This window comes from Coregonus clupeaformis, chromosome 16 (genome assembly GCF_020615455.1).
Source record: "Coregonus clupeaformis isolate EN_2021a chromosome 16, ASM2061545v1, whole genome shotgun sequence".
NCBI classification, from domain to species: domain Eukaryota; kingdom Metazoa; phylum Chordata; class Actinopteri; order Salmoniformes; family Salmonidae; genus Coregonus; species Coregonus clupeaformis.
Window position 1 is genome coordinate 58,992,728 of NC_059207.1, and position 144,179 is coordinate 59,136,906.

Sequence of the window (144,179 nt, forward strand, 5' to 3'; positions counted from 1 at the left end):
TAAAGATCAGCCGTTTCTAGCTACAATAGCCATTTATAACATTAACAATGTCTACACTGTATTTCTGATCAACTTGATGTTATTTTTAATGGACAAGAAAATTGCTTTTCTTGCGAAAACAAGGACATTTCTAAGTGACCCCAAACTTTTGAATGGTAGTGTACATCTGAGCCAAAAGAGGGAGAAATTAAGTTGACCTTGGTTTGGTTTAGGAGTGCAGGTAGGAGAGTGTGTTTGTTTGTGTGGGGGATTCGTTAACACTGGGATCAGTCTCATGATCGACTACATTATATTACATGCTACAATCCCCAATTTCGGAAAAGTGTGGTCATCCAAGCTCAGAATTTCCAACCATTTCTAGTCACAAAGGTGAGTTTGCTTAAGCGCTGTTTGTACAGCATTATTTCACAAGAGGGATTCTGTTTGCTCTGTGATGCATGTCGATAAGGTTATTACTGGAAACAACGTTTACTGAAGACAATTTGGCTTATCAATGGAATAACTCACTAAGGCAAACTGAATTTAGACATAGAGTAGATGGTACAGTTAAATTCTATATGGAGAGATTCTCTGTGTGATATAAACAGTTATAATCATGGGACAATTAACAAAAGACAAGGAAGGTTACATAATGATTTATTTGGAGTACTAGGTGAAAATACAAAGTAATTTATATATGCAAACATAGTATACGCAATACACTGCACCCCGTTTTGTCATTTACGTTATACATACTGTACATGTAGAGATAAAGTGACTGTTCAATAATTCTGGAAATAGAGTACATTTTAGGATTATATTTACATCTTATATAGTGTATTTACATGTCATGAATCATTCTATTCCCTGACTGGGACACAACAAAGCTAACGGTTACTGGGAGAGTCTGGAAAATCATGTTAAGTGACCAGTTCAAATGATCCTTCATCCATTATGGTTGCAAAATATACAATTCTTGTTACAATAGACTATTAATGAATCAATGTTAAGAACGCGTGAATGTCCTCCCAAACCCAGATCTTGTTTGTACAAATAAATTAGACTGTCAGCCTGGGCTACCTCATACAGGTGGAAACAAACAAATAGCATTGTTTTCACACACACACACACACAAAAAGGCATGCAAACAAAGTGAACTACATTTGCCTCCCAGATACAGTACCTCTGAAGATTTACAAGAATATCCCAAGACTTGTGGTCACTGAGTAGACAAATATTGCCCCGTGCACTGGTAAGAGAGAAAAATAACTTCCAATTATTTCAAAATGTTAAACCATTCAGAACTTGACCTATACAGATATATATATATATATATGGGCTCCCGAGTGGCGCAGTGGTCTAAGGCACTGCATCTCAGTGCATGAGGCGTCACTACAGACCCCCTGGTTCGATTCCAGGCTGTATCACAACCAGCCGTGATTGGGAGTCCCATAGGGCGGCGCACAATTGGCCCAGTGTCGTCCGGGTTTGGCCGGTGTAGGCCGTCATTGTAAATAAGAATTTGTTCTTAACTGACTTGCCTAGTTAAATAAAGGTTAAAAAAGAAAAAAAGTATATATATAAAATCAATGGATTTCTATATGTTATCAGTATGACGGTACCTGGCATGACCAATCAATACACTACATACAGTACTGTATATTATGGACCCAAATATATATATATATATATATATATATATATATATATATATATATATATATATTAAAAAAACTTCATCTCACAAGAACGGTCACAGTGAAAACATCAGGTCTAGTTGCATATTTGACAATAAGTTAACAGAATGCCAGTACCTAGATCACCTTCCTCCTACATAGTGCATTGCACCAGAGACATTGTGAGGGCCAAACTATTATATAAGTGATCAGAAAGTCAATTTGCCGGTAGCTCTAACATTGACACCACCACAGCCAGTTCATTTACATCAAATATGTGCAAGGAAGTGCAGACTTGTAGAAAAGCATCACATTTTGCAGTACGATCATCACTGTCGAGGGGATGTGCCTATTGGAATGAATGTACAGTGAATGTACAAGGCTTTCCCTCACAGCACCATGGTGGAGATGTGGTGCACCAGAGAGGCTGGGTGGGGCACTGTTGTCATCTGGGGGGGTGGGGGGGAGTGTGCCTGGTGGAGGCCTACCACCACTCCCCCTGCACCACCGGGCCGGTGTCTGGCGCTCTTCTGGTGCGCCCGCAGTCCTGCCAACTGAGAGTAGGCACTCTGGCACACGTGGCACTTGTATGGCCGCTCGCCAGTGTGCAGGCGCACGTGGTTGCGCAGGGTGGACGACTGGCTGAAGCGCCGATTGCAAAAGCGACACACGAAGGGCTTGTCCAGGGTGTGGATGCGCATGTGGGAACGCAGGTTGCTGCGCGAGTTGAAGCCCCGGTGGCAGATGACGCAGCGCATCCGGCTAGCGGTGGTGGGCAGGGCAGAGGACGAGGAGGTGGAGCCGTCGCAAATATGAAACTCATCTAGGAGAGAGAGAGAGAGAACAGAGTCAGACTCATCTCGACAAACACTCTCAATTTTGTACATGAAATAAATACATCTAAACTTTGGCAGCCTATTTCAGAAAGCGATAGTGAAAAGCCCATCTGCATCGATTGGCCCAAGTCATTTCCGACTAAAGACTCACCGGTTTTGCTCTTTTTCTGCTGGTCATCCTCCATTCCTGGAACTCCGGGAATCCCCAGGAATGTGTTATGGGAGTTTCCATACCACACTAGCAGCTCCTGGTCGGGGGGAATGGTCTGCGGAGGATTGACATATAAAATACATGACTTTTATGGAATAAAGAGAACAGCAGAAACAACACAACAATACATCATAACCAATGACTGCCTGATTGATTGATTTACTCACTGACTAATTTACTAAGAACACACAAACACACAAAATGCCCAGTTCACTTGGGTCTGTAAGACAACTTCTTGTGAATATAGTATTAGTATAGAGTTTGTATTATTATTAGTAGAATATCATGTAGAGGTAGAATGTAGTGCATATAGAAATAATAATGTGAATAGTCTTGATAATAACAACAATGTAATGAAATAACACTGTTCTAGGGGTCTAACCATAGAAATGGAATCTCATAGAATGGGATCATTGACTTGAATGAGGATCCCCGTTCTACTCATTCTAGTTATGTGGGTCAATCTCACCTCCATAGCTTTGTAGAAGATACTGCTGCCAATCTGAACCACCTCCAGGTTCTGCTCCTGCTCGTTGCGGGCACATTTGATATAGGTCATCCAGCTGCGGTGATCCTCCTGACTAGCATCAATGAAGTAACGCACAGTACCATCCTCATTGAACACCTAAGGGAACACACAAAAACAATGGAGTGTCAATATAAGCGATAAACTGATCCTATCCTATATATCATTTTCATGTGTATGTGGTTGTATGTTACAAACAATTGTTACATGACTAGCATTGGGGTGTAAGCCTGTACATGACCTACCAGTGTCTTTTCTGCTACATGCATGCACACTCCACCTTTGCTTACCTCCCACATGAGGTTGTTGTTCTTGAAGAGATCCACGTGCTCAGGTGAGATGACTCGGCCAGTAAAAGGCCCCATCTCTGTCCCAGCTTTGATCCAGGTCTTGGAGAAGATTCCTAGGCCCTCGCCAGGGATGGAGCTCTGGGCTATTATCACTTCACTTGGCAACACCAGACTGGAGAGCTTGTGAACCTCTGGGGAACAGAGAGGGACATTTAGCATGGTAACCTATACCTATATTGTAGCAATTTCATGTAACATTTCTGTTGTCTAGGCTGCAATTGCCATCGCTGGTCTCAATGCTTTCCCATGAAATTGCACTTCGCAGCAGAAATCAGTGCTTTCACAAAAGGGTTATTGAATATCATGAGCCATCAATTTGCCCAGTTGACAACAAATGTTGTTAGTATTGTTACAAATATTACAAAATGTCTTCATGTCTTTTTATGAACTCAATTTTATACAAGCATTGTTCATTGGTTGCCTAATCATATAGGGGTGTGAAAACCAGTTAAATGTAATTTCAGCCTAAGCAGAAAAGGGTTAAATGCTCATTTTCCAACCTGAATGCAGCAATTTGTTATGCTTTGGATGTGATGGGCCTCTACACTAATTAAATGCTAAATGCAAGTAGAAAGAAATATATAATTTCACATTGATGATCCCTTTAAAAACTTTGTAGCAATACATTTAGGGCCAATGAAATGAGGACTTGTTTAAAAAGCCCTGGAATTTCTGAGAAAAAAAATGGAAAGGCGATTTAGAAGGCTGACATGGTGTGAATAGCAATAGAATTAGCCTTCACGGCATATTAACGGAGGAACACCAATCTTTAATAAAGGCGACTGAAAGAGAAAAGTGCCTGGTGTGCAATAGCTGCCAAAGCCGGGGAGAGGGGCTTTTCTGAGATTGATGAATGCAAGATAAAACCCGGGACATTTAAAAGAAAGGGGTTTTCTTTCCCTCTATAGTCCGTGGTCTGTGTGGAAACTTTCTTAGGTCAAGCACAACGTTAACCAAATGAATTGAATACCCCTATTTAAGTCACCATCAGTTAGTTACACGCGATCCTAAACGAGCCTCTAAATAGGCTACGTGGGATCATGTCGTGAAACGGTTAATACGCTTAATGGGATGGAAATAAATTAAATTAAATGAAAAAGTGCATGGGGACCAGAACAAAACTTTAGAAAGGGTTTTCTGGAAAATTCTGTAAGCCTATAGGCTATGTGCTGCTTCTAGACAGACGGCATTTCAACACTTGAATTAAGTTCCAAATTATCAACACACTTTAGTGACCTATTAAATTCAAAATAATGAAACTCAATAATATGTATAAAATATACGTAACTTTGTTTTACTTAATACTAATATATAAACAGGCTATACATGGATAAAGACATGGAAACAGTTGAAAGGATACAAATAATAAAGGCCTGCATAATTCGAAATGAAAACATCAACATCCAATTGACTCACCCCCTGAGAATGATTGCGCAAGGACCTCTGCGGTGAAAGCTGTTTTGGGACTGACGTTTATCTTCTCCTCCAAAAGGTGTTCCCCAAGCACGTTCCTCCATCTACCATAGAGAAAACTATGCAGGATGTCGGAGGTGATAATTTCAGATAGAGACAAACTCTGTTGTTTAAATCCAGACTTCAGCACCAATGCTTCAGCGGGCAACACGGAACCCATGGTGCCACAAATCTGTGAGGTTTATCTAACAAATGCCGAAATTTAAGTAGGCTAGTCTGTGCGCAAGTTCAGATGTCCACCTGCCTTTTTAAATATATTGAGAATAAAGGGAACACACACACAAATAAAAATAAACGAATACTTAGATGCACAAGAATTTCAGACTAGGCTATTTGCCAAATACACGTCCTCCTTTGCTGGCTGAAGTTTAAAAATGTTTCGCCTTTTCAAAGTCCGGGTAGTCTTTATATGCTGCTGGTGTGACCCCCTCTAATTAGTTATTAATGACCCTCCCTTATGTTCTGGAGCCTTGTTCTACCAGAAAAAGCCAAGCTCTTTATTGAGTGGCCAATCCTCAGGGGGGCAGGGGAGGGAGGGAGATGTGTGTTAGGGGAGGGGGGCTGTTAACCGGGGTGTCTACTGGTGCGAAATACAACCACCTTGCCCGAGGAATAACAAGCTCAGTTCTCCGGCGTCTTGCGCTGCAGCAGCAGCAGTAGCGTGCCCCAAAATGCTCCGGGCAGGGGAAAAGCCCAACAAGGCAGCAAAATAAAGACAAACTTAGTTTAGCATGAAAAACAAGCTAATAGCTGGAATAATTCAGAGTTGAGATATTAAACGTTTTGCCTCATTGGCTGTGAATATGACCAATTACACTTACGCAACATTTACTTTTTGTAAAGGCCATAACTTTGTTCAGAATCATTACATAGTAGGTTATACAACACGAAATACCTTCTCAGCATGGCACGTCGTTATTAGCCTTTAATAGCCGAATTGATAGCCTATAGAAAATGTAACCTGCATCGCAGACGCACAATCACATACCATTCATAACGTACATGCGACATTATGTAATTACGCTAATTAGCCTGTGTTTCTTTCAAATATAAACGGAAAATTTAAGAAGTTAAATAATCTATACATCATCTAAATGTAGGATTAAAGTGCAAATCAAACCACATAATTTACAGCGACTCCAATTGGGTCACAAATGGTTTAATTGCTAAATGAGTAGGCTAGGCTATAGGCCTACATGATTTAGAGATTATGTAAAGTGATGTAGGCCTATAGCCAATAGGTTTATGCATCACAGAGAAAATGGGAATATTGCAGTAATTTTTACACTCATGGAAGTAGAACTTTACAAAGTCTACACCAATAGACATAGGCTTAACACAACCGTTCCCTTCACAGACCTGCCATACAGCCAATTAATAACATTACTGAATTTGAGAGGCAAAAAAATGCAGTGGCAATTTATGCGATGGGCGATTCAGCTATCGCATCCCTGCCTTAAATATTTATGAATGTTAATATAAAGCCTTAAGAATTGTGACAGTGTTTAGATGTGTACCGGCCTCTCTTTTAATAGACAGGGCTCTTTATTTTCCAGTTTTTCTGGGTTGATGGACTGGCAGTAAATGGGTAGTTTTCCCCCTTTTCCAGCAGAGAGAACATCTTTATTCCATCCAAGCTCGCGGGTTCCCTATTCTGCTCTCTTCGCAATAATGTCAGCTGAAAGGAAAGTGCTGCAAATCAATCTTTCATGGTGTTTTGAGAGCAATTTGACATCGATGCACTCATCTTTTATTTGGATTACTACAAGGGGAAGGTTGGGAAATCTGGACATGGTTGGGGTCTTACGAGTGCAAGACGAGAAGAAAATGTGATGAAAATGAAGAAAGGCGCTCGAAGTGAGAAGGCTGCATGCGACAAAGTGACAAGGGAAAATGAAGGTGAGTGACAGGGCACGAAAAGAGATTACTGCTCAACACCTGCTTTTTAGGGGGCTCCCCCCCCTCCTCGATTTTTCTTCTCGGGATTTTTTTTCTCCGCTTTTGAATAGGATTTGCACACATTGAGATTCATTTATATTTATTGCAGTTTAACATTTATTGCACTCGAAGACATTTGATTTTAGACAGTTGAACAAGAAATGCGCCGGGAGGGATGGACAATGTCTATGCTATTGCAGAAATATAGAAATATACCTTATGAATAGGCAGTAAGAATTACATTTGATATATCCAGTAAACAGTAGCCTAGCTCATACAATTATTATTGGTCTAAAATATCATCGATGTGAAGTAAAAGGATATGCAGTTAAGATAAATTCATGAAATCCATTAATAGATATAGGGAAAAATATGTTGGCAAATCATTTTCATACATTATTTTTTAAATGACACTGTCTTGGCGAATTTGAGTTAGCCTACAGTAGGAAACTAACCTAAACATGTTATGGAGTGTCGAGTTTGGCATGTTTTGGAGAACTATAGCCAGCCACACACACACACACCGAGAGAGATTAAGACGCACATAAATCATATGCAAAACGTTATCAGAGTCCATTGGAGTAATTAATCATGATTTATCAAATTCCCTTAGGCAACAACAGCCCATTTCCAGTTGATATTGCTAATTTGTACGCTTGAATTTCAACAAGTGTTTTTGTAAAACTCCCATGGACACAGATTACGCGAGCGGCAGTATCACGAGCGAGTAGTAACCTACTGAAACAAAAAACATTATGCTATATAAAACTATTAATAAAAAATGTACTTGATTGTGAATAGAAAATAACCTGGATATGCTATAGAATAAGTGATTGCACGCATATCAAACAGCAGCGAATTAGTCAATATTTAGCGGCAACTAAACTCAGGCAGAAACTTATTTAAAACGATTTCTTACTAGTATTGCGTAAAAGTTTATTGCAAACAATAAGGTGAAAATAAAGAAAAGCTGCAGGCTACAAAGAAAGATAAAGAGAGGTACCCCAATGCGTAATTTATTTAGAATTCATAGCTTCCCTGAGCGGCTCAGTTGCACAAAGCAGCAAGCTGCTTCTGTGGCTTTTGTGAAAAGAGAAAGACAAAAATCCACGAATAATGGAGATTTGCAAATGTTTTTCAATTGATTTGACTCGATGAACAGTGGATTTTTTTCAGGGGGTAAAAATGGGGGAGTTTGGCTGGAAAGCCATGGGCGAATTTAATAGGAGCGAGGCCGGGAGATGCTTTTTTATTTGGTAGGATAAAATTTAATTAGCTTAGTACAGCCCTTGAGAGACAATGGGAACTCAATATGTACCCAATCTGAATCTATTTAGGGAAACAGACTGCTGAAAGTCAAAAGAATTGGTAAGAGAAAGGCAACCTTCTTTAAACGGGGGTAGAGAATGAAGAGGACTAAGGGAGACAGCAGGTGACTGGCACGCGTAAAAACAAGAGGGACACTTTTGGCACACGGCTGATTATTGGAGAGAGAAAGAATAGGAGACAAACATTTAGGTTTCTTCAGATTTTGCCCCACAAACCAGCTGAAGGCGAGAATTTGAAAAGAATGAACGGAATAGAGGAGGGCTCTAAAGCAAACAGAAAGCATTAAAAGCCGTTTCGTCAAAGGTTGCAACATCACATAAGTGGTTATGGGAATGTACCCAAATGGCACACTAAAATTGTGTTCCAACGACCCGCCTAATATCCAACACAATCCAACAAACACAATTTCACCAATAATTTCTACGTATTCATTTACCGAATGCATACAATAATGCTAAACACTAATTCATCCAACACCAACCCATAGCCAAGCGAGGACATATGCACAGTTTTAATAATCCAAAAAGAAAGCATCTTGTCCAGTCTCGCGTTTCGCTTCATTATGGTGATAATGTGAATGGATAATGCATGCTGGTTCTAATCGCTTTGGAGTTTATCATATCAAATGCACTTTAGGTTGCCATCTGAATAAAGGACGGTGTCTGCTACACACGAGAAATGAGTGCACAATAAGCTCCTTGTTCAATTAAATTATACACCCAGATTTTGTGGCACACCCCTGAATACGACAGAAACAATAGTGTTTAGAGACCAATCACATGTGCTCAAATTAGTGAAGAGTTAAAATGTAATTATTAAGAGCATCAAGGAAAGGTTTAAAGAGCATTTTACAACATGAAACAAATCGATGCGCATCTCCACGAGGCAAGGATAGGCCTATGTGTAATCACAGGTGGCTGAGTTAGTAGCTTCTTAATCTCACTATAGAGTAACACAAATAACGAGGTTGAAGACGGGAGTGCAAGGCACACAGCTCGAGATGTATTTATCAGAAGTAGGTTTTTAATAGCGTAATTAGGGTTGAAATTGCCTGCTAAGAGTTTGAATGAGTGAATTTTCAGCCTTTAGGAAATAAAAAATACAATTTAAAAATACCAAACAGACAATTGGTAATTTGATATGCAGTAGTCTATTTTGCAACTAATTAGTTGGATGATTGACAATTGACAATCATTCAACAGATTATGCGCACCACAAATTACGAAACTATTGGTAGATTAATTAACGACAGAAGTAGAAACGTTTTGGCTACCACAAAACAGAGCAAATGTAATTGTCTGTTCTCATATTTATTAAATAAGCGTGATCAACAAAAGCCTATGCATTGCTACGTGGTCATTTTAGGGAAACATAACCACACTAACAACACATGAAATCAATCAAATTAAGGCCAATAATCCCTGGTATTAAAATACCATATAGGGTATAGCTACAGCAAAGTGGTCAAATTTAGCTACACACAACTATCATAACCTGACCAAATAAACTTTCTTAAATTAGCGCTACACTCTAGAAAAAAAGGTTCCTTATACACTGAACAAAAATATAAAACGCAACATGCAACAATTTCAAAGATTTTACTGAGTTACAGTTCATATAAGGAAATCAGTCAATTGAAATAAATTCGACACTAATCTATGGATTTCACTCGACTGGGAATACACTTTTGGCCATGGAAAAACGGGGACATTTTCAGCTTCCAGTAATTGTGTACAGATCCTTGCGACATGGGGTCGTGCATTATCATGCTGAAACATGAGGTGATTGTGGCGGATGAATGGCATGACCATGGGCCTCAGGATCTCTTTACGGTATCTCTGTTCATTCAAATTGCCATCGATAAAATGCAATTGTGATTGTTGTCCGTAGCTTTGCCTGCCCATACAATTACCCCACCGCCACCATGGGGCACTCTGTTCACAACGTTGACATCAGCAAACCGCTTGCACACACGACTCCATACACGCTGTCTGCCATCTGCCCGGTATAGTTGAAACCGGGATTCATCCGTGAAGAGCACACTTCTCCAGAATTTGCCCACTGAAGTCAGTTAAGACTCCGAACTACAGTCAGGTCAAGACCCTGGTGAGAACGACGGTTTGTGCAGAACTTATTCGGTTGTGCAAACCCACAGTTTCATCAGGTGTTGGGGTGGCTGGTCTCAGACAATCCCACAGGTGAAGAAGCTGGATGTTGAGGTCCTGGGCTGGCGTGGTGACACGTGGTCTGTGGTTGGACATACTGCCAAATTCTCTAAAATGAAGTTGGAGGCGGCTTATGGTAGAGAAATTAACATTAAATTATCTGGCAACAGCTCTGGTGGACATTCCTGCAGTCAGCATGCCAATTGCACACTCCCTCAAAACTTGAGACATCTCTGGCATTGTGTTGTGTGACAAAACTGCACATCTGAGTGGCCTTTTATTGTCCCCAGCACAAGGTGCACCTGTGTACTGATCATGCTGTTTAATCAGCTTCTTGATATGCCACACCTGTCAGGTGGATGGATTGTCTTGGCAAAGGAGAAATGCTCACTAACAGGGATGTAAACAAATTTGTGCACCAAATTTGACAGAAATAGGCGTTTTGTGCATATGGAAAATGTTTGGGATATTTTATTTCAGCTCATGAAACATTGGACCAACACTTTACATGTTTATGTTATATTTTTGTTCAGTATAGAACCAAAAAGGGTTCTATCGCTTGCTTCCACCCTAGTTCTAATTAGAACCCTTTTATAGGTTTCTTTGATCAGAACCCTAGAGTTTCTTCTTCACTGAACAAAAATGGTTCCATATAGAACCCTGCATGGTGCCATTTATGAATTATGGCTACTACTATAAAATAGTAATATTTGTAGCTAAGAATATAATTTAATAAACAATTAAATAATGGACAAACGAATATCAGCATAGTTTTTAGAATTTGTCATATGCAAACATAGTTTGGAAATATGCACTGGTGGCCAGGGAGGCATATCTTTGTTTGAATGATGGCTCATGTTAACTCTGGCTGACTTCTTTACAATACAACTTTGTCCACGAGTTACAGCGAATAACAAAAATGGGTCTTCTGCTCCGTTCTCAACCAGTTGAGATGAGCACAGGTTCAACCTGCAGTGCAGCGCCCCTGTATGGAGAGCATGTTGTGGGGTTTAAGGGCCATGCTCAAGGACCCAACGGTAGGGGAATGATTTGAGGATGTGAACCCTGCAGCCCTCCAGTTGTCAGATCAATTCCACCCGTTTTTTTCCAGCGCCCGGACCGGCCACATTTCCAACCAGGGCCAGAACGAATAAATTGGACGGGCCTTTGATTTCCATAGGCGGACACGTTTTTTTCACGGGACCTCCTATGTGTGCATGGGCTTGTGCGTTCACATGTATTTTTAATGCGTGGAATAGTTAAGAGACCATACATAGGCAGCTCATGAGTTTCAAGTTTGGGGAAGCTTACAAGTTCTCCTACTACTTCTACCGAGCTGCATGCCAGTTATGATTATTTTTATATGCACGTTTTCATTGAACAGTTTAATTTCAATAGTAACGTTTTCTTTTATTCAAAATCATTGTCACGTGGTTCATCATAAAAATCAGAAGTAAAATTATAAAAATCAAAAAGTAAAAATTCAACTATGGGGAGAGCACCAGTGTCACGGTCGTCTATGTCGTCCAAGTATGACCAAGGCGCAACGTGTCCAAGAAACATTACTTTATTTAGCAAAGTAACCAAAATCCAAAACAAAAGACGACTCAATGAAGTCCACGGTACACAGACCGAAAACGGAACAAAAACCCACAAAAACAAGGTGAAAACACACAGTTTAAATATGGCTCCCAATCAGAGATAACGAGCCGACAGCTGACACTCGTTACCTCCGATTGGGAGTCATATGACTAATACAAACAAGGAAGACAACCACCTAGACACCCCAACCAAACAGCACACAACAAAACGAACATACCCTAAACCCAACCTAACCCACACAACACCCAACAATACAAACACACCCTGGTTCAATAACAACGTCCCGGAACCAGAGCGTGACAGTACCCCCCTAAAGGTGCGAACCCCGGGCGCACCAACATAAGGACTAGGGGAGGGTCTGGGTGGGCGTCTGTCCACGGTGGCGGCTCTGGCCCCGGTCGTGATCCCCACCCCACCACAGTCACAACCTGCTTCAGTAGCCTCCTCCCAATGACCACCCTCCAACTAACCCCACCTGGACTAAGGGGCAACACCGGACTAAGGGGCAGCACCGGACTAAGGGGCAGCACCGGGATAAGGGGCAGCACCGGGATAAGGGGCAGCACCGGGCTAGGGGACAGCACCGGACTAAGGGGCAGCACCGGGCTAAGGGACAGTACCTGACTAAGGGGCAGCACCGGACTGAGGGGCAGCTCCGGACTGAATGGCGGATCCTGGCTGGCTGGCTCTGGCGGATCCTGGCTGGCTGGCGGATCCGGCTGGACGGCTCTGGCGGATCCTGGCTGGACGGCTCATGGCTGGCTGACGGATCTGGCTGCTCATGGCTGGCTGACGGATCTGGCTGCTCATGGCTGGCTGACGGATCTGGCTGCTCATGGCTGGCTGACGGATCTGGCTGCTCATGGCTGGCGGAAGGCTCTGGCTGATCCTGTCTGGCGGACGGCTCTGGCTGATCCTGTCTGGCGGAAGGCTCTGGCTGATCCTGTCTGGCGGAAGGCTCTGGCTGATCCTGTCTGGCGGAAGGCTCTGGCTGATCCTGTCTGGCGGAAGGCTCTGGCTGATCCTGTCTGGCGGAAGGCTCTGGCTGCTCCTGTCTGGCGGAAGGCTCTGGCTGCTCCTGTCTGGCGAAAGGCTCTAGCGGCTCCTGTCTGGCGGAAGGCTCTAGCGGCTCCGGTCTGGCGGACGGCTCTGAAGGCTCATGGCAGACGGGCGGCTTTGCAGGCTCAGTACAGACGGGCGGCTTATGCAACGCTTGGCAGACGGGTAGTTCAGGCGCCATAGGGCAGACGGGCAGTTCAAGCGCCGTTGGGCAGACGGGCAGTTCAGGCGCCGTTGGGCAGACGGGCAGTTCAGGCGCCGTTGGGCAGACGGCAGACTCTGGCCGGCTGAGACGCACTGTAGGCCTGATGCGTGGTGCCGGAACTGGAGGTACCGGGCTGATGACACGCATCTCAGGGCTAGTGCGGGAAGCAGCAACAGGGCATGCTTGGCCCTGGGGACGCACCGTAGGCCTGATGCGTGGTGCCGGAACTGGAGGTACCGGGCTGAGGACACGCATCTCAGGGCTAGTGCGTGGAGCAGGAACAGGGCATACTGGACCCTGGGGACGCACCGTAGGCCTGATGCGTGGTGCCGGAACTGGAGGTACCGGGCTGAGGACACGCATCTCAGGGCTAGTGCGGGAAGCAGGAACAGGACGCACAGGACTCGGGGAACACACAGGAGGCTTAGTGCGTGGTGTAGGCACTGGTGGTACTGGACTGGAGACAGGAGGTGGCGCCGGAAATACCGGACCGTGCAGGCGTACTGGCTCCCTTGAGCACTGAGCCTGACCAACCTTACCTGGTTGTATGCTCCCCGTCGCCTGACCAGTACAGGGAGGTGGAATAACCCGCACCGGGCTATGTAGGCGAACCGGGGACACCATGCGTAAGGCTGGTGCCATGTAAGCCGGCCCGAGGAGACGCACTGGTGACCGGATGCGTGGGGCCGGCTTCATGACATCCGGCTCAACGCTCAAACTAGCCCGGCCGATACGTGGAGCTGGAATGTACCGAACCGGGCTATGCACGCGTACAGGAGACACCATGCGCTCTACTGCGTAACACGGTGTCTGCCCGTACTCTCGCTCTCCACGGTAAGTACAGGGAGTAGGCGCAGGTCTCCTACCTGACTTCGCCACACTCCCTTTTAGCCCCCCAAGAAATTTTTGGGTAGTACTCTCGGGCTTCCAGCCTTGCCTCCGTGCTGCCTCCTCATATCGCCGCCTCTCGGCTTTAGCTGCCTCCCGCTCTTCACGAGGACGGCGATATTCTCCCGGTTGATCCCAAGGCCCCTCACCATCCAGAATCTCCTCCCATGTCCATGAATCCTTTATGGGAGTCCATAAATCCTGTGTAGGTAGGTCCTGTTGCCGCTTGACACGCTGCTTGGTCTTTTTGTGGTGGGTTTTTCTGTCACGGTCGTCTATGTCGTCCAAGTATGACCAAGGCGCAACGTGTCCAAGAAACATGACTTTATTTAGCAAAGTAACCAAAATCCAAAACAAAAGACGACTCAATGAAGTCCACGGTACACAGACCGAAAACGGAACAAAAACCCACAAAAACAAGGTGAAAACACACAGTTTAAATATGGCTCCCAATCAGAGATAACGAGCCGACAGCTGACACTCGTTACCTCCGATTGGGAGTCATATGACTAATACAAACAAGGAAGACAACCACCTAGACACCCCAACCAAACAGCACACAACAAAACGAACATACCCTAAACCCAACCTAACCCACACAACACCCAACAATACAAACACACCCTGGTTCAATAACAACGTCCCGGAACCAGAGCGTGACAACCAGCCTCTGCCATATGGACACATTGACACACTGTGATCCATTGGCGGCTAAAGAAATGAGAGCATAGAACTCAGAGATAGCCTATAGGCCAATGCAGCAGTAGGCCTATAACTTCCATCGTCAACTAAGTAAAATACATAGGCCTAAAGCCGACAAATATAAACAGTACAACATATCCTGATGAAAATTCAGGTTCTTTCAATCATATTCATCTCTCTACTCACCCTCTCTGCCTCCCTTTCTATCTGTCTTAGCTTGAGCTATTGCTAGTAAAGTGCAACATTGTATCATCCAGAAGATGTCCCTAGTGAACTTGGAACATTGTATCAACTAGCCTATGCGCCAGTGAGCTCGGGACAGCTGTTATTTTGTAAATGATGTTTCCACTGGATATATGGGATCATCAGATCATTATATTTTGCTCTTTCATACCGAGGCATGGTGAATATCGAGGCCGTGAGTGTAGGAACATTTTTTAAAATACTGAGAAACTATCAATAGTAACGGATGTTAAAAAAACAGACTTTGTTGACTTGTGTGAGGGGAAGAAAAAATGATTGAGAAGCTCAGCTTATTAGTGGTGTAGGTGGTGAGTTAATACAATCAGAAAACAGACATTGCCAAATGGGCACTTTCATACATATGCATGCATTCTGGAGAGAGACGCACCATATCTTCGCCTAACACCCCTCCCCTTCTTCTTAATGCAACATTTTAAGTTACAGTGGGGAAAAAAAGTATTTAGTCAGCCACCAATTGTGCAAGTTCTCCCACTTAAAAAGATGAGAGGGGCCTGTAATTTTCATCATAGGTACACGTCAACTATGACAGACAAAATGAGAAAAAAAAATCCTGAAAATCACATTGTAGGATTTTTAATGCATTTATTCGCAAATTATGGTGGAAAATAAGTATTTGGTCAATAACAAAAGTTTCTCAATACTTTGTTATATACCCTTTGTTGGCAATGACACAGGTCAAACGTTTTCTGTAAGTCTTCACAAGGTTTTCACACACTGTTGCTGGTATTTTGGCCCATTCCTCCATGCAGATCTCCTCTAGAGCAGTGATGTTTTGGGGCTGTCGCTGGGCAACACAGACTTTCAACTCCCTCCAAAGATTTTCTATGGGGTTGAGATCTGGAGACTGGCTAGGCCACTCCAGGACCTTGAAATGCTTCTTACAAAGCCACTCCTTCGTTTTCCGGGCGGTGTGTTTGGGATCATTGTCATGCTGAAAGACCCAGCCACGTTTCATCTTCAATGCCCTTGCTGATGGAAGGAGGTTTTCACTCAAAATCTCACGATACATGGCCCCATTCATTCTTTCCTTTACACGGATCAGTCGTCCTGGTCCCTTTGCAGAAAAACAGCCCCAAAGCATGCTGTTTCCACCCCCATGCTTCACAGTAGGTATGGTGTTCTTTGGATGCAACTTTGTCCTCCAAACACGACGAGTTGAGTTTTTACCAAAAAGTTCTATTTTGGTTTCATCTGACCATATGACATTCTCCCAATCCTCTTCTGGATCATCCAATTGCATTCTAGCAAACTTCAGACGGGCCTGGACATGTACTGGCTTAAGCAGGGGGACACGTCTGGCACTGCAGGATTTGAGTCCCTGGCGGCGTAGTGTGTTACTGATGGTAGGCTTTGTTACTTTGGTCCCAGCTCTCTGCAGGTCATTCACTAGGTCCCCCGTGTGGTTCTGGGATTTATGCTCACCGTTCTTGTGATCATTTTGACCCCACGGGGTGAGATCTTGCGTGGAGCCCCAGATCGAGGGAGATTATCAGTGGTCTTGTATGTCTTCCATTTCCTAATAATTGCTCCCACAGTTGATTTCTTCAAACCAAGCTGCTTACCTATTGCAGATTCAGTCTTCCCAGTCTGGTGCAGGTCTGAGCTCAATTTCGAGTCTGACAGCAAAGGGTCTGAATACTTATGCAAATAAGGTATCTGGTTGTTATTATTAATACATTGGTAAATATTTCTAAAAACCTGTTTTCGCTCTGTCATTATGGGGTATTGTGTGTAGATTGATGACGTAACAACATTTGGAAAAAGGGAAGGGGTCTGAATACTTTCCGAATGCACTGTAAGTTGACTATGACATTAGCTAATATGGTGACAAAAATGTAGGCTGTATGTAGCGGCTAGCAGTTATGATATAAAGGTTTGGCTTGGAAAGGTTTTTTTGCCTGGTCACAGACAGCTGATGTGTTGTGCACCGAAGTCCACAAGCGAAGTGAAAAGGTGAGAGAAGGAGACCATTTCGATGTGAGAATGAATTATACAATGAGGAAAATATCATGCTCTTTGTATGTGGCTGCTATGAAAGGGAACTGTGTTTGCGTGTGACCAGGGGTGTATTCATTCCGCCGATTCTGTTGAAAAACGCTTTATAAACGGAAGAAAACAGGTATAAACGTACCTGAATTTGTCCAATAGAAACTCTCGTTTGCAACTGCTGGACTAATGACTATACCTTCGATCAGCTAGATGCAGGCAAGAGTGTGCAAGGCGGTATTGAATGTGTCACTGTCTGTGACCTTGATTACTCACATTCTTCTCTCGACCGGTGCACCTACGTTGTAAACTTTCATTCAAAAGGCTAGGTTGTAGCAAACTCATGATGGGTATAGGGAAAATTTGAGTATCATGTAGTAGCCTAAACCTATCGATTTTACATTGAGCCGGGTGAATAGAATATGAATGACAGTCATCCAATATGCTGTAATTGAAATCACGGCATGCTCATGAAAATAATTATCGTCCTCCCTCATCTTTATTTTTTATTTATTTTTTACTTTTACCCCTTTTTCTCCCCAATTTCGTGATATCCAATTGGTAGTTACAGTCTTGTCCCATCGCTACAACTCCTGTACGGACTCGGGAGAGGCAAAGGTCGAGAGCCATGCGTCTTCCGAAACATGACCCTGCCAAGCCGCACTGCTTCTTCACACACTGCTCGCTTAACCCGGAAGCCAGCCACACCAATGTGTCGGAGGAAACACTGTACAACTGGCGACCGTAATCAGCTTGCAGGTGACCGCAATCAGCTTGCAGGCGCCCCGGCCTGCCACAAAGAGTCGCTAGAGCGCGATGGGACAAGGACATCCCGGCCGGCCAAACCCTCATCTAACCCAGTCACGGTGTGGTCTCCCGGTCACGGCCGGTTGTGACACAGCCTGGGATCGAACCCGGGTCTGTAGTGACGCCTCAAGCACTGCGATGCAGTGCCGTAGACCGGATTGGACACTTTTTTTTCCATTTTCGCCTAAAATGACATACCCAAATCTAACTGCCTGTAGCTCAGGACCTGAAGCAAGGATATGTATATTCTTGACACCATTTGAAAGGGAACACTTTGAAGTTTGTGGAAATGTGAAATTAATGTAGGAGAATATAACACATTAGATCTGGTAAAAGATAATACAAACAAAAAAACAAGCGGTTTCTATTTATTTTTTTGTTCCATCATCTTTGAAATGCAAGAGAAAGGCCACAATATAATATTGCAGTTTAGGCACAATTTAGATTTTGTCCACTAGACGGCAGCAGTGTGTGTGCAAAGTTTCAGATTGATCCAGTGAAGCATTGCAATACTGGACTATTTTGTCTGCCCAAATGTGCCGAATCGGTCAATTGATAAATTTTCAAGAACATAACTATAGAGAATATACAAAAATGATATGGTAATACAAAATGTAAGTTTACACATTCCCAGGAAAGTCATACATGATGGATCATTAGCTTATACACTAACTTTCACATGTCTAGATGGCCGGGCGGGCTATGTCTGGAGCCAGAGACAGCAGGGGTTCAAACTGTAGAACCCAGTTCCTACATTTGAATATAAAAATGAATTTTATCAAACAAAACTATGCTACATTTTATCTCTGGGACCCTTAGGATGACAAATCAGAGCAAGATTACTGAATGTAAGTACATTATTTACCTTCAGAGGTGAATGTATCAAACCAGTTGCCGTGATAAGTTTTTTGTTGCCATTGTGCACTCTCCTCAAAGAATAGCATGGTATTTGTTCACTGTAATAGCTACTGTAAATTGGACAGTGCAGTTAGATTAACAAGACTTTAAGCTTTCTGCCCATATAAGACATGTCTATGTCCTGGAATGTTTGCTGTTACTTACAACAGTCATGCTAATCACATTAGCGCATGTTAGCTCAACCGTCCCGTATACGAGACACCGATCCCGTAGATGTTAAACATCAACGACTGCCACTGATCTGTATATAATGACGAGATGCTCATATCTCCGTGCAAACAATGCGAGTCTTTGTCCCAAAGGCAGGAAGGGAGGCGACAAGCTTAGGTCTGCATATTATTCCCATAGAAACGCACTGAGTTTATTCTGGACAGATATTGGCGAGAGTGAGCCTTCTCGCTTCACATCTTCCTCGCGGCTGAAACTATATCACCGGAGAAAGCATCAGAGCGAGCGAAATAGCGCCCCTCTATATGTAGCCCATGTATCTGATGCTGTCTGGCCAGAAATAGTATGACATGCCATTCTCTTTTGGTCCAGACAGCATCAGATACATGGTCTACACATATTGAGACAGCGGGGCGCTGTTTCGCTCGCACGGATGCTTTAACTGAGACCGATACGTCTTTCTGTCGGTGTGCATCTCGGTCAAATAAATGATAAATATTTCAATATTTTATTTGGAAGGGCAAGGAGGTACAGTAGGGCAGGCCAGGCCCCTTAAGGCCCGCCGATATCACCGGCCCTGGGTCCAACACCTTAGCCCGCTGGGTTACCTACTGCCAGTACACAGGGCCGGATCAAGAAATTATAGGAGCCGGGGCAGTTTTATTTATAGCCTTCTCTATTCTGCGGTAGGCATTTGCTTTCCAAACTGTACGTTTTTCCCGTGATTGTATTTAAAAATGTGCAAAAGGCAAACAGACAGCCGCAACTAACCATAGAAATATAATCCATTGATAGCAGTTCCCATTCAAGTCTGAACTGGCAGCCATTGCTAGTGTACCTATGAGTTTAACACTCAAATTGCCAGGGTAAGAGGTTCCAAAATCCTTCTATGGAATATACAGTGCATTAGGAAAGTATTCACACCCCTTCCCTTTTTCCATATTTTGTTAAATTACGAGCCTTGTTGGTTTAGCCACAGAAAAAGACAGGAACCTTCCCGCTAGCCATGATTGGCTGAGATAATGTGTGGGCTGTACATGCCGAGAGATGAGTTCGGATTGGTCTGCCATGTAGCACGCTTCTGTCATGAGCTGGTCAATATGTGTAGGTAATCCTTTCTAACGCAGCTTTTTTGAAAGATATCACATAGTAGAACTGCAAAAGTGTTGCTCTCCACTTTCTGGAGGACCAAGTTTGCCCAGTGGAATTAGAGTATGATTGCTAAGGAGATGGAGAAATGTTCTGCCGTTTGTTGCAAATATGCAGAGGGAGTCGAAAAGAGAACACACAGAAGGCTATTGTATAAAACACCTGTCTCCGGATTACATCTTCAAACTAAGGGTAACCATGGCATCCGTGACAGAGAGGGAGTAGCGTCCATCCATGTATACGGGTAAGATAGTCTAGCTAGCTATATTTTAAGATTTCACACGTCTCTAATTTAGTCAGAAAGTCGTTTTCATTTCAAGTTAAAGCATACTGTTAGCTGGCTGGCTGTCTAGCTAACGTTACGTGTATGATCTATGTAGTAATATTATTCGTATCTCAGAGTCATTTGCATTGCTAGTTAAAGCCTAATGTTAGCTAGCTAGCTAACATTGAACCTGGTTGGTTAGCTACCTGCAGATTCATGCAGGGTAGTAACGTTATGAGTTGGGATTATGGTTCATTGTTTAGCTAGCTACATGTCTAAACAAAAGACTCCACTATGCAAGTAACCATTTCAATAGAATGTTCATGATGTCACTGTGACAACTGTCAATAGACATAGCTGGTAAATTTGGTCTGGTTATCTACTCTGATTTCAGAGCACTCTTGTCTCTGTGCCAGAGCGAAGAATAACTGACGAATTTACAAACGCTCAACACCCGTTGAATATGGCCGGTGTCAGTAAACTTTGGCAAAAAAGCGTAATTAAATTGTTGCCAGCAGCACAGTTAGTCACCAACGCTCTGGATAACATAGAAACAGCCTAACCAGCTCTGCTAGGGTGAGTAAAATGGTCAGAGTGAGCTGTTCTCTCATTTGTGTCTGGAAGTAGCTAGAAAGCTAGCCAACGTTAGACAGTTAGCTTGGGTGCTTAACTGCTGTTGTTAGGTCAGAACGCTCGGATCAACCCTACTCCTCGGCCAGAGAGTCCAGTGTGCGCTCTGAATTTAAGAACGGACAATCTGACAACGCTCTGAGTTCACAAACGCCCAGAGCGCACTCTGGCACTCCAGATTGAATTTACAAACCCACCCATAGTATAAACCAGCCTTTAGTCTTGAAATCTTTAAGAGGGTGTGAACTAGCTCTGAGTCTCTACTTTTATCCAATGTAAAAAACACAATTTCAAACTTTGCTATATAGGAGCGAATCGAGCCGGTCTGTCACAAATGTTTTAAAAATAAAAAACAGAAATACCTTATTTACATAAGTATTCAGACCCTTTGCTATGAGACTCGAAATTGAGCTCAGGTGCATCCTGTTTCCATTGATCATCCTTGAGATGTTTCTACAACTTGATTGGTGTCCACCTGTGGCAAATCCAATTGATTGGACATGATATGGAAAGGCACACACCTGTCTATATAAGGTCCCACAGTTGACAGTGCATGTCAGAGCAAAAACCAAGCCATGAGGTCGAACAAATTGTCTGTAGAGCTCCGAGACAGGATTGTGTCGAGGCACAGATCTGGGGAAGGGTACTAAAAAATGTCTGCAGCATTGAAGGTCCCCAAGAACATTGGTCTCCATTCTTAAATGGAAGAAGTTTGGATCCACCAAGACTCTTCCTAGAGCTGGTCGCCCGGACAAACTGAGCAATCGGGGGAGAAGGGCCTTGGTCAGGGAGGTGTCCAAGAATCCGATGGTCACTCTGACAGAGCTCCAGAGTTCCTCTCTGGAGATGGGAGAACCATCCAGGACAACCATCTCTGCAGCACTCCACCAATCAGGCCTTTATGGTAGACGGAAGCCACTCCTCAGTAAAAGGCACATGACAGCCCGCTTGGAGTTTGCCAGAAGGCTCTCAGAGCATGAGAAACAAGATTCTCTGGTTTGATGAAACCTAGATTGAACTCTTTGGCCTGAATGCCAAGCGTCACGTCTGGAGGAAAATTGGCACATTCCCTACGATGAAGCATGGTGGTGGCAGCATCATGATGTAGGGATGTTTTTCATCGGCAGGGACTGGGAGACTAGTCAGGATTGAGGCAAAGATGAAAGGAGCAAAGTACAGAAAGTTTATTGATGAAAAGCTGCTCCAGAGCGCTCAGGACCTCAGACTGGGGCGAAGGTTCACCTTCCAACAGGACAACAACCATAAGCACACAGCCAAGACAACGCAGGAGTGGCTTCGGGACAAGTCTCTGAATGTCCTTGAGTGAACTAGCCAGAGCCCAGACTTGAACCCGATCTAACATCTCTGAATAGACCTGAAAAAAGCTGTGCAGCGACACTCTCCATCCAAGAGTGTGCAAAGCTGTCATCAAGGCAAACGGTGGCTACTTTGAAGAATCTAAAATCTCAACAATATTTTGATTTGTTTAACACTTTTTTGGTTACTACATGATTCCATGTGTTATTTCATAGTTTTGATGTCTTCACTATTATTCTACAATGTAGATAATAGTAAAAATAATGAAAAACCTTGAATGAGTAGGTGTGTCCAAATTTTTGACTAGTACTGTACTTGGTAGCGGCCAGCTACCAAGGATTGTGGGCTCTCCTTCTCCGTGGCTGACGTGAGTAAGACATTTAAGCGTGTTAACCCTCACAAGGCTGCCGGCCCAGACGGCATCCCTAGCCGCGTCCTCAAAGCATGCACAGACCAGCTGGCTGGAGTGTTTACAGACATATTCAATCTCTCCTTATCCCAGTCTGATGTCCCCACATACTTCAAGATGTCCACCATTGTTCCTGTACCCAAGAAAGCAAAGGTAACTGAACTAAATGCCTATCGCCCCGTAGCACTAACTTCTGTCATCATGAAGTGCTTTGAGAGACTAGTCAAGGATCATATCACCTCTACCTTACCTGACACACTAGACCCACTTCAATTTGCTTACCGCCCCAATAGAGCCACAGACGATGCAATCGCCATCGCACTGCACACTGCCCTATCCCATCTGGACAAGAGGAATACCTATGTAAGAATGCTGTTCATTGACTATAGCTCACCATAGGACCCTCCAAGCTCATCATTAAGCTCAGGCCCTGGATCTGAATCCCGCCCTGTGTAACTAGGTCCTGGACTTCCTGATGGGCCACCCCCAGGTGGTGAAGGTAGGAAACAACAACTCCACTTCGCTGATCCTCAACACAGGGGCCCCACAAGGGTGTGTGCTCAGCCCCCTCTACTCCCTGTTCACCCATGACTGCGTGGCCATGCACGCCTCCAACTCAATCATCAAGTTTGCAAACGACACAACAGTAGTAGGCCTGATTACCAACAATGACGAGACAGCCTACAGGGAGGTGGTGAGGGCTCTGGAGTATGGTGCCAGGAAAATAACCTCTATCTCAACGTCAACAAAACAAAGGAGCTGATCGTGGACTTCAGGAAACAGCAGAGGGAGCACCCACCTATCCACATCGACGGGACCGCAGTGGAGAAGGTGGAAAGCTTCAAGTTCCTCGGCGTACACATCACTAACAAACTGAAATGGTCCACCCACACAGACAGTGTGGTGAAGAGGGCGCAACAGCGCCTCTTCAACCTCAGGAGGCTGAATAAATTTGGCTTGGCACCTAAAACCCTCATAAGCTTTTACAGATGCACAATTGAGAGCATCCTGTCGGGCTGTAGCACTGCCTGGTACGGCAACTGCACCGCCCGCAACCGCAGGGCTTCCAGAGGGTGGTGCTGTCTGCCCATTGCATCACCAGGGGAAAACTACCTGGCCTCCAGGACACCTACAGCACCCAATGTCACAGGAAGGCCAAAAAGAAGGACAACAACCACCCGAGCCACTGCCTGTTCACCCCGCTATCATCCAGAAGGCGAGGTCAGTACAGGTGCATCAAAGCTGGGACAGAGAGACTGAAAAACAGCTTCTATCCCAAGGCCATAAGACTGTTAAATAGCTATCACTAGCACCTTAGAGGCTGCTTCCCTATATACATAGACTTGAAATCACTGGCCACTTTAATAATGGAACACGTCACTTTAATAATGTTTACATATTTTGCATTACTCATCTCATATGTATATACTGTATTCTATACTATTCTACTGTATCTTAGTCTATGCCGCTCTGACGTTGCTCGTCCAAATATTTATACACTGCTCAAAAAAATTAAGGGAACACTTAAACAACACAATGTAACTCCAAGTCAATCACACTTCTGTGAAATCAAACTGTCCACTTAGGAAGCAACACTGATTGACAATACATTTAACATGCTGTTGTGCAAATGGAATAGACAACAGGTGGAAATTATAGGCAATTAGCAAGACACCCCCAATAAAGGACTGGTTTCGCAGGTGGTGACCACAGACCACTTCTCAGTTCCTATGCTTCCTGGCTGATGTTTTGGTCACTTTTGAATGCTGGCGGTGCTTTCACTCTAGTGGTAGCATGAGACGGAGTCTACAACCCACACAAGTGGCACAGGTAGTGCAGCTCATCCAGGATGGCACATCAATGCGAGCTGTGGCAAGAAGGTTTGCTGTGTCTGTCAGCGTAGTGTCCAGAGCATGGAGCCGCTACCAGGAGACATGCCAGTACATCAGGAGACGTGGAGGAGGCCGTAGGAGGGCAACAACCCAGCAGCAGGACTGCTACCTCCGACTTTGTGCAAGGAGGAGCACTGCCAGAGCCCTGCAAAATGACCTCCAGCAGGCCACAAATGTGCATGTGTCTGCTCAAACGGTCAGAAACAGACTCCATGAGGGTGGTATGAGGGCAGGACGTCTGGCATTTGCCAGAGAACACCAAGATCGGCAAATTCGCCACTGGCGCCCTGTGCTCTTTACAGATGAAAGCAGGTTCACACTGAGCACGTGACAGACGTGACAGAGTCTGGAGACGCCATGGAGAACGTTCTGCTGCCTGCAACATCCTCCAGCATGACCGGTTTGGCGGTGGGTCAGTCATGGTGTGGGGTGGCATTTCTTTGGGGGGCTGCACAGCCCTCCATGTGCTCGCCAGAGGTAGCCTGACTGCCATTAGGTACCGAGATGAGATCCTCAGACCCCTTGTGAGACCATATGCTGGTGCGGCTGGCCCTGGGTTCCTCCTAATGCAAGACAATGCTAGACCTCATGTGGCTGGAGTGTGTCAGCAGTTCCTGCAAGAGGAAGGCATTGATGCTATGGACTGGCCCGCCCGTTCCCCAGACCTGAATCCAATTGAGCACATCTGGGACATCATGTCTCGCTCCATCCACCAACGCCACGTTGCACCACAGACTGTCCAGGAGTTGGCGGATGCTTTAGTCCAGGTCTGGGAGGAGATCCCTCAGGAAACCATCCGCCACCTCATCAGGAGCATGCCCAGGCGTTGTAGGGAGGTCATACAGGCACGTGGAGGCCACACACACTACTGAGCCTCATTTTGACTTGTTTTAAGGACATTACATCAAAGTTGGATCAGCCTGTAGTGTGGTTTTCCAATTTAATTTTGAGGGTGACTCCAAATCCAGACCTCCATGGGTTGATACATTTGATTTCCATTGATAATCTTTGTGTGAATTTGTTGTCAGCACATTCAACTATGTAAAGAAAAAAGTATTTAATAAGATTATTTCATTCATTCAAATCTAGGATGTGTTATTTTAGTGTTCCCTTTATTTTTTTGAGCAGTGTATATTCTTAATTCCATTCCTTTACTTCAGATTTGTGAATATTGTGTGTATTGTTGTGAAATTGTTAGATATTACTTGTTAGATATTACTGCACTCTTGGAGCTAGAAACACAAGCATTTCGCTACATCTGCTAATGATGTGTATTCTATAGCCTATAGAACCCCCTTTTTTAAATTTATTTTTATCTAAGAGTGTATGCTTTTATTAAACACATTATTTCCTCTTGCTACTAGCTAGCATTTAGTTTGCAACAGCACAGGTTTATATGAACCTTGCTGTTTGCCACTGAGACCTCGGCAACAATGTTGCAAAATATGAATTTGATCTTCCCCCTGCCATAGAGAGCTAGCAACAGCTAGCCATTTTTCTGACAAGGTGAAATCATGCAGCAGCATCATTAATATGGTTATACATTTCAATACAAAACAGCTGAAACAAATTAAAAGTGAATGTTACCTGTCATTTCAGAGTTTGATGTGACTGGGTTAGCTTTTGTTAGCTGTTGTTTTCTAAAATCCCCATTACAGTCTGGGGTAGGGATAGAACCCTGAAGGTTCTTTGCCTTCACTGGGTATATACAGTGCCTTCAGAAAGTATTCACACTCCTCAACTTTTTCCACATGTTGTTGTGTTACAGCCTGAATTTAAAATGGATAAAATAAAATAAAAATTGGTCACTGGTTTACACACAATACCCATAATGTTAAAGTGGAATTGTGTTTTTCATTTTTTTTTTTTTACAAATTAATTAAAATGAAAAGCTGAAATGTCTTCAGTCAATAAGTATTCAACCCCTTTGTTATGGCAGGCCTAAATAAGTTCAGGAGTAAAAATGTGCTTAACAAGTCACATAATAAGTTGCATGGACTCACTCTGTGTACAATAATAGTGTTTAACATGATTTTTGAATGACTACCTCATCTCTGTACCCCACACATACAATTATCTGTAAGGTCCCTCAGTCAAGCAGTGAATTTCAAACAAAGATTCCACCACAAAGACCAGGGAGGTTTTTCAATGCCTCGCAAAGAAGGGCACCTATTGGTAGATAATATATATATCTATATATATATCTATATATATATATATATATATATATATATATATATATATATATATATATATATATATATATATATATATATTAAAAGCAGACATTGAATATCCCTTTGAGCATGGTGAAGTTATTAATTACATTTTTACAGTTACAGAGTTTAATGGCTGTGATAGGAGAAAACTGAGGATGGCTCAACAACATTGTAGTTACTCCACAATACTAACCTAACTGACAGAGTGAAGAAAAGGAAGCCTGTACAGAATACAAATATTCCAAAACATGCATCCTGTTTGCAACAAGGCACTAAAGTATTACTGCAAAAAATGTGGCAAAGAAATTAACTTTTTGTCCTGAATACAAAGTGTTATGTTGTTTGGGGCAAATCCAATACAACACATCACTGAGTACGACTCTCATATTTTCAAGCATAGTGGTGGCTGCATCATGTTATGGGTATGCTTGAAATTGTTAAGGACTGGGGGGAAATGGAATGGAGCTAATCACAGGCAAAATCCTAGAGGAATACCTGGTTCAATCTGCTTTCCACCCTACACTTGGGAGATTAATTCACCTTTCAGCAGGACAATAACCTAACACATATGTGGTCCTCTGTAGCTCAGCTGGTAGAGCACGGCGCTTGTAACGCCAAGGTAGTGGGTTCGATCCCCGGGACCACCCATACACAAAAAATGTATGCACGCATGACTGTAAGTCGCTTTGGATAAAAGCGTCTGCTAAATGGCATATTATTATTATTATTATTACATAAGGCCAAATCTACACTGGAGTTGCTTACCAAGAAAACAGTGAATGTTCCGAGTTACAGTTTTGACTTAAATCTATTTGAAATGGTTGTCTAGTAATGATCAACAACCAATTTGACAGAGTTAAGAATTTTGAAAAGAATAATGTGCAAATGTTGCACAATCCAGGTGAGGAAAGCTCTTAGAGACTTAAGTAGAAAGACTCACAGCTGTAATCGCAGCCAAAGGTGCTTCTACAAAGTTTTGACTCAGGGTTGTGAATACTTATGTAAATTAATATGTCAATTTTATTTACAATAAATTTGTTAACATTTCTAAAAACATTTTCACTTTGTCATTGTATTGTGTGTAGGCTGAGATAAAAAAATATATATATTTAATCCATTTTGAATTCAGGCCGTAACACAACTAAATATGGAATATGTCAAGGGGTATGAATACTTTCTGAAGGCACTGTATAACCTTTTTTAGTAAAAGGTTAATCTAATCTAATAATTTAATCTCGTTCCAAAAAACAAAAGGCAATATATAAATCCACAAATAACCGTTTTTTCTAATAGTGTACATTATGGGATGTAGACCTAATTTAAAGTAACCTACTTACGTGGGTATAGGTTTTAACTTGAAGGATCCATCCCATTGTGTATTGAGATTATGCCCATTGAGGGCCGGTATCCCAGACACAAATTAAACCTAGTCCTAATCTAAAAAGCTTTCACAATGGACATGCTTTTTAGTCCAGGACTAGCCTCATCTGTGTTTGGGGTAAACCAGCCATCAGTATATGTTGATGGTCCTGACCATCTAGCCCATATGAAACACATAATGCTATCTGCTTGATTGGTGCAGTTTAAATGCTTAGTAAACAATTCAACAAGGCATAGGCAAGCCTACATGAGATTTGACAGAAAAGCCACTGCAACGATACAATAATGGTTCTACATGTGTTCATAAATTCTGCCCCGAAAAAACATGTTTTAAAATAGGCTACATACCTGTTTGGGGAAAGTGAAGGGAGTCTTCCACCCTATGGCCATTTCGGGGGACTAAAACAGCTTAATTGAGACTTCTCATGAAGTTTAATGGCCTTGCACTAATTTATATGTTTAGTAAATTGGGCTACAATTATCAGTCACATGTAGTGGCTCAGTCTATGTAATTTCTCAATCACATGGCTGCCAGAAAGCCACCAGTCAGGCATTTGGATAATAGGGTGAATTGGAGGAGGGAGGTGGGCTTCTGAATACAGGAGAAGCCCAGCTTTGGGAATAGCCATCCACACTGGACAGACAGCTCATTCCTGCCAATGCTGCTGTGCATCACTATTCAGAAAGTAAGGGCAATGTGAACAGTAAACACTATGAGCGGTATGACTTCTGATTATGTGGTGTACAAAACCACCTTAAAGGGCTTTCCAGACCGGAAGCTATAGTGTGGAGCGGAGTTGGCCAAAATATAGAAAATTCAAATTTTTTTCAGCCTCAGCTAAGCGGCTTTCACGTGCACGAGCACCACCGATCGCTCCGCCTGGATAGAATTCCGCCCCCCGCCTAGCTCCATCGAAAATGAATGGGCAACTCTGCTGCCGCTTCTTGTCTGGAAAGCCCCTAAACAGACAAGTGTTCAGTAGTGACCTGTAAAGGAAGGACTAACAAACCGATAACGTTGATCATCCCTGAAGATTATTCCAAATGTAACATTTGTTACAAGATCAAATCAAATCCTAGCTCCAACAGTGCAGTTATATCTAACAATACACACAAATCTAAAAAGTAAAAATATTAGGACGAGCAATGTCGGAGTCCGGAGTGTGTGTGTGTGTATATACAGTGAGCCTGTAGGCGGCAGGTAGCTTAGTGGTTAAGAGCGTTGTACCAGTAACCGAAAGGTTGCTGGTTCTAATCCCCGAGCCGACTAGGTGAAAAATCTGTCGATGTGCCCTTGAGCAAGGCACTTAACCCTAATTGCTCCTGTAAGTCGCTCTGGATAAGAGCGTCTGCTAAATGACCAATTTATTTATTTATTATTATTTATTAGTGAGGGAAAAAAGTATTTGATCCCCTGCTTATTTTTATTTTGTGCCCACTCACAAAGAAATGATCAGTCTATAATTTTAATGGTAGGTTTATTTGAACAGTGAGAGACAGAATAATAACAACAAAATCCAGAAAAACGCATGTCAAAAATGTTAGAAATTGATTTGCATTTTAATGAGGGAAATAAGTATTTGACCCCTCTGCAAATAGGGGGGTATACAGAAGATAGCCCTATTTGGTAAAAGACCAAGCCCATATTATGGCAAGAACAGCTCAAATAAGCAAAGAGAACAGACAGTCCATCATTACATTAAGATATGAAGGTCAGCCAATACAGATCATTTCAATAACTTTTAAAGTTTCTTCAAGTGCAGTCGCAAAAACCATCAAACGCTATGATGAAACTGTCTCTCATGAGGACCGCCACAGAAATGGAAGACCCGGAGTTACCTCTGCTGCAGAGGATAAGTTCATTAGAGTTACAAGCCTCAGAAATTGCAGCCCAAATAAATGCTTCACAGAGTTCAAGTAACAGACACATCTCAACATCAACTGTTCAGAGGGGATTGTGTGAATCAGGCCATCATGGTTGAATTGCTGCAAAGAAACCACTACTAAAGGACACCAATAATAAGAAGAGACCTGCTTGGGCCAAGTCCGGTGGAAATCTGTCCTTTGGTCTGGAGTCTGTGGTCTGGAGATTTTTGGTTCAAACCGCCGTGTCTTTGTGAGACGCGGTGTGGGTGAACAGATGATCTCCGCATGTGTAGTTCCCACCGTAAAGCATGGAGGAGGTGGTGTTATGGTGTGGGGGTGCTTTGCTGGTGACACTGTCTGTGATTTATTTAGAATTCAAGGCACACTAAAACAGCATGGCTACCACAGCATTCTGCAGCGATACGCCATCCCATCGGGTTTGGGTTTAGTGGGACTATCATTCGTTTTTCAACAGGACAATGACCCAACACACCTCCAGGCTGTGTAAGGGCTATTTTACCAAGAAGGATAGTGATGGAGTGCTGCATCAGATGACCTGGCCTCCATAATACCCCGACCTAAACCCAATTGAGATTGTTTGGGATGAGTCGGATGGCAGAGTGAAGGAAAAGCAGCCAACAAGTGCGAAGAGTGTGCAAAGCTGTCATCAAGGCAAAGGGTGGCTATTTGAAGAATCTCAAATATAAAATATATTTTGATTTGTTAAACACTTTTTTGGTTACTACATGATTCCATATGTGTTATTTCATAGTTTTGATGTCTTCACTATTATTCTACAATGTAAAAATAGTAAAAATAAAGAAAAACCCTTGAATGAGTAGGTGTGTCCAAACTTTTGACTGGTACTGTATATATATGTGTGTGTGTGTGATGGGATGTATAGACAATATGGACAGTATATGGAAAGAATATGTAGTATTTCTGAAGAAATAGTATATGTACAACAATAGTTAAAGAAGATAGGCCTTGACTAGAATTCAGTTAATGCATATGAAGTTGGTAAAAGTGTGGAAACATTAAAGTGACCAGTGTTCCAGTGACCAGTGTTCCAGTGACCAGTGTTCCAGTGACCAGTGTTCCAGTGACTATGTACCATAAGATTGTGACATCTAAGTGACTAAATCTTTGACCACACAGTGTTGTTACATTGGTGAGTAAAAACACATGCTTCCTACCCTTTAAACACTACCCAAGTCAAACCCCAGATATTTCAGGGAAACAGGCGAGTGCCACTATTGTTGTGTTATTATTATTATTATTATTATTTTATTTTATTTTATTTAACCTTTATTTAACTAGGCAAGTCAGTTAAGAACAAATTCTTATTTACAATGGCGTCCTGCCAAAAGGCCGCCTGCGGGGACGGAGCTGGGATAAAAAAAAAAAAGTAGGACAAAACACACATCACGACAAGAGACACCACAACATTACATAAAGAGAGACCTAAGACAACAACACAGCATGGCAGCAACACATGACAACACAACATGGTATCAACCAACATGACAACCACACAGTAGAAGCACAACATGGTAGCAGCACAAAACATGGTACAAACATTATTGGCCACAGACAACAGCACAAAGGGCAAGAAGGAAGAGACAACAATACATCACGCGAAGCAGCCACAAGTGTCAGTATTAAAAGGGGTAAGCTAGCTAACGTCGCATTCGGACTCTTTTAGAGTCAAATGGTAACAGTGCTCTCAAGGACCTCAGCCACCCGAGCCACGGCCTGTTCACCCTGCTACCATCCAGAAGGCGAGGTCAGTACAGATGCATCAAAGCTGGGACCGAGAGACTGAAAAACAGCTTCTATCTCACAGGCCGTGGTTTGGGTGGCTGAGGTCCTTCTGAGATTAGAGTCAAATGGCAAATGTGTCTGTTCCCTCAAAGTGATCTTAAACCTATATCTCCAGCAGCCAGACAAGCAGGGCACACATGAAAAGAAGGGGGCCAGAGAGGAGAACTACAGGGACCAGGCCAACGTCTACACCTCACCCAGGGAGGGGAAATAACCCAGCTCAATAACCAGGGATTTAGCAAATCCGCCTGACACATTTCACAAGGTGAGGGGCCCACACCATCAGGAGTGGCGAATTTCAAACCAACACAGACAAAGAGTCTGATTGCGACATTAGCTAGCTAACCAACAATAGTGTTATCATACGGCACTCGCCTGTTTCTCTGAAATATCTGGGGTTTGACTTGGGTAGTGTTTAAAGGGTAGGAAGCATGAGTTTTTACTCACCAATGTAACAACAAAGTGTGGTCAAAGACTTAGTAACTCAGTAGAAGTCACGGTCTGGTTACCAATAAGTACGAACATAGTTATGTTTTTGGGTTATTATATATAATACCTTATTTCTGGATATCTTCTAAACTACCACAATGTACTATTTCTCAACGTCATATGGAGAATCTACTCTGTGCTACCGAGTTCGTATGCTAGATTGGTAGCTAGCTCAAGCTGGCTAATATTAGCCAATAAATTGCAATGTCCATACTGTGAGACGCCTAAGACAGCACTACAGGGACACAGGACGGACAGCTGATCGTCCTCGCAGTGGCAGACCACGTGTAACAACACCTGCACAGGATCGGTACATCCGAACATCACACCTGCGGGACAGGTATAGGATGGCAACAACAACTGTCCGAGTTACACCAGGAACGCACAATCCCTCCATCAGTGCTCAGACTGTCCGCAATAGGCTGAGAGAGGCTGGACTGAGGGCTTGTAGGCCAGTTGAAAGGCAGGTCCTCACCAGACATCACCGGCAACATGTCGCCTATGGGCACAAACCCACCGTCGCTGGACCAGACAAGACTGGCAAAAAGTGCTCTTCACTGACGAGTCGCGGTTTTGTCTCACCAGGGGTGATGGTCGGATTCGCGTTTATCGTCGAAGGAATGAGCGTTACACCGAGGCCTGTTCTCTGGAGCGGGATCAATTTGGAGGTGGAGGGTCCGTCATGGTCTGGGGCGGTGTGTCACAGCATCATCGGACTGAGATTGTCATTGCAGGCAATCTCAACGCTGTACATTACAGGGAAGACATCCTCCTCCCTAATGTGGTACCCTTCCTTCAGGCTCATCCTGACATGACCCTCCAGCATGACAGTGCCACCAGCCATACAGCTCATTCTGTGCGTGATTTCCTGCAAGACGGGAATGTCAGTGTTCTGCCATGGAAGCGAAGAGGCCGGATCTCAATCCCATTGAGCACGTCTGGGACCTGTTGGATCGGAGGGTGAGGGCTAGGGCCATTCCCCCCAGAAATGTCCAGGAACTTGCAGGTGCCTTGGTGGAAGAGTGGGGTAACATCTCACAGCAAGAAATGGCAAATCTGGTACAGTCCATGAGGAGGAGATGCACTGCAGCACTTAATGCAGCTGGTGGCCACGTTGTCCAAGGTAGGGGGGGGTTTGGCCGGCAGGGATGTGGGTTCGTTTCCCACGGGGGGCCAGTATAATAAAAAAATATAAAAAATAAAAAATGTATGCATTCACTAACTGTAAGTCGCTCTGGATAAGAGCGTCTGCTAAAATGACTAAAATGTCAAATGTAAAAATGTAAATTAAACTGAATGGACATGATTTGGAAAAGCCCACACTTGTCTATATAAGGTCCCACAGTTGACAGTGCATGTCAGAGCAGAAACCAAGCCATGAGGTCAAAGGAATTGTCCGTAGAGCTCCGAGACAGGATTGTGTCGAGGCACAGATCTGGGGTAGGGTACCAAAAAATGTCTGCAGCATTGAAGGTTCCTAAGAACACAGTGGCTTCCATCATTCTTAATGGAAGAAGTTTGGAACCACCAAGACTCTTCCTAGACCTGGCTGCCCGGCCAATCTGAGCAATCGGGGGAGAAGGACCTTGGTCAGGGAGGTGACCAAGAACCTGATTGTCACTCTGACAGAGCTCTAGAGTTCCTCTGTGGAGATGGGAGAACCTTCCAGAAGGACAACCATCTCTGCAGCATTCCACCAATCAGGCCTTTACGGTAGAGTGGCCAGACGGATGCCACTCCTCAGTAAAAGACACATGACAGCCCGCTTGGAGTTTGCCAAAAGGCACCTAAGGGACTCTCAGATCATGAGAAACAAGATTCTCTGGTCTGAAGAAACCAAGATTGAAGTCTTCTGCCTGAATGCCAAGCGTCACGTCTGGAGGAAACCTGGCACCATCCCTACGGTGAAGCACGGCTTTGGCCGCATCATGCTGTGGGGATGTTTTCAGCGGCAGGGACTGGGAGACTAGTCAGGATCGAGGGAAAGATGAACGGAGCAAAGTACAGAGAGATCCAGAGCGCTCAGGAGCTCAGAGTGTGGCGAAGGTTCACCTTCCTACAGGACAACGACCCTATGGACACAGCCAAGACAACGCAGGAGTGGCTTCGGGACAAGTCTCTGAAAGTCATTGAGTGGCCCAGCCAGAGCCCGGACTTGAACCCGATTGAACATCTCTGGAGAGACCTGAAAATAGCCTGTGCAGTGACGCTCCCCATCCATCCTGACAGATCTGCAGAGAAGAATGGGAGAAACTCCCCAAATACAGGTGTGCCAAGCTTGTAGTGTCATACCCAAGAAGACTCAAGGCTGTAATCGCTGACAAAGGCGCTTCAACAAAGTACTGATTAAAGGGTCTGAATACTTACTGTCATAACTGTCCTGTTCTGGTTGCAAATGGGCAGATCAGGTTTACAATGGATAAACTTCTAAAAGACCCCTCTCACCCGCAGAGGGGTAGAGGGATTGGTGTGTTTTCTTTTTTTACACCTCACACCCTGTCGTAAATTTTATGCAGGAGAAGAGTCTCTCCCGACCCTCCAGTATTGGCCAAAGGAATGCTTTGTCTCCAGATATTTTTTCCAGCCCAAAACACTAACGTCCAAAAAGTGAATACCGGAAAAATATTCCTAACAGAAGAACGTGGGGAATGGTCAGTGGGGATCTAAAGAGTGATCATGTAATATGGGTTGTTATTTTGTGATGTCATTAAAACTACTATCAAGAAAATACTGTAACTTGAAAAGTATACACACTATATGTCAAGTTTTCATATTTTATGTTGTATATGAAATATGAAGAATGATGCAAGTATTTTTGTTAAGATAGGAATGTGATTTTAGTTTTCTAACAAGATGCTTTGCACAAGTAATTAGCCACGCCCCGAGGGAGCTCAGAGAGCGTGTCCGCATGACGGAACGGCCCTTTTAACCAGAGTGTATAAAAGGATGAGTTAAGAATGAACATATTAGACCAGAAGGCCTCAAGCTGCAGCTTAGGTCTCCATTGGTTACGACACTGAAAATCAAAACGAGGTGAAGACGACAAAGTCGCCTCTCTAACAATCAATGTTACGGCTGAGTAGCTGTTCTAAGTACTGTATCTAAGAAAGTGAATTTAAGTAGGACCATTCTGTTACTCTTCAAACCATCGTCTACTACACTGCTCTCATCACCCCACTGAGGATCATCGACACAGCTGATTAGCTGTCTTCAGAGGACCACTCTTCCAGAACAAGTGAAAGGGAACACCACCCTGTTGGTTTTTGCCCAGACTACATGACCAGTCATTGAAGCCATGGACAACTAAGAAGAAGGACATTGTGACCTCTTGTGGACAATCAGAGCCCTACACTCAAAGTTTGGAGGAGAAAGCCAACTTAACCCCTTTCCGAGAAGGCTTAGGTCCAACAGAGATAAACGACGAAGGAATATATTCAAACACGTAAATACATTCATGATTTCTTACTCCAAACGGACGGCAGTTCGGGTGCAAAGTATTATAATTACTATGAGTGTAGTTTCCAAATGTATAAGTGTTGTGTCTCTCTTTCTTTCTTTCTCTCTACTCCTCCCTCTTTTGGTAAACAAGCAGTCATGTTGTTGTTAGTCCGCTAAGGATCTGTTTCCATCGTATTAAGTTTATACTCAATAACCTATACCGTGTGTGTGTGTATCCTGTGTTGTCATTTAGTTAGTTAGTAAATACATAATTAAATCAATTTGTGTGGTACGAAATGATCAGTAAAGCTGGCGTTGCAAGGAGTATGCAACGTTCAGAATGACATGATTAATAAGTGGCTGTTATTGACGTAATAGATATCTATATATCTTCTAGAGTTTAATTCGGGAGCTGGTAAGTCTTTAAACAACTTATTTCGTGGTGCCCCAAATCCTAATGAGTTAATTGTTATATGATTCATTTAATCGGGTAACAATTAAACATAGTTAGTTAATTAGAGAAATAACAGTCATCAGATTAATGTTAAGTCACGTCACAACATTCATTTTTCCCCTCATCAATCTACACACAATACCCCATAATGACAAAGCGAAAACAGGTTTTTAAAACGTTTTTCAAATGTATTAAAAATTAAATAACAAAATCTGGAAAAAGTCAAGGGGTCTGAATATTTTCAGAATGCACCGTAGCTAGCATTCTTTGATAACTGGTTAGCTGGTGTTATGTACTTCCAAAGCTTTGGTTTACTTTAATATAGCTATAAGCTAGGTGATGATAGCAACTGGGTGACTCATTCAGTGCTAACGCAACGTTACCAGGCTGGTAGGGATAACGTTAGCAGGTTAGTAGGGATAACGTTAGCAGGTTAGTAGGGATTACGTTAGCAGGTTAGTAGGGCTAACACTAACAGGCTAGTTGGCTAGCAACCTTGCAAGTTGATTTGTAACAATAAATTCAGCATTTTCTTGTAAGTTGGCTGAAAATTAAATTGAAACCAGTAGTCATGAGTGCAAATGATTTGGTTTAATTTAAAGTTATACATTTGAAGTTATTTATATTGGAGTTTACATTATAGGGAATGGGCTGGCTTGCCAGGTCCTCCATATTACATCACACCCCGGAAAAACATTTTCCAACATGACTTTGGCATTCTGATCAGTTTTATGCAATAACTTGAAAAATAGAAAAGTGAGGTATAACTTTTCATTGGGACTTTTGATGCGTATACTAATGGAAATCTATATGTTACATTTACGCTACTTACCCTTTAAAAGTCATTCAATACTAAGACTACCTGGGGCTTCATTATGTGAAGATTCTGGATGGCGGCAATTAACAGGATTTTAAGTAATGTGGTTCTGCAGGAGAATGGTGACGTTCCAGCTTCTCTGATCTCACAGATTGGCCTCAGACCAGGATAAGACTAACACAGCTATGTAGTCATGGAGCGGAGAGCTGAGGATAGCCAAAGTGTCATGAATAAAATATTACACCTAAACAGGAGTGGTGGGGGTCTCTAATAGATTCAAATTTATAAGGCATAAAAATAGAATACAAGTTAAAAACCTATAATCCTTTAAATTCTGCTTGGCATGTATCGTTCTAAGAAACAAGAGAGGTGATGGCTAATGTGAAAACCTGGCAGTATTATTATTGGTACTTATAGATTCATAATTCAGAAGGCTAGATTATGCATTGAACTCCAGGCTCCTAATTAAGGGCCAGAAAATGACCTATATTAAGCTATGTTCCATGGTTTTAAAGAGACAGATGAAAATCAGTAGAAGAAACCACAATCCTTAAGGACTAGAGTTGAACACCTCTGGTCTAAATGACTGGCCTGCAGCCAGCCTCAGCAGCCAAACAGTTTGAACAGCTCAACTGATTCCAAGAGGAACAATTGCACTGTGGTCAATGCAGAAATGCTACAGGTTCAAACTAGTGCTGCCATCAAATTCCTCAGACACAGTTTTATATTGGGCCCACTCACCTGTAAAGCAGGTTGCGTTGAAGGAATGTAGAGACAACTGGGAGAGGATGACTGGCAGTTATGAGGAGGCTGTGAAATAGAGCACATTGATGTCAAGTCAGGTGCTGGAATTCATCAGATTCTATTTCTGATGGCACTAACCTCGTCCCCAGGTTCGAATTGCTGGCGCCTAGAGCCTGGTAACACTGTGCTACAAAGAAGGACTTGAAAGGGGTGTGGTTAAAATTGAGTCTGGAGAGGGAGTGAGCCTGCTACAGATGGCGAAAATGGGCAATCAAAATAAATGTTCTATCACATATTATTTTTGGGAAGCCCAATTGATTCTGAGTTCGGGCATATAGTTTATATGTGAGAACTATTTCTAAGATGCATACTTTCCCATAACTAACTTCCTTGTTTAAATCAGTTGCCCTGCTCGTGCTTTGAAGTCCACAATGTATGGGGGGGTTCTACGGGTTGCACTGGATGGTGATGGACTGAGATCAGCCAATTAAAACCGGTAGGTTGGGCGAGACTATGATGGCACTAATATCACCTCCATTTATCACCTCCACACTGGAACCCTGTTAGCTGTTGCACTGTTCCAAATGGATTCCAGCCCCAACTGATTCTATGGCAATAATAACTGAACACAATTTGTCTTACATCAAATAGTGCAACTTTAGTTCTGTAGCCACCTGTCGGAAGACGACACTGATCATCAATTGCATGAATTCAATAAAAAAAAAGGTTTAGCCTCAACAATGCATTTTATCTTCTTTAGGTCAAGTTCCACTCTGAACCCTATGATAAAAACACTAAAGACTAAATGGCTCTCCTCCAGCAACAGTTACAGCTACCTCAGGGGCACACAAAATAAATGCCGGCTCATCTTTATTTACAATTCCACTTAAGATGATGTTTCCTCTGCTAATACAGCAGCTTTTATTACTTCTGGCACCCCTTGCCTACACGCACTACTCAATTAGGGGACACCTTGAGGTCATTATGGAATAATTACTCATTTGTTATTGATGACAAATGTGCTTTTGGCATGGGAACCACTGTCTATTAGTGCAGTGCAAGTGCAGTAGAGCCGTGCCAGCAATTCCCATGCCGACATCCCATGTAGTGGATCCTCTTTGCTTCCTGTCTCCAACTTTTAAAATGCCCATTTAGCACTCCCATTCTGATCATCAATTTAAAGCAGAGGTCATCTGATGTGTAATTACTGGAAGACTTTAAGGGGTTGATGTCATCTCCTGCATCCCAAATGGCACCCTATTCCCTATATAGTGCACTACTTTTGACCAGGGTCCATAGGACTCTGGTCAAAAGTTGTGCACTATGTAGGGAATAAGATGCCATTTGGGACACCACCTTTCTCTTTTCGAAACACATGACCATCTGGGGCTTGATGGCAACAGTCATAAAGGACTAGACCACAAGTCGACAGACTTCTACAACTTTGTTTGCTAATGTGTTTTAATGCATAAGTGAGGGGATGGGGGCATGTATTTCACTAATGGACTAAATTAAGAATGACAGACCAGCAAAGACATTACATTTATGGTATTTTTTTCTGGCAGAAACCTAGTTATTACATTTGCTGTCCACATGCAATCTTCATCTGTCCTTTTATATCTGTAAAAAATAAAATATGATTAAATTCATACTCGATCTTGGGAGTTTAGATTTAATTGTAGCAGGGTACACAGCAACAAAGAAAACTGGTAGGGAGATTGACAAATCATTATACTTCAGACAGATAAACTTTTTAACAGTACAAAAATAAAGATTCTATATTTTTACCACAAAAGCAATTGTGACAAATTACTGAGTCAAACAGTAAAGAAAGCATTGAAATAAACTAGAGAGAATATATATTGCCTCTATTCATGTTTATGGCATATTCAACTTTATACTTAAGGTATCTAAATTACACTGTATACTACAGAAAGATGAACTTGTTAGTCCAGTGATATGGCTCTTTGGGTAACTGCAGTTAAACTAATTTGCCATTGAAAAGGCAGTAAACATCTAAAAACAGGAACGTGCTTTACAATAGCCCAAATGGTATCAACTGCCCCAAAAATAAAAATAATTATTGACTTTTAAATACAAGGTTATCTGTGCATATGAGAAAATTTTCAAAACAATCGTAGGTTATAGTATGCCTTGTCATTAGAAAAAGTTGTAGGGAGTAATCATGTAACGAATCATAGCATACATTCTTGCTCACACAAAAACAATAATGTTAGCGAGAAACAAAGTGTACTGGTTGGGATATTGTGTAAGCTAGGGGGAACAAAAAAATAAATAAAATCACACTTACATTTGCCATACAAAAACAAATATTTTTAACAGGTAGAATGAAAGCGGCTTAGCAGTCTTGAGCACCGAAGACATACTGGGTTTATATTTGCACTTGGGTGAGAGATGCCACATCAAATTTCAAAACAACATATTTACCATATTAGCAGTGAATACATACAATTGGGAGAGCATCCATGTGAACATTACACAAACAATCCTTATTTCAACATAAATAACAAGATTAAATCAAACTCATAATATCCTTGCTTTCTAACAGATCATTTTGATAAGCATTTATTACACTTAGGTTTAAAACTAGGATGTCTAATGTAGGAATAATAACTCATTTATCAGCATATTTGTTCAAAACCTAAATGAGATATTACACATTCCTGAACAGAAAACAATGACACAGAAGAATAACAGGATGAAATAAGAAATTACAGATACCATACCAGGAATTTAGTACAAAAGAAAAACTTTTTTCCAACAATAACACATTACATATCATCTCAACATTAAAAATGTTCTATGTAAAAACACAAATCAATAAGCAAACACATGCTTGTTCACAAAAACAAAACTGTCATTATACTCAATCCTCAAGACTGCTAAACCAATACCATTTTATTGCAAAAAAACTAGACAAAATAGATTATACTACATCTTGTTCAAAGACACAGCGATACTTTTAAATAAAATAAAAAATAAACGTATATACGAGAGTGTATCCCAAAATTGCCCGGTTAAATATCAGTTTTTAGGTTAAGTTATTCTACAGCGAGTGCATTACAAAAAGGAAAGGTACGCCGCAAAGTGTTGAAAATATACTTTAGAAACCTCAATAGTACTGTTAATAGTTCTCTTTTCGTCTCAATGATTCCAAAATCATAATTAGATGGTGTCCACTCTAATGCTCCTGGAAGATATTACAAAAAGGAAAATGTTATGTAGTTTACCATGTATGCAACAGCACATCCCAATACACACATGCATGTAAACTTTTCAAGACTTAGCAGTAATAGTTTTAACATACGCTGAGTGTACAAAACATTAAGAACATCTACGATCCCTTATTGATGTCACTTGTTAAATCCACTTCAATCAGTGTGGATGAAGGAGAGGAGTCAGGTTAAAGAAGGATTTTTAAGCCTTGAGACAATGAGACATGGATTGTGTATGTGTGTCATTCAGAGGGTGAATGGGCAAGACAAAAGATTTAAGTGCCTTTGAAAGGGGTATGGTAGTAGGTGCCAGGCATACCAGTTTGTGTCAAGAACTGCAACGTTGCTGGGTTTTTCATGCTTAACAGTTTCCCGTGTGTATCAATAACGGTCCACCACCCAAAAGACATCCAGCCAAATTGATACATCTGTGGGAAGCATTGGAGTCAACATGGGCCAGCTTCTCTGTGGAACGCTTTCGACACCTTGTTGGTCGTAAATCTACGGTTTCTTATTTTATCTTTACTGCCCAACGAATTGAGGCTGTTCTGAGGGCAAAAGGGAGGAGGGGGTGCAACTCAATATTAGGAAGGTGTTCTTAATGTTTTGTACACTCAGTGTATATAAAAAGAGAGGGCTGTTTAGCGGCAGAGCTATTCATAGGCCAGCACTTCTAAGAGGCAGAGAGAGCTGTCTTGAGGCAGAAACAGAGCTGTTTGGAGGCAGAGACAGAGCTGTTTTGAGGCAGCTGTTTAGAGGCAGAAACAGAGCTGATTAGAGACATAAGTTTAGAGGCAGAGTGGTTTTGAGGCAGAGTTGTTTAGAGCCAGAGACAGAGCTGTTTAGAGACAGAGCTTGTTTAAAGACATAGAGAGCTGTATAGAGGCAGAAATAGAGAGAGCTGTTTAGAGCCATTGTGAGTATAAGTTTAGCAGTGTTGTACATTACCTGAAGACCTGGGCCCTGGGTTGCCTGTGCACCCGGCCAGAGGTACGCTCCCTGCTGCCTGTAATATTCTGCCATAGCTGCACTGTATTCTGGGAGTGAGCTCTGCTGCTGAGATGTCTGACCTTTTGGGACACAAGCGTATACACATTGTGAGAAAACAGAATCCAATATCGCTATCACAATCGAAATTGCACTCTTGACTATGTCTAAAGACAACTGACAAAATGAATGAGACTACTCTGTTTCTTATAACAATCCTCCCATGCGTTGCTGTAGTCATGGACAATACTCTGAGCTTGGGTCTTTTGGTCTGCAAACACAGAATGGGCCATTACACAACGGTGGACATGGAGAATTATAATCATTGCGTTATCTGCAATGTCTACTACTGGGAATATACTGCGCCAAATGCTGAACCTCAAGCTTTGCTGCAGTTGCACTAAACGTATGGCAAAACTCAGAATATTGCAATTGTTCGAAAAGTCATGTGGGTATGACAGGGTTTTTACTGCCTCAGAACACTTGCCTAGCTTTTTATAATACTGCTCCCATGCTTTAGAGTAGTCCATCTGGCCTGCCTGGGATCCATTGTGACCTGTACCCAAATAAAAGAACATTGCATTAAATATACAACAAAAACTTTTAAATTTTCCTAACTAAAAGCCTTTCTGGCAATTTCCTGACAAATTGTATGTGTTATTTGTAGCACATTTCTGTTTCCCCAACATCATTGGTTCGATTCCAGGCTGTATCACAACCGGCCGTGATTGGGAGTCCCATAGGGCGGCGCACAATTGACCCATCGTCGTCCGGGTTTGGCCGGTGAGGCCGTCATTGTAAATAAGAATTTGTTCTTAACTGACTTGCCTAGTTAAATATAGGTAAAATATATATATATAAAAAAAGCCATGGTAGACTCCCCTTTCAATTGGCTTAGAAGCAAAATAGATGAGTGGATGAAAGCTAATGTGTACCTTCTACACCTGGTTCATTGTAGGGCTGCATGAATAATCCAATTTAGATTGAAATTGTGATATTGACATGTGCAATATCCATATCGCAAGATATTATTAAATGCCACTAAGCCGCGTGCAACATCTGTTTTTATAGTTTACTCGTTGTTAATAATAATAATAATAATAATAATAATAATAATAATATGCCATTTAGCAGACGCTTTTATCCACAGCGACTTACAGTCATGCGTGCATACATTTTTGTGTATGGGTGGTCCCGGGGATCGAACCCACTACCTTGGCGTTACAAGCGCCATGCTCTACCAGCTGAGCTACAGAGGACCACTTGTTACTTAGGATGTTTTTAGATGATCGAGCAGTCTCTCTCTCGGTCCTCCTGCACCCACTTCCAACACACACCAAGCCCCTCCGCCCCCCGGTCACTCAAGCAGGTAGTGCAGAACCTGACTGTTCAAAATTAGATTCACAATGTCTGCATGATGTCCTTATATTAATGCATGCGGTACAGCAAACAGATTTTTCCAATGTTGGTGAAAACAATGCATCTACATGTTTTCTACTATTAGTTTGTGTATCTTATATCCCTTTCCTACCCAGAAAAAATCCTGCCAAACTTTACCATACCGTCTTCTTTATACTGCCTTATCTTTATATCTGAAAGGTGAAGTCTGGAACAATCCTCAAACAGACCTAGACATGATTATGGTGCTAATATGTTTAAATGTTCCGTCATATGGCTCTGTGTAAATCGAGCTGTAAAAACATTTCCAGGCTTTGGGACGATGCTCACTTGTCAACCAATCACAAAGCTTCACAGTAATGCTTTGGCATTTATTCTCTCCATTTGTTTATCGCTTGATAATTTCACCAGTCATTTCCCCCAGTAGCATATTTAAACAATAATGGATTTCTTTGTGATGGTGTACATTCAATGGATTTATTAAAATGGACGCCCACCCACATCTGCACACGGTGATGTATAAAAGGCATATGCCTGCAAGAAAGTGGTAAAAATGGGACTGTTCGAAAGGGGGTCATATAAACATTGCCCAATTTTTTTTACAGGTAAGATATCGTCAATTCTGTCTGAAATAGGTATTACTCTCTGCAAAGAGCTTGTTAGTTTAGTTAGTATTTTCTTAGCAAGCTGTATCTAGTCGCTAATGCTAATTACACTGAGCTAAAGCAATACGGCTAGCTCACAAACGTTAGCTAGCAAATACAGACTGGTACCAGTGGTGGTGTAGATCCGAATGTTTGAGCAACGGCATGTTCTGAATGAAACAACTAAAATGTGAATAAAACAACCTAAAGGAAATGTGTGTGCTTTCTTGTCTTGAAGTACTGTTGTGAAATAAGCTGTCATGGGGTTTAAAAAGCTCTGTAGTAGTAGTAATGTTGGTAGGCTAATGACTGCAGTAAAGTACAGGTAAGTAAAAATCGGAAGTCTTAATAGAAATAGCAATATTTGGTGAAAATATTGAAATTAGATTGTTTTGTCGAAATCGTGCAGTCCTAGTTCATTCCCACCTAAATAAGTTTAAGTCCAATGACTGGATGGTGTTTATCACTAGCCACACCAACTGGGTCAGAAACGGCTAAACATGAACCCATCTCTCCTGTCCTAATCACGCCTTACTATGCTCCGGAGTCAGGTTTCCCCTAGGTACAGATCTAGGATCAGCTTCCCCAAATATAACCATTAGTAGGGGCAATGCAAATCTGATCCAAGATCAGCATCTAGGGTTAATTTCAACACTACTACTTCACCGATTACTGAGCACCCCGAGATTATGAAAGGACACCGTTATCCTGGACACATCACTCTGACAAGCTGCTTGTATGCATTTATGAGCCTTAACTTACATTTGAGAGATATTTGTAAGACACTGAAATGAGCAAAATGTTGCAAAGTCCATCTTCATATGTCTATTTCATATACAGTGCATTCGAAAAGTATTCAGACCCCTTGACTTTTTACACATTTTGTTATGTTTCAGCCTTATTCTAAAATGGATGAAATACATTTTTCCCCTCATCAATCTAAACACAATACCCCATAATGGCAAAGCAAAAACAGGTTTTTAGACATAATTAAAAATATAAAAACGGAAATTTCACATTTACATAAGTATTCAGACCCTTTACTCAGTACTTTGTTGAAGCACCTTTGGCAGCGAATACAGCCTAGATTATTCTTGGGTATGACGCTACAAGCTTGGCACACCTGTATTTGGGGAGTTTCTCCCATTCTTCTCCGCAGATCCTCTCAAGCTCTGTCAGGTTGGATGGGGAGCGTCGCTGCATAGCTATTTTCAGGATTCTCCAGAGATGTTCAATCAGGTTCAAGTCCGGGCTCTGGCTGGGCCACTCAAGGACATTCAGAGACTTGTCCCGAAGCTACTCCTGCGTTGTCTTGGCTGTGTGCTTAGGGTTGTTGCCCTATTGAAAGGTGAACCTTCGCCCCAGTCTGAGGTTCTGAGCGCTCTGGAGAAGGTTTTCATCAAGGGTCTCTCAATACTTTGCTCTGTTCATCTTTCCCTTGACTAGTCTCCCAGTCCCTGCCGCTGAAAAACATCCCCACAACATGATGCTGCCACCACCATGCTTCACCGTAGGGATGGTGCCAGGTTTCCTCCAGACGTGACGCTTGGCATTCAGGCGAAAGAGTTCCATCTTGGTTTCATCAGACCAGAGAATCTTGTTTCTCATGGTCTGAGTCCTTTAGGTGCCTTTTGGCAAACTCCAAGCGGGCTGTCATGTGCCTTTTACTGAGGAGTGGCTTCCGTCTGGCCACTCTACCATAAAGTCTTGATTGGTGGAGTGCTACAGAGATGACTGTCCTTCTGGAAGGTTCTTCCATCTCCACAGAGGAACTCTGGAGCTCTGTCAGAGTGACAATCAGGTTCTTGGTCACCTCCCTGACCAAGGCCCTTCTTCCATGATTGCTTAGTTTGGCCGAGTGGCCAGCTCTAGGAAGAGTCTTGGTGGTTCCAAACTTCTTCCATTTAAGAATGGAGGCCACTGTGTTCTTGGGGACCTTCGATGCTGCAGACATTCTTTGGTACCCTTCCCCAGATCTGTGCCTCGACATAATCCTGTCTCGGAGCTCTACGGACAATTCCTTCGACCTCATGGCTCGGTTTTTGCTCTGACATGCACTGTCAACTGTGGGACTTTATATAGACAAGTGTGTGCCTTTCCAAATCATGTCCAATCAAGTTGTAGAAACATCTCAAGGATGATCAATGGAAACAGGATGCACCTGAGCTCAATTTCGAGTCTCATAGCAAAGGGTCTGAATACTTATGTAAATAAGTTTATTTTAATTTTATTATTATTAATTTACAAAAATGTCTAAAAACCAGTATTGTGTGTAGATTGATGAGAAAATGTTTTATTTAATCAATTTTAGAATAAGGCTGTAACAAAATGTGGAAAAAGGGAAGGGGTCTGAATACTTTCCGAATGCACTGTAAACACAGTGTAAAATTGTTTCAAAACAATGTTTAAGCTGAGGAAATATCAATATTAAGATATTGCTGCAGAGTTTTAGCCAAGTACAACCAGCTTGATCGTTGTGTTGACCATTCTGTTTCAGTTGTGAACACAGAGATCAGGCTGGTTCCACCAGGCTAGCAGAGTTTATGTTAATTGCAAAATACAAGACTGCAAATGACAAGGTTGCCAAATGTTTACGAGCTGTGCTTAAGACAAGCTGTAGCGCTAAGGTGACTTACTGTGGTCTTGCTGGCCTTGAGGCTGCCATGTTTGATAGGCAGTCCCCCATCCCCCTGTCATTAAAGTCTGGGCTCCACTGCCACAACTGATCAAGACAGAGAGCAGACAGAACTACAGCAACACAAAGAAAATGCATATAGTAGACAAAAAACAACAGGGTCGAACAGAAAGTGTGACTTACTTTTGATGAGTTGCAGGGCTTTGAGTGTAAGGGCTAAACCCAAAACTACCATTGCTCACTATTCCTGAGCCCTGAAAAAAACAGACATTCAACAGTGTTAACTAGAGCAAATAACGACAGGTTGAATTAATTTCAATCATGGTGGTATTTATTTAGTCGACTAACTGTTAATAATGAAAAATTGTAAAAATTGCAAGCAATTTGCCTAGGTAGCCTTGCCTAGCTACCCAAACGCGTTGCTCCGGCCAAACGCTACGCCACGCCCACGGACGTTAGTTTCTTCTCCGCAATGAGTCTGGATCTAAGTACTTCCAGAATGATTGGTCCCAGAAACCGATGGGTTGGGCCAGAGCAAGAACACAAAGCGGAATGGAATTGAAGGATGGGACTAATAACAACTAAAAACAAACAATAACAAGATAACTAATAATATAGGCACGCTGTGTCCATAATAAGTGTATGGGTTGTAGGTTGGGAGCTTTTGTGAAGGAGCACAGTTAGAAAGATATGGCATATAGAAGCAAACCGGATGGACATAGAAGAAGTTCAGGAGAAAGAACAAACAAAATGTAATTATTGTAAAATTGACTGTGTCCATAAAATGTAGATAGTGGGTATGGGCTGGAAGTAGAGGCCTAGGCATTGTTGTTCACTAGTTTACTCCAAGTGGGGAAAGGGTGGCGGGGTTGGAAAGTAATATATATATATATAAATAAATAAAAACATATGGGGGATTGGAAGTGATGCAGACAATTAGATTGATGGAAGTTACAATCTATCTGCAATATTAAGCTGATCCACCCCCCAAAAAAGATAAAATAATAATAACAATAAAAAAAGAACACAAAGCGGCGTTGTGAAAATTCGCCATTGGCTTTGATAATCTGAATGGTTAGAAATGATCCAATCGCTGATGACTTTGTTTTGTATAACACCCCTCATTTTGACGTCTCCACAAACGACTTCAAAGATGGCCGTCTCAGACTGAAGTATGTAGCGAATATAGAGCAGTGGAAGAATTCAGTTTAAGTCGTCATGCAATAGGTAGTCCTGTTGACTCATCAAGAATTAGTCTTCGGACTTAAAGGCACTTGACTTGGGGGAACTTTTTCAAACACAACTACTTACTCCGATCTTGTCGTCGATGAGCTGGCATGCTACCTCCATCTGTTGCGGGGTGCCTCTGATGGAGAAGACGCGAACATTGGGGTCGGTGTTGGGAGGGGGGTTCCTCTGCAGCTCCACGTGGGCTCCAGACTGCTGGTTGATGCTCTTGATGGTATCTCCGCCTGGACAAACACCACACAACATCACACCACATGAGACCACTGACGGCGGGGAATAACACATCCTTTGTCATCATTTGACAGCGCCCTTGCTGTTTTGGATGCAATAGTGTTGGGCCGATATATGATAATGTCGGGAATTGGCAATATTTGACCTCAACAATATATGGCTAAGATATCGTGATGTGCAAGATTATTCTCCATTTGAAATCCAAATCGTGCAGTTTAACTAAATTAATTAACAAGTCATTATTTTTTCACCATAACATTATTTTTAATGAGCAACTATAATATCACAAATAAGTACAAAAATAGCACAGTCTGGAATGATTTAGTCATTAGCGGCGCAAAACGATATCGGATAACCCTTTACATCTTTTGATGCTAAATTGATCAACACCTGCATTTATACACACTACATATAAAAAGGTGCATTTCTAATATTATAACTCAATGGCCGAGAGCTCTGGAGTTTGTAAGAAGGTGTATTTGAAGTATAAGGGAATGTTGTACGCTTATTAACTAAAAAAGAAAGCAAAAAAAGTATGCACCTCTCCACGTCTCAATTTTCCTTTACATCCGTGACAATGTGCGACAAAAATAGATGGCAGTTCCCACCGACCCGACATAAAGGGGGTCTGATGAGTGCCACCAGTCTATGTGCTGTCTGCAGCTCGACTTCTGTTTGTGGGGAGCAATTACATTTCAGGCCAAACAGAACCATTAAATATTAAACCGTATCCCCTTTTTTTTGGGGTTTCGCAGTCTGTGGCTCTTTTGAAGCGAGCAGGGCAGGCATTCAGAAATCAGTTCCCCCCTGTGCCAAGTCCTCTCAAAGACCCCGGACGGCCACCCGTTCCTTCCACCTCGACTCAAAAGAGCAGGCTGGCTTCTCGAGTAGGGACCGCTGATGTCCGAACATCAATTACATGTTTGTTCACTTTTGGGTGACACGTTGTCGACCCTGCTTGAACCCGGGCTGAAAAAGCCGGAGAAAAGAGTCCTCCTCCTGCTGCCAATAGACTACCCCGGGGCCATTAACCCATTGTCAACCAAATGAAACTTCTGCATTAATGAAGCCATTATGAGGTCTCCAGTCAGAAAGAGAGAGGAATAAAGACACTGACTATTCAGTGCCAAGGAGTGGGCCATGGTTAGTGGAGATAATAAGGCCCTCTCAATGATGCTGCCGGTTCAGGTTGCCAGAGACAGAGAGGGGGGATTTGGACTTAACATTCATTTATATTGGGGAGACGCAGGACCACTAAGTACCATCTCGTATATGTGAATAAGAGTTTGGAGGAGTCTACCCCACAGAATTTTGTCGTCCGACCTGTACGTTTGCGTGTGCCACGGGTGTTGTTAACTGCACCTGTTGTTCCGACGCGTAGCTTTAATGTACCTTTAATCTGTGCAGTGAAATTTCACATGTCCATATAGGTTGGAAATGAATTTATGAATGGTTTAGAGCCAGAGTTGTACGAATGCATTTTGAAAGTCAATCAAGTTGTTGGATAAACTAGCATTTCTGAAGAATTGAGTAAACAGTGTAGGTAGGTCCTTATCATGTACAGTTGAAGTCGGAAGTTTACATACACCTTAGCCAAATACATTTAAACTCAGTTTTTCACAATTCCTGACATTTAATCCTAGTAAAAATTCCCTGTCTTAGGTCAGTTAGGATCACCACTTTATTTTAAGAATGTGAAATGTCAGAATAATAGTAGAGAGAATGATATATTTTAGCTTTTATTTCTTTCATCACATTCCCAGTGGGTCAGAAGTTTACATACACTTAATTAGTACTTGGTAGCATTGCTTTTAAATTGTTTAACTTGGGTCAAACGTTTCGGGTGGCCTTCCACAAGGCTCCCACAATAAGTTGGGTGAATTTTGGCCCATTCCTCCTGACAGAGCTGGTGTAACTGAGTCAGGTTTGAAGGCCTCCTTGCTCGCACACGCTTTTTCAGTTCTGCCCACACATTTTTTATAGGATTGAGGTCAGGGGTTTGTGATGGCCACTCCAATATCTTGACTTTGTTGCCCTTAAGCCATTTTGCCACAACTTTGGAAGTATGCTTGGGGTCATTGTCCATTTGGAAGAGCCATTTGCGACCAAGATTTAACTTCCTGACTGATGTCTTGAGATGTTGCTTCAATATATCCACATAATTTTCCTTCCTCATGATGCCATCTATTTTGTGAAGTGCACCAGTCCCTCCCGCAGCAAAGCACCCCCACAGCATGATGCTGCCATCCCCGTGCTTCACGGTTGGGATGGTGTTCTTCTGCTTGCAAGCATCCCCCCTTTTCCTCCAAACATAACGATGGTCATTATGGCCAAACAGTTCTATTTTTGTTTCATCAGACCAGAGGACATTTCTCCAAAAAGTACGATCTTTGTCCCCATGTGCAGTTGCAAACCGTAGTCTGGCTTTTTTATGGCGGTTTTGGAGCAGTGGCTTCTTCCTTGCTGAACGGCCTTTCAGGTTATGTTGATATAGGACTCGTTTTATTGTGGATATAGATGTTTTTGTACCTGTTTCTTCCAGCATCGTCACAAGGTCCGTTGCTGTTGTTCTGGGATTGATTTGCACCTTTCGCACCAAAGTACGTTATTCTTTTGGAGACAGAACGCGTCTCCTTCCTGAGCGGTATGACGGCTGCGTGGTCCCATGGTGTTCATACTTGCGTACTATTGTTTGTTCAGATGAACGTGGTACCTTCAGGCGTTTGGAAATTGCTCCCAAGGATGAACCAGACTTGTGGAAGTAGATGTCCTAACAGACTTGCCAAAATTATAATTTGTTAACAAAAAAACTTGTGGAGTGGTTGAACAACGAGTTTTAATGACTCCAACCTAAGTGTATGTAAACTTACGACTTCAACTGTATGTCTCCTATCAATATTGTTGTGCAAAACACTTGCATCCATTTCCTAACATTTGAGATACCTGCTGCTAGCATTCAGTGGTACATGTAGCGGAGGGCAGAACACTGTTATGAATTAACAATTGCCACCTTGTAGGTACTTCCTAAGTCAATGATAAGAAAATATTAGTTATATATATACAGTACCAGTCGAAAAATTGGACACACCTACTCATTCAAGGGTTTTTCTTTATATTTACATTGTAGAATTATAGTAAAGACATCAAAACTATGAAATAACACATATGGAATCATGTAGTAAGCAAAAAAGTGTTAAACAAATCAAAATATACTTTATATTTAAGATTCTTCAAATAGCCACCCTTTGCCTTGATGACAGCTTTGCACACTTGGCATTCTCTCAACCAGCTTCATGAGGTAGTCACCTGGAATGCATTTCAATTAACAGATGTGCTTACTCAAAAGTTAAGTTGTGGAATTTCTTTCCTTCTTAATGCGTTTGAGCCAATCAGTTGTGTTGTGACAAGGTAGGGGGGTATACAGAAGATAAGTCCATATTACGGCAAGAACAGCTCAAATAAGCAAAGAGAAACGACATCATTACTTTAAGACATGAAGGTCAGTCAATATGGAACATTTCAAGAACTTTTAAAGTTTCTTCAAGTGCAGTTGCAAAAACCATCAAGCGCTATGATGAAACTGGCTCTCATGAGGACTGCACACAGGAATGGAAGACCCAGAGTTACCTCTGCTGCAGAGGATAAGTTCAAGCCTCAGAAATTGCAGCCCAAATAAATGCTTCACAGAGTTCAAGTAACAGACACGTCAACATCAACTGTTCAGAGGAGACCGTGTGAATCAGGCCTTCATGGTCGAATGTCTGCAAAGAAACCACTACTAAAGGACACCATTAAGAAGAAGAGACCTGCTTGGGCCAAGAAACACGAGCAATGGACAGTAGACCGGTGGAAATTTGTCCTTTGGTCTGGAGTCCAAATTGGAGATTTTTGGTTCTAACCACAGTGTCTTTGTGAGACGCGGTGTGGGTGAACGGATGATCTCCGCATGTGTAGTTCCCACTGTAAAGCATCGAGGAGGTGGTGTTATGGTGTGGGGGTGCTTTGCTGGTGACACTGTCTGTGATTTATTTAGAATTTAAGGCACACTTAACGAGCATGGCTACCACAGCATTCTGCAGCGATACGCCATCGCATCTGGTTTGGGCTTAGTGAGACTATCATTTGTTTTTCAACAGGACAATGACCCAACACACCTCCAGGCTGTGTAAGGGCTATTTTACCAAGAAGGAGAGTGATGGAGTGCTGCATCAGATGACCTGTCCTCCACAATCCCGACCTCAACCCAATTGAGATGGTTTGGGATGAGTTGGACCGCAGAGTGAAGGAAAAGCAGCCAACAAGTGCTCAGCATATGTGGGAAGTCCTTCAAGACTGTTGGAAAAGCATTCCAGGTGAAGCTGGTTGAGAGAATGCCAAGAGTCTGCAAAGCCGTCATCAAGGCAAAGGGTGGCTATTTGAAGAATGTCAACTATAAAATATTTTTCGATTTGTTTAACACTTTTTTGCTTACTACATGATTCCATATGTGTTATTTCATAGTTTTGTGGGCTTCACTATTATTCTACAATGTAGAAAATAGTAAAAATAAAGAAAAACCCTTGAATGAGTAGATGTGTCCAAACTTTTTGGCTAAGGTGTATGTAAACTTCTGACTTCAACTGTGTGTATATATATATATATATATATATATATATATATATATATATATATATATATTTCTCTGACTAACAATCTATGCATCATTTTGAGGAATTACGTACAGTATTGTTCCATCGCCATGGCCATATATTACACCATGGGGCTAGGAAGGAACATGGCTAGTTGCTTTGGTTGTCCCCTTCTTCTCACTAGGGTTGGGGTGGAATTCAGGGGTTTGTGGGGGATGTAGGTCTGACAGAGGGGTGAGTAGAGGCACTGGCTGCATGTGGCATCGTAAAGACATTAATCACTGTGGCGAAAAGGGTGTCGTGACAGGGCCCAGACCGGCTGCCTTCCATCCATATTGGCCGTTTCTTATGGTAATGCCAGGATGGGGCCCTCTGCAACCAGGTTTATTTGTCCCATTCACCTCTGCACAGAAGGCACTTGACATTTCTATTGCTCAGTTCTTTATTATAGGTGAAGCCCCCCCCCTTCAACCGACCCACCCTAAACACAAATACCCCCGCCGCGGCTTGCACACTCGCGGCTCGACAAATCGCTAAAATGGTCAATGACTTTTAAATAGCAGGCAATAGAGTGAGCATGAATAGCAAATAAGCTAATTCGACACCGTCATTCCCTCATTCGAGTCCATTGCCTGGAAAACGGCTCTCATTAGAAGGACAGAGGCAATCTTCCAGATGATTGAGGGCTGTTATTATGAGACTCAAACAATTAATGTCACATTACTTTACATGCATTATTCCCCTCATTAAGCACTTTACGTAGGCACAGAATGGCACTTTTAAAAGCCATATATATACACGAGTGCAGGGGGAGAGGGTGAGAGACAAAGGGAGAGAGAGACTCCAAGGCCACCCAGGTGCTTCTGGCACATTCGAGAAACTTAGTGACTTTCATTATAAGAAATCCGATGAAAAACAAATATGCACATTGCGAAAGGGATTATTAACATAACTAGAAAAGTATATTTCCTGAAGAGAATGTGGTGTGCATGCTAGCTTGTGAAGGATTGATTGATTGTTAGGATAGCCTGAACATATGAAAGTTGGTTTGGTGTCTCTAGCTTGAACGGGTCAAGAGTTACTGTTGGTGGGTTATTTAATGAAAATGTATTATACTGAACAAAAATATAAACGCAACATGTAAAGTGTTGGTCCCATGTTTCATGAGCTGAAATAAAAAATCCCAGAAATGTTCCATAAGAACAAAACGCTTATCTAAAATGTTGTGCACACATTTGTTCACATCCCTGTTAGTGAGTATTTCTCCTTTGCCAAGATAATCCATCCACCTGACAGGTGTGTCATATCAAGAAGCTGATTAAACAGCATGATCATTACACAGGTGCACCTTGTGCTGGGGACAATAAAATGCCCCTCTAAAATGTGCAGTTTTGTCACACAACACAATGCCACAGATGTCTCAAGTTTTGAGGGAGCGTGCAATTGGTGAGGGAGCCTGGCTCCCCAGTGGGCCAATAACTTCCCAGGCCCACCCATGGCTGCACCCCTGCCCAGTCATGTGAAATCCATATATAGGGCCTAATGAATTTATTTAAATTTACTGACTTCCTTATATGAACTGTAACTCAGTAAAATCGTTGATATTCTTGCATGTTGCGTTTATATTAAGTATAGTTATAGTTGATAAAAGTTTTTAAGAACTTTAAGTTAGGATTTGGTGTCTCTAGCTTGAACGGTTCAAGAGTTACTGTTGGTGGGTTAATTTATGCAAATGTGTTTCAGACTCCTTGACTTTTTCCACATTTTGTTATGTTACACCCTTATTCTAAAATGGACAACATACCGTATTGGTCCGAATATAAGACGACCCTGATTATAAGACGACCCCCCGTTTTTCAACACAAACATTTAGAAAAACAGATTTGCAGACTAGATTTGCCGAACAAAGAACTTCATTTTATTTTAAAATAACAATATTAAAAACACAGTGAATTAAACACAAAGGCAAACTATGTACAGTATGATTCAAAATTAATATCAAGCAATAATAAAGCAACATTTTTAAATAACAGAGAAAATACAGGCCACACATTTAACTAAACTTAACAAAAATTCGCCAAACTTCTCCTCCGATGTCTCTCTATCCCTCACACACGTCCTCTGCCCCGCTGTGTTCGCTCTCGCTGTCATCGCTCCCCCAGCTGCTCCGCTTCCACCGGCTCCTCCCAAAGCACGTCGTCCTCGCTGCCGTCCAATGCATTTGAGATGCAACATTTTTTAAAGCCATCGATGATGCTCTGTGAGGGAATAGCATCCCATGCATGCAGGATCCATTCACACAGTAGACGGACTGACGGCTTCTGTATTTTCCCGGGTCGGTGTGAGTGCGTGGTTGCCAGACAGGAGCCACTCTGTGTATTTTTTTCGCAGGTTATCCTTGAAAGGCTTGTTCACAACTACGTCCAACACCTGTAGCTGGCTTGTCATTCCCCCTGGTATGATCACAAGATCCCCTGTTCATTGCTCGCACCTGACTTTTCACGGGCTCAGTCAGATGTCCGCGAACGCATCCAGAACGAGCATGTTCCTCCTCTTCCTCAGTCCCCCGTAGCGTGCGCCCCACACAACCTTTAGCCAGTCCACTACAAGCCCCGACTCCATCCAGCCCTTCTCCTGGGCGCCACAATAATGCCAGCTGGCATTGGGTCCTTTGGCACAGTCTTACGCTTAAGAATGACATACGGGGAGTTTGCTGCCACCAGCGAGACATGTCAACATGACAGTGACGCGGCTCTTCTCGTGTCCCGTTGATTTCACCAACACAGACTTTTCTCCCTTTCTATTGACAGTCACCGATGTTGGCATGTCGAAATAAACGGGTGTCTGATCAGCATTGCCGATCTGATCCAGCGGGTAGGAGTGCTTCTTCCTCAGGTTGATAACAAAGCGCTGAAACGAAAGCAGCTTCTCTCCGAAGTCTGACGGCAGGCGTTGGGCCAAACTCGTTCTCCGTCTAAGTGACAGTCCATTACGCCGCATCATCCTACGACACCAGCCGAGGCTGGCTTTAAATCCAGTGATGTTGAGCTCTCTGGCGATTTCCAGGGCCTTAACCTGGATGACAGCTCTGGTAATGGGCATTCCCTCACTTCTTTTTTCCCTGACATATTCAAAAACCCTCCGGTCAACCTCAATGAAACGACCACTTTGAGGACCACGGAAGGATTTTCGCTGACTGTTAGCATCTTTTAGACGTTGTTTTTCTGCTCGCCATCTTCTTACATTACACTCAGTGACCCCGAATGTCTTGGCAGCTTGGCAGTTGTTAGATGACTCTGCCTTATTGACAACCATTATTTTGAAATTGGCATCATAGCTCCTCCGCTGTTGTTTATTGACCTGGCCCACTTTTGAGCCACTTGTCTCTAAATGGTCAGCCTGTCTTTCCATCTTTAAACACCGGTAACGGGCTGGTTGTTAAGGACGCCTCTTCCCTCCGTCCGGAACGAATTTTTGGCGCCATCTGTGCCCGCGAATGTGTATTGACATTTAAAGGGAGCGCCGAAGAAGAGAAACTGCGCTCTGAATACTAGACCCCGAATATAAGACGACCCGACTTTTTTGGACCTATTTCGAGGGGAAAAAAGGCCGTCTTATATTCGGACCAATACGGTAATTTTTTCGCCTTATCTATCTACACACAATACCCCATAATGACAAAGCAAAAACAGTTTTTTATTAATTTTTGCAAATTTATTAAAAATAAAAAACAGAAATACCTTATTTACATAAGTATTCAGACCCTTTGCTATGACACTCGAAATTGAGCTCAGGTGCATCCTGTTTCCATTGATCATCCTTGAGATGTTTCTACAACTTGATTGGAGTCCACCTGTGGTAAATTCAATTAATTGGACATGATTGGAAAGGCACACACCTGTCTATGTAAGGTCCCACAGTTGACAGTGCATGTTAGACCAAAAACCAAGCCATAAGGTCGAAGGAATTGTCCGTAGCGCTCCGAGGCACAGATCTGGGGAAGGGTACCAAAAAATGCAGCATTGAATGTCCCCAAGAACACAGTGGCTTCCATCATTCTTAAATGGAAGAAGTTTGGAACCACCAAGATTCTTCCTAGAGCTGGCCGCCCAGCCAAACTGAGCAATCGGGGGAGAAGGGCCTTGGTCAGGGAGGTGAACAAGAACCCGATTGCCACTCTGACAGAGCTCCAGAGTTCCTCTGTGGAGATGAAGAACCTTCCAGAAAGACAGCCATCTCTGCAGCACTACACGAATTAGGCGTTTATGGTAGAGTGGCCAGATGGGAGCCACTCCTCAGTAAAAGGCACATGACAGCCCGCTTGGAGTTTGCCAAAAGGCACCTAAAAGACTCTCAGACCATGAGAAACAAGATTCTCTGGTCTGATGAAACCAAGATTGAACTCTTTGGCCTGAAGGCTAAGCGTCACATTGAGAGGAAACCTGGCACCATGCCTACGGTGAAGCATGGTGGTGGCAGCATCATGCTGTGGGGATGTTTTTCAGCGGCAGGGACTGGGAGACTAGTCAGGATCGAGGGAAAGATTAATGGAGCAAAGTAAAGTGAGATCCTTGATGAAAACCTGTTCCAGAGCGCTCAGAAGGTTCACTTCTCAACAGGACAATGACCCTAAGCACACAGCCAAGACAACGCAGGAGTGGCTTCGGGACAAGTCTCTGAATGTCCTTGAGTGGCCCAGCCAGAGCCCGGACTTGAACCCAATTGAACATCTCTGAAGAGACCTGACAATCGCTGTGCAGCGACACTCCCCATCCAACCTGACAGAGCTTGAGAGGATCTGCAGAGAAGAATGGGAGAAACTCCCCAAATACAGGTGTGCCAAGCTTGTAGCGTCATACCCAAGAACACTTGAGGCTGTAATCTCTGCTAAAGGTGCTTCAACAAAGTACTGAGTAAAGGGTCTGACTACTTATTTAAATTTCCGTTATAAAAATCAGTTTTTGCTTTGTCATTATGGGGTATTGTGTGTAGATTGATGAGGGGAAAAAACAATTTCATCCATTTTAGAATAAGGCTGTAACGTAACAAAATGTGGAAAAAGTCAAGGGGTCTGAATACTTTCAGAATGTACTGTACACTTGTGTTTGTAGCTCTGAGGTTCTACGCTGCTTTGCGCGTAGAACTGAGTCGCCTTACCTTTGCCGATCACCAGACCACACTTGTCTGCAGGTATCGTGTAGGTGACCTCCTGCAGCCCCCCTGGTGAGCCCATGCCCCAGTGGCCTCGTCCCCTTCCTCTTGGTCCTCCAGAGCTCCCAAAGTCATCACGCTCCTGCTCCAATTAAACATAAGATAATGACGTTATTATCCCCATGGGGAAATTTTGTTTGTGGCATACATTAAAACAAATCATCAAGCATAGACAAATGGACAAATCAAGACAATTACAGACAATAAATACAATGAGAATAGAGTGCAGTGATACATAATGATACAACATTAAATTAAAACATTTAAATACAGCAAAGAGTAGACACTCACCAGCTAGTACAGATAGTATACTCTGTGTGCTTAACCCAAGCATGGAGCGGCATTTATTGACAATGTCCTACTGATATGACATTACAAAGCAAATATTCAAATAAATGTGATACAATATCTTATAAACCCTGATATCGTCTGCGCCTACAAAGTCAACCAAAGGAATGACATACACTACCAGTCGAAAGTTTGGACACACCTACTCATTCAAGGGTTTTTCTTTATTTTTACATTGTAGAATAATAGACATCAAAACTATGAAATAACACATATGGAATCATGTAGTAACCAAAAAAGTGTTAAACAAATCAAAATATATTATATATTTGAGATTCTTCAAAGTAGCCACCCTTTGCCTTGATGACAGCTTTGCACACTCTTGGCATTCTCTCAACCAGCTTCATGAGGGATGCTTTTCCAAGTCTTGAAGGAGTTCCCACATATGCTGACCACTTGCTGGCTGCTTTTCCTTCACTGTGCTGTCTAACTCATCCCAAACCATCTCAATTGGGTTGATTTCGTGTGATTGTGGAGTCCAGGTCATCTGATACATCACTCCATCACTCTCCTTGGTCAAATAGCCCTTACACAGCCTGGAGGTGTGTTTTGGGTCATTGTCCTGCTGAAAAAAAAATGATAGTCCCACTAAGCGCAAACCAGATGGGATGGCGTATCGCTGCAGAATGCTGTGGTAGCCATGCTGGTTAAGTGTGCCTTGAATTCTAAATAAATCCCAGACAGTGTCACCAGCAAAGGACCCCCACACCATCACACCTCCTCCTTCATTACCACTACTAAAGGATACTGAAGAGACTTGCTTGGGCCAAGAAACACGAGCAATGGACATTAGACCAGTGGAAATTTGTCCTTTGGTCTGGAGTCCAAATTTGAGATTTTTGGTTCCAACCGCCGTGTCTTTGTGAGACGCGGTGTGGGTGAACGGATGATCGCCGCATGAGTATTTCCCACCGTAAAGCATGGAGCAGGTGTTATGGTGTGTGGGCAATCAATCAATCAGATTCCAAAATCTACACCATGGCCAAGACCAAAGAGCTCTCCAAGGATGTCAGGGACAAGATTGTAGACCTACAAAAGGCTGGAATAGGCTACAAGACCATCGCCAAGCAGCTTGGTGAGAAGGTGACAACAGTTGGTGCAATTATTCGTAAATGGAAGAAACACAAAAGAACTGTCAATCTCCCTCGGCCTGGGGCTCCATGCAAGATCTCACCTCGTAGAGTTGCAATGATCGTGAGAACGGTGAGGTTCTCAGTGAGTCTTTGTCAGTGGGCAAACGTACAAAATCAGCAGGGGATCAAATACTTTTTCCCCCTCAATGTACATATTACCTCAATTACCTCGACTAGACGGTGCCCCCACACATTGACTCTGTACCGGTACCCCCCTGTATATATCCTCCCTACTGTTATTTTATTTTACTGCTGCTCTTTAGTTATTTGCTTTTATTTTTTACTTATCTATTTTTTACTTAACACTTAAACAAATGTTTTTTGATGAAACTGCATTGTTGGTTAAGGGCTTGTAAGTAAGCATTTCACTGTAATGTCTACACCTGTTGTATTCGGCACATGTGACAAATAACATTTGATTTGATTTGGTTTAACACTTTTTTGGTTACTACATGATTCCATATCTGTTATTTCACAGTTTTGATGTCTTCACTATTATTCTACAATGTAGAAAATAGTAAAAATAAAGAAAAACCATAGAATGAGTAGGTGTGTCCAAACTTTTGACTGGTACTGTATCTGTAAACTGTCTTTTACTAGGAGTTGCAGTTTTTATTTGCAGATCTAAGCAATACACGCCGGGAGACTCCAGCGCCATAGGCCGAGTCCCAAATGGCATCCTATTCCCTACATAGTGCACTATGTGGGAAATAGGGTGCCATTGGGACGCAACCATTGGTCAAGAGGCAGCTTGGTGGGAAATAAATTGACTGGGAAATAAGTATCACAAGTGGTACGTGTGCTTGCTTGGCACATGAGGTTTGTGTTCTGTACCGAGTGTGTGTGTTTGCTAGCTGTGATGCGTTTGTGTGTGCACGCTACTTGTGTGGAATGTGTGTGTTCTGTGCAGTGTGTGTGTGTTCCTTGCTCTGAGTGTTTACTTGGGAGGTATTCGTTATTTCTGTCTCTGTGTGTGTGTTTGTGTACCTGGGCTGTTTGGATGAGCTCGTTGATGAGATGGACAGCGTGCTGACATCTGTCTGGTTGTCCCATCACTTGGGCGATGCGCTCTGGGCTGATGCCATCATCTGGTGGTGGGAGGAGGGAGCAGGGTCAGGGAAGGCAAGTCAACACTAAGCTAACAGTGGTGACTGACAGCAGATACAGCCATACACCAACACACAGAAGCACATATGTGACCCATTCCAGGAAACTAGGCTTATGTCGCGGGTCACTACTTCACAGGAGAGCCGTTTTAAATGCGCTTTTTGGCAGAAATGCCTTCTCGAACATGTGAACTTTCATGTTCCTTAATAACAAACTTGTATTCCATCTGGAAATACAAATACAATTGTTAAATTACGAGCTTAGTTGGTTTAGCCAAAGAAAAAGACAGCAACCTTCCCGCTAGCCATGATTGGCTTAGATAATGAGTAGGCTGGACATGCTGAGAGATGAGTTTGGATTGGTCTGCCATATAGCACGCTTCTGTCTATTTGAGCTGGTCAGTATGTTTAGGTAATCCTGTCTAACATGTTTTTTTGTTTTTTATGTATCGTGTATTAAAACTGCATAAGTGTTGCTCTCCACTTTCTGGAGGACCAAGTTTTGAAATCAGTAGAAATCGAGTATGATAGCTAAAGAGATGGAGAAAACACGTCTCCGGATTACATCTTCAAACTAAGGGCAACCATGGCATCCGACAGGAGACGCGTCCATCCATGAATGATGTATACGGGTAAGATAGTCTAGCTAGCTACATTTTCAGATATTATACGTTTCTAATTTTGACAGAAAGAGCCATTTGCTTGGCTAGCTACAGCCTAATGTTAGCTAGCTAACATTGAACCTGGTTGGTTAGCTACCTGCAGATTCATGCAAGGTAGTAACGTCATGAGTTGTGATTATGATTCATTGTTTACCTAGCTAGTTAGCTAACGTTAGCTGGCTGGCTCGCTAGCTAACGTTACGTGTATGACCTTATTATTCGTATCTCAGAGCCATTTGCAGTCACCAACGCTCTGGATAACATAACAGCCTAACCAGCTCTGCTTGGGCGAGTAATGTTCAGTGAGCAAGTTAGCTTGAGTGCTTGACTGTTGTTAGTACAGAACGCTAGGATCAACCCATAAAGACATGGGTGGGGCTAAAGCTTAAGAGGGTGTGAACAATGCTGAATGGGTGTACACAAAGAAGGGCTCTCCAGTAGTAGTACCAAAAGATTCAAAGGCCATTTTCTCAAAGGTGAGTTTACAAGTTTATCAACTTTCAAAGAAAATTTACTTTCCCATTGTTACTCAAACGTAGTGTATGATATACCATTTTGTAGCTCTGAGTCTCTACTTTTATCCAATGTAAAAAACAGAATTTCAAATTCTGCTACATCAGACCGATTTGAGCCAGTCGGTCACATACAGTTGAAGTCAGAAGTTTGCATACACTTAGGTTGGAGTCATTAAAACTTGTTTTTCAACCACTACACAAATGTATTGTTAACAAACTATAGTTTTAGCAAGTCGGTTAGGACATCTACTTTGTGCATGACACAAGTAATTTTTCCAACCATTTTTTACAGACAGATTATTTCACTTATAATTCACTGTATCACAATTCCAGAGGGTCAGAAGTTTACATACACTAAGTTGACTGTGCCTTTAAACAGCTTGGAAAATTCCAGAAAATTATGTCATTGCTTTAGAAGCTTCTGATAGGCTAATTGACATCATTTGAGTCAATTGGAGGTGTACCTGTGGATGTATTTCAAGGCATACCTTCAAACTCTGTGCCTCTTTGCTTGACATCATGGGAAAATCAAAAGAAATCAGCCAAGACCTAAGAAAAAGAATTGTAGACATCCACAAGTCTGGTTCATCATTGGGAGCAGATTAATCTCAGAACAACAGCAAAGGACCTTGTGAAGATGCTGGAGGAAACAGGTACAAAAGTACCTATATCCACAGTAAAACAAGTCCTATATCGACATAACCTGAAAGGCCGCTCAGCAAGGAAGAAGCCACTGCTCCAAAACCGCCATAAAAAAGCCAGACCACGGTATGCAACTGCACATGGGGACAAAGATCGTACTTTTTGGAGAAATGTCCTCTGGTCTGATGAAACAAAAATAGAACTGTTTGGCCATTATGACCATCGTTATGTTTGGAGGAAAAAGGGTAAGGCTTGCAAGCTGAAGAACACCATCCCAACTGTGAAGGACGGGGGTGGCTGCATCATGCTGTGGGGGTGCTTTGCTGCAGGAGGGACTGGTGCACTTCACAAAATAGATGGCATCATGAGGAAGGAAAATTATGTGGATATATTGAAGCAACATCTCAAGACATCAGTCAGGAAGTTAAAGCTTGGTCGCAAATGAGTCTTCGAAATGGACAATGACCCCATGCATACTTCCAAAGTTGTGGCAAAATGGCTTAAGGACAACAAAGTCAAGGTATTGGAGTGGCCATCACCTCAATCCTATAGAAAACTTGTGGGCAGAACTGAAAAAGGAGGCCTACAAACCTGACTCAGTTACACCAGCTCTGTCAGGAGGAATGGGCCAAAATTCACCCAACTTATTGTGGGAAGCTTGTGGAAGGCTACCCGAAACGTTTGACCCAAGTTAAACAATTTAAAGGCAATGCTACCAAATACTAATTGAGTGTATGTAAACTTCTGACCCACTGGGAATGTAATGAAAGAAATAAAAGCTGAAATAAATAATTCTCTATACTATTATTCTGACATTTCACATTCTTCAAATAAAGTGGTGATCATAACTGACCTAAGACAGGGAATTCTTACTAGTATTAAATGTCAGGAATTGTGAAAAACTGAGTTTAAATGTATTTGGCTAAGGCGTATGTAAACTTCCGACTTCAACTGTATATACTTATGGTACGATAAGAGACAGGGCATATTGCATTCCCCCAATATAATTCCAACTCTACAGAGAAAAGAAACCCTCGTCCATATGACACATCTGACATACGTTAAAAGAAACACACACACCTGGTTTGAATTGGATCCTCACTCCGGAATCACCCTGAATCTTCTTGATCATCTCGCCACTCCTGCCGATGACGATCCCCACTGCAAACCTGGGCACAGCCACCTGAAGGGAGGGATTGGCCTGAAGCATGTGAGCTCAAACATTAAGGGTGTGTTCAAAATGGGTTGTGACATTCACTGGACGTCCTGCACATTGTATTCTTACATCCAAAGTACTTCCACCCAATCTTGACGCAAAGTCGTTGCGGCCACTGTGGAAGTCTCCCTGGTCTTTGTCGCGGATGATCTCGATCACCAACTCCCGCGCTTGCTGTGAAGGGGAGAAGAAAAAGGGATTCACATGACGGTACATCCCAGAGTGACTGAGATGCCATAACGGGACCTATGAAGAGTAACCACCTAATGCGTTTTTTCAATGTGCAAAATGATCTGTATCACTAATCAGAAAGTCTAAATAATCGTCAACAGAAAGACCCACTGGAATGTAGGATTTCTGCAAATAATTATTGTTGAAGGTGTGTGTGTCTGTGTGCACTGTGGCTGTCGACCGAAGCCACACTCTTCACTCACCTGGACCTTGTAGGGATCCCCAGTGATTCTCAGGGGTTTGTCCACCCCAGTGGGCATGGGGCCGTCCTGGATCATCATCATCTTCACTCCTATTCTCTCCTAAGAAACATCACACACACACACACACACACAGTGAATTAATGTGAATGTGTTGTGCAAGTCGTTTTCCTCTCAGTTAGCTGAACGCATCGCTTAGTTCATAGAACTGTGGTTACACGCGTAACCATCCTGGGACAAACAGAGCCGTTTCAGTGTGGAATCTTGAAATTGTCTCTAGCTTTTGAACATTTGGAGCTATTATCTATTATGACCCCATTCCTGAAAGCTTAAGACTTTCACGTCCATGTCTTCCATTTCCCTCTATGACACTCACAAGCCGCGCAGGGCTCGTTAGAAGGGAGTGTCACAAATCCGCACAGAATGACTGGGGAAAATCTATTGATTCTCCAAAGAACATCACATCATACACAAAGATTGTTTGATCCCTGATGTTTTCCTAAACTTTCCAAAAACCTTCTGACGCATTTTAATCATTTCAAAGCATACTTCCTTCAGACAGAAATGTAGCATTACCTGATTTGATATAGCTTTGTGTTATTTATCACTTTTAATGAGATAATGCCAAAAAGCCCAGCTTCAAAACAAACATCAAATCATTTTTACACATTTATTTCTGATACCCCAAGTATCCTAACATAGAAAATTGAATAGCTTGATGGTCCATGTTAATACTACAGTGGGGAAAAAAGTATTTAGTCAGCCACCAATTGTGCAAGTTCTCCCACTTAAAAAGATGAGGCCTGTAATTTTCATCATAGGTACACATCAACTATGACAGACAAAATGAGAAGAAAAAAATCCAGAAAATCACATTGTAGGATTTTTAATGAATTTATTTGCAAATTATGGTGGAAAATAAGTATTTGGTCAATAACAAAAGTTTCTCAATAATTTGTTATATACCCTTTGTTGGCAATGACACAGGTCAAACGTTTTCTGTAAGTCTTCACAAGGTTTTCACACACTGTTGCTGGTATTTTGGCCCATTCCTCCATGCAGATCTCCTCTAGAGCAGTGATGTTTTGGGGCTGTCGCTGGGCAACACGGACTTTCAACTCCCTCCAAAGATTTTCTATGGGGTTGAGATCTGGAGACTGGCTAGGCCACTCCAGGACCTTGAAATGCTTCTTACGAAGCCACTCCTTCGTTGCCCGGGCGGTGTGTTTGGGATCATTGTCATGCTGAAAGACCCAGCCACGTTTCATCTTCAATGCCCTTGCTGATGGAAGGAGGTTTTCACTCAAAATCTCACGATACATGGCCCCATTCATTCTTTCCTTCACACGGATCAGTCGTCCTGGTCCCTTTGCAGAAAAACAGCCCCAAAGCATGATGTTTCCACCCCCATGCTTCACAGTAGGTATGGTGTTCTTTGGATGCAACTCAGCATTTTTTGTCCTCCAAACACGACGAGTTGAGTTTTTACCAAAAAGTTATATTTTGGTTTCATCTGACCATATGACATTCTCCCAATCCTCTTCTGGATCATCCAAATGCACTCTAGCAAACTTCAGACGGGCCTGGACATGTACTGGCTTAAGCAGGGGGACACGTCTGGCACTGCAGGATTTGAGTCCCTGGCGGCGTAGTGTGTTACTGATGGTAGGCTTTGTTACTTTGGTCCCAGCTCTCTGCAGGTCATTCACTAGGTCCCCCCGTGTGGTTCTGGGATTTTTGCTCACCGTTCTTGTGATCATTTTGACCCCACGGGGTGAGATCTTGCGTGGAGCCCCAGATCAAGGGAGATTATCAGTGGTCTTGTATGTCTTCCATTTCCTAATAATTGCTCCCACGGTTCATTTCTTCAAACCAAGCTGCTTACCTATTGCAGATTCAGTCTTCCCAGCCTGGTGCAGGTCTACAATTTTGTTTCTGGTGTCCTTTGACAGCTCTTTGGTCTTGGCCATAGTGGAGTTTGGAGTGTGACTGTTTGAGGTTGTGGACAGGTGTCTTTTATACTGATAACAAGTTCAAACAGGTGCCATTAATACAGGTAACGAGTGGAGGACAGAGGAGCCTCTTAAAGAAGAAGTTACAGGTCTGTGAGAGCCAGACATCTTGCTTGTTTGTAGGTGACCAAATACTTATTTTCCACCATAATTTGCAAATAAATTCATTAAAAATCCTACAATGTGATTTTCTGGATTTTTTTTTCTCAATTTGTCTGTCATAGTTGACGTGTACCTATGATGAAAATTACAGGCCTCTCTCATCTTTTTAAGTGGGAGAACTTGCACAATTGGTGGCTGACTAAATACTTTTTTCCCCCACTGTATATACAGGGGGTACCGGTACCGAGTCAATGTGCGGGGGTACAGGTTAGTCGAGGTATGTCTCACAACCACACTCATACTTCATCCCCTAGAACATTCCATTGCTTGTAGCACTCTATGCCATATGGCCTTAAACTGAACTGTTCTATTTATCTCCGTAGCACACACATACATTCATCCACTGGAGGATAATTTGATTTCCTGTTTTTAATTACAGAAAAGTTGACAAGAAAAGTATGGTCTACCCCATTGGGTATCTCACCGCACCCCCATATGCCATATCTTGAAATATGCTGATAGACGGATTAAAAGTAAACTTACATTGTAAAACTTCTGACAGCCAACTTTCTAACTCTGCCCATAACTTCTGGACTTTATAGCACTCCCAGAAGGCATGAATTATTGAGACCTTATTAGTTTTACACTTAAGACATGACACTGCCATTGTGCTGTAGAATTTGTGAATTTTGTCTCTTGTATAATAAATTCTATACTATATTAGTTTATACTGGGTTAAGCATACATTTTCATTAACTAATTCCGCTAGTTATGTTCCAACACTCCCTCAATCTTGTGCCTATATCAGTTCATTTTAAGTCGATTCCAATAGTTTATATTTTTTTCTAAGAGATTGTCAGTTGGATAGGCTTTCTGCAAGGTTTTGAATATCTTACCTATCATATGGGTATCCTTTTCTGAGTCAAATAGGATTCCCTCAACATTGCTCTGATGTCCAAACGATTTCAGGTGGAAATGTTGTGATATAAAAAGTTTAAGTTGCATGTATTGGAAAATGTCTACATTGGTCAGTCCAAAATTGCTTTTGAATTCTGTGATGGAAATAACTTTCTAGTTCCGCCCACAACTTCTGGACTTTATAGCATTCCCAGAAAGCATGGAATATTGAGTCATTATTAGTTTTACACTTAAGACACTCTGCCGTTGTGCTGTATAATGTGAATTTTGTCTCTATACATTAGTATATACTGGATTAAGCGTAATTGTAATTTAAACTGTAATTTTGTTAGTTATGCTCCAACACTCCCTCCATCTTGTGCTAACATCAGTTCTTTTTAAGTCTTGGTTTAAGTTGGATATGCTTTCTGCAAGGTTTTGTACATCTTCCCTATCATATGAACATCCTTTTCTGACTTGAATAAGATTCCCTCAAGGTTGCTCTGATGTCCAAAAGATTTCAAATATACATTTTGTGATATGTAACTTTTAAGTTGCATGTAATATTAGAAATTGTGGTCAGTCCAAAATTACTTTTTAATTCTGTCATGGTAATACATTTATTTCCTGTTACCAAGTCTATGCTTTTAGTTTTCCATTTGAATTATTATTTTTGAAAATTATCGGTGATCTCTGAAAAATGGCTGTGTTTTTAGGAAGTGACATTGGTTCTTGTAGAATACGTTTCATTTTCTTCCATATTGTTATAGCATTTTACATTTTAGTCATTTAGCAGACGCTCTTATCCAGAGCGACTTACAGTTAGTGAGTGCATACATTTTCATACTGGCCCCCCGTGGGAAACGAAACCACAACCCTGGTGTTGCAAGAGCCATGCTCTACCAACTGAGCTACAGCTACAGGGGACCACTATGAAGTTGTTAATGTTCTTAGCTTTATCCTTTGAAAATAGACACGTAAAAATATTCTGGGGATGAGCACACGCATCTTCAATATGTACCCATTGTTCCTCTTTAGTGCATTTAACTATGTCACAAGTAAAAAAAGGTATAAGAAAATAATAAGAAAAATGTTTTTAAAAAATAAAAATAATGTATCCCAAACATTTTAGTCATTTTGCAGATGCTCTTATCCAGAGAGACTTACAGTTAGTACACTCATCTTAAGATAGCTAGGTGGGACAACCACATATCACAGGCGAAGAAAGTACATTTTTTCTCAATAACGAGGTGAGGAGGAGCATTATTTAAGATACTGTTTGCAGAGATAAGGTTTCAGATGTTTTCGGAAGATGGACAGGGACTCTGCTGTCCTAGCTTCAGGGGGAAGCTGGTTCCACCATTGGGGTGCCAGGACAGAGAAGAGCTTGGACTGGGCTGAGCGGGAGCTGCCCTCCCGTACGGTTGGGAGGGCCAAGAGACCTGAAGTGGCAGAACGGAGTGCTCGGGTTGGGGTACAGGGTTTGAGCATAGCATGAAGGTAGGGAGGGGCAGTTCCTCCTGCTCTTCCGTAGTTAAGCACCATGGTCTTGTAGTGGATGCAAGCTTCGACTGGAAGCCAGTGGAGTGTGCGGAGGAGTGGGGTGACATGAGAGAACTTGGCAAAGTTGAAAACCAGGCGGGCTGCAGCGTTCTGGATAAGTTGCAGGGGTTGGATGACACAAGCGGGGAGACCAGCAAACAGCGAGTTGCAGTAGTCCAGACGGGAGAGGACAAGTGCCTGGATAGAACAGCAGCCTCTGCTAAGACAAGGGGAGTCGGTCTATGTATTTTTGTAAACAACAGCTGGTGCATGATATCTAAGGAAGTCTCGAGGTTTTGCAAGCCTGAGGTAGAGTATCTCATGATAAGCTGTAGACCACACTATCTACCAAGAGAGTTTTCATTTATATTTTTCGTAGCTGTCCATTTACCACCACAAACTGATGCTGGCACTAAGACCGCACTCAATGAGCTGTATACGGCCATAAGCCAACAGGAAAACGCTCATCCAGAGGCGGCGCTCCTAGTAGCCGGGGACTTTAATGCAGGGAAACTTAAATCAGTTTTATTTAATTTCTACCAGCATGTTAAATGTGCAACCAGAGGGAAAAAAACTCTAGACCACCTTTACTCCACACACAGAAACGCTTACAAAGCTCTCCCTTGCCCTCCATTTGGCAAATCTCACCATAATTCTATCCTCCTGATTCCTGCTTTCAAGCAAAAACTAAAGCAGGAAGCACCAGTGACTCGGTCAATAAAAAAATGGTCAGATGAAGCAGATGCTAAGCTACAGGACTGTTTTGCTAGCACAGACTGGAATATGTTACGGGATTCTTCCGATGGCATTGAGGAGTACACCACATCAGTCACTGGCTTCATCAATAAGTGCATCGATGACGTCGTCCCCACAGTGACTGTACGTACATACCCCAACCAAAAGCCATGGATTACAGGCAACATCCGCACTGAGCTAAAGGGTAGAGCAGCTGCTTTCAAAGAGCGGGACTCTAACCCGGAAGCTTATAAGAAATCCCGCTAAGCCCTCCGACAAACCATCAAACAGGCAAAGCGTTAATACAGGACTAAGATCGAATCGTTCTACACCGGCTCCGACGCTCGTCGGATGTGGCAGGGCTTGCAAACTATTACAGACTACAAAGCACAGCCGTGAGCTGCCCAGTAACATGAGCCTACCAGACAAGCTAAATGACTTCTATGCTCGCTTCGAGGCAAGTAACACTGAAACATGCATGAGAGCATCAGCTGTTCAAGACGACTGTGTGATCACGCTCTTCGTAGCCGACGTGAGTAAGACCTTTAAACAGGTCAACAATCACAAGGCCGCAGGGCCAGACGGATTACTAGGACGTGTACTCCGAGCATGCGCTGACCAACTGGCAAGTGTCTTCAATTACATTTTCAACCTCTCCCTGTCTGAGTTTGTAATACCAACATGTTTCAAGCAGACCACCATAGTCCCTGTGCCCAAGAACACTAAGGTAAACTGCCTAAATTACTACTGACCCGTAGCACTCACGACTGTAGCCATGAAGTGCTTTGAAAGGCTGGTCATGGCTCACATCAACACCATTATCCCAGAAACCCTAGACCAACTCCAATTTGCATACCACCCCAACAGATCCACAGATGATGCAATCTCTATTGCGCTCCACACTGCCCTTTCACACCTGGACAAAAGGAACACCTATGTGAGAATGCTATTCATTGACTTAAACTCAGTGTTCAACACCATAGTGCCCTCAAAACTGATCACTAAGCTAAGGACCCTGGGACTAAACACCTCCCTCTGCAACTGGATCCTGGACTTCCTGACGGGCCGCCACCAGGTGGTAAGGGTAGGTAACAATACATCCGCCACGCTGATCCTCAACACGGGGGCCCATCAGTGGTGCGTGCTCAGTCCCCTCCTGTACTCCCTGTTCACTCATGACTGCATGGCCAGGCACGACTCCAACACCATCATTAAGTTTGCCGATGACACAACAGTGGTAGGCCTGATCACCAACAACGACGAGACAGCCTATTGGGAGGAGGTCAGAGACCTGGCCGTGTGGTGCCAGGACAGCAACCTCTCCCTCAACGTGATCAAGACAAAGGACCGAGCACGCCCCCATTCTCATCGACGGGGCTGTAGTGGAGCAGGTTTAGAGCTTCAAGTTCCTTGGTGTCCACATCACCAACAAACTAACATGGTCCAAACACACCAAGACAGCCGTGAAGAGGGCACGACAAAACCTATTCCCCCTAAGGAGACTGAAAAGATTATTATCTATGTATAGTCACTTTAATAACTCTATCTACATGTATATATTACCTCAATTACCTTGACTAACCTGTGCCCCCGCACATTGACTCGGTACCGGTACCCTCTGTATATAGCCTCGCTATTGTTATTTTACTGCTGCTCTTTAATTATTTGTTACTTTTATTTCTTATTTTTTTTAGGTATTCTTTCTTAATACTGCATTATTGGTTAAGGGCTTGTAAGCATTTCACTGTAAGCATTTCACCTGTTGTATTCGGAGCATGCGACAAATAAAATGTTATTTTATGATATTTTATTTGGACCTGCGCCGCTTCCTGTGTGAGGTAGGGTCGTACTCTACTAATGTTGTAGAGCATGAACCTGCAGGAGCGGGTCACTGTTTTGATGTTAGCAGAGAACGACAGGGTGTTGTCCAGGGTCATGCCAAGGTTCTTTGTACTCTGGGAGGGTGACACTGTGGAGTTGTCAACCGTGATGGAGAGGTCTTTGAGCGGGCAGGCCTTCCCCGGGAGGAAGAGCAGTTCAGTCTTGTCGAGGTTGCGCTTGAGGTGGCCGACATCCAAGTTGAGATATCTGCCAGGCACGCAGAGATGCGTGTTGCCACCTGGGCGTCAGAAAGGGGGGAAGGAGAAAACTAGTTGAGTGTCATCCGCATAGCAATGATAGGAGAGACCATGTGAGGATATGACGGAGCCGAGTGACTTGGTGTAAAGACAGAAGAGGCTGAGTGAATGAGTCAAGCTTTTTTTCAAAGTGGTTGAAAAAGTCGTCCCCAAAGAGGGAGGGGGTGGAGGAGTAAGGAGGGAGGAGAAGGTGGAAAATAGTTTCCTAGGGTAAGCTTGACATTTAGAGTGGTAGAAGGTGGCTTTCACAGCGGATACAGAGGAAGAGAAAGTAGAGAGGATGAAGTGAAAGGATGAAAGGTCCTTCGGAAGTTTAGATTTCCTCCATTTTAGCTCAGCTGCCCGCAGCCCTGTTCTGTAAGCTCGCATTGAGTCACTCAGCCACGGAGCAGGAGGGGAGGGGAGGGGAGGGGAGGGCCGAGCCGGCCGGCCGGGAGGGAAGGGGACAGTGCGAGTCATAGGATGCGGAAAGGGAGGGGAGTAGGGTCGAAGAGGCAGAATCAGGAGACAGGAGGGAGAAGGGAGAAGGATTTAGCAGAAGGGAGAAATGATAGGATAGAAGAGGAGAGAGTAGTGGGAGAGAGAGAGCAAAGACTGTGACGGCGCATGACCATCTGGGTAGGGGCTGAGTGGTTAGGGTTGGAGGAAAGGGAGACCGAAAAGGAAACAAAGTAGTGATCAGAGACCTGGAGGGGGGTTGCAGTGAGATTACTAGGCGAGCAGCCTCTAGCAAAGATGACTTCAAGCCCTGTGATATGGAGGGGATTGGGAAAGGGTGAGGTCAAAAGAGGCAAGGAGGGGAAAGAGAGTTGGAAAGAAATGAATCGAAGCAGACTTCGAGAGGTTGAAGTCGCCAAGTACGAAGAGTGGTGAGCTATCGTCAGGAAATGAGCTTATCAAGGTGTCAAGCTCATTGAGGAACTCTCCTAGGGCACCTGGTGGGCGATAGATGACAATAATGTTAAGCTTGAGTGGACAAGTGACAGTGACAGCATGGAATTCAAATGAGGAGATGGACAGGTGAGAGAGGGAGAAGAGAGAAAATCTCCACTTAGGAGAAATTAGTAGACCTGTGCCACCACCGCGATGACTAGATGCTCTCGGACTATGAGAGAAAACAGTCAGATGAAGAAAGACCAGCTGGAGTAGCAGTGTTCTCTGGGGTGATCCATGTCTCCGTCAGGGCAAAAAAGTCAAGGGCCTGAAGGGCAGCATAGGCTGAGATGAACTCTGCGTTCTTGACTGCAGATTGTCAGTTCCAAACGCTGCCAGAGACCCGGAATTCCAAATGGGTTGTGCGGGCAGGGTACACTAAATTAGAACGGCTGCAGCCAAGGGGTGGAGAGCGTCTGTAAAGCCTACAGGGAGAGGTGCGAACAGGTATAGAAAACACACAGTTTTGCAACAAATTTGTTTACATCCCTGTTAGTGAGCATTTCTCCTTTGCCAAGATAACCCATCCAACTGACAGGTGAGGCATATCAAGAAGCTGATTAAACAGCAAGATCATTACACAGCTGCACCTTGTTCTGGGGACAATAAAAGGCCACTCTAAAATGTGCAGTTTTGTCACACAACACAATGCCACAGATGTCAAGTTGAGAGCGCATGCAATTGGCATGCTGACTGCAGGAATGTCCACCAGAACTGTTGCCAAAGAATTGTATGTTCATTTCTCTACCATAAGCCACCTCCAACATTGTTTTAGAGAATTTGGCAGAACGTACAACCGCAAACCACATGTAACCACGCCAGCAGTTGCAGTTCGGCATCGTAACAGACTTCAGTGGGCAAATGCTCACCTTCGATGGCACGCTGGAAAAGTGTGCTCTTCACAGATTAATCCCGGTTTTGGGTAGATGGCAGACAGCGTGTATAGCGTGGCATGATGTCAACTTTGTGAACAGAGTGCCCCATGGTGGCGGTGGGGTTATGGTATGACCAGGCATAAGCTACAGACAACGAACACAATTGCAATTTATTGAATGCACAGAGATGCCGTGACGAGATCCTGAGGCCCATTGTAGTGTCATACATCCGCCGCCATCCCCTCATGTTTCAGCATGATAATGCATGGCCCCATGTCGCAAGGATCTGTAAACAAGTCCCAGTTTTTCCATGGCCTGCATACTCACAAGACATGTCACCCATTGACCTTGTTTGGGATGCTCTGGATTGACGTGTACGACAGCGTGTTCCAGTTCCCGCCACTATCCAGCCACTTCGCAGTCATTGAAGAGGAGTGGGAAAACACTCCAAAGGCCACAATCAACTCTACGCGTAGGAGATGTGTCGCGCTGCATGAGGCAAATGGTGGTCACACCAGATAATGACTTGTTTTCTGATCCACGCCCCTACCTTTTTTTTGTAAGTTATCTGTGGTCCTCTGTAGCTCAGCTGGTAGAGCACGGCGCTTGTAACGCCAAGGTAGTGGGTTCGATCCCCGGGACCACCCATACATAAAAATATGTATGCACGCATGACTGTAAGTCGCTTTGGATAAAAGCGTCTGCTAAATGGCATATTATATTATATTATATTATATTATATTATTATTATATTATATCTGTGACCAACAGATGCATATCTGTATTCCCAGTCATGTGAAATCCATCGATTAGGAATTATTAAATGTATTTCAATTGACTGATTTCCATATATGAACTGTAACATTTTTGAAAATGTTGCATGTTGCTTTTATATTTTTGTTCAGCGTAGTTTGTAGCTAGGGCTGTTGCGGTGACCATATTACCGCCACACCAGCGGTCACAAGTCAAGAAGGCAGTCTCTGTCGCAGCCGGCCGTGACCGGGAGACTCATGGGCGGCGCACAATTGGGCCAGCGTCGTCCAGGGTAGGGGAGGGAATGGCTGGCAGGGATGTAGCTCAGTTGATAGAGCATGGCATTTGCAACGCCAGGGTTGTGGGTTCGATTCCCATGGGGGACAGTATGAAAAAAAAAAATATATATATATATATATATATATATATATATATATATATATATATATATATATATATATATATAACTAAGTCGCTCTGGATAAGAGCGTCTGCTAAATGACTAAAATGTAAATGTAAATGTAAATTCCATGTGACCGCTTAGTCACGGTAATTAGCCTTCTCCAAGCTCTGATGCTGCTGATGGTCATTAGAAGCCTACCAAACTTGCTAACTGCCTGGAACTTAGCACTCTATTGTCCCTCTAATCACTCTGACATCAATGCAAATGTAATCGAAAATCTAATCAAACACTTCATGAGAGCCTATGAGGTCATGTTGCGCAATATTTCTATAGGCTATCCAACTGCGAGAGAAAACAGAGTGATGGCCTCTTAATAAGAGGAGGATCCCATCAGCTTTCTATAGGCTAGGCCTACTATATTTATTTCTCAACTTTCCTAATATTAAGCACATTGCTTATCTTTACAACAGGAGTATAGCCTACCTGGCTGGCATGAAAATGAACCACAGGTAAAGTGTCCTCCATTCGCTATTTAAGTGCATCGATGACATGTATTTTTTCCCCTGCCCCTGTTCCGAGACAGGTGCATGATTATGGTCCATTCTAAATCAAAAGGGTTTTTCTTTATTTTTACTATTTTCTACATTGTAGAATAATACTGAACACATCAAAACTACGAAATAACACATATGGAATCATGTAGTAACCAAAAAAGTGTTAAACAAATAAAAACACATTATACCTGGAATGCACTTCAATTAACAGCCTTGTTAAATTTCTTTCCTTCTTAATGCATTTGAGCCAATCAGTTGTGTTGTGACAAGGTAGGGGTGGTATACAGAAGACAACCCTATTTGGTAAAAGACCAAGTCCATATTATGGCAAGAACAGCTCAGATAAGCAAAAAGAAACGACAGTCCATCATTACTTTAAGACATGAAGTTCAGTCAATACGGAAAATGTCAAGAACTTTGAATGTTTCTTCATGTGCAGTCGCAAAAACCATCAAGCGCTATGTTGAAACTGGCTCTCATGAGGACCGCCACAGGAATGGAAGACCCAGAGTTACCTCTGCTGCAGAGGATAAGTTCATTAGAAATTGCAGCCCAAATAACAGACACATCTCAACATCAACTGTTCAGAGGAGACTGCGTGAATCAGGCCTTCATGGTCAAATTGCTGCAAAGAAACCACTACTAAAGGACACCAATAAGAAGAAGAGACTTGCTTGGGCCAAGAAACATGAGCAATGGACATTAGACCGGTGGAAATCTATCCTTTGGTCTGATGAGTCCAAATGTGAGATTTTTGGTTCCAACCGCCGTGTCTTTGTGAGACGCAGAGTAGGTGAACGGATGATCTCCGCATGTGTGGTTCACATCGTGAAGCATGGTGGAGGAGGTGTGATGGTGCTTTGCTGGTGACACTGTCTGGGATTCATTTAGAATTCAAGGCACACTTAACCAGCATGGCTACCACAGTATTCTGTAGCGATACGCCATCCCATCTGGTTTGGGTTTAGTGGGGCTATCATTTGTTTTTCAACAGGATAATGACCCAACACACCTCCAGGCTGTGTAAGGGCTATTTTACCAAGAAGGAGAGTGATGGAGTGCTGCATCAGATGACCTGGCCTCCACAATCCCCCGACCTCAACCCAATTCAGATGGTTTGGGATGAGTCGGACCGCAGAGTGAAGGAAAAGCAGCCAACAAGTGGTCAGCATATGTGGGAACTCCAAGACTTGTTTAAAAGCATTCCAGGTGAAGCTGGTTGAGAGAATGCCAAGAGTGTGCAAAGCTGTCATCAAGGCAAAGGGTGGCTATTTGAAGAATCTCAAATATAACATGTATTTTGATTTGTTTAACACTTTTTTGGTTACTACATGATTCCATATGTGTTATTTCATAGTCTGATGTCTTCACTATTATTCTGTAATGTAGAAAATAGTAAAAATAAAGAAAAACCCTTTAATGAGTAGGTGTGTCCAAACTTTTGACTGGTACTGTATATATACAGGTAAAAGTCAGTAAATTAGAATATTTTGAAAAACTTGATTTATTTCAGTAATTGCATTCAAAAGGTGTAACTTGTACATTATAATTATTCATTGCACACAGACTGATGCATTCAAATGTTTATTTCATTTAATTTTGATGATTTGAAGTGGCAACAAATGAAAATCCAAAATTCCGTGTGTCACAAAATTAGAATATTGTGTAAGGGTTACATTTTGAAGACACCTGGTGCCACAAACTAATCAGCTGATTAACTCAAAACACCTGCAAAGGGCTTTAAATGGTCTCTCAGTCCAGTTCTGAAGCCTACACAAACATGGGGAAGACTTCAGATTTGACAGCTGTCCAAAAGGCGACCATCGACACATTGCACAAGGAGGGAAAGACACAAAAGGTTATTGCAGAAGAGGCTGGCTGTTCTCAGAGCTCTGTGTCCAAACACATTAATAGAGAGGCAAAGGGAAGGAAAAACTGTGGTCAGAAAAAGTGTACAAGCGATAGGGATCACCGCGCCCTAGTCAAGATTGTGAAAAAAACCCATTCAAAAATGTGGGGGAGATTCACAAGGAGTGGACAGCTGCTGGAGTCAGGGCTTCAAGATCCACCACCAAGAGACGCTTGAAAGACATGGGTTTCAACTGCCGCATACCTCGTGTCAAGCCACTGTTGACCAAGAAACAGCGCAAAAGCGTCTCACCTGGGCTAAGGAAAAAAAGAGCTGGACTGCTGCTGAGTGGTCTAAAGTCATGTTTTCTGACGAAAGCAAATTTTGCATTTCCTTTGGAAATCGAGGTCCCAGAGTCTGGAGGAAGACAGGAGAGGCACAGGATCCACGTTGCCTGAAGTCTAGTGTAAAGTTTCCACCATCAGTGATGGTTTGGGGTGCCATGTCATCTGCTGGTGTCGGTCCACTCTGTTTCCCTGAGATCCAGGGTCAACGCAGCCGTCTACCAGCAAGTTTTAGAGCACTTCATGCTTCCTGCTGCTGACCTGCTCTATGGAGATGGAGATTTCAAGTTCCAACAGGACTTGGCGCCTGCACACAGCGCAAAATCTACCCGTGCCTGGTTTACGGACCATGGTATTTCTGTTCTAAATTGGCCAGCCAACTCCCCTGACCTTAGCCCCATAGAAAATCTGTGGGGTATTGTGAAAAGGAAGATGCAGAATGCCAGACCCAACAACGCAGAAGAGTTGAAGGCCACTATCAGAGCAACCTGGGCTCTCATAACACCTGAGCAGTGCCAGAAACTCATCGACTCCATGCCACGCCGCATTAATGCAGTAATTGAGGCAAAGGAGCTCCAACCAAGTATTGAGTATTGTACATGCTCATATTTTTCATTTTCATACTTTTCAGTTGGCCAACATTTCTAAAAAATCCCTTTTTTGTATTAGCCTTAAGTAATATTCTAATTTTGTGACACACGGAATTTTGGATTTTCATTTGTTGCCACTTCAAATCATCAAAATTAAATGAAATAAACATTTGAATGCATCAGTCTGTGTGCAATGAATAAATATAATGTACAAGTTACACCTTTTGAATGCAATTACTGAAATAAATCAAGTTTTTCAAAATATTCTAATTTACTGACTTTTACCTGTATATAACGTGTGAACATGTAGACAGAGCAGACATTTAACAGAGAACACACAAAAAACATAAAGCAAAGTACTTCTTTGTACTTTGAGGCGCTGTGTCTTTTTAGGGCTTTTAAAGCTCCAACTCCTCTCCTAATGTACCAAAAGTCTGTGGATAATGTCATTATAAATACATTGGAGAGAGACTGCAACTTAAGTACTGTGGTCAGTTTGTAATACCTTGTGAATTAAATTAAAGTGTAGTGGCTGGTGGGACTCTACTTGGAGAGAGTGGGTCCACAGAGAGACCGAAGTGAGATGAGTGGAAGCATCACACCTACTTCAGTGAAGTGTCTGATGCCCTCCCAGCCCCCCCGTCCCAATCCCATCTCCACTCTCACCAATAACCACCATTGGATCTTAGCTATAATAACTCGACAGCCTCTCCTAATCTGCCCAGAACGCTTACTCATTTTACTGCAGGTTTGCAAATCACAAAAATAAAGAAAATTACATTGTAGTATATCTAAATCCGTCCTTCCCTCTCTCCCAAGCCAAAAGTATCCCTCTCCACCTCCCCCTCCCAGTTCTCCTGCCCCCTTTACTCCACCCAAGCAAAGCTTGTCCCAACCTTGCCCACCCAAGCTAAGCCTGTCCCTACCTCCCACCCTTGCCCAACCTTACCCACCCAAGCTTTCTGTGGGTATGGAAGGGAACGAAAAGGATGGAATTCACAAGCGCAGATGAAGCCCTAATCAAGCTACAATAAACCTTTCCAGTTGAAGGAGAGCCCCCTGCTCTGTGAAGAGGACGAAGTAGGAAAAAGCGATGAGCGCACTAGGCTACATACAGTGATGCCTAAGACCAGCTCATCGTAAATGGAGACAATATCCTTTCCCCCTCCCCCCAATACAATCTATACGCTACTTTCCCCAAGTAAAATATTCTCCTCTATGAAGTAACGATAGCAGTAGCGGTGGGGCGGTGGTCGCCTCAAGGTTAAAAAAACAAGCCAGCAACCCGAGGGTTGCAGGTTCGAATCCCACTGCTGAAGAGAGGGAAAAATCTTGCTGGAGTGAGTCGGCAACCGGAGGGTTGCAGGCATCAATGTCCCAGGTGCCATCTACCGCCAATGTTCCCTTGAGCAAGGAACATAACCCCCTAATCTGCTCATCTGCCGCTGCACTTCGGCTGCCCTCTGCTCCAGCCTCTCCAACCTAATGTGTGTTTGTGTGGATGTGTGTGTATATCTGGGGGGTTGGATAAAAAGCAGAAGGCAAATTGCCCTCCTGTATGCACTAATAAAGTATATCTTATCTTATAACTGTTCTATGGATGTGCATGGGTGTGTTTGTGTATATGAATGGGAGTATGAGGGAAGAGTAAGGGAGGGTGAATATGAATATGTGTAGGAGGGTGGGAGAGAATGGGTGTTTGGATGCATAGGGTATATGTTGTGTGGGAATGAATGAGAATGATGAGTAAGTCGATGGATGGATGGGTCTAAGTGCCTCTTAGAGATAGGGAGGGTGGGAAAAGACGGGAGGTTAGAGACTTTTTTAAAGGACATGCTATTTATGGTTGTGAAATAAGTTGTAGTGGGGTAAAAAAAAAAAGAAGCTTTGTAGACCTAGTACCAGTAATGGTAGTAATAGGGCTAGTTGTGGATCATAGTTTAGTATAGTATAGCTAGAGGGGGTACTATAGCCACAGAGATCTGATTAAATATGATTTTTTTCTCTAAGGCGGCATACCTGCAGTTGCTTGATGGTGTCCCCTCCCCTCCCGATGACCAGGCCCACTTTGCTGGCTGGGATGAGCATCTCCTGGACTGAGCTGTTGTCCTCAGCCTCGCTGTGGAACCCAGGGCCGTTTCGATAGCGGTCCACTATCTGCCCAAGCATTCTCTTGGCCTGCCTGGTGGAAAGCAAACAGTTGCATATCAATGATGTATAGATGATGTGATGTATTATAGCCAATACCAATTACATACTGTACTATGATTGCCTACTATGACTGCCTACAGTGTCTCAAAACTTTATGATTGGTCCACAATGTGGTTTTTAAAATGTATTATGTATTGTCAATTACTGTAATATTGTGGAGTAACAGTTAAATAAATGTGTTGCAGTTAATACTGTGTGTGAGCATCTATAGACCATCAATAAGGGGACTATCCTTATTGAGGACTATGTTGGGCCATCAAATGCAATAGGGTCCACTCAAGACGGAAACATATTATTTTCAAAATGACAAAGGATTGTCGACGATACTTTACTGCTACTGAGTATATAGAATTTCTGTCACATTCAACGTCTCAATATAGGAACTCACTCAATGCTCTCTGGGGTTCCAGTAAGGGAGCAGGCTCTGTCCATCACACTGCCACTCTCTACAATGAGAAAGAACCGCTGGCATGCAGTTAAAGGAGTCAAGTTGTCAAGATAGAACCCTTTCAGTACAGAACAAAAACTGTAATGATGCATTTTGCAGCATCACCTCATTGCTGACAGCCCTAGCTAGCAGACAACTCTCCTACTGTATGTTGCTGAGATATAAAATTAAAAGCAATCTGATATTGGTTATTATTTAACATGATAAGGACAGGAAGGGTTGGGAAGTGTGTGTAGTCACAGACATTAAGGGACGTGCTGTGTGATTGCGCCGACAAACATGGCAGCTCTGCATCTAGCTCCTAAGCAACTTTGCAGTATTTTGTTTTTTGTGTGTTATTTCTTACATTATTAGCCCAGAACGTTTTTCGTGTTACTACATACAGCCGGAAATAACTTTTGGATATCAGAGCGGCGTTAACTCACCAGCATTACGACCAGGAATACGACTTTCCCTAATTGGATCCTTATCCCAGAGGCTGCTCCAACACTCTGCCAGCGGAGAAGAGGTATTCGGAGTGGACTTCTAGTCTGACTCAGGAGGCGTGCACACCATCCACCACTTCCGAGTATATTACTCGCTAATGTTCAGTCTCTGGACAATAAAGTAGACGAGCTCAGGGCGAGGATCTCCTTCCAGAGTGACATCAGGGACTGTAACATACTCTGTTTCACGGAATCATGGCTCTCTCAGGATATACTGTCCCCGTCCATACAGCCAGCTGGATTCTCAGTACATCGCGCAGACAGGAATACTCTCCGGGAAGAAGAAAGGCGGTGGTGTATGTTTCATGATTAACTATTCATGATGTGATTGTGATAACATACAGAAACTCAAGTCCTTTTGTTAACCCGACTAGAATACCTCACAATCAAATGGCGACCGTATTACCTCCCAAGAGAATTCTCTTCGGTTATAGTCACAGCTGTGTATATTCCCTCTCAAGCCGATACCACGACGGCCCTCAAGGAGCTACACAGGATTTTTGGCAAACTGGAAACCACATATCCTGAGGCCGCATTTATTGTAGCTGGGGATTTTAACAAAGCAAATTAGAGGAAAACGCTACCAAAGTTCTATCAACACATTGACTGTAGTACTCGCGCTGCTAAAACGTTCAATCACTGCTACTCCCCCTTCCGGGATGCCAACAAGGCCCTCCCCCTCTCCCTTCAATAAATCAGATCACGACTACATTTTGCTCCTCCCTTCCTATAGGCAGAAGCTCAAACAAGAGGTACCTGTGCTAAGGTCTATTCAACGCTGGTCTGACAAATCGGAATTCATGCTTGAAGAATGTTTTGATCACGCGGACTGGGATATGTTCCGGTTAGCCTCTGAGACTAACATTGACGTAAACACGGACACAGTGATTGAGTTCATCAGGAAGTGTATAGGCGATGTTGTTCCCACTGTGACTATTAAAACCTACCCAAACTAGAAACCGTGGAAAGACGGCAGCATTCGTGCAAAACTGAAAGCACGAACCACCGCATTTAACCATGGCAGGTGACTGGGAATATTGTCGAACACAAACAGTGTACCGTATTGGTCCGAATATAAGACGACCCTGATTATAAGACGACCCCCCGTTTTTCAACACAAACATTTAGAAAAACAGATTTGCAGACTAGATTTGCCGAACAAAGAACTTCATTTTATTTTAAAATAACAATATTAAAAACACAGTGAATTAAACACAAAGGCAAACTATGTACAGTATGATTCAAAATTAATATCAAGCAATAATAAAGCAACATTTTTAAATAACAGAGAAAATACAGGCCACACATTTAACTAAACTTAACAAAAATTCGCCAAACTTCTCCTCCGATGTCTCTCTATCCCTCACACACGTCCTCTGCCCCGCTGTGTTCGCTCTCGCTGTCATCGCTCCCCAGCTGCTCCGCTTCCACCGGCTCCTCCCAAAGCACGTCGTCCTCGCTGCCGTCCAATGCATTTGAGATGCAACATTTTTTAAAGCCATCGATGATGCTCTGTGAGGGAATAGCATCCCATGCATGCAGGATCCATTCACACAGTAGACGGACTGACGGCTTCTGTATTTTCCCGGTCGGTGTGAGTGCGTGGTTGCCAGACAGGAGCCACTCTGTGTATTTTTTTCGCAGGTTATCCTTGAAAGGCTTGTTCACAACTACGTCCAACACCTGTAGCTGGCTTGTCATTCCCCCTGGTATGATCACAAGATCCCCCGTTCATTGCTCGCACCTGACTTTTCACGGGCTCAGTCAGATGTCCGCGAACGCATCCAGAACGAGCATGTTCCTCCTCTTCCTCAGTCCCCCGTAGCGTGCGCCCCACACAACCTTTAGCCAGTCCACTACAAGCCCCGACTCCATCCAGCCCTTCTCCTGGCGCGCACAATAATGCCAGCTGGCATTGGGTCCTTTGGCACAGTCTTACGCTTAAGAATGACATACGGGGGGAGTTTGCTGCCACCAGCGAGACATGTCAACATGACAGTGACGCGGCTCTTCTCGTTGCCGTTGATTTCACCAACACAGACTTTTCTCCCTTTCTATTGACAGTCACCGATGTTGGCATGTCGAAATAACGGGTGTCTGATCAGCATTGCCGATCTGATCCAGCGGGTAGGAGTGCTTCTTCCTCAGGTTGATAACAAAGCGCTGAAACGAAAGCAGCTTCTCTCCGAAGTCTGACGGCAGGCGTTGGGCCAAACTCGTTCTCCGTCTAAGTGACAGTCCATTACGCCGCATCATCCTACGACACCAGCCGAGGCTGGCTTTAAATCCAGTGATGTTGAGCTCTCTGGCGATTTCCAGGGCCTTAACCTGGATGACAGCTCTGGTAATGGGCATTCCCTCACTTCTTTTTTCCCTGACATATTCAAAAACCCTCCGGTCAACCTCAATGAAACGACCACTTTGAGGACCACGGAAGGATTTTCGCTGACTGTTAGCATCTTTTAGACGTTGTTTTTCTGCTCGCCATCTTCTTACATTACACTCAGTGACCCCGAATGTCTTGGCAGCTTGGCAGTTGTTAGATGACTCTGCCTTATTGACAACCATTATTTTGAAATTGGCATCATAGCTCCTCCGCTGTTGTTTATTGACCTGGCCCACTTTTGAGCCACTTGTCTCTAAATGGTCAGCCTGTCTTTCCATCTTTAAACACCGGTAACGGGCTGGTTGTTAAGGACGCCTCTTCCCTCCGTCCGGAACGAATTTTTGGCGCCATCTGTGCCCGCGAATGTGTATTGACATTTAAAGGGAGCGCCGAAGAAGAGAAACTGCGCTCTGAATACTAGACCCCGAATATAAGACGACCCGACTTTTTTGGACCTATTTCGAGGGGAAAAAAGGCCGTCTTATATTCGGACCAATACGGTAGTTATTCCCTCCATAAGGCAATCAAACAGGTAAAACGTCAGTACAGAGACAAAGTGGAGTCGCAATTCAACGGCTCAGACACAAGACGTATGTGGCAGAGTCTACAGACAATCACGGATTACAAAGGGAAAACCAGCCACGTTGCAGACACCGACGTCTTGCTCCCGGACAAGCTAAACACCTTCTTCGCCAGCATTGCGGAAAACAGTGCCATGGACGCGGCCCGCTCCCAAGGACTGTGGCCTCTCGTTCTCCGTAGCCGACGTGAGTAAGATATTTAAGCGTGTTAACCCTCGCAAGGCTGCCAGCCCAGACGGCATCGAAAGCCAAGTCCTCAGAGCATACGCAGACCAGCTGGCTGGAGTGTTTACTGATATATTCAATCTCTCCCTATCCCAGTCTGCTGTCCCCACTTGCTTCAAGATGTGTGCCATTTTTCCTGTACCCCAGAAAGCAAAGGTAAATGAACTCAATGACTATCGCCCCGTAGCACTCACTTCTGTCATCATGAAGTGCTTTGAGAGGCTAGTTAAGGACCATATCCCCTCTACCTTACCTGACACCCAAGACCCACTTCAATTTGCATACCGCCCCAATAGAGCCACAGACAATGCCATCGCACACTGCCCTATCCCCATTGACTATAGCTCAGCATTCAACACCATAGTACCCTCCAAGCTCATCATTAAGCTTGGGGCCCTGGGTCTGAACCCCGCCCTGTGCAACTGGGTCCTGGACTTCCTGACGGGCCACCCCCCAGGTGATGAAGGTAGGAAACAACACCTCCACTTCGCTGATCCTCAACACAGGGGCCCCTCAAGGGTGCGTGCTCAGCCCCCTCCTGTACTCCCTGTTCACCCATGATCGCGTGGCAACGCACGCCTCCAACTCAATCATCAAGTTTGCAGACGACACAACCGCAGTGGAGAAGGTAAAAAGCTTCAAGTTCCTCAGCGTACACATCACTGACAATCTGAAATGGTCCACCCACACAGACAGTGTGGTGAAGAAAGTCGGCTTGGCCCCTAAGACGCTCAAAAACCTTTGAGCGCATCCTGTCGCTCAATTGAGCGCATCCTGTTGGGCTATATCACCGCCATCCACAACTGCAGGGCTCTCCAGAGGGTGGTGCGGTCTGCCTGCCCTCCAGGACACCTACAGCACCAGATGTTACAGGAAGGCCAAAAAGATCATCAAGGACATCAACCACCCGACCCACAGCCATCCAGAAGGCGAGGTCAGTACAGGTGAATCAAAGCTGGGACTGAGAGACTGAAAAACAGCTTCTATCTCAAGGCCATCAGACTGTTAAATAGCCATCACTAGCTGGCTACCACTCGGTTACTCAACTCTATACCTTAGAGCAGGGGTGTCAAACGTACGGCCCGCGGGCCGGATCAGGCCCGCAAACGGGTTTAATCCGGCCCGCAAGATGATTTTTTTATTTTTTTTTTTTATTGTAAAGTATAAAAATGCGCTGCAATTTTTCAATAAAATAAACTGCTGTTCCAATTGCGTCCACTGGATGGCGCAATAGCAATTGTGTTAAGAAAGCAAACTGTTTATACCAGGGCAGAGCAAGTAGGTCAAGCACGTGCAGCCAATGAGCTACTTTGTTTTGCCCGCGATATTTATTACGGCTTCTACTTTTAACATTATGTGCTTTGGCACCCTCATTGCCCCAATATGTCTCTGTCAAAAAAGAGAAAAGTGGACGCAGAGTGCAGAGTGTTCCAAGAAAAATGGTCATCCTATTTAATCACGGAATTGAATGGGAAAGCTGTATGTTTGGTGTGTTCAGAGCATGTTGCAGTGCTGAAAGAATATAACCTTCGTCGCCACTATGTGAGTCTTCATGCCGACAAATATGACAACTTTCAAGGACAGCGGAGATGAGAGAAGGTGAATGAACTGTTGGCGGGTCTGAAGAAACAGCAGTCTGTGTTTACTCACAGCCGAGACATCAGTGACGCTGCAGTGAAAGCTAGCTACCTCATTGCTAATGAAATCGCAGTGGCTTCAAAACCATTTAGTGAGGGTGAATTTGTAAAAACATGCATGATGAAGGCAGCGGAGATTGTGTGCCCTGAAAAGCGGCAGGCTTTTGCAAATATCAGCCTGACAAGAAACACAGTTGCAGACAGGATTTCCGATCTTTCAGTGGATTTGGACAGCCAGTTGAAGCAAAAAGTAAAGTCATTTATTGCGTTTTCGGTTGCAATTGATGAAAGCACGGACATTACAGATGTTGCACAACTGGCCATTTTTTTCATCCGCGGAGTTGATGACACATTGACCGTCACCGAGGAGTTCGTGGAGTTGGTGCCGATGACAGATACAACGACAGCAGCTGATATTTTTACCGCACTCGTCGGCGCGCTGGACAGGGTCGGAGTGGACTGGTCCCGCGCTGTCAGCCTGGCTACAGATGGTGCGCCCTCAATGATCGGGAAAAAAGCAGGCGTTGTGACAAAGTTTAGAGAGAAAGTGCAATCTGCAAATGGAGGACGTGATTTTTTGACTTTTCACTGTATTTTGCACCAGGAGGCTTTGTGTTGCAAGTCATTAAAGATGGATAACGTCATGAAGGTGGTCATCCAAACTGTTAATTTCATCCGATCCAGAAGCCTGAATCACCGTCAGTTTGACAGCCTTCTCAGAGAGAAAGACCACATCTATGGCCTGCCATACCACACTGAGGTAAGATGGTTAAGCCGAGGTGCTGTGCTGAGGCGTTTCTTTGATTTACGAGAAGAAATTTAACAGTTCATGGAAGAAAAGGGCAAACCAGTGTTAGAATTTCATTCCGCAGAATGGATGCCGGACCTTGCATTTATGGTGGATGTTACAGAGCACCTGAATAACTTGAACAAACAGCTGCAAGGGCGCAACAAAGTTGTCACGCAGTATTATGACAGCATACGTTCTTTCAAATTGAAGCTGTCATTGTGGGAGATGCAACTTGCCGGTGGTGATGCAGCTCACTTCCCCTGTCTGAAAAATGTGTGCGCGACCCAACATGTGGCAGACATGAAGCGGTTCAAAGATAAAATAACGGGACTGTTACGGGAGTTTGAGCAACGCTTTCAGATTTATGTTCATATGTTTTTATGTTGATGTGCTATTGTTTTTAATTGATTTTATTTTATTTGTATATTTAACCTATTCTTGACTCTGTGGTTCTTGCACTTGTTTGGGGAACAGGATTTCATTATTTTTATCTACATTTCCGCCTGAGAAATGACACCCTGATATAGTTCTGTGATCTGTGAAACAGTTCTGTTAATCACTGAGGCATTGTGTGTTTGTGTGTTCTTTTTCTTTAGAATTTTCAAATAAACTTGACATGTTTTATGATTAATAGTGATGTTGTGCTTGTACTATTTTGGACACACTGTCCTCAGGCTCCAGCTTTATGTTGTATGTTGATCGTATTAAAACAAAGAAAACAATCTGAAGTTGTTGTTTTTAAGTTATATATACCATGATTTTTCCGGTCCGGCCCACTTGGGAATCGATTTTCCTCCATGTGGCCCCTGAGCTAAAATGAGTTTGACACCCCTGCCTTAGAGGCTGCTGCCTTCGGAAAGTATTCAGACCCTTTGACTTTTTCCACATTTTGTTACGTTAGAGCCTTATTCTAAAACGGATTAAATAAATAAATCCTCAGCAATCTACACACAACACCCCATAATGACAAAACAAAAAGAGGTTTTTAGATTATTTTGCAAATTTATGAGAAACTTAATACAGAAATACCTTATTTACATAAGTATTCAGACCCTTTGCTATGAGACTAGAAATTGAGCTCAGGTGCATCCTGTTTCCATTAATCATCCTTGAGATGTTTCAACAACTTGATTGGAGTCCACGTGGTAAATTCAATTGATTGGACATGATTTGGAAAGGCACACATCTGTCTATATAAGGCCCCACAGTTGACAGTGGATGTCAGAGCAAAAACCAAGCCATGAGGTTGAAGGAATTGTCCGTAGAGCTCCGAGACAGGATTGTGTCGAGGCACAGATCTCGGGAAGGGTACCAAAACATTTCTGCAGCATTGAAGGTCCCCAAGAACACAGTGGCCTCCATCATTCTTAAATGGAAGATGTTTGGAACCGCCAAGACTCTTCCTAGAGCTGGCCACCCGGCCAAACTGAGCAATCGGGGGAAAAGGGCCTTGGTCAGGGAGGTGACCAAGAACCTGATGGTCACTCTGACAGAGCTCTAGAGTTCCTCTGTGGAGATGGGAGAACCTTCCAGAAGGACAACCATCTCTGCAGCACTCCACCAATCAGGCCTTTATGGTAGAGTTGCCAGACGGAGGCCACTCCTCAGTAAAAGGCACATGACAGCCTGCTTGGAGTTTGCCAAAAGGCACCTAAAGACTCTCAGACCATGAGAAACAAGATTCTCTGGTCTGATGAAACCAATTTTGAATTAATTGGCCTGAATGCCAAGCGTCACTTTGGAGGAATCCTGGCACCATCCCTACGATGAAGCATGGTGGTGGCAGCATCATGCTGTGGGGTTGTATTTCAGCGGCAGGGACTGGGAGACTAGTCAGGATCGAGGCAAAGACGAACGGAGCAAAGTACAGAGAGATCCTTGATGAAAACCTAGTACAGAGAGATCCTTGATGAAAACCTGCTCCAGAGTGCTCAGGACCTCAGACTGGGGCGAAGGTTCACCTTCCAACAGGACAACGACTCTAAGCACACAGCCAAGACAACGCAGGAGTGGCTTCGGGTCAAGACTCTGAATGTACTTGAGTGGCACAGCCAGAGCCCGGACTTGAACCCGATCAAACATCTCTGGAGAGACCTGAAAATAGCTGTGCAGCAACGCTCCCCATCCAACCTGACAGAGCTTGAGAGGGTCTGCAGAGAAGAATGGGAGAAACTCCCCAAATACAGGTGTGCCAAGCTTGTAGCGTCATACCCAAGAACAACCAAGGCTGTAATCGCTGCCAAAGGTGCATCAACAAAGGACTGAGTAAAGGGTCTGAATACTTACGTAAATGTCATATTTCCGGGTTTAAAAAATAATAATAATTAGCAAACATTTCTAAAAACCTGTTTTTGCTTTGTCATTATGGGGTATTGTGTGTAGATTGAAGAGGGGAAAAAACGATTTAATCAATTTTAGAATAAGGCTGTAACGTAACAAAATGTGGAAAAAGTCAAGGCGTCTGAATACTTTCCGAAGTATCACTGGCCACTTTAATAATGGAACACACTGCTTTACTCATTTCATATGTATATACTGTATTCTATTTTACAGTATTTTAGTCAATGCTACTCCGACATTGCTCGTCCTAATATTTATATAAATGATTTCTTAATTCCATTATTTTACTTTAGATGTGTGTATTGTTGTGAATTGTTAGATACTACTGCACTGTTGGAGCTAGGAACACAAGCATTTCACTACACCCGCAATAACATCTGCTAAATATGTGTATGTGACCAATAGAATTTGATTTGCATATTTAGAACTGCTTACCAGAGTCAATTTGAATCTTGCACCCAGACTCCATCTGGATTCTCGTAACTTGTTCACCTCCTCTGCCTATGACTAAAATAAGCGGGAGAAGGAAGAGTGGAGAGTGTGATGGGAGTGGAGAAAATAGTTCAGGTAATGTGTCATTTTGACAAAATAAATACATCCTTTAACATAACTCAAAATCAAGCACCCAAGGATGAAAACATCCCAAACCACATAGTGTACCTCCCATAACATGTACTTACTGAATCCAACCATTCTATCAGGCACTTTAAAGTCTTCTGTCATAACAGCCCTAAATTACAAGACGGTGGGGTGAAAAGAGACAAGTTATACACTGAGTGTACAAAACATTAAGAACACCTGCTCTTTCCATGACATATACTGACCAGGTGAATCCAGGTGAAAGCTATGATTCCTTATTGATGTCACTTGTTAAACCCACTTCAATCAGTGTAGATGAAGGGGAGGAGACAGGTTAAAGAAATATTTTTAAGCCTAGAGACAATTGAGACATGGATTGTGTATGTCTGCCATTTAGAGGGTGAATGGGCAAGACAATATTTAAGTGCCTTTGAACGGGGTATGGTAGTAGTAGGTGGCAGGCGCACCGGTTTGTGTCAAGAACTGCAACGCTGCTGGGTTTTTCACGCTCAACAGTTTCCCAAGCGTATCAAGAATGGTCCACCACCCAAAGGACATCCAGCCAACTTGACACAATTGTGGGAAGCATTGTAGTCAACATCGGTCAGCATCCCTGTGGAATACTTTCGACACCTTGTAGAGTCCATGCCCTGACGAATTGAGGCTGTTCTGAGGGCAAAAGGGGGGGGGGGTGCAACTCAATATTACTAAGGTGTTCTTAATGTTTTGTACACATTAAAAAAGGAAAATGTAATATATGTTTGTGGATAGTAGCACAGGGGCTGGTGGGTAGACGGATACAGCAGGTGAGTCAACAAATTATTACGTTGTGCACCTACACTACAGGGCTATGTCTAACACTTATCTGCTGTTCCATCACTGTGATAGAACATATGAACTACAGGTAACGTACAAAATAATTTAAACGCTTGAGTAAATGAGGGATGCAAAGTATATTGAAAGCAGATGCTTCTACCCAGGTGTGGTTACTGAGTTAATTAAGCAATTAACATCCCATCCCAGTATTTTTGAAATTATTTTGGCAACAATAGCTATTCTCCCATAAGATGACAATGCCCCCATCCACAGGGCACGAATGGTCACTGAATGGTTTGATGAGCATGAAAACGATGTAAGCCGTCTCAGTCACCAGAACTCAACCCAATTGACCACTTATGGGAGATTCTGGAGCGGCGCCTGGGACAGCGTCTTCCACCAGCATCAACAAAACACCAAATGATGGAATTTCTTGTGGAGGATTTGTGTCGCATCCCTCCAATAGAGTTGCAGAATCTATGTCAAGGGGCATTGAAACTGTTCTGGCTCATGGTGGCCCAACGGCCTATTATTTTGTCAGTTACCTATACACATAATACTTTACACTTCGCTATATTTGCAAAGAAAACGGTGATGCTGTCCACAAATCATTATCTGGTCTAAGTACTTCAGCGCTATCCCGCTGGGGATCCAGTGTTGTGTCTTTGGATTGGATAGTGAGCTAAAATGAAGTGGAGGAGAGGGAGTAATCCCACAGATTGCTCAATCAATACGTATTTACTGTCTGTCAATACAGCGGGTAAATTGGTGCTGGCTACAGGCTTACCTTTGATGTACCATGGCGCCCAGCGGGTTACCTACTATGAGGGGAGGCGGCAAGAGCCAGCCGGGAAGAGGACCAGAGCCAGAGGGAGATGCAGAGGAGAAGAGAGAAAAATATATTAGTAGAGGTAACTTATTTCCTTAAGAATCTTTTAATACAAAATGTAATAAAGAAGAAAAATTACTGTCTGGACCCATGCCAAAGAGCCTGAATGGCGCTGCAATGGATAGCTACCATTTTACAGGCTGCAGACCAATTCTACTATTTTGTGTGTTTTTTGGCGCTGATCTTAAAGGTGCAATATGAAGAAATCGCTGTTTGAAGCTGGTGTACAAAACCAAAAGTAAAAGACACAAAAACTAAACGAGAACACATAGAACAGATCTATTGCTTCTTTGACTTTCTTTCAATGAAGAATGACATTAACGATATATACATTTACATTTTTAGTCATTTACAAAAGTATGTGGACACCCCTTCAAATTTGTGGATTCCGCTATTTCAGCCACACCCGTTGCTGAGGTGTATAAAATAGAGCACCCAGCCATGCAATCTCCATAAAAAAAAACATTGGCAGTAGAATGGCCTTACTGAAGAGCTCAGTGACTTTCAACGTGGCACCGTCATAGGATGCCACCTTTCCAACAAGTCAGTTCGTCAAATTTCTGCCCTGCTAGAGCTGCCCTGGTCAACTATAAGAGCTGTTATTGTGAAATGGAAACGTCTAGGAGCAACAACATCTCAGCCGCAAAGTGGTAGGCCACACAAGCTTACAGAACGGGCCCACAGAGTGCTGAAGCACGTAGCGCGTAAAAATCATCTATCCTCGGTTACAACACTCACTACCGAGTTCCAAACTGCCTCTGGAAGCAACGTCAGCACAATAACTGTTCATAGGGAGCGTCATTAAATGGGTTTCCATTGCCGAGCAGCCGCACACAAGCCTAAGGTCACCAAGCGCAATGCCAAGCTTTGGCTGGAGTGGTGTAAAGCTCGCCGTCATTGGACTCAAGCTTCACCATCTGGCAGTCCAACGGACAAATCTGAGTTTGGCGGATGCCAGGAGAATGCTACCTGCCCCAATGCATAGTGCCAACTGTAAAGTTTGGTTGAGGAGGAATAATGATCTGGGGCTGTTTTTCATGGTTCGGGCTAGGCCCGTAGTTCCAGTGAAGGGAAATCTTAACGCTACAGCATACAATCTACATACATCTAGATGATTCTGTGCTTCCAACTTTGTGGCAACAGTTTGGGGACGGCCCTTTCCAGTTTCAGCATGACAATGGCCCCATCCACAATGCCATGTCCATACAGAAATGGTTTGTCGAGATCGGTGGCCTGCACAGAGCCCGGACCTCAACCCCATTGAACACCTTTGGGATGCATTGGAACGCCGACTGCGAGCCAGGCCTAATCGCTCAACATTAGTGCCCGACCTCACTAATGCTCTTGTGGCTGAATGAAAGCAAGTCCCCGCAGCAATGTTCCAACATCTAGTGGAAAGCCTACCCATATGTGTGGAGGCTGTTATAGCAGCAAAGGTGGGACCAACTCCATATTAATGTCCATGATTTTGGAATGAGATGTTTGACGAGCAGGTGTCCACATACTTTTGGTAATGTATCTATAATTCACATTTCTATGTGAATTTGGTCGGCTCGCTCAAAAAATTGCATATTGTAGCTTTTTTTGTACATAATGTTTCCGCCCTTGTGTCCTGACCGAAAAGAGCTTCTGGACATCAGAACAGCGATCAATCACTAACCTTGATTAGGATGGTTTCTACTTCAACGAGTCGGCAGTGCAAGACATACTGCTCACCCCGGACCAGGCCCTAATCCCTGCGGGCACCCTGACGAAACTACATCTGCAAATAAATAATCTGCCTCTACCCTCCGTTCTATTGGCAAACGTACAATTACTTTTTATGCATCGTCAAGACCGTACGGCAGCATCCGGTAATGTTAGGGGGGAGAGGTGTGTCTCTTTGTTAAGAACAGCTGGTGTCTCTAATATTAAGGAAGTCTCAAGGTTCTGCTCGCCTGAGTTAGAGTACCCCATGATAAGGTTCTATTTACCAAGAGAGTTTTCATCTATATTTTTCTTAGCAGTCTATTTACCACCACAAACTGATGTTGGCAACCAGACCGCACTCAATGACCTCTATCTGGCCATAAGCAAACAAGAAAATGCTCATCCAGTGGCTAGTGATTTTAATGCAGGGAAACTGAAATTCCGTTTTACCTCATTTCTACCAGCAACTAGAGAAGACAAAACTCTAGATCACCTTTACTCCACACACAGAAACGCATACAAAGCTCTCCCTCGCCCTCCATTTAGCAAATCTGACCATAACTCTATCCTATGCTAAGCTACAGGTCCGTTTCGCTAGCACAGACTGGAATATGTTCCGGGATTCATCCGATGGCATTGAGGAGTTTACCACATCAGTCACCGGCTTCATTAACTCTTGAGTCTATTTCCGTCTGTTTAAGCTAGAGATATCAGTTTTGCATGGGCTGCGTCACAATCCACAGCATACGCCAATATCTTCCTTTTGCATCTGCGATGAAAGGTGGCTGAGCTACAGCGGTGTTTGTCAGACCATGATGTCCTGAAAATTGGTATCTCACGAAAACGTCTGTAGTGTCCGAACGGTTTGGCCTACAACCTATTATGACCCCTCTATCGAAACGTGAGTCTCTCACGAACAGGTCCATGTCAACTCCATATTAATGCCCATGATTTTGGAATGACATGTTCGACGAGCAGGTGTCCACATACTTTTGGTCATGTAGTGTATATATGGAAGTAGTTTAGTGCCTAAAAAAGGGGGTTAAATATGTCCCCCAAAATGTCCTGGTCTTTTTTACATATTGTGATGTCACGAGAGGCTGTGTCCTGGAGGGACGTTACATCCCCCTGAGGTGGCTGCAAACCCAGACAGCTATGGCTCCATCTGCTGGTATGGTCGGGAACTCCACCCCTCTATGGCCAATCTTCCCACGCAGCTGAAACAAATCAGGGGCTGATGGGCTGGAGAGGTTGGGAAGGGAAGAGACACGGTCTGGAGGGTGGGCTCTGGGAAGAAGAGAATTGTGTTATAATTTCGTTAGTTGCCGAAGACCTTTAATAAAATCCTTGTTTTGGTTGAACCTGGACTCCTTGCACTACTTGGGCAATCCCGCTGGAAGCGGTAGCCTCTCGTGGCATCACAGATGGTGGAGAATACGGGCACGCTCAGCGTTAATAGTGCATGTCAGAGGAGGATACCGAAGGTTTGATCACCCAGTTTTCCAAGTTGGCCGTAGGCTCCCCGCCCGACTGAAATGGAGGACATATTGAAAGCCCTTGTTGCTGGCCAGCAAGCCCAGATGCAAGCAAACGTGGCTCTCTTGGAGGAGCAAAAGAAAGCCAACCTTCTGAAGGCAGAGGAATTGCAGTTGCAGAGACAGAGGGTGGTCCAAAATACCCGCCCAATAAAGGCAAGTGACTTTATATCTAAGATGGGAGCTACCGATGACATTGAGGCATACCTGCATGCATTTGAGGCCACGGCCACTAGGGAAGCCTGGCCCAAGCAACAGTGGGTTGGTCTGTTAGCCCCCTTTCTAACCGGGGAAGCGCTGAATGCTGTCCGGGATCTGGGCCCTGACCAGGTTACTGACTATGATGCCCTGAAGTCTGAGATCCTCAGCAGATATGGACTCACAAAATTTGGTATGGCCCAGCGCTTTCACAGTTGGACCTTCCAACCAGACCAACCTCCTCGGGCGCAGATGCATGAACTTGTCCGAATCGCAAGGAAATGGCTGGATCCGCAGAGGAATACAGCAGCGGCGGTGGTGGAGGCCGTTGTGGTGGATCGTTACCTACGCGCCCTGCCTTATGAGGCAAAACGGTTCATCAGTCAACAGGCCTTGACCACGGCTGATCTGACCGTGGAAGCTGTGGAAAAGTACCAGGCCACAGCGGAGATGCTGAATGCTTCCCGAAAAGACCCCAGGAGTGCGGCCCCACCACAAATGGGAAGAACCCGTCCAAAGGACCCCAAGGTCTCGAACCCAGCCACGTCAGGACTTATCCCGGCTCCAGGGGGAGCCAGAAACCAGGCGGGGCCAAGAAGAGTACACCAGGAGGGGGAAACTCGACAGTGTTACCGGTGTGGGGAGATGGGACATATCTCCTGGCAGTGTGGGAAACCAGCCGATGAACCTATGCCCACTGCGGAGTCCTCCAGCTCAGCACCCACACACCGTGTTGCCTCGCTCTTGGGAGTCGTAGATGGCGGCCCAGATCGACCCCCCACCTGCCCGGTAACTGTGAATCACCATGATGTGGAGGCCTTACTGGATTCTGGTAGCCGGGCCACCCTGGTGCGTAAGGATTGTGGGCCCAACGTGTCTGACCCCGGGGAAAGTCCTCCCAGTTTCCTGTGTCCATGGGGACACCAGAGAATACCCCATTACTGAACTTACAATGACCAGCACACGGGGAACCATACACACGACGGCGGGGGTGGTTGATTCCCTCCCCGTCCCTGTCCTAATTGGACGAGACTGCCCAGCCTTTTACCCACTCTGGAGAGAGTCTCAGGAGAGGATAACCCGAGTACCTCGGAAACGGAGAGGCAAGACTCATCCTGGGAAGGCTCCGGTGCAATCCTCCGAGTTACTCACTCCCGCCCGGGCTCTGATAGGGATGGCAGGTGCCCAGACCGACACAGAGACGGAGCTACAGAATCTGGACAAAGAACTGTCGGGTCTGAAGGGGACCGCTGAGAGGTATCGTTTGTTAAAGCAACAGTTAGACATGAAGACAGAAGAGTTAGATATCCTCCAGGCTAAACTCCAACAGAGCTCCTTCCCTAAGCAACAGGAGGAGCTGGAGAGGCTGCGCAGGACCATCGAGGAGTGTGAGGAGACCCTGCGCAGTAGTAAGGAGGTCCAGAAGAAGGCAGAGGAGAAGTACAAGGTGTTGGAGAACAAGATGAAGAATGCGGAGGCAGAGAGAGAGAAGGAACTGAAAGCTGCTCAACAGAAGCTAAACTCTGCTAAAACCAAGGCTGATGCGTTCAGTAAGAAACTCAAGGAGAGACAACAGGAGGCTGAGTCCCTGGTCCTAGAGTTGGAGGAGTTGAAGAGAGAGCAGTCTGGCAAGCACCACGGCAATGCGGACGCCCTCTCCCGGCGTGATGCCTTCTTCGCTGCCTTTACCCCGACGAGGACGTCGGTCCCGAGGAGGGGGATGTGTGATGTCACGAGAGGCTGTGTCCTGGAGGGACGTTACATCCCCCTGAGGTGGCTGCAAACCCAGACAGCTATGGCTCCATCTGCTGGTATGGTCGGGAACTCCACCCCTCTATGGCCAATCTTCCCACGCAGCTGAAACAAATCAGGGGCTGATGGGCTGGAGAGGTTGGGAAGGGAAGAGACACGGTCTGGAGGGTGGGCTCTGGGAAGAAGAGAATTGTGTTATAATTTCGTTAGTTGCCGAAGACCTTTAATAAAATCCTTGTTTTGGTTGAACCTGGACTCCTTGCACTACTTGGGCAATCCCGCTGGAAGCGGTAGCCTCTCGTGGCATCACAATATATCTCTCATTTTCAAAACAAACTTCCTTTAGACATTTTTTTTACCATCTGTTTTTCCATCGGTTATTCAATGCGTTTCTATGGGCATCGACGATGTCGTCCCCACAGTGACCGTACGTACATAACCCAACCAGAAGACATGGATTACAGGCAACATCCGCACTGAGCTTTCTAGGAGTGGGACACTAATCAGGACGCTTATAAGAAATCCAGCTAGGACCTCCGACGAGGCATCAAACAGGCAAAGTGTCAATACAGGACCCCGTGCACGACTCCAACACCATCATTAAGTTTGCTGACGACACGACGGTGTCCCCCCAAAACAAATCTACAAAAATGACTATTATGACTATCGTTAGCCAAACTTCCATAATCGTTCCATCCCTAAATCAGAGACCTGGCAGTGTGGTGCCAGGACAACAACCTCTCCCTCAACATCAGCAAGACAAAGGAGCTGATCGTGGACTACAGGAAAAGGAGGGCCGAGCACGCCCCCATTCACATCGACGGGGCTGTAGTGAAGCGGGTCAAGAGCTTCAAGTTCCTTGGTGTCCACATCACTAACAAACTATCATGGTCCAAACACACCAAGACAGCCGTGAAGAGGGCACAACAACGCCTATTCCCCCTCAGGAGACTGAAAATATTTGGTATGGGCCCTCAGATCCTTAAAAAGTTGCACCATTGAGATCATCTTGACTATGGCAACTGTTTGGCATCCGACCACAAGGCGCTACAGAGGATAGTGCGTACGGCCCAGTACATCACTGGCGCCAAGCTACCTGTCATCCAGGACCTCTAAACCAGGCGGTGTCAGAGGAAGGCCCTAAAAATTGTCACTGACTCCAGCCACCCAAGACCATTCTCTCTGCTACCACACGGCACCGATGTACCATGTCTGGAACCGAAAGGACCCTGAACAGCTTCTACCCCCAAGCCATAAGACGGCTAAATAGTTAGTTAAATATTTAAGCAAATAGCTGCCCGGACTATCTGCACTGACCCTTTTTGCACCATTTTTTTTGACTCATCACATAGGCTGCTGCTACTGTTTATTATCCATCCTGTTGCCTAGTCACATTATTCATAGTTATATGTACATATCTACCTAAATTATCTCGCACCCCTGCACATCGACTTGGTACTGGTACATCGTGTATATAGCCAAGTTATTGTTACTCATTTTGTATTTATTATTAATGTTATTATTACGCGTTATTACTTTTCTATTATTTCTCAATCTTCTCTCTCTCTGCATTGTTGGGAAGGGCCCGTAAGTTTGCATTTCATTGTTAGTCTACATCTTTTGTTTACGAAGCATGTGACAAATACAATTTGATTTGATTGCAGGTTTTAAGTGCCTGGGCAGATAGGGTGAAAATGGAATGAGATGGATCTGTCAATATTTTCTATATCAAGACACACAGCTGGATGGGCATAGCTTAGTTCATGTGTGCGGTACACCACCCCAATAAGGGATGAGCATATGGCAGGTATAAAGTTGAGTGTGCTAGCTAAGCTAACCCCCTCCCAGTGTCTTCACTGACAAAAGTAAGGAGCAGGCTGAGTTAATAGCATATTAGGCCTCCCCCTGGCCAGAACCAAATGGGCCAGGGGACGAAGGGTGGGACAGCACAGAGTCTGGCTATTCTTTCATAATTTACAGACCAGAGATAATAATACAACAGGCAGAAAACAACTGGAAAAGCAGAGGGGGCTTGTCTGAAATGCAGTAAGGCTGAGTAAAGGTTACACAACCCCGCTACTCTTTATGATGACTATTCTGAATGACAGTGTGAACCAATGGAGTCAGAGTTATAGCCATCTTGTAAGAACATCTTTCTGCCAACTACAACCAAATCCATCATATTATGAAGCATACCTCCATAGTTTTATACCAGATTCAAGATGAATTCAGAGTTTGAGCCTGAAAACCATTAGCCTAAGTCTAAAATAACAGAGCTTCGATAGTCTAACTTAAATTAGCTTTTGTTGAATAAAATTAATAATAAATAACAAATCTGCAATCACAAGCAACTAATATCTTGTATATCTTTTAATTGGCAAAAATACATTCTAATTGGACAGACATTTTGTTTTTACATAGAGTGTGAAACTATTAGTAGGCTATCCCTAGCTGATGGGGACTTTTACAGTAGGTGGCTCACAAGCAAGGTGGCTTAGGCCTAAGAGCTTTATGGAGGGTTTCCATTGAAGCAGTTGTGGATTTCAAAGATTTAATTTTTTTCTCTCTCTGACAGACAATACACGGACAGTAATCCAGTCGGGTGTCATTGGCTACAGTCAGCTCCAGTAGGACCACATTTAAACAGTATTTAATCTTCCCACTCAGTATGGATCTTCCCACGATCAGCCTGGCAGGCCCCCAAAATGGACAAATAAAAAGAAGTGACTTAGGGGAGCAGCGGGATATGGCCATCATAGCAAACAATGGCATTTGTCACTCAAATCCACCTTTTCCTTAGCTTGGCTTTTTAAGACTGTTCGCTTCTCCCTCGCCGCAGGATAGGGCATCCAGTGCAGGAGAACTGGCCAACTCTTATACCCTTTTCACACTGTCATGCAGTCCTGAACCATACTGTGCTGGCTCTGATATTTTCTTTTCACATTGTCCTTTTTGGCATTGTCCAGGTATTGTCCTGGTTACAGCAACGATGGTGCATGCGGAACGAGGCCAGCGCAGTACAGCTTGGCTCGGCTCAGTAGTGTCAAAACGCTGAGTGTTTGGGATCTAAATTGATGAAAGTGTCTCTAAACTGTTGCCTCTGTGTTATCATCTTAGTCCCAAGCTTAGTTAAGATTGTGGATGAATGGATTTGTGATGAAGAGAATAAAAAGCTGTAACATACCTTTAGCGGCAATTGCTTTCCATTCATTTGCGTTGGTACTCTAAGCATTACCCAAAAACCTATTTCACGACATTATCACTGACCCCATTTAAAACTATTTTTTACCTTCCAAGACTTAGGTACAGGCTTCAGCAAGCCGTACAAGGTAGGCCTCCACCGCTTTGTGCAAAACGAGTAGGCCTATGAATACTTGGCAGGGCTCGACATTAACGCTTATCCTCTTGTCTGGGACAAGTAAAAAAAAAAAAAAAAAAGTTGGACAAGAAGAATATAGATTTAAGTTGTCTGAATGGACAAGTATTATTATTTATTTTTTATCACACAAGAATCGCAATATCAAACAATTACTCCCATCAGAATTGGATCAGAGAGGCCAACAATGGAATAATATTCAAATCTATTTTTCATGTACATAAATAAAAAATCCTACATGTCAAAGTGGCTACAGCTTCATGTCCAAATCGATGCTGACATGTGGGAGGCACCAGACAATGTAGCCAACATTTAATGAGACTTGTAATTACATAATTATAGGCGAAACGCCAGTCATGTTTGACAAATATAATGAAGGATAGGCTAATTAACATTAACGCCTAAAGGCTTGATTCTATCGACATACTCGAGGCACGGTTCATTCAGATCTAATGGTCACAAGACCGGAGAGTGAAGGACAGTGCCTGTTGCGCACCGCACGTCACCATGTCACCCACCTTGAATTTGAGCGGAGGTGGTCAGCATTTTGAAAGTATTTAACCATAAACTTAATTGTTCAAAACCTGGACATTTTATGAAGTATGTCTTACCTTGTTTCAAAGTAGCCTAGCCAACATACGGCCATAGACATTTTGAGGGAATTATCTTATAAACACTTAATATGCCATTGAAACCAGCATTTTTCTCATGTTCTATTGGTTTTCAGATCAAAGCTATTTTATTGTCCAGCAGCCAAATGCATACTCCTAGCCTTATTAGTAACCCATCCAAGTTGTTGCTATTAGATTCCCCTTCTTTCTAAGTTTCTAATGGTGATTTTCATCTCTGTCACATGAAAGCCCTTGCCTGTGCAGTGTACTGTTGAGAATGGTGTTTTCCCGCTAATTGCATTTTGGAACATTCGCGCGTAGGCCTATAATAGCCTACAGCCATGTGTGCATTTTTGAGTTTATAATATGAAGAAATAAAACTGTATCAACATTTTCAGCTAAACTGTCTGATCTGTTGCATCAGCCTCATTGCTTTTTTAAATGTTTTAATTGGTTGTATGAATTTTGGATCTGTCGTCCCAGAACTGTCCCAGTCTATTTTGAACTGTAGACATATTTTGTATCGTCCAAGAGACGACAGGACGCCCTTAAGCGGCCTAATTGTAATGTTGCTATATTTTATAGGCTACCAAGGGTGGCCAACCATCCTCCAGGAGCAAGGGGCAGTGTTGTATTTTGATACAGGCTTGAATATGCAAAGAAGCTAATAGGCAGAGTGTAGCCTACATTTTTGTCTGATTCTCAATGTTAAGTGGTTCCTTGCATCATACATTGATGTAAAAATGGTCTTACAGACCTTCTTTTCTTTGGGACAAGTAATTGAGATTTTGGACAAGTAAAACATCTGTCCTACTTTTCCGAAGGACAAGTGGCTAAAAAAGTTAATGCCCTGCTTGGACTGTTTCAAACATTTCTGTTCCTAAAAAATTATATAAATCGCCAAATAAATTTGAGGACAAGCTTTCACTATTGGCTTTTTTTGGTATGCGAATTAATAGAAACCAAACGGGGTGCTAAAGTGAGCAATTTGTTATGAACTACGATACTCAAACATTTGAGTCCTGTGATTAATCGTTCATGGACTCGTTTCAAGGTAGAAAGGTTAAGACATTGTGAAAACCTCAGGAAACTATCCCTGTAATCGCCGGCAAGAGAATAATTAAATGGCTAACAGCAACTGGCTTACCTCCGTCTTCCACCGATCTCTTCTGGCCCCCGTAGCCATACATGGAGGGGTCTACAATAGGGGGGGAATTGTTTAGGTGAGGAATCTGCTCATTCCCCATTGTTCCTGCCATCTGAAATGTGAGGAAAATAAGAATAATTACTTCAGAGATTTTCTATACATTGTTGTTACAATGTGAGAAACATTTCACCAAAAAATAGCTTATTACAACACTACATTTTTCAAAATTGCCAGCGCTATGACCACTAACCCATTCATACCCTACCTTTAGCGCCTATTGACGATAGTATCTTCTGGCCGGGGAAGCTTTGATAAGAGCCCCGATTATTGTTCTGAACGTTAAAACACATTGCTTGCAGTACGGTTTTGGAAAAATAAGGAACGTATCGTTCATTAGGGCTCCCACACAACCATATGTCCATGTTACAGTGCTTGTTTATGGAAAACAGACAGAAAATAGAGGCGTACATGTGCTAATTAGCCATCTGCGTCTCAAGAACACCTGTGTGTAAAGGGAAGACTGACGACACAAATGTCTTGTCGCTGAAAAATACTGTCGGCTGCAACCGTGTTAAAACCGGTTAAAACATTTCATGTTTAGATGGAGTATTTGTCTGACTGCCAGAGCCAATTAGCCTCTAAACAGAACATGTAAGGTCCTTGGACTATAAGGAGTAATGTAAGGATCCTTTAGTTCATTATCAGGCTATATGACCACATGTCAGGCAAATGCAATATCTGTTGGTCAAAAGCACTTGTAACCATGAGAGCTAGGGCTTTTATCTGCTGAACAACACAACAAGGTTGACTCATCGGCAACTGAAATGTCTAAACCAAATAGCCTAACCTTGAGAAATCAAATGACAACAAAGTAAAAAAAACACAAAAAAACTGTGCAACACTGTATAGAATTGTTTTCTATTGCTCTTATTCACCCTCAAAAGCTTTAAAAGCCATGGGGACGTTGTAAGTGTAAAGGATTTAATCATGTATCATCCAAGCTTTGAGTAGCCAATGGAGTCATGCAGTTCTACCATTCCCCTTCCAAACAACGTATTGTCGATACTTGAGATGATTTTGAATCTTTCAGAGACCAAATTGTTATCACCTCTCTCCATGAGTTTTGGGGCCAAAGAGCTAGTTGATGAGCATTCTGTCAAACAATGTAATAGAGGGGTCAATCAATCAAACCACGTATATTTTGAATGAGAGGGAGCATTGTAATATCTAAGTTTACCCCAAACCTCTATGTAGCACAAATAATAGGCATATTAGCTATATTATCTAGTAAAAAAACATAACATAGTTCTAGGGTGTTAGGTGACGAGACAAACAATGGATGCTATGCGAGAATTCTACAAAAAAAACTGCAGTAATCAAATCAATTTTCACTAAATGTCAATAATGTTGTCGTCAAAATACATAAGTCATTTGAAAACATGAATGTGGAAGTTGTTAACCATGTCTAAAAATCCCAATACTGTACGTTATGATATTTATGCGATATGAGCCCAAATTTAAAGCAAGTGCCATGCTTAGAACGTTCAATTCTGTGGGACAGACCTTTTTCTGAAACCTGTGAAATCGGTGTGTTCATATTTGCTCTTTGCGTATGGTATTCTAAAATCCATGTGACATTGTATTGCCAACAAGTATTGGAAAGTCCTGAGGGTGTTTTACGGTCATCAGACGTCCTTGGACTGAAATACACTGCTCAAAAAAATAAAGGGAACACTTAAACAACACAATGTAACTCCAAGTCAATCACACTTCTGTGAAATCAAACTGTCCACTTAGGAAGCAACACTGATTGACAATACATTTCACATGCTGTTGTGCAAATGGAATAGACAACAGGTGGAAATTATAGGCAATTAGCAAGACACCCCCAATAAAGGAGTGGTTCTGCAGGTGGTGACCACAGACCACTTCTCAGTTCCTATGCTTCCTGGCTGATGTTTTGGTCACTTTTGAATGCTGGCGGTGCTTTCACTCTAGTGGTAGCATGAGACGGAGTCTACAACCCAGCTCATCCAGGATGGCACATCAATGCGAGCTGTGGCAAGAAGGTTTGCTGTGTCTGTCAGCGTAGTGTCCAGAGCATGGAGGCGCTACCAGGAGACAGGCCAGTACATCAGGAGACGTGGAGGAGGCCGTAGGAGGGCAACAACCCAGCAGCAGGACCGCTACCTCCGCCTTTGTGCAAGGAGGAGCAGGAGGAGCACTGCCAGAGCCCTGCAAAATGACCTCCAGCAGGCCACAAATGTGCATGTCTGCTCAAACAGTCAGAAACAGACTCCATGAGGGTGGTATGAGGGCCCGACGTCCACAGGTGGGGGTTGTGCTTACAGCCCAACACCGTGCAGGACGTTTGGCATTTGCCAGAGAACACCAAGATTGGCAAATTCGCCACTGGCGCCTTGTGCTCTTCACAGATGAAAGCAGGTTCACACTGAGCACATGTGACAGACGTGACAGAGTCTGGAGACGCCGTGGAGAACGTTCTGCTGCCTGCAACATCCTCCAGCATGACCAGTTTGGCGGTGGGTCAGTCATGGTGTGGGGTGGCATTTCTTTGGGGGGCCACACAGCCCTCCATGTGCTCGCCAGAGGTAGCCTGACTGCCATTAGGTACCGAGATGAGATCCTCAGACCCCTTGTGAGACCATATGCTGGTGCGGTTGGCCCTGGGTTCCTCCTAATGCAAGACAATGCTAGACCTCATGTGGCTGGAGTGTGTCAGCAGTTCCTGCAAGAGGAAGGCATTGATGCTATGGACTGGTCCGCCCGTTCCCCAGACCTGAATCCAATTGAGCACATCTGGGACATCATGTCTCGCTCCATCCACCAACGCCACGTTGCTTTAAGGACATTACATCAAAGTTGGATCAGCCTGTAGTGTGGTTTTCCACTTTAATTTTGAGTGTGACTCCAAATCCAGACCTCCATGGGTTGATACATTTGATTTCCATTGATACTTTTTGTGTGATTTTGTTGTCAGCACATTCAACTATGTAAAGAAAAAAGTATTTAATAAGATTATTTCATTCATTCAGATCTAGGATGTGTTATTTTAGTGTTCCCTTAATTTTTTTGAGCAGTGTATAAGGTAAAACGTGTTTCCTTCGTTTCGGTCATTCAGATGTTCTCAGAGACATGGAAAAAACATAGCAGGTTACAAAGTAGAGCTTCGTAGCTACGTTTTCATGTATGGGTTGTCAGGGATTGGTCCAAATTCACCATTCGCCACCCCCATTTCCATGACGAGTGCTAGCTTGCTAGCTGTGTGGGAGAGCCTGACACCGTTCACTGAGGCAATGAGCCGGGCGAGAGGCTGTATTGTGCCATTGTGGCTGTATTGTGCCAACAGCGATTTTTGTGATTGATGGTTTTATTATTTCAAGTAAAAACTACAATAACTCAGTGGCTACAGCCCTACAATCGATAAAAACATAGCTAAATACCAGTGTATTGAAAATGTGTCCTAACTATCTTTCTGTGCAGCTGGCTCGCAGGCAGCTCACCAACTGCGAGGCTAATTATTTGCTGGAAACAGTGGAGTTTATCCTCCCATCACCAGCGTAACGCATCAACACCAAAAATAACATTTTGTAACCCAACTCAAGTGTAGGCCTTCCTTGTAACTAAGCTATGTTATTAGACTAGTAGCCTTCTGTGTTACAGTTCAGACTTAGTGAGAAGTGTGTCTGTACTAGCCTAACACAGACTATGTGTGATGTGGTGTTTGTGTTGGTGGGTGCAGTGAGAGTGTGTGGGGATGCTGAGAAGTGTGTGTGTGTTAGACTATATGTGTGTGTGCGTGTAGGTGGCACAGGCACAGGGTTGGGCGTATTATTTGGCACTCTAGGCCTAATCAGTTGGCCTACTGAATACAACAAACATAACTGTGATATATATACAGCCTAACAGTTACTAATTGGTAAATAGTAACCCTGTTTTTTGTTCATGATTATGTAATCTCAATTATATGTACTCCGTTACCACCCCTGGTGTGTGTGTGCGCGCGCATGGGCTGCACCTTACTCCTCAGTGTAAACTCCCAGTTCTGCATAAAACGGCAAGATGTAATTTCATTCCGTACTGACTAATTAGCATAATATGTATCTAATTTGCATAAAGTAGTATACAAAGTTGTATTCTAATTTCATAAATTGTTTCAAATTGTTACAAACTCTCAGTTTTGCATAGAGCACGAAGATTTGTTAATATGACCACCCTACTTTAAATTATTGGCCTTTAATTACTGAAATGATGTATTCCGTACTGCCTAATTAGCAGGCACCCTATCTTAAGTGCCTCTTTTGCATAATATAGCATTTGAATCGCTTTTTGGGGAGGAATCATCTCTGTGTTCTACAGCAATTTCATAACAATATGACCACCCTATCTTGAGATATCTTGAGTTATTGGACAAAAAGTGTTGAATTTAAGAATGATTTGGTGCTTTATTGACTAGGGATTAACATTGACCTGTCCGCGACCTATTTTGACCTTTTCCGATTAATTGAAAATAAATCCAATCCTGTGTTCCTGGGAAGCTTCTCTATAACATGGAATACAAAGTATAACACCAGAACCACAGTTGCATTTTGTCCTCTAAAACAATGTTTTGAATGGGTTGCTGGTGTCTGAGTAAGAAATATATCTTCTTTTTTTATGAAAAAAATACTCCAGTCTGAAGTTAAACTTTTTAAACCATATTGAAAGTGTGTAGAAATTATAATGAACTTACATTTTTGTATCATTTAATCTCTGAAGAATTTTTGTTCAATCACAGTATTTTCAATATAGAGCTATTTTTGGTTGATTTTGGTCTCAAACCAGTGCGTTTATTAACATTCCTCAAGAATATGGGCAAAATGTAATTACTGACAGTGAAAGAGGTGGGAATGTTGTTCCTTTGTCATATAATTGGTACATTTACTATAAATATAGCATGAAAAATAGTTTTCCATATTGTATTTTGGCGATGCGAATATTGATTCGCGACTGAGACAACCTGGTTCAATTTAGGTCTGGAGTCTAACACCCTAATACTAGTGACAAATGAATCTACCCTTACCTGCTCCTTAATCGGGTTTCCTAACTAGACACACCCCACAGCGCATAATATGGTGCTTGCCAGTTACATAATGGAGCCTACTTGCAAACTTTTATGGGGGGGGCAATTAGCTCAATGATGTTCACAACTGGGAAACAAGATGGATAACGATCTGTTTAAAAACGGGTGGGTTTGGAATCTTTGCCTACTTGTCACTGATTGTTATGGGTTTGAGAGCAAGGCCACACAGTTCAACCACAGAACTTCAGTGACTGAACAACAAATTGCATATGGACACGTGTGGAAAACGTAGGTAGCTACTGTAGCTAGCTTAACATAAATTAACTTGAAGACTTCGTGGTAACAACACGGTAAACTACATAAAAACATAGTTTTCCAGTCGTGACCTGTTGCAGCCAAAATGAACAAGTACGAGTACGCATAGCGAACTCGAAACTATTGTGGTTGTCAACTATCATAGAATGCTGGCTAGTGTTTTTCATGAGCGCATAGCACAAGCTGCAGAGATGGGCGGGTTAAAATATGTACTTTATCGTCGTTTAAAAGGCCTAGTCCAAACTCAGTCGATTCCTTTGCGAGTTCCTCTACTCTTATTACCTGTCGAGACCGATGTAAAGCGTCGGCGAAGCCGTCAGCTTTCATTCCGGACTGAGCAACGGAGGCCTGTCCCTGCACCAACTCCGCCATCATCATCCCCACCCAGACTTCTCGGTTGTCACTAGTTACCACAGCCACAAAGTCAGAATTGGCTATCGTAAAAAAAAAAATCATGAAAACTAAAATTCGCTATTTTGTCTTAATTTAGGGTTAGGCACAAGGTTAGCAGTTCGGGTAATGTCAGATTGTAGAAACAAGTGGGGTTTAGCCATGATTATGACTTTGTAGCTGTGATAACTAGTCACGGCCAGACTGCTCAGCTGTTGGACGCGTTCGAGCAGATCACTTTTGTGGGGCTTTGAAAATGTGTTGAATTATGTGGACAAAAATTGTCCGATTTGCGTCGACTGCATGAACTTTACATAAATCATGTGATCAAAGGTCATGCCGTTTTGACTGCAGGCGACTGTAATGGTGCGTTCAAAACAACTGGGAACTCTGAAAAATACGAAGTCAAATCATGACGTTGCTCTAGAAAGAGGCCAGAGTACCCGAGTTGGAATTGCGAGTTGGATGACCGTTCAAAACGATTCTTCCCAGTCGGAGCTCGTTTTCTTCCGAGTTCCCAGTTGTCATGAACGCTCGGAAGTCGGAAATTTCCGAATTCCCAGTTGTTTTGAACGCGGCACAAGTTTTAGCGGTTGCTCGCAATATTCATTCTGCAGCTATCGCCTGAATTGTGGGAGGCTCTATTGTCAACCAATCGTGTGGGTGATTTTGTTTGACGCACGCGAACGTGACCAAAGACGTGACTGAAACAGGAACCAACTTTGCAGCAATTCATGTATAGGCCTACAGTGGATATGTGTAAATGAATGTGATATTTGAGATAATTGATTGTACAATGTACACGTTTTCAGTTTGTGAGTGTGTGCTATGGGGGTTGGAGACATGTTTATTTGTAGGCTACATTATAAAGATACACTTTTATTAACAATGGCAACACAAGCCTTACTTTGAAAAACCATATCAGTAACCAAGTTTCCATCCAACCATTTCATGCGGATGAATTACTTGACTCATGAAAAAAGTAATGACCTGGCTGATGGAAACAAGATATGCAGGTACAATTTTATAAATGCCGACAGACAATTTGTTCGTTCGACATGGTGGGATCTTTTTGTGTCTGTAACATTAATTATGCGAGAAATGGCGGTGGAAACGCCTTTATGCGCAAATATTGATATAATAACCATCATATCAAAGTAAACTTGGAATCACGCAATGAATCACTGCAACGCTTAACAAAGAGCTGCAGTCAGTTTCAGAATGGGTGGCAAGAAATGTTATTCCCAAATATTTCAAAAACTAAAAGCATTGTATTTGGGACAAATCATTCACTAAGCCCTAAACCTCAAAAGCTCAACTAAATCTTGTAATTAATAATGTGGAAATTGAGCAACTCTATTCCACATCAAGTAACTCAGGCAAGCAGTAAAATAAAAAATAAAAAATACACCTTATGGAACAGCGAGGACTGTGAAGAGTCACACACACAGGAACAAACCCACGCATACAAACACACATAACATACACACTATACACAGGTACACCTGGATTGTGTGTTGTAGTAGAGTAGTGGCCTGAGGGCACACACTTAATGTATGTGAAATCTGTTGTAAAATGTATTTTAATGTTGCTTTTTATTATTATAATGTATATTACTGCCTTAATTTTTGCTGGACCCCAGAAAGAGTAGTTGCTGCCTTGGCAGCAGCTAATGGGGATACATAATAAATACAAATATGTTGTGTGGTTCTCCTATTACGATTCGTGAAACGATGCAGTTTATTAGGCTACAGATGAAATAAATTATGATGAACTTCACATGGTGGTGAAAGTGCACATGATGATCTTGATGCTCATGGGCGGCGCACAATTGGCCCAGCGTCGTCCAGGGTAGGGGAGGGAATGGCCGGCAGGGATGTAGCTCAGTTGATAGAGCATGGCGTTTGCAACGCCAGGGTTTTTACATTTACATTTTTAGTCATTTAGCAGACGCTCTTATCCAGAGCGACTTACAGTTAGTGCATACATTATATATTTTTTCATACCCCCTGTGGGAATCGAACCCACAACCCTGGCGTTGCAAACGCCATGCTCTATCAACTGAGCTACATCCCTGCCGGCCATTCCCTCCCCTACCCTGGACCAATTGCACGCCGCCCCATGGGTCTCCCGGTCGCGGCCGGCTACGACAGAGCCTGGATTCGAACCAGGATCTCTAGTGGCACAGCTAGCACTGCGATGCAGTGCCTTAGACCACTGCGCCACTCGGGAGACTCGGGAGGGTTGTGGGTTCGATTCCCACAGGGGGCCAGTATAAAAAAAAAAGGATTCACTAACTGTAAGTCGCTCTGGATAAGAGCGTCTGCTAAATGACTAAAATGTAAAATGTAAATGCTCCTTTCTAATAAATATCTTATTCTGGTGACATGATGATCGATGCTTGGCTGCCGGTTGACAAATAAAAATAATATTGCTCTAATCCATAATAATCTCATAATGCAGGTAACCTGTATCTGCAAGTTGTTTTTATTAAACTTTTTTTTTTACCTTTGTTTTATCAGGGAGTCATACTGAGACCAAGTTCTTTTTTACAGATGAGCCCTGAATAACATAAATGAGGCTACAGAAAATACACACATCAATATAAATACAAAATGCAAGCAGGAAGAAAAACACAGTCATAAAAACAAACACATTCATCTATAATATGGTCCTCAATCAGCTTTCTGAATTGCCCTAGAGGCACCAAAACATAACATTTAAGAACATTTTGAAGATTGTTCCACAAATAAGGTGCAAGAAAACTAAAAGCTGATTTACCTAATTCAGTAGAGAGTGAGACCAAAGGAATTTCCAGAGTTAACCATCCCTGAGCCCGGGTGTGGTAACTCACATGTCTAAAGTTTAGTAAAGATGGTAGGTTTTGAGAATGACACACGTATTGGTCTTCACAAAGTTTGCTGCTTCAGTGTTTTTAGATATTTTTGTCAGATGTTACTATGGTATACTGAAGTATAATTACAAGCATTCCATAAGTGTCAAAGGCTTTTATTGTCAATTACATTACGTTTATGCAAAGAGTCAATATTTGCAGTGTTGACCCTTCTTTTTCAAGACCTCTGCAATCCGCCCTGGCATGCTGTCAATTAACTTCTGGGCCACATCCTGACTGATGGCAGCCCATTCTTGCATAATCAATGCTTGGAGTTTGTTAGAATTTTTTTTGGTTTTTGTTGTCCACCTGCCTCTTGAGGATTGACCACAAGTTTTCAATTGGATTAAGGTCTGGAGAGTTTCCTGGCCATGGACCTAAAATGTCAATGTTTTGTTCCCCGAACCACTTAGTTATCACTTTTGCCTTATAGCAAGGTGTCCATCATGCTGGAAAAGGCATTGTTCGTCACCAGACTGTTCTTGGATGGTTGGGAGAAGTTGCTCTCGGAGGATGTGTTGGTACCATTCTTTATTCATGGCTGTGTTCTTAGGCAAAATTGTGAGTGAGCCCACTCCCTTGGCTGAGAAGCAACCCCACACATGAATGGTCTCAGGATGCTTTACTGTTGGCATGACACAGGACTGATGGTAGAGCTCACCTTGTCTTCTCTGGACAAGCTTTTTTCCGGATGCCCCAAACAATCGGAAAGGGGATTCATCAGAGAAAATGACTTTACCCCAGTCCTCAGCAGACAATCCCTGTACCTTTTGCAGAATATCAGTCTGTCCCTGATGTTTTTTTGCTTAAATCATCAGAGTTCTTTTTATGAGCTCTAGAGAACAACATATACTTAGTTTTACCTGCATTCAATACTAACTTCAGGCCAATACAGTTTTTCTGTGATACAATGAAAGCAGACTGTAGTTCAGCTAGAGCCTGGTCAACCGTGGGACCAATAGCATACACAACAGTATGTATCATCGGCATACAAGTGCAGGTGACAATTTTTTACAGACAAGTCGATATTGTTAATGTAAACAGTAAAAGTACAGGACCCAGAATTGACCCCTGCCGGACACCTTTCGTAATATCCAGGAAACCTGATTTAACACCATCAGTAGATACACATTGAGTTCTATCTGTCAAGTAATTTTTAAACCAGTTACATGTAGCTGTTGGCTAGAGCCCATGTGCCAAGACCAGAGTGGGCATGTTTGTTATATAAATCAACAGTTTTTGTGACAAGTCCATCAGTAGAGTTGAAAATGCGACGGAAACCCATTTAACTTGTACTTTCCTGGGAATTTAACCGCAAAAGTTATTTTTATGTGCACTACGTCATCACGCACAGTCTTTTATCCGCAATGAGTCAGTTTGATGGAAACGCATCTCTGGTGGGAAAATACGCATATTCTTTTATGCAGATTTTAGAATATTCGCATGAAAATCTGTCGCAAATTGGATGGAAACCTAGCTTGTGTCCGACTTTCAGCTGTCACATATGCACCTCCCCCGACTGCACTCCTTCAACTTTCGTCTACAGTCGGTTTGCTTTCGCCTTATCACTCAAACCACTGAGTACCCGACTCAGCATGTGATGTCCATGGACATCGAATTATGGGCATATCAGGTCCATCCGTCGTGGCCACTATTTCACCCATAAATCAGCCTGACCGCTAGCTTGCTGTACTCATTGAAAACATGAGATTCATGAAAATAATCATATATTGCATAGACTATATTGAATAAATTATGGTGTCTTCATTGAAATATCCACAACAACATATTCATAAAATATTATATTTTTCCCCACAAATGTAGCTTGTCAAGTTGTCAGATATTATAACAATTTGAATTCTATATTTTAACCACCATTTCTTCTGTGACAATGTTACTGCACAAGTGCTAGGGTGACAAAAGACTTTGAGCAAGCTATTCACGCCATTTTCACTTCTCGCGACCACACAGAAGCCACACAGCACAGCGACAACTTTCAACAAGTTGAGGACAAGCGAGAGTGGGGACTGTAAGTACACATTTTTGTCAGAATCATTTTCTAAAGATTTTGTAATCTGTTCAGGTTGCAAAATATTATTTTCTCTAGACTTTTCTCTAGAATGCAGATGCTAGCTAGCTAACTAGCTAGCTAACGTTACAACACAGACAGAAGTTGATAGCTAAATATCTTTGGCTAGCCACTAAGGTGGGAAAGCATAGCTAACTGATTTGCTAGCTATCTAACTAGCTATCATAGTTCGTGAGAGGGGGCATTAATAAACCACTAAGAAGGGTAGAGGAGGACATTGAGTTGCTACCTACTGCTGGTGATTAGCTAATGGTAGTCATTGGTGTGTGTGCATGTACAGTGGGGGAAAAAAGTATTTAGTCAGCCACCAATTGTGCAAGTTCTCCCACTTAAAAAGATGAGAGAGGCCTGTAATTTTCATCATAGGTACACGTCAACTATGACAGACAAAATGAGGAAAGAAAATCCAGAAAATCACATTGTAGGATCTTTAATGAATTTATTTGCAAATTATGGTGGAAAATAAGTATTTGGTCAATAACAAAAGTTTCTCAATACTTTGTTATATACCCTTTGTTGGCAATGACACAGGTCAAATGTTTTCTGTAAGTCTTCACAAGGTTTTCACACACTGTTGCTGGTATTTTGGCCCATTCCTCCATGCAGATCTCCTCTAGAGCAGTGATGTTTTGGGGCTGTCGCTGGGCAACACAGACTTTCAACTCCCTCCAAAGATTTTCTATGGGGTTGAGATCTGGAGACTGGCTAGGCCACTCCAGGACCTTGAAATGCTTCTTACGAAGCCACTCCTTCGTTGCCCGGGCGGTGTGTTTGGGATCATTGTCATGCTGAAAGACCCAGCCACGTTTCATCTTCAATGCCCTTGCTGATGGAAGGAGGTTTTCACTCAAAATCTCACGATACATGGCCCCATTCATTCTTTCCTTTACACGGATCAGTCGTCCTGGTCCCTTTGCAGAAAAACAGCCCCAAAGCATGATATTTCCACCCCCATGCTTCACAGTAGGTATGGTGTTCTTTGGATGCAACTCAGCATTCTTTGTCCTCCAAACAAGACGAGTTGAGTTTTTACCAAAATGTTATATTTTGGTTTCATCTGACCATATGACATTCTCCCAATCCTCTTCTGGATCATCCAAATGCACTCTAGCAAACTTCAGACGGGCCTGGACATGTACTGGCTTAAGCAGGGGGACACATCTGGCACTGCAGGATTTGAGTCCCTGGCGGCGTAGTGTGTTACTGATGGTAGGCTTTGTTACTTTGGTCCCAGCTCTCTGCAGGTCATTCACTAGGTCCCCCCGTGTGGTTCTGGGATTTTTGCTCACCGTTCTTGTGATTATTTTGACCCCACGGGGTGAGATCTTGTGTGGAGCCCCAGATCGAGGGAGATTATCAGTGGTCTTGTATGTCTTCCATTTCCTAATAATTGCTCCCACAGTTGATTTCTTCAAACCAAGCTGCTTACCTATTGCAGATTCAGTCTTCCCAGCCTGGTGCAGGTCTACAATTTTGTTTCTGGTGTCCTTTGACAGCTCTTTGGTCTTGGCCATAGTGGAGTTTGGAGTGTGACTGTTTGAGGTTGTGGACAGGTGTCTTTTATACTGATAACAAGTTCAAACAGGTGCCATTAATACAGGTAACGAGTGGAGGACAGAGGAGCCTCTTAAAGAAGAAGTTACAGGTCTGTGAGAGCCAGAAATCTTGCTTGTTTGTAGGTGACCAAATACTTATTTTCCACCATAATTTGCAAATAAATTCATTAAAAATCCTACAATGTGATTTTCTGGATTTTTTTTCCTCAATTTGTCTGTCATAGTTGATGTGTACCTATGATGAACATTACAGGCCTCTCTCATCTTTTTAAGTGGGAGAACTTGCACAATTGGTGGCTGACTAAATACTTTTTTCCCCCACTGTATATATATATATAAAACATCGGGGATTGGAAGTGATGCATACAATTACATTGATGGAAGTTACAGTCTATCTGCAATATTAAGGTGATCTACCCCCAAAAAATGAAAAAATAAAAAATAAATCCAAATTATGCCTCTCACCTCCCCATGTCTGGCAAATACGCCAAAACTGTAGGATTCTCGGGACAAATGCAGCTAATTCCAATGACAGCTCCAGATCGCTTAACAGCTGATGATAAATCTGCAACCCTCTCTATATTAGTATCAGAACACACCCCTGTTAATTTATTAGGAAGGGATGCTCTATGTAAAATGTGCATGCAAATTCGGTGTTCCCCCGAAGGGGTGATTATAGATAAAGCAGGGTTAAACTTGCAAATGATAATGACAAGGGGCACAGCAAATGTATATTGGTTAGGAGGCATTGAAACAGAAGTGGATAAAACAATTAAGAAATGGGGTAGGTTTATTCAGGCTCAGATACCAGAAGCTGAATCAGGAGTAACAGACAGGGACAGCTCAGACTTTGTGGCAAGATGGTATAATGTTTCCGGTGCTGCCCCACACATTACTTTACTAGTAAATAAGGAAATAAAGGCTAAAGACCTGGGCCCTATGATGAAACGAGCAAAAGCAAGTCAATGGGACAAAACAGACAACCCGTTGATTTATCACTGAAAAGATAGAGCCTTTGTTAAAATATTTACTACCACAGTAATGACTGGAAACCCAAGGGAGGTAGAAGTTACAGCCAAACAGCAAATACAGTTAGGAGAAGCAACAGAACCAGAAAACCAGCAAAAACAGGAAATGGAGAGAAACATACAGGATGGGGTATGGTCACAACATGATACATATGTTGGATTGGTAAAATCAGCAAGTCCTGTATGAGTCAAGATAAAACCAGACGCTAAGCCCCCTTGGAAGGCCCAATACCATATGAAACCTGAAGCAGAAGAAGGTATTAGCATGACAATCGAGGGACTAATAAAAGCAGGGGTGTTAATAGAAACACAAAGTTGTTGCAACACACCTCTGTTACCGGTTCTTAAAGCAGATGGGAAGAAGTGGAGGCTAGTCCATGATTTAAGGGCAGTAAATGACCAAGTACAGGACTGGCCTGCTGAAGTTCCAAACCCTCACACGCTGCTGACCAATGTTCCCCCGGAAGCCAAGTACTTTACAGTAATTGATCTATGTGGAGCGTTTTTTTGTGTGCCCCTGGTGGAAGAGTGCAGACATATGTTTGCATTTACATACAAAGGAAAACAGTACACATACACCCGCATGCCACAGGGGTTTAAACACTCGCCTCATGTGTTTAATCAGGTGCTAAGAGCAGACCTGGAAGACTTAATACTTGAAGGAACATTGATTCAGTATGTAGATGATCTGTTGATTTGTGCCTCCTCCTTGGAACAATGCCATGCTGATTCTATGAAGGTCTTAAAGCGACTGGCAGAAGGAGGACACAAGGTGTCATATTTAGAATGATGTTATGATGGCTTTTTACAGTAGAAAAATATTCATTTGGGACTTAGTAAGTTTACATAAAGAGGAGTGACTATGTATGTTGTGTCAGAATGAAACTGTATAAAAGGAGAGCTCCGAGTCAGGATGGGCAGTTGCTCCATGGACCAGCTCGGCTTGTTACTTTGTAATAAAGTCTATACTGAATGCACAAGCTCCGGTGTCTGAGAGATATCTTTGAGAAGTATTTCCATGACAGTAGCTTGCAAGTTCACTAGTTGCCGTGGTAACTAAACAAATAGACTTGCTAGTTTAGCTAACCAAACCATCAGTCCTAGCTTGCCATTATGAAAATCGAATTCAACAATGGCAATAATGTTTACAATTCGACTTTTGCTTTCAAAAGCAGCTCAAACATAGAACATGTAAGAATGAACTATAGCCATTCAATTCTACCATGCAAATATACCATGGGTTATAGGGAAATAATGCACTCTCTAGAATGCCCTTCAAGCCAATCTGTCACGACTTCCTCCGAAGCTGCTTGCTCTCCTTGTTTGGGCAGGCTTCGGCGTTCGTCGTCACCGGTCTTCTAGCCACTGCCGCTCCTCATCTCGTCATTCCATTTGTTTTGTCTGGTTTATTACACACACCTGGTTCATATCCCCTCATCAGTACCTGTATAAGTGTTCCCTCTGCCCACTTGTCTTTGTGTGTGATTGTTTATTGTGGAGGTTACTATAGCTCAGTGGAGCTCTATTGTATTTTGTATCGCCGGGATATTCACCCGTGTGCCTTTTTGTTTTCCAGTGCACCGTATTTCCGCACTGGAGTGTTTTACGCATTGCTGCGTACCGCTGTGTTACGGAATAAACCATTTATTCTGTGATTTACCCTCCTGCGCCTGACTCCTTCTAAATCACTCACCACACAATCAGAAACAAGTATTCAATAATGCCATGGTATAAGAGGACATAAATGCTTCAAAATTCACAAAATATATGTTGGCTAATGAAGATTATCTCATAAAACTAAACATATAAGATCTCCTACGCCTGTGTTTACCACAGACCTTACTTTCGGCGTTTATAAAAAAAAACTCCAAAAACCCCATTAATTTCCCCGTTGGCTTTGTCCAACGAACCATTGTGGAGTTAGTGCCTACAAAAAGACGCCATTTCTATTTCTCTCTATATTAGTGTTGTATTACTAGGCTCATGAAGTGACTCTTCTTATCAACTGGATCCAAGAATTTCCTCTGTGTTGTCTTAGGAATTCAGCATTCTCTGTGTTAATCTTGCCAACCCCCATTGTCTCACCTCTGAGAAGCAGAGGTTACATCATGTAGGTCTGATATCTGATTGGAGGTTAATGTTACAGTAATACTATTGGTCAACAACTCAAATTTTGAATCCAAACAACTCAGATGCTTATAAAAGGGTCTTAGATTAATTGTTTCTTTCTCTTATGTTCCTGACTTGCTGTGGTGAGATACCTACACTCTTTCTTTCTCTCTCCCTCTCCCATGAGCTATGGGCCATGGCACAAGCCATGGTTTCTTTGTCTCTCTCTCTCTCTCTGACCATGCTTGGAATAATGCCTTGTAATGATTTGTATCTTAAGCTTTATGCCTTGTATGTGAATCCAGTCATTTACAAAGTAATTAAATACACTTGTATTTAGAATTCCATTCTCAGACATTTCTTCCTTGCCTATTACTGTAACTCAAATATAGTGTTCTTGCATATTGTTATTTATCTTATGGCGTCAGATAATTCATTTAATGGGCTAATTGTTTAGTCTTATTATGAGTCGCATGTGAGGTATATATAATATACTGTATTTACACATATCAAATATTTCTGCCCACTACATGGGTAAATGTAATCCATTACAGTTACTAGTTACCTGTCCAAAATATTAATCAGTAACGTAATTTTTGGATTCCCCTAACTCACTAACATAATCTGATTACTTTCAGTTACTTTTAGATTACTTTCCCCTCAAGAGACATTAGAAGAAGACAAAAATGAATATTAGCAATTGAACGACATCAATTGCAGGATAAATCAATGTTAGAGTTTACATAGCTGGCCAGGAAATGGATGTTGCATTTTACTTCTTGGGTTATGTAGGATTCTTCTAACCAATGTCTTTCTACTTCATTATAGATAATAATACGATTAGGCTATATCTTTACATTAAAAACCAAAGTCTGTCAGATTTCCAGTCATTCCAATTAATATAATACCCCTTGATCTTCAAGAATATAAATTAGCCAAATTGTTTTACCTAAGCATAACCCCAAAATGAAGGACTTATTAGCCTACTCTGTTGTTTATGATGTTTTTGTCATGGAGGACTGATTGGGCTCATTGCTTCGAGTTGAAAAAGAAATGCTGCTCTCATGGAATGGCATGCTTTGACCACTACCAAAAAGTGCTATTTGCATGCTACATTTGCTATAGGCCTATTGTTTACGTTTTTGTTGGTGACACTGATATCTTCATAATTTGCAGCTGCTTAAGTCTATCTAAAGTGTGTGAGTTTGAGCATGTGTCCATTTTTGTTTTAGCAGCACAAATTAGATTGAGCAATAAAAGCCCCACTCGTGGTCTTGTTAAATTAAACTAGTTTTTCACAGTATGGGAGCACAATACCACAGAGGAGTTTAGAAGGGAGGAACTCCCTCAAACTTTTATTCCATATGGCTGGGATCCACTGGTCACAAAAACAATGATTGATAGGCACCTTAAACTTCTTAAATTCAACCATTATTGGGTTAAAATACACCTACAAGCGTTTATTCAAATTGGATGTATAATCTTTGGATGACGACAGCAGTCGCACCATTGAAAGACATAGCTTGTATTGTAGCCTACAAAAGTCTATTCATGCTCTTTTCCCGAGATCCATCAAACACATTTGGTGTGTCATCATAGTGGTCTCTGACTTGTGGTCAGACTCGCTCAGGCAGAACACTCTAGTCAGAATCCTATTGGAATGTACTACTTTTTTCCTATTGGAAATAAAAAAGTAATCATATTCGATCCTATAGGATTCTCACAGTCCTATAGGATGGTGTGTCACCTGTATCAGAATCCTACTGGAATTCTATTGGACTACTTTTTTCCTATTGGGAATCAAAAGTAATCATATTGGACCATATATGATTCTCTCAATCCTATAGGATGTTGTATCACCTCTATCAGAATCCTATTGGACTAATTTTTTTCCTATTGGAAATCAAAACTAATCCGACTGGATCATATAGGTTTTTGAGAAGTCTTGTAGGATTTTGTCACCACAATCAAAATCGTATTATAACTTTTTTTCTTCAATGAACCCATTAAATTATAGTTTGTTGTCATTAGTTCCAATACAATACAACATTAATTAGCATGTTTTAACCACTCCTATAAAAATGGTAGATTATCAGATATTCAACAAGAAGGTCTGATTTCATTATTACTGAATCATGATCCAAGTGGTAAATATAAAGATCCAGTCCATTAAAAAAATTGGAGGCCCCTTACACTTCAGTGTTGTGATGCAAAAATTATAGCAAAATGCATAGGGCATTGAATTAAAAAGGTATTGTCTGATATTATTCATCCAAATCAGAGAGTTTTTTTTTACATGGACGATACATTGAAGTTAATATAAGACAAATACTGGAAACAATAGAACACTATGAAAAATCTGGGAAACCAGGCCTGGTATTGATAGCTGACTTTGAAAAGGCTTTTGAAAAAGTACAACTAGAATTTATATATAAGTGCCTGGAATATTTCAATTTTGGAGAGTCTCGTATAAAATGGGTTAAAGTTATGTATAGTAATCCTAGGTGTAAAATAGTAAATAATGGCTACTTCTCAAAAACTATTAAACGGTCAAGAGGAGTAAAACAAGGCTGTCCACTATTGGCATATCTATTTATTATGGCCATCGAAATGTTAGCTATTAAAATCAGATCCAACAATAATATCAAAGGGTTAGGAATCCAGGGCTTAAAAACAAAGGTGTCATTGTATGCTGATTATTCATGTTTTCTTTTAAATCCACAATGTGGATCCTTCCACAGCTTTATAGAGGATCTAGATACTTTTTCTAACCTCTCTGGATTACAACCAAATTATGACAAGTGTACTATATTACGTATTGGATCACTAAAAAATACAATTCTTACATTACCATGTAGTTTACCAATAAAATGGTCTGACGGTGATGTGGACATCCTCTGTATACATATCCCGAAATAAATAAATGATCTCACTACAATACATTTTAATAGAAAGTTAGCAAAAATAGATAAGATCTTGTTACCATGGAAAGGTAAATACCTGTCTATTTGTGGAGAAATCACCCTGATTAACTCTTTAGTCAAATCCCAGTTTACCAATTTGCTTATGGTCTTGCCCATACCTAGCGACCTGTTTTTTAAATTATATGATCAAAAAAGATTCAATTTTATTTGGAATGGCAAACCAGACAAAATTAAATGGGCCTATTTATATAATTAATATGAATTCGTAGGGCAGAAATGATTAAATATTAAAGCATTAGACCTCTCACTAAAGGCGTCAGTCATACAAAAGTTATACTTAAATCCGAACTGGTTCTCTAGCAGATTAGTAAGAATGTCTCACCCCATATTCAAGAATGGCCTTTTCCCCTTTATTCAGATTACAACCTCTCACTTTCGGTTATTTGAAAATGAAATCATTGCCAAAATATCGCTGTTTTTAAAACAAGCCATAGAAAGTTGATTGCAATTTAAGTTTAATCCACCAGAAAAGACAGAACAAATAAAACAACAAATATTGTGGTTAAAGTCAGATATACTATCTGATAAAAAACAATTATTTTTTAAATAAATGTTTAAAAAAGGTATAATCTTTGTAAATGATATCATAAATAGGACTGGTGGAGTTATGTCACACATGCAGCCAACAATAATATATGGAAATGTCGGCTCTACCCAAAATTACAACCAACTAATTGCAGCATTACCGCAAAAATGGAAGAGGCAAGTGGAAGGGGGAAAAAGTAAGGAACTTGTCTGTAGGCCCTGCATTAAAGACCAAAATTGGTTAAAGAAAAAATTCTGATAAATAAAAAAGTATACCAGTTTAATTTAAGGAACAAAAAATTGACAGCTGTGCCATATAGAATGCAAAATAGTTGGGAAGAGGTTTTGATTGTACCGATTCCATGGCACATGGTTTATGAACTGATACGCAAAAGGTCACCGGGTTCAAAACTTTGAATTTTTGCATTTAAATTATTATACACAATTCTTGCAACCAATAGAATGTTATATACAGTGGCTTGCGAAAGTATTCACCCCCCTTGGCATTTTTCCTATTTTGTTGCCTTACAACCTGGAATTAAAATTGATTTTTGGGGGGTTTGTATCATTTGATTTACACAACATGCCTACCACTTTGAAGATACAAAATATTTTTTCTTGTGAAACAAACAAGAAATAAGACAAAAAAACTGAAAATTGAGCGTGCATAACTATTCACCTCCCCAAAGTCAATACTTTGTAGAGCCACATTTTGCAGCAATTACAACTGCAAGTCTCTTGGGGTATGTCTCTATAAGCTTGGCACATCTGGCCACTGGGATTTTTGCCCATTCTTCAAGGCAAAACTGCTCCAGCTCCTTCAAGTTGGATGGGTTCCGCTGGTGTACAGCAATCTTTAAGTCATACCACAGATTCTCAATTGGATTGAGGTCTGGGCTTTGACTAGGCCATTCCAAGACATTTAAATGTTTCCCCTTAAACCACTCAAGTGTTGCTTTAGCAGTATGCTTAGGGTCATTGTCCTGCTGTAAGGTGAACCTCCGTCCCAGTCTCAAATCTCTGGAAGACTGAAACAGGTTTCCCTCAAGAATTTCCCTTTATTTAGCTCCATCCATCATTTCTTCAATTCTGACCAGTTTCCCAGTCCCTGCCGATGAAAAACATGGTGTTCTCGGGGTGATGAGAGATGTTGGGTTTGCGCCAAACATAGCGTTTTCCTTGATGACCAAAAAGCTCAATTTTAGTCTCTTCTGACCAGAGTACCTACTTCTATTTTTTTCTTTAAGCAATGCCTTTTTTTCTGGCCACTCTTAAGTAAAGCCCAGCTCTGTGGAGTGTACGGCTTAAAGTGGTCATATGGACAGATACTCCAATCTCCGCTGTGGAGCTTTGCAGCTCCTTCATGGTTATCTTTGGTCTGTTTGTTGCCTCTCTGATTAATGCCCTCCTTGCCTGGTCTGTGAGTTTTGGTGTGTTGTGGTGCCATATTCTTTCCATTTTTTAATAATGGATTTAATGGTGCTCCATGGGATGTTCAAAGTTTCAGATATTTTTTTATAACCCAACCCTGATCTGTACTTTTCCACAACTTTGTCCCTGACCTGTTTGGAGAGCTCCTTGGTCTTCATGGTGCCCCTTGCTTGGTGGTGCCCCTTGCTTAGTGGTGTTGCAGACTCTGGGGCCTTTCAGAACAGGTGTATATGTACTAAGATCATGTGACAGATCATGTGACACTTAGATTGCACACAGGTGGACTTTATTTAACTAATTATGTGACTTCTGAAGGTAATTGGTTGCACCAGATCTTATTTAGGGGCTTCATAGCAAAGGGGTTGAATACATATGCACACACCACTTTTCCATTATTTATTTTTTAGAATTTTTTTGAAACAAGTTCATTTTTTCATTTCACTTCACTAAGTTGGACTATTTTGTGTATGTCCATTACATGAAATCCAAATAAAAATCCATTTAAATTACAGGTTGTAATGCAACAAAATAGAAAAACGCGAAGGGGGCTGAATACTTTTGCAAGGCACTGTATATGAAAAATGTATGCACTCACTAACTGTAAGTCGCTCTGGATAAGAGCGTCTGCTAAATTACTAAAATGTAAAATGTAAATATGGGGGACACAACCATCCCAGCTCTGCAGATCTTGCTGTGAAGAGCATAATTGCCCTGGAGGAGATGGCTGCCGTTTTACGGCCCCCTAACCAATTGTGCTATTATGTGTGTTTTTTCGCGTTATTTGTAATTTATTCTGTACATAATGTTTCTGGCACCGTCTCTTATGACCAAAAAGAGCTTCTGGAATCAGGACAGCAATTACTCACCTCGTATTGGAAGAAGATTTTTTCTCACATTTACATTTGCATTTTAGTCATTTAGCAGACGCTCTTATCCAGAGCGACTTACAGTTAGTGAGTGCATACATTTTTATTTTTTATACTGGAATCGAACCCACAACCCTGGCGTTGCAAATGCCATGCTCTACCAACTGAGCTACATCCCTGCCGGCCATTCCCTCCCCTACCCTGGACGACGTGGGCCAATTGTGCGCCGCCCCATGGGTCTCCCGGTCGTAGCCGGCCGCGAGTCGGACGCGAAATGTATTCTACAGACACCCAATAAGGCCCAAATCCCTGTCATTTGCATGAGAAAGAGATGGAGATATCGGGGACGTAGGTCGGGGTGCCTTGTAAGGATTCGATGGCGAGCAAGTAATCTGACTCTACCATCAGTCCTATTAGTCAACATACAATCATTAGAAACCAAATAGACGACCTACGATCACGGATATCCTACCAAGGGACATTGTAGCATATATCTTATGTTTCACAGTTGTGGCTGAACGACAACATTGATAACAAACAGCTGGCGGGATATACGCTACGTCGGCAGGATAGAATGGCTTACTCTGGTAAGACAAGGGGTGGCGGTCTGTGTATATTTGTGAACAACAGCTGGTGCACGAAATCTAATATTAAGGAAGTCTCAAGGTTTTCCTCGCCTGAGGTAGAGTATCTCATGATAAGCTGTAGACCACACTATTTACCAAGAGAGTTTTCATCTATATTTTTCGTAGCTGTCTATTTACCACCACAAACTGATGCTGGCACTAAGACTGCACTCAATGAGCTGTATAAGGCCATTAGCAAACAAGAAAACGCTCATTCAGAGGCAGCGCTCCTAGTGGCCGGGGACTTAAATCCATTCTACTTAATTTCTACCAGCATGTTAAATGTGCAACCAGAGGAAAAAAACTCTAGACCACCTTTACTCCACACAAAGAGACGTGTGCAAAGCTCTCCCTCGCCCTCCATTTGACAAATCTGACCATTATTCTATCCTCCTGATTCCTGCTTATAAGTAAAAACTAAAGCAGGAAGCACCAGTGACTCGGTTAATAAGGAAGTGGTCAGATGACGCAGATGCTAAGCTACAGGACTGTTTTGCTAGCACAGACTGGAATATGTTATGGGATTCTTCCGATGGCATTGAGGAGTACACCACATCAGTCACTGGCTTCATCAATAAGTGCATCGATGACGTCGTCCCCACAGTGACCGCACGTACATACCCCAACCAGAATCCGTGGATTACAGGCAACATCCGCACTGAGCTAAAGGGTAGCTAACCTGGACGCTTATAAGAAATCCTGCTATGCCCTCCGACGAACCATCAAACAGTTAAAGAGTCAACACAGGACTAAGATTGAATCGTACTACACCGGCTCTGACGCTCGTCGGATGTGGCAGGGCTTGCAAACTATTACAGACTACAAAGGGAAGCACAGCCGCGAGCTGCCCAGTGACACAAGCCTTCCAGACAAGCTATATCACTTCTATGCTCGCTTTGAGGCAAGCAATACTGAAGCATGCATGAGAGCATCAGCTGTTCCGGATGACTATGTGATCACGCTCTCCGTAGCCAAGACCTTTAAACAGGTCAACATTCCACAAATTAACTTTCAACAAGGCACACCCGTTGATTGAAATGCATTCCAGGTGACTACCTCATGAAGCTGGATGAGAGAATGCCAAGAGTGTGCAAAGCTGTCATCAAGGCAAAGGGTGGCTACTTTGAAGAATCTAAAATCTAAAATATATTTTGATTTGTTTAACACTTTTTTGGTTACTACATGATTCCATATGTGTTATTTCATAGTTTTGATGTCTTCACTATTATTCTACAATGTAGAAAATAGTACAAATAAAATAAAACCCAAACTTTTTACTGGTACTGTATGTATGTATGTATATACAGTATATGTATATTATAGATATAAAGATATTTAAAAAATATATATGGGGTTTGGAAATGATGCAGACAATTACATTGATGGAAGCTACAATCTATCTGCAATATTAAAGCTGATCTACCCCCTTAAAAAAAAAAAAAACATTAATTACAATATTTGATTGGAAACAACAGTTCTATTGTTTTATTCACCTGTAAGAAAGCCTGTCCCTTTAAGAGTGTCTGATGACGTCACAGCTAGCACAAACTCCACGGTGTTAAAGGAATATTTCACCCAAAAACGATATTTTGGGTTTTATTTCATTAGTCCATTGTTGATATAGTCCCAAAATGTTTTGCTTGTCAGTATGTTGCATTTTGGGCCATATTTCTGTATTTTGAAAGTTACATATCTTGAAAACGGCCCTAATTTTCAGTACCTATTAAGCCCAGTCCGGACTTTTAACACATTCGATCAAATATTTGTATATGTTATTAAAAAATGTTCTAAGTAAAGTCATAAAACTTCATATGAGAGATTCATCTTTCATTCTTACAAAAATGTAGGGCAGTATCTGTTACAAATGTCTAAACTTAGATTTTAGTGGGCTTACTAGGTACACTTACCCTACATCATTATAATCAGATTACAGATATTTTTGAAAGTCTAGATGTAAAAAAAAAATGTGTTTATCTGAGGGTCGCCTCAACACTAAAGTTTTTTTGCAGCTTTGAAATTGGCCACTCGAGGGAACTTATACAGAACTGTCAATAACTTCATAATATAACATCTGATTGGTTTAGAATAAAAACTGCTATGGATATAATAACCAGATGAATTGATTGAAACATTCAACAGCAGAAAAGTTTTTTTTTTAATCAAAAAATGGAAGTGGGTTTAACGGGTACGTGGGCTTAATAGGCATATTTACCCTAACGGACTACATGTTATCTGTTACTCCCCAACCCTGGATACATTGAATTGATGAGTTGCATCTAGGTCACACACACACACATTATTTTACATATTATTTGCTTTATTTGTTTACAACATCATTACTCTTTTGACAAATGATTTTTCTCAGAGAAAAGTTAAAGAAAAAAGGCAATAAAAGAAACCCAAATGACGGTAGATTTATTCCTGAGATGAAAACACCAAAGGCTCTGTAGAATGAAAAGAAGGAAAACATTTGGTAGTAGGAGATGCTAAATCTAATCTCCTTAGGGTAGTCCCCTGCATTATTATACCCCTTTGCTTTTATTCATCTCTGTATCTGTGTTTTTAACGACTCAATTATGCGGTATCCTGTGGTGAAAATTACAGATGTTTTCCCCATACCTTTCTCTAATGGGACAAGAGGATAGAGGATCTCCCTGTCCCCCCACCCCTCCCCCGGCCTTTTTCTCTTTCTCTACCTTGCATATCCTATCATCACTCTTCTCACTACACTATTCCCCATCTCTCCCATCTCTCCCAGACATCCACACATTGAGGTTTGTCTGAATGCAGAGGGAGAATGAAAGGTGAATTAGGTTGTTAGAGAGATACTTTTACCATCATGGCTAACATGCACTGCCGCTGGGTTGTATTCCTCTGCAATCATCTCTGAAAAGTATATGCAAAGCAGCTGTCTCCAATGACTCATTTCCAGTGTAAATATGGTATTTGATCTCTATTTGAATTTTATACTTTTTATACTTTTATTAGATAACATAACTGAGAGGAGAGTGTGCAAGTAGGCTAAGCATTTATTTGTACTGTGTACACTTTGCTGTACCCTGTGCATATTATAAATAAACTTTCATTTGATTTGACTTCGGTGCAGTTTTGTTAAATATACCAACAGTGGGACAGAAACATTTAGGTTCAAATCAGGTACATCATTTTAAACAGCTGAAATGACGTGAACTCATACTAAAGATTCCTCAGCATATTTACGTGATCCTGATATGCATTTAAGTACATCAGGTATTCCACTGTTCAGTTCATAAGTGAGTATCAAGGCATTCAAATGAGGTTGCCAATAAGTCTAATAATTTTGCCATCACCACAGCCCACACATTTAGCCTAAAGACATCAGTCTGAAGGTTTCCTCCCAATTGTAAACTCACTTAACTGTAACTGGATATACAGTCGTGATCAAAAGTTTTGAGAATGACACAAATATCATATTTTCACAAAGTCTGCTGCCTCAGTTTTTATGATGGCAATTTGCATATACTCCAGAATGTTATAAAGAGTGATCAGATGAATTGCAATTAATTGCAAAGTCCCTTTTTGCCATGAAAATGAACTTAATCCCCCCAAAACATTTCCACTGCATTTCAGCCCTGCCACAAAAGGACCAGCTGATATCATGTCAGTGATTCTCTCGTTAACACAGGTGAGAGTGTTGACAAGGACAAGGCTGGAGATCACTCTGTCATGCTGATTCAGTTAGAATAACAGACTGGAAGTTTTAAAAGGAGGGTGGTGCTTGAAATCATTGTTCTTCCTCTGTTAACCATGGTTACCTGCAAGGAAACACGTGCCGTCATCATTGCTTTGCACAAAAAGGGCTTCACAGGCAAGGATATTGCTGCTAGTAAGATTGCACCTAAATCATCCATTTATCGGATCATCAAGAACTTCAAGGAGAGAGGTTCAATTGTTGTGAAGAAGGCTTCAGGGCGCCCAAGAAAGTCCAGCAAGCGCCAGGACCGTCTCCTAAAGTTAATTCAGCTGGGGGATCGGGGCACCACCAGTGCAAAGCATGCTCAGGAATGGCAGCAGGCAGGTGTGAGTGCATCTGCACGCACAGTGAGGCAAATAATTTTGGAGGATGGCCTGGTGTCAAGAAGAGCAGCGAGGAAGCCACCTCTCTCCAGGAAAAACATCAGGGACTGCTGAGGACTGGGGTAAAGTAATTTTCTCTGATGAATCCCCTTTCCGATTGTTTTGGGCATCCGGAAAAAATCTTGGCCGGAGAAGACAAGGTGAGCGCTACCATCAGTCTGTGTCATGCCAACAGTAAAGCATCCTGAGACCATAGTAACATCTGACAAAAATATCTAAAAACACTGAAGCAGCAAACTTTATGAAGACCAATACTCAGAACTTTTGACCACAACTGTACATTTACAATGCTTCTTGTAGTTGTCAGATAAATGTCATATGAATCCATTTCAAATTTAGTGAGTGCACTATGCTCATGGATCTCTAACATTCAGTTATTTTCTGACCATTAACTTCTTTAGATTTTCCACCTGTTTTCTTAACGAGAAATATTTATTGTCCTTTAATCAGGGCTGATCTGAAGACGTAAAATCCATTCAATGGAGAGATAGCTTTTAGTGAAATGATCGCTCCTTTTTTATTGCATCAATGCTTTGGTTGTTAGTATAGCTCTAATTGGCTCAATTGTCTGCCCCCCCCATCTCTCTCTCTGTCTCCTTCACACGCACGCACGCACACACGCACGCACACACACACACACACACACACACACACACACACACACACACACACACACACACACACACACACACACACACACACACACACACACACACACACACACACACACACACATACAACACACACACTCTCTCCCTCTCTTTCATTCCTTCTCTAAGTTGCTGTAATGCTTCTGGTGCCTGTTTGCAGATATTAGTAAACATATACAGTACTACAGCCAATGCATTGGATAGATTGGTCCAGGGAGTCCCATCTGCAGAAATATATCTGAGTATCCTAATGCTTGCTGCAATTAAGGGCACACTTGCCTCTTCTATCTCGCGATATTCTAATATTCTAGTAAGAGAAAACAAGAAGAAGGCTAAGTGGAGGAGAAATTAATGGTGGGGAGGTCAGATGTGCCTCTCACCATCCTAATGCACTCTTTTGGCTGTATGTTTCCTGTTGTTGTTCAAAGAGCTCTTCAGAAACCATTATTTTCCACTTGACAGACCTCTAAACACACCAGCACAGCCCTGCCATGTGGTGAAGAGCTGTGTTGATGGAACAGTCTTATTTACTCTGTTGTGCGTGTGCATGCACACATGCTTGCATGGACACACACACACACACACACGCACATGCACACACACCCACACACACACAATGTTGACACACAAACAAACGTTCATAATAAAGTATTAACAAATAATAATATATGTACCGTAGTACAATGTTGAAAGATTATAGCATCAGTACTGATATGGTACTGCTAGTATCAGTACCAACAAACAAATATTTATGCTGTGGCAGCAATAAACAACGTAGCCTATTGTCTGTACTAAAATGAATAAATAGACGTTAAGTCCCCTATTTAGGGGAATTTGAGTGGTTCTGGACTTGTTCCAACTGATATTTCTGTGTAAAGCACGCTCTGTGAACAGCACAACATAAATTGGTTTACACTCCCTAATAAAAGCACTGGTTGTCCCGTATGGAGCCAGATAACTGCCAAAATGTTGAACGTATGTATCGTTAGGATCGTAAGAAAAGCCATGTGTGAAATGTAAACGTTAAAATAGACCTCTAAACATATGACTATGTTACGACTATGAATGAACATTTACACGTTCAATTTTTACTTTACGTCTCCCTTTACTTGGTTACAGATCTTTTTTATGCGTACAAACTTTTGTCAGTAATGTGGCCTCTGCAAAGGACATGAACCGAACGTAGCTAGTCAAAGTTAGCTAGTCAATCTAGCAACTCTAGCCCAGACGTTAGAGTTGCTTTTCAGCTTCCGGTTTAATTTCCAAAATAAAAGTCTAGAGCTTGTTTTAGAACTGCATTCAATAACGATGTTATATCAGTAGATGACGTAGTATAGGCTTGGGCCTTCAGCAAATGACTTGTGTGAGAACTTGTCTAGAATAACCGCCTGAGCTGCAAAATACATTGTAATTATGATTTAGGCTAGGCCTATTCCGCTATCCAAATGTGCCATGCTGTTGTGTGTTATTTAACGCTATATAATTGCATAATTTATTTTTATAGCCGCGTATTGTGGTGATCATGTAACCTAATGAATTACACTTTTTTCCAGTATTTGGGAGCACGGACTGTAGGCCTTATGTTAGGCTGTTGTATTAGTGAATTCCACTCTGTATGTAGGCTTGTTATAGCCATTTGTGTTGCACAACCCCATCACGCAGAGGCTATATCCATATCAATAAATGAGACAAAACAAAATATTAATTAAGTCTTGGCTATAACCTTTCCTGAGTGAAATTGTCAAGGGGTCCCAAAAGTCAAGACTATCTATAGCCTATTATTTTTGCCAGATTTGTTTTCCCTATCAGCCACTGCACGTGCTTCTTCAACTATTTTGTTTAAAATTTATTTAGATGCTATATTTAGAGGCCTACAAGCTAGTGTCTCTTTTTAAAGGGAGCCCTATAATAAAAACAGTTATAAAACACAAATCATTATTCCGCAAGACACCAGTACCCAAAATGATAGCCAAAATTGCAATGCCTAGCAGTTGACGGCCTATTTTTATTTGGATAGTGTCACGACTTCCGCCGATGCTGCCTCCCCTCCTTGTTCGGGCAGGTTTCGGCGTTCGTCGTCACCGGCTTACTAGCTGCTGCCGATCCATTTATCATCACTCCACTTGTCTTGTCTAATTTATCACACACACCTGGTCCTTATCCCCAATTAGTCATTGTATAAGTGTTCCCTCTGCTTCCTTGTCTGTGTGGGTGATTGTTTGTTGTGAGCTGTGTGTAGCTCGGTTGAGCTACCCTTACATTGTTGTTGCCAGGGTAGTATTTTCCCCTGTGCTTTAGTGTTGTTGTCGCATGCTTGCGCAACTGTTTATCGACGGAATAAACTCTTTGGATGCGTATTACTCTCCTGCGCCTGACTCCTTCTATCACACGCATCACAGAATCACCCACCCGCTATGGAGTCAGTGGGAGAAGAGCGCATGCCTGGAGTCGTGGCACGGGTCCAGGAGCACTCCACGATGCTGGCCAGCTTGGGGGAAGCGATGGATCGGGTTCTTCAGGTCGTCCAACGCCTGGAGAGGACCAGACCCGATCTGTCGAGATCCGCTGGCCAACCGGATCCAGCCACCTACATCCCAGCACCAGGAGGGATCCAGATATCCCGACCACGGGCGTTTGAGGGGACAGCGGAGCTGTGCCAGGGATTCCTCCTCCAATTGGAGCTTTACTTCGCCAGCATCAGGCCGGCACCATCGGAGCCCTGTGGTATTAGCTATCCCATGGCTAGCACTCCACAACCCCACCTTTTCATGGCCGCAGAGGGTTCTCACGGGGTGGTCGCGAGAGTGTTTGGGTAGGTGTCTAGGTGTTTCCGTTGGTGCAACCATGGTGGAAAGTCCAGACAGTACCTCCACTGTGCGCATTCCCCCTGAATACCTACATCTGGCGCAAGCATTCTCTAAAACGCAGGCTACTAAATTACCACCTCATCGGGCGGGAGATTGCGCGATAAACCTCCGGGTAGACGCTGTACATCCCAGGAGTCATATATACACCCTGTCACAGGCTGAAACGGTGGCTAAGGAAACATATGTCACGAGTCCCTGCGCCAGGAGTATATACGTCCCTCCACTTCACCCGCCTCCTTGTGTTTCTTCTTTGTGAAGAAGAAGGACGGAGGTCTGCGCCCGTGCATTGATTATCGACCACTGAACAGGGAGACGATAAGATTTAGTTATCCTCTCCCCCCCATTCCTTCAGTGATTGAATCAATGCATGGGACGAGCTTCTTCACCAAATTAGATCTCAGGAGTGCGTACAACCTGGTGCGTATCCGAGAGGGAGATGAGTGGAAGACAGCATTCAGCACAACCACAGGGCATTATAAATACCTGGTGATGCCCTATGGTTTGATGAATGCTCCCTCAGTTTTCCAGTCCTTTGTGAACGAGATGTTTCGGGATATGCTTGGTCGTGGTGTAGTGGTCTACATCGATGACATCCTGGTGTATTCCGCTACGCGCGCCGAGCATGTGTCCCTGGTTCGCAAGGTTCTGGCCCGACTGTTGGAAAATGACCTTTATGCTGAGGCAGAGAAGTGTATGTTTTTCCAGCAGTCCTTCCTTCCTTGGATATCGCATTTCCACCTCAGGTGTGGAGATGGAGGGAGATTGCATTTCAGCCGTGCGTAATTGGCCGACTCCAACCACGGTTAAACGAGGTGCAGCGCTTCCTTGGCTTTGCCAACTATTATCGGAGGTTTATCCGGGGCTTTGGCAAGATCGCAGCTCCCATTACCTCCCTGTTGAAGGGTGGGCCTGCTCGGCTCTGCTGGTCTGCTGAGGCTGACCTGGCCTTTAGCAAACTGCGGGGTCTGTTCACCTCAGCCCCAGTACTGGCCCACACCGATTCATCACTACCCTTCGTAGTGGAGGTGGATGCGTCCGAGGTTGGGATAGGAGCTGTCCTGTCTCAACCCTCGGGTACGCCACCCAAGCTCCGCCCCTGTGTGTTCTTTTCGAAGAAGCTCAGCCCGGCGGAGCAGAACTACGGCGTTGGTGATCGGGAGCTGTTGGCTGTTGTTCGAGCCTTGACCGTGTGGAGGCATTGGCTCTAGGGGGCAAAACACCCTTTCCTCGTCTGGACGGACCACCGTAACCGGGAGTACATCCGGGCAGCGAGGAGGCTGAATCCTCGCCACGCCAGGTGGGCCCTATTCTTCCCCCGGTTTGATTTCACTCTTTCATACATCCCGGGGACGAAGAATGTGAAGGCAGACGCGCTGTCCCGGCTGTATGACACAGAGGAGAGGCCCAGAGACAACACTCCCATACTGCCGGCCTCCTGCATTGTAGCGCTGGTAGTATGGGCGATGGACGTGGATATAGAGCAGGCATTATGCACGGATCCCTCTCCACCTCAGTGTCCAGATGTGCTGCAGTACGTGCCTGCTCTTATCTGTGATCGTCTGATCTACTGGGCACACACGTCACCCTCCTCTGGTCACCCAGGTATCGGCCGTACAGTGCGCTGCCTGAGCGGAAAGTACTGGTGGCCTACCTTGGCTAAGGACGTGAGGTTGTATGTCTCCTCCTGCTTGGTGTGTGCCCAGAGTAAGGCATCTAGGCACCTCCCAGCGGGTAAGCTACAACCGTTACCAGTTCCACAACAACCTTGGTCTCACCTTAGCATTGATTTTCTAACTGATCTTCCCCTCTCCCAAGGTAACACCACCATCCTGGTCGTTGTGGACCGCTTCTCCAAGTCCTGCCGCCTCCTTCCTCTGCCCTGGCTCCCCACGGCCCTGCAGACTGCGGAGGCCCTGTTTACTCACATCTTCCGGCAATACGGGGTACCAGAGGATATAGTGTCTGACCGAGGTCCCCAGTTCACGTCCAAGGTCTGGAAGGCGTTCATGGAACGTCTGGGGGTCTCGGTCAGCCTGACCTCTGGGTTCCACCCCGAGAGTAATGGGCAGGTGGAACGGGTAAATCAAGATATGGGTAGGTTCCTGCGGTCCTACTGCCAGGACCGGCCAGGGAAGTGGTCGGTGTTCTTGCCATGGGCAGAATATGCCCAGAACTCTCTCCGCCACTCCTCCACTAACCTAACGCCTTTCCAGTGTGTTCTAGGTTACCAACCGGTTCTGGCACCGTGGCACCAGAGCCAGACTGAGGCTCCTGCGGTGGATGACTGGTTTCCTGTTCAAAGTCCTGAGGAGAGTCAACGAGGTCACATAGAGTGGGGAGAACAATTATTTGATACACTGCCGATTTTGTAGGTTTTCCTACTTACAAAGCATGTAGAGGTCTGTAATTTTTATCATAGGTACACTTCAACTGTGAGAGACGGAATCTATAACAAAAATCCAGAAAATCACAATGTATGATTTTTAAGTAATTAATTTGCATTTTATTGCATGACATAAGTATTTGATACATCAGAAAAGCAGAACTTAATATTTGGTACAGAAACCTTTGTTTGCAATTACAGAGATCATACGTTTCCTGTAGGTCTTGACCAGGTTTGCACACACTGCAGCAGGGATTTTGGCCCACTCCTCCATACAGACCTTCTCCAGATCCTTCAGGTTTTCGGGGCTGTCGCTGGGCAATCCGGACTTTCAGCTCCCTCCAAAGATTTTCTATTGGGTTCAGGTCTGGAGACTGGCTAGGCCACTCCAGGACCTTGAGATGCTTCTTACGGAGCCACTCCTTAGTTGCCCTGGCTGTGTGTTTCGGGTCGTTGTCATGCTGGAAGACCCAGCCACGACCCATCTTCAATGCTCTTACTGAGGGAAGGAGGTTGTTGGCCAAGATCTCGCGAGACATGGCCCCATCCATCCTCCCCTCAATACGGTGCAGTCGTCCTGTCCCCTTTGCAGAAAAGCATCCCCAAAGAATGATGTTTCCACCCCCATGCTTCATGGTTGGGATGGTGTTCTTGGGGTTGTACTCATCCTTCTTCTTCCTCCAAACACGGCGAGTGGAGTTTAGACCAAAAGCTCTATTTTTGTCTCATCAGACCACATGACCTTCTCCCATTCCTCCTCTGGATCATCCAGATGGTCATTGGCAAACTTCAGACGGGCCTGGACATGCGCTGGCTTGAGCAGGGGGGACCTTTGCGTGCGCTGCAGGATTTTAATCCATGACGGCGTAGTGTGTTACTAATGGTTTTCTTTGAGACTGTGGTCCCAGCTCTCTTCAGGTCATTGACCAGGTCCAGCCGTGTAGTTCTGGGCTGATCCCTCACCTTCCTCATGATCATTGATGCCCCACGAGGTAAGATCTTGCATGGAGCCCCAGACCGAGGGTGATTGACCGTCATCTTGAACTTCTTCCATTTTCTAATAATTGCGCCAACAGTTGTTGCCTTCTCACCAAGCTGCTTGCCTATTGTCCTGTAGCCCATCCCAGCCTTGTGCAGGTCCACAATTTTATCCCTGATGTCCTTACACAGCTCTCTGGTCTTGGCCATTGTGGAGAGGTTGGAGTCTGTTTGATTGAGTGTGTGGACAGGTGTCTTTTATACAGGTAACGAGTTCAAACAGGTGCAGTTAATACAGGTAATGAGTGGAGAACAGGAGGGCTTCTTAAAGAAAAACTAACAGGTCTGTGAGAGCCGGAATTCTTACTGGAAGGTAGGTGATCACATACTTATGTCATGCAATAAAATGCAAATTAATTACTTAAAAATCATACAATGTGATTTTCTGGATTTTTGTTTTAGATTCCGTTTCTCACAGTTTAAGTGTACCTATGATAAAAAATTACAGACCTCTACATGCTTTGTAAGTAGGAAAACCTGCAAAATCGGCAGTGTATCAAATACTTGTTCTCCCCACTGTATAGGTTATAACTTCCCCCTGATTACCGTATTAACCCCTCGGTTCATGTGTCTCTCCTCAGGCCGGTGGTAGCTGGTCCGCTCCAGGAGTCTGAGGTGCGGGAGGTCCCTCCACCTGCTCTGGACATCGAGGGGGCCCCGGCGTACTCGGTCCATTCCATCCTGGATTCGAGGCGTCGGGTGGGGGGCCTTCAGTACCTCGTGGAGTGGGAGGGGTACGGTCCGGAGGAACGGCGCTGGGTCCTGGTGAGGGATATCTTCGATCCCTCCATGTTACGGGATTTCCACCGTCGCCATCCGGCTCACCCTGCTCCGCGTCCTCCTGGCTGTCCCCGAGGCCGGGATCGGCGCGCTGCTGGAGCCGCGCGTCAAGTGGGGGGGTACTGTCACGACTTCCGCAGAGGCTGCCTTCCCTCCTTGTTCGGGCAGGTTTCGGCGTTCGTCGTCACCGGCTTACTAGCTGCTGCCGATCCATTTATCATCACTCCTGAACCTTAGTGTTGTTGTCGCATGCTTGCGCAACTGTTTATCGACGGAATAAACTCTTTGGATGCGTATTGCTCTCCTGCGCCTGACTCCTTCTATCACACGAATCACAGATAGGCCTAAATTAAACATTGGATTATTAAAGTGATAGGCTAAAGAACTTTGGAGAATTTAGATAATTTTGAATACACATGGATTTCAATAAACAAATGGATAAAACTGTTCTATTCTCTTTGATTAATTCCTATTGCAACTCAGACAAATGACTGAATGGATGACATACTGACTGACTGAACTGAACTGAATGAAGGATGGATTAAATGTTCAAATATGTTGGAATGACGAGTGGTCATACATAATTAATAGATTCACCAAACATCTATTATTATTCTATGTTTCATTATTCCTGGTGTATACTACTGGTTATGATTGCAGACAGAGCCCAGAGAATGGGATGGTGCCATATTGAATTAGTCATATTTTGATAAGGTGCATGCATTGGGATGTCTATGTCACCCAGAGATATGCCCATGGTGTAGAGATACACCTAGCAGACTGAAATTTCACTGTTGTAGGCATAATACAGCTAGTACTATCTAGACTTGCGCTGGCAAACAAATCCATTACATTAGCTACCTAAATGTGAAGTAAACTCAACCAAGGAATAGCAGAGAATGGAGACTTTTAAATTGAAAACGTGCAGGATACCTCTTTCCGGGTTTTTTAAATACTGTATTATGCTTGTACGGATAGCACTCCTCACAGGCTGTTTGGTGTATGTTTTTTTTGCTGGTGAGATGAAACTGCCAAAACTCTGAAAGGTATTATTATACGTCCAGTGGCGTGTATTCATGGATGCCAAGGGAAGATCCATGGATCCCAAAAAAATTGACCAATAAAAAGAAATAAAAACATTAAATAATGTATCTTTCGTCTCTCTGTGTTTCATAACTTTCCTTCAATTCGCATGAGGCTGAATGTATCTCACAGGAGAAAGCATCTGAGCGTGCGAAACAGCACCCCTCTGTCTCTCTATGTGTAGGCCATCTATCTGATGCTGTCTGGTTCAAACGAGTATGACATAGTTGCTGCCCGTAGCATTGAAGGCAAGGAAAACCAGCGATCTGGCCTCCCTTGACAAAAAAAGTATAAAAATTTGACAATCAGCATTGAGCTAAACTGAGCGAGCTCAACTGTGAATGGTCCTGGTGCACCAAAAAAAAGTGTCAAGGGAAGCCAGCTTGGATGTGGCATCACTCATATCTAATCCCATTGAGAGCATACTTGGTCTAAGGCACTGCATCGCAGTGCTAGCTGTGCCACTAGAGATCCTGGTTCGAATCCAGGCTCTGCTGTAGCCGGCCGCAACCGGGAGACCAATGGGGCGGCGCACAATTGGCCCAGCGTCGTCCAGGGTAGGGGAGGGAATGGCCGGCAGGGAGGTAGCTCAGTTGGTAGAGCATGGCGTTTGCAACGCCAGGGTTGTGGGTTCGATTCCCACGGGGGGCCAGTATGAAAATAAAAAAGAATAATGTATGCACTAACTGTAAGTTGCTCTGGATAAGAGCGTCTGCTAAATGATGTAAATGAAAATGTAAATACGTCATTGACAGAAAAACTCATTGTTGCATCTTGTTGTGTTGTTGTCCTCCAGTGGCTAGCTAGCCAGCGAGCTAAACTTGGCCCTTTCCTAAATTAGCCATGGATGGAGATAGGGATTTGGACTTGTGGTTTTCCTTAATTCTCCTTACTGGCCAATGATTATAACGGCGATTCTGATCCAACCATTCATTCATACATTGTGCCCCTGGCCTGAGAGGATGGAAGTTCAATATGTAGCTAGATGTAGAAGGCTAATGTTAACTAGCTAATGAAAGTTAGGCTAGCGAGCAAACATTTTAGCCAGGTAGCCTAGGTCAACAAAATATAAAAGTGTGTACTGTATGCCAGAGTGATAGACTGTTTCGTCAACATGAAAGAGAGGAGGATGGCACTGGCGTTTCTCTACAAGTAGGGTGAGTCATGTTTTTCTACTTGTACAAATGCACACACACATATGCACACACGCACACAGAAATGCTTGGCTTCCCCAGTGATTTTACCCACAAACCGCTACTGTGTACGTCAGAATCTGTTCATGCCTAGAAATGCTAGTCCGTAATCATAACATGGTGTTTGTATGTTCACAGATGAAATTTCACGTTCATGTTTCACGCATGGCTTTTCTTACGATCCTAACAATTTACGTATGGATTTTCTTACGATCCTAATGATACGTACACTACCGGTCAAAAGTTTTAGAACACCTACTCATTTATGGGTTTTTCTTTATTTTTACTATTTTCTACACTGTAGAATAATACTGAAGGCATCAAAACTATGAAACAACACATATGGAATCATGTAGTAACCAAAAAAGTGTTAAACAAATCAAAATATATTTTATATTTGAGATTCTTCAAATAGCCACCCTTTGCTTTGATGACAGCTTTGCACACTCTTGGCATTCTCTCAACCAGCTTCATGAGGTAGTCACATGGAATGCATTTCAATTAACAGGTGTGCCTTGTTGAAAGTTAATTTGTGGAATTTCTTTCCTTCTTAATGCGTTTGAGCCAATCAGTTATGTTGTGACAAGGTAGGGGGGTATATTTTGTAAAAGGCCGAGTCCATATTATGGCAAGAACAGCTCAAATAAGCAAAGAGAAACGACAGTCCATCATTACCTTAAGACATTTCAAGAACTTTGTAAGTTTCTTCAAGTGCAGTCGCAACAACCATCAAGTGCTATGATGAAACGGGCTCTCATGAGGACCACCACAGGAATGGAAGACCCAGAGTTACCTCTGATGCAGAGGATAAGCTCATTAGAGTTACCAGCCTCAGAAATTGCAGCCCAAATAAATGCTTCACAGAGTTCAAGTAACAGACACATCTCAACATCAACTGTTCAGAGGAGACTGTGTAAATCAGGCCTTAATGGTCGAATTGCTGCAAATAAACCACTACTAAAGGACACCAATAAGAAGAAGAGACTTTCTTGGGCCAAGAATCACGAGCAATGGACATTAGACCAGTGGAAATTTGTCCTTTGGTCTGGAGTCCAAATTTGAGATTTTTGGTTCCAACTGCTGTGTCTTTGTGAAATGCAGTGTGGGTGAACGGATGATCTCCGCATGTGTAGTTCCCACCGTAAAGCATGGAGGAGGAGGTGTTATGGTGTGTGGGTGCTTTGCTGGTGACACTGTCTGTGATTTATTTAGAATTCAAGGTACACTTAACCAGCATGGCTACCACAGCATTCTGCAGCGATACGCCATGCCATCTGGTTTGGGCTTAGTGGGACTATCATTTGTTTTCAACAGGACAATGACCCAACACACCTCCAGGCTTTGTAAGGGGTATTTTACCAAGAAGGAGAGTGATGGAGTGCTGCATCAGATGACCTGGCCTCCACAATCCCCCGACCTCAACCAAATTGAGATGGTTGAGAAGGAAAGCAGCCAACAAGTGCTCAGCATATGTGGGAACTCCTTCAAGGTGGTTGGAAAAGCATTCCAGGTGAAGCTGGATGAGAGAATGCCAAGAGTGTGCAAAGCTGTCATCAAGGCAAAGGGTGGCTATTTGAAGAATCTCACATATAAAATATATTTTGATTTGTTTAACACTTTTTTGGTTACTACATGATTCCATATGTGTTATTTCATAGTTTTGATGTCTTCACTATTATTCTACAATGTAGAAAATAGTCAAAATATAGGTGTTCTAAAACTTTTGACCGATAGTGTACATTCAACCTTTTGGCTGGTATCTGGCTCCATATTCCCGATTCATATGCACTAATGCAAGCATAGCTGTGAGGTTCACAGACACAAGAAATCTGTCATTTGCATAGGGAGCAACATTTCACATTTTCTGGCCTATCCAGACAAAATAACGATTTACTGTGCCTGTGAACCTCGTAGCTGAGCTTGCAATAGCGCATATAAAACGGGAAAGTCTAGTGGAAGCAAAAATAGCAGTTTCATCTCACTGGGATGTTCTCCGATGGATTTATAGCTCTCAATCAGGAAAAATACAAAATAATTTTGTTGAACTGAGACGAGATCATTTTCTCTTGGTCACAGACGTACCAAATCACTCCGTGCTTAAAGCTGATCGTAACGAGTCTGCACACATTTGAATGGTGTCTATTTGCCGCTCAGTACATGCTTGGCAGAAAACTGTCGTCAGTTATATGAAATGATGCCAATATTAAATTGTCACTAAGTATGATCATATTTATTTTACGGTTATAAGAAATGTGAAATCTTATAGTTAGTTGTTTATTATTTTATTGTTACTATATTTAGAAAGCATGTCCATCATTTCAAGCGCTATTGCCCCATTTTTGTTGAATAGGAAGAAAATAACATATGATTTGTCATATTTTCATAGTACTGTATTTGTACTATGTACTTGAGCTTGTGTCCTCAAATGTGAGTACACCTCAGCAATGTATAACAATGTTTACCATAAAGGTGAGTTCCAGACCTTTCTACTACTATGCAGCATTACCAGTTATTATTTATGGCCAGCTCATGACAAATAATTTTGTTTTGGTATGTCTATTTAGGCGGAAATATACATGTTGCCCTATCGTTCAAGAGGTTTTAAGGGAGTGTTATGAAGTTGATTTACCCTGTGACATTGTCAAAATCAAAACATGCTCTCCCTGTGCTCCAACGGGTTGTTGCCATAGACACACACTGACCGTGAAAGCTGATCTAGCCATCCACAATACATTACAGAAACAAATCGAAAGCCATAATAAGAATGCTTGCAAACAAACTACAGGACTCCAGAGATTAAAGGAGACATCAGTGAGAGTGAAATTATTGTATTGATTGGCATGAGCCAGCACGGAAATTGATTGGCATGAGCCAGCACGGAATTATTGTTACCCTGGGGGTGATGTAGGAGGCTGAAGCTGTGTGGTTCTGTGTTGAGATGGAAAGTGGGACTAAACAGTAGGGCAGCTTGTGGCGAAGGGTTAGGAACCTCTCCCACCCTCCCACCCCCTGTTCTCCTCTGTGGTTTTGTTATCCCTATTTTGGAACTGGTCAATAATTGACTCCAGGTGACCTTCTTGTCCATATTTGAGTCGGTTGAGTGAAAGGGAAGAATGTGAAGAGGAGGATTCTGCATGGAGCAAAAAGCTGGAGTATAAAATGGCAGAAAGGATGTAGCTCTGACTCGCTCTGTGAAAATGGAACAGAATCACTTGAGTATCAGTTTTGGTTGCAGAAGCCATACAGAATGAAATAAGTACTGCTGATCACACAACAGTAAGACACATATATCCACCACATATGCTGCAATGAGCTAGTAAGAGACTCTATTTCGATCATTTCAACAGAAACGTGAAAATGAACATCCATGTTTCCAAGTAGCCGAAAGACAAGCGATTGTTTCGGGTTATCTTCAATGAACTGTAAAAACTAACACTCCAACATATTCATCACCATGAGTGGTTCTTATCTCATTTTATTTGCATATGCTTCGTAAACAACAGGTGTAGACTAACAGTGAAATGCTTACTTAGGGCCCTTCCCAAAAATGCAGAGAGAAATAAAGATAAATAACAGAAAAATATCAACACAAGGAATAAATACACAATGAGTAACGATAACTTGGCTATATACACGAGGTACCAGTACCGAGTCAATGTGCAAGGGTGAGAGGTAATTGAGGTAGATACAGTACACGGCCAAAAGTGCTCATCGAACATCTCATTCCAAAATCTCATTCCGGTGAACTACTTCCTGTTTTAGCCATCGGTCGCCTGTGTTAGTATTAGCTTGCAATTTCTCTCAGGTCCTTCTCCTGTTTTGCCTTCGGAAAGTATTCAGACCCCTTGACTTTTTCCACATTTTGTTAACTTACAGCCTTATTCTAAAATGGATTAAATATTATTATTTTTATCAGCAATCTACACACAATACCCCATAATGACAACGCGAAAACTGGTTTTTAGAAATGTTTGCAAATTTATTAAACATAGAAAACATAAATACCTTATTTACATAAGTATTCAGACCCTTTGCTATTAGACTCGAAATTGAGCTCAGGTGCATCCTGTTTCCATTGATCATCCTTGAGATGTTTCTACAACTTGATTGGAGTCCACCTGTGGTAAATTCAATTGATTGGACATGATTTGGAAAGGCACACAGCTGTCTATATAAGGTCCCACAGTTGACAGTGCATGTCAGAGCAAAAAAAAACAAGCCATGAGGTCGAAGGAATTGTCCGTAGAGCTCTGAGACAGGATTGTGTTGAGGCACAGATCTGGGAAAGGGTACCAAAACATTTATGTAGCATTGAAGGTCCCCAAGAACACAGTGGCCTCCATCATTCTTAAATGGAAGAAGTTTGGAACCACCAAGACTCTTCCTAGCAATGGCCGCCCGGCCAAATTGAGCAATCGGGGAAGAGGGGCCTTGGTCAGGGAGGTGACCAAGAACCCGATGGTCACTCTGACAGAGCTCTACAGTTCCTCTGTGGAGATGGGAGAACCTTCCAGAAGGACACCTATCGCTGTAGCACTCCACCAATCAGGCCTTTATGGTAGAGTGGCCAGACGGAAGCCACTCCTCAGTAAAAGGCACATGACAACCCGCTTGGAGTTTGGCAAAAGGCACCTAAAGACTCTCAGACCAAGATTGAACTCTTTGGCAAAGCGTCACGTCTGGAGGAAACCTGGCAGCATCCCTACGGTGAAGCATGGTGGTGGCACATCATGCTGTGGGGATGTTTTTCAGCGGCAGGGACTGGGAGACTAGTTAGGTTCAAGGCAAAGATGAACGGATTCAAGTACAAAGAGATCCTTGATGAAAACCTGCTCCAGAGCGTCGCTGCACAGCTATTTTCAGGTCTCTCCAGAGATGTTCGATTGGGTTCAAGTCCGGGCTCTGCCTGGGCCACTCAAGGACATTCAGAGACTTGTCCCAAAGCCACTCCTGTGTTGTCTTGGCTGTGTGCTTAGGGTCGTTGTGCTGTTGGAAGGTGAACCTTCGCCCCAGTCTGTGGCCCTGAGCACTCTGGAGCAGGTTTTCATCAAGGATCTCTCTGTACTTTGCTCCGTTCATCTTCCTCTTGATCCTGACTAGTCTCCCAGTCCCTGCCCCTGAAAAACGGTTATCCCATCTACACAGAGGAACTCTAGAGCTCTGTCAGAGTGACCATCGGGATCTTGGTCACCTCCCTGACCAAGGCCCTTCTTTCCCGATTGCTCAGTTTGGCCAGGCGGCCAGCTCTAGGAAGAGTCTGGGTGGTTCCAAACTTCTTCCATTTAAGAATGATGGAGGCCACTGTGTTCTTGGGGACCTTCAATGCTGCAGACATTTTTTGGCACCCTTCCCCGGATCTGTGCCTCAACAAAATCCTGTTTCGGAGCTCTACGGACAATTCCTTCAACCTCATGGCTTGGTTTTTGCTCTGACGTGCACTGTCAATTGTGGGACCTTGTATAGACAGGTGTGCCTTTCCAAATCATGTCCAATCAATTGAATTTACCACAGGTGAACTCCAATCAAGTTGTAGAAGCATCTCAAGAATGATCAATGGAAACAGGATACACCTGAGCTAAATTTCGAGTCTCATAGCAAAGGGTCTGAATACTTATGTAAATAAGGTATTTCTGTTTTTTTTATTTTTATACATTTGCAAAGATGTCTATATACCTGTTTTCGCTTTGTCATTATGGGGTATTGTGTGTAGGTTGTTGAGGATAAAAATGTTTTACTACATTTTAGAATAAGGCTGTAACATAACAAAATTTGGAAAAAGTAAAGGGATCTGAATACTTTCCGAATGCACTGTAGCTTAGTGGAAACGGAAAGGGAAACACAACATTTATTTGGCAATCATTCATATTGATATCACGTTGAAATCAATAGAAGGAGTAAGGGGAGTTGGGCTACACATCCTGTCCAAACTAACCTTACTAAAAAAACACACAGAATCTGGGAATAATATGTGTATCACTGGTTAGAGGACGATTTGTAGAAGACAGCCAGCTAAATTCAGTATTGTTGCATTTTTTTTGAAGTAGGTTGCCAACGCAGAAAGGTAAACGCAACACTATTTTGTGAATCACTCATATCGATCTCATTTTAAAATCAATAGAGCGGGGGCAAACGTTTGGTGTGTATGCGCTGTTTAATCTAACACTGTTCAAAGGCCACAGTGAATCTGAGAATAATGAGTATATCACTGGTTAGAAGAGAATTTGTTGAAGACAGTTATCTAAATTCTAGAATGTCGGATGGAAGTTTTGTGAGGCTGCTGAAACGCGAAAGGAAACAAATCAGTTGCTTTGTTATTCAACTTCAACGAATCACAACCCTCCATAGGATATCAACAGTGACCAGGGTTGGCTGTTATTTGAGTGATAGTTTGACTCTCAAATCCATGTATTAGTGTGAGGCCAGCAATTTTTATAGAAAGAGTGCCCAAAATTTTCCCTGCCATTTGAGTTTGAAAATGATAGTAGAATTGTAAGTCCTAAAACGTT

General features: G+C 42.9%; 2 protein-coding genes across 5 annotated transcripts; both read right to left on the reverse strand.

Annotated features, from left to right (window-relative positions):
- Positions 1-1,492: 1,492 nt before the first annotated feature.
- On the reverse strand, positions 1,493-7,906 carry prdm12b (PR domain containing 12b). The gene is made up of 5 exons (XM_041900545.2): positions 4,995-7,906; positions 3,519-3,709; positions 3,172-3,327; positions 2,643-2,757; positions 1,493-2,478 (listed from the first exon to the last, which is right to left on the reverse strand). Exons 1-5 carry the CDS (start codon positions 5,209-5,211, stop codon positions 2,045-2,047), a joined length of 1,113 nt encoding a protein of 370 aa, XP_041756479.2. The 5' UTR covers positions 5,212-7,906; the 3' UTR covers positions 1,493-2,044.
- Positions 7,907-36,990: 29,084 nt separating this feature from the next.
- Positions 36,991-107,473, reverse strand: LOC121584581 (far upstream element-binding protein 3). Of its 4 annotated transcripts, none has more exons than XM_045225821.1 (19): positions 107,349-107,473; positions 101,669-101,780; positions 91,259-91,289; positions 89,757-89,806; positions 89,512-89,583; positions 80,573-80,630; positions 79,993-80,155; positions 64,250-64,348; positions 63,885-63,989; positions 63,680-63,800; positions 60,662-60,762; positions 58,140-58,275; positions 48,187-48,347; positions 47,059-47,129; positions 46,877-46,962; positions 42,686-42,754; positions 42,160-42,281; positions 37,973-38,041; positions 36,991-37,437 (listed from the first exon to the last, which is right to left on the reverse strand). In XM_045225821.1, the coding sequence occupies exons 1-19, from the start codon at positions 107,442-107,444 to the stop codon at positions 37,423-37,425; spliced, it is 1,737 nt and encodes a 578-aa protein (XP_045081756.1). In that variant the 5' UTR covers positions 107,445-107,473; the 3' UTR covers positions 36,991-37,422. The 4 variants fall into 4 exon arrangements, with proteins under 4 accessions (XP_045081756.1, XP_041756477.1, XP_045081757.1 ...); XM_041900543.2 differs by having other exon boundaries at positions 36,992-37,437; positions 91,259-91,292; XM_045225822.1 differs by having other exon boundaries at positions 36,998-37,437; positions 63,680-63,782; positions 91,259-91,292; positions 107,349-107,472.
- Positions 107,474-144,179: the final 36,706 nt, after the last annotated feature.

Coding starts and splice junctions, on each gene's coding strand:
- prdm12b (XM_041900545.2), bottom strand. CDS start 5,211: ATGGGTTCCGTGTTGCCCGCTGAAGCATTGGTGCTGAAGTCTGGATTT. Junction 2,758..3,171: donor TCTTCTACAAAGCTATGGAG/GTGAGATTGACC, acceptor AATCCTCCGCAG/ACCATTCCCCCCGACCAGGA. Junction 2,479..2,642: donor GCAGAAAAAGAGCAAAACCG/GTGAGTCTTTAG, acceptor TCTCTCTCCTAG/ATGAGTTTCATATTTGCGAC.
- LOC121584581 (XM_041900543.2), bottom strand. CDS start 107,444: ATGATGATGGCGGAGTTGGTGCAGGGACAGGCCTCCGTTGCTCAGTCC. Junction 80,631..89,511: donor CAAGATTCAAATTGACTCTG/GTAAGCAGTTCT, acceptor TTCTCATTGTAG/AGAGTGGCAGTGTGATGGAC. Junction 46,963..47,058: donor AGCCCTGCAACTCATCAAAA/GTAAGTCACACT, acceptor TGTCTTGATCAG/TTGTGGCAGTGGAGCCCAGA.